This window comes from Mustela nigripes, chromosome 12 (assembly GCF_022355385.1).
Source record: "Mustela nigripes isolate SB6536 chromosome 12, MUSNIG.SB6536, whole genome shotgun sequence".
Classification (NCBI taxonomy): Eukaryota; Metazoa; Chordata; class Mammalia; order Carnivora; family Mustelidae; genus Mustela; species Mustela nigripes.
In genome coordinates, this window is record NC_081568.1 from 95767669 (window position 1) to 95911847 (window position 144179).

The 144179-nt window shown below is 42.5% G+C and overlaps 2 protein-coding genes across 4 annotated transcripts; one reads left to right on the forward strand and one right to left on the reverse strand.

The window, feature by feature from the left end:
• Positions 1-28050: 28050 nt before the first annotated feature.
• Positions 28051-28764, reverse strand: LOC132027579 (sterile alpha motif domain-containing protein 1-like). The gene has a single exon (XM_059416375.1). It carries the CDS (start codon positions 28762-28764, stop codon positions 28051-28053), a length of 714 nt encoding a protein of 237 aa, XP_059272358.1.
• On the forward strand, positions 28415-114264 carry PIK3R1 (phosphoinositide-3-kinase regulatory subunit 1). 3 transcript variants are annotated; one of them, XM_059418000.1, is made up of 16 exons: positions 28415-28619; positions 38789-39511; positions 86495-86587; positions 87027-87101; positions 92611-92742; positions 93636-93837; positions 94042-94121; positions 105335-105437; positions 106130-106228; positions 106330-106510; positions 106697-106822; positions 107529-107671; positions 107887-108063; positions 108158-108226; positions 108837-109007; positions 110021-114264. In XM_059418000.1, the coding sequence occupies exons 2-16, from the start codon at positions 39175-39177 to the stop codon at positions 110208-110210; spliced, it is 2178 nt and encodes a 725-aa protein (XP_059273983.1). In that variant the 5' UTR covers positions 28415-28619; positions 38789-39174; the 3' UTR covers positions 110211-114264. The 3 variants fall into 3 exon arrangements, with proteins under 3 accessions (XP_059273983.1, XP_059273984.1, XP_059273985.1); XM_059418001.1 differs by lacking the exons at positions 28415-28619; positions 38789-39511; positions 86495-86587; ... (2 more) ...; positions 93636-93837; positions 94042-94121 and adding an exon at positions 101841-101982; XM_059418002.1 differs by lacking the exons at positions 28415-28619; positions 38789-39511; positions 86495-86587; ... (2 more) ...; positions 93636-93837; positions 94042-94121 and adding an exon at positions 103758-103933.
• The last annotated feature ends 29915 nt before the right edge of the window (positions 114265-144179 follow it).

Below are 144179 nucleotides of genomic sequence, written 5' to 3' on the forward strand. Positions count from 1 at the left end.
TTTTGACTTTATACTCTTTGATCCTTCTTTACATGGTAAAAATTTTACAATACAATTTCGTGTAGAGAGAAAGATAGATTTAGTCTTCTTGCATAGTAGATAGAAATATGTTTTTCATTATTGATGGTTTAGAAGAGGTTCTTTCAGCATGGAAATTTGTTGGTCATGCCACAGCTGCAACAATTTCTTGCTCTGGAGGTGCCTGCTGTCCTAGGAAAAACCCTTAGAGTCTTCAGATCTTTGATGTCGCTGGACCATTGCCCCAGGAGCTAGTCCAGCTCAGCCAGGTCCAACATCCTGTTAGTGGTACTGGGCAGGGGAAGGTACTGGGCAGGGGAAGGGAGATCGCAGAACACAAGGTGCTCCTGGTGCTGCCTTAGTCTGGAGAACGCTACACAGAGAGTGGAGAGGCGTCTTAATCAGAACCTTCTCCTTGATGTCCCTATCTGGGGCAGCATGCCAAACACCTAGATGAGCCCCAGGTTTCTGAGGAAGAGACCTATACTTCAGAAGGGGCCCATGAAAGTAAGCCACTATTAAACTCAAGAGTTCATCAGTTTTACTAAGAATTCACCCCTAGGGGCTGCTGGGTAGTTCATCTCATTTGGTGTCCCTTGCTTTCATCTCAGGTCATGATCTCAGGGTCATGGAATCAAGTCCCACATTGGACTCACTTATGCTCAAAGAGGGGTCTGCTGGAGAGTCTTCCCCTCTGCCCCTCCCCCCACTTGAGTGTGTGTGCACGCGCATGCTCTTTCTCTCTCTCTCATGTGTATATAAATCTTCAAAAAAACAAAAAAGGGAAGCTACCTCTGCACCCAATGCTTGGCACATAGTGGACATTGGTAAAACTGAATTCCCCGACCACAAGCACCACTACTTAATATACTTAAAATTGTGGGCTCCATAGTTGGGTTCACGGCTGTATCCTTATCCTTATAGACCAGTACCCAGCATATAGTGGGTGCACTAAATGAATGAAATGTCCCTTTCTCTGAGGATTTTTCCATTTGTAGAGGGGACCAAAATTACCAATGCATTATTTATTTATTTATTTATTTATTGGATTAAAACAGACTGACCAATGGGAAGCTTCTGGATATTGCTCACTTTTAGGGTCTTCATCCACACTTGAGAGACTCTTTCTTACACCATGCGAGCTCCCCTGCCCACACCCTGCCACCGTGGGTGGCGCAGGGGACTTTAAAGCATAGTTGAAGCATCATGTCATTGTCTTCTCATTTTGAGTGCATGCTCTGTTGCTGCCCAGATAGTCAAATGTCAGGACTTTCAGACTGGAATTCTTCCAGTTATACTATAATGCCTGAACTTTTTCAGAGTAAAAAAGTATAGTTGCTGTTTTGTTTTGTTTTGTTTTAAAACACTTGTGCTAAGATGTTGGGAGATTTTTAAAAAGATGAGCTGGTTTTCTTCTTGTTTCTTGAGGCTTCTGAGATGCACCTTTGACCCATGGGCAAAAAATAATGCAGTTAATCTGTAGATGGTTGTGTCCTGGCCCTTACATCCTGGCCCTGGATGTCTCCTTACACAGTGAGCAGGGATGGAAAGAACACACGAAATTCATAGACTACATAGAATCTCATGGCTGGGGATGGACACGATATAATCCTACTTCTTTATTAGGAAACCAAAACTCAGAGATGAATGCATTTCCCTGAGTTGTAATCAAGAGGGGCATCAATCAGAAGTTCTTTCGGAGCAGTGTAATAGAGCCATTCCTCAAAATAAGTTTTGAAACTTTTCTTACCTCTTATTTTCACCTCCCCATCAGTTCTTACCTCTATCATTATGATAACCATGATTAATTATGTCTGCATCCGTATTGTTTCAAAACTCAGTATTACATAACAGGGCTCCCTGGAAGACAATGAGAATCAGTGATGTTACCTGAGAGGAACTTGACTTTGACATGGCACTAAGCATCTAGTGGGCATTTGCAGGACACCTAATGAAGTAAATTAAGTACAGTGCATCCTCATTTGTAATTGCCTATACAGTGCTGCAGAATGCCACACTTCTGATTAATTTATAACTTTGTTCAGTAAACATTTATTAGACCACTGCTCCAAGTCAGACACTTTTCTCAGAGGGGCCTATATTAATGATTAAGACATGGGTCCTGCCTTCCAAGAGATCATAATTCAGTGGAGAAGAGAGATGTATAACATATCAGTATCAATTGCTATATAACAAATCACAAATTTAGCAGCTTAGAACAGTACCCTATTGTTAGCTTGCAGTGCTACATGTTAGAAGTCTTGGTATAGCACAGATGGGTTCTCTGGGCTAATTTCATGGGTTTAGGTGGGCTTCATTCTCACCTGGAGCTGGGATTTTACTCCAAGCTTGTGTGCTTATGACAGAATTCATTTCCCTGAGGTTATAGGACTAAAGTTCCTCCAGTCAGGAGTTGGTCTCAGATCCTGAAGTCTGCTTGCATTCTTTGCCATGTGGCCCCCTCCATCGCCAGATTAGCAATCTCCCTTGCCTCAAGTCCTTCTCACACTTTGTGTCTTTTGAAGAGGCTTCTCTCTTTGCAAAGTTGTCCCATCAGGTAGGTCAGTCCAACCAAAGAAAGGGTAATCATACATTTTAAGGTTAACCCATTTGGACATCTGTAAAATCCTTTTTGCCGGATAGTGTTACATAGTCACGAGGGTAATACCTCCTCACAGTCACAGGTCCTGCTCACACAAAATGGAGGGAATCCTGTAAGGAGCTCATTAGGGGACATAGTAAAACTCTGTTTGCCCCATGCAACAAAAAGCTCCCACCTACAAGAGTGAATGATATCTGGGAAATTGCAGCAATGAGCTATGAGAAGCCAAAAGCAAGTGAGTCTGCCTAGCCGAAGGGATGGAGTTAGGGTTAAAGAAGAGGTCAAGTTTGAGCTGACCAGAAAGAATGAGTAGGAGTGCAACAGGTAGAGAAAGGCAGGTTCTTAGGCTTACATGCATCTCTTGTATTTCTTCCTTGAGTTCTTGGACTCTGCCCCCTTTAGGGAGGCGGGAGGCACTCCCCTAAAAAATACTTTGATTTCCTATCTATTTTATGAGTGTATTATATGATCTGGAACTTCTCACCCACCTTATTCTTAGCTATCAAAAGTTTTAAAATGTAAAATTAAAGTCCTTAAAAAAATTTTTTTTATTAACATATAATTATTATTTGCTTCAGGGATACAGGTCTGTGACTCATCAGGCTTACACACTTCACAGCACTCACCATAGCACATACCCTCCCCAATGTCCATAACCCAGCCACCCCATCCCTCCTACCCCACTCCCCTGCAGCAGCCCTCAGTTTGTTCATTAGATAATCAGGGAAACCTGAATGTTGACCTGATATTAAGGAATGTTGACCTGATATTAAGGAATTACTAATTTTTAAGTGTGATAGTGATATCATGGATTTTTTAAAAAGATTATATCCTAGCAATACCTATAGACATGTTGGTAACTGAAAGGATAGGTTTTAAAAAATTAAAATAATAAAATTTGATTTTGTCCAAGATGTTGAGGTCTTTGAAGATGAGCATGTGCACTTGTTGCATTTATGCACACACAGAAACAGACAGCTGATTTTTTTTTAATTTTTTTTATTTGACAGAGATCACAAGCAGGCAGAGAGGCAGGCAGAGAGAAAGGAGGAAGCAGGCTCCCGGCTGAGCAGAGAGCCCGATGCAGGGCTCGATCCCAGGACCCTGGGATCATGACCTGAGCCGAAGGCAGAGGCTTAGCCCACTGAGCCACCCAGGTGCCCCAGACTGCTGATTTTTTTTATAACTGACTTCTGTTAACCTCTCTCATACTTTTCTGCTGATTCTACCCTTTTATATTTAAGGTTAATTAGGGATATATTAATTGAGATTTTTTGTTATAAGCAACAGAATCTGACTTCTGTTTTATTCAAAGGAATGCAAATAGAAGTTACTAGAAGAATACTCATTGTCAAGTTGCAATAACTAGTGTCCATAGATGGCCCACAATGAACCATATCTCCTAGTATTTGTGACCTTATGCAGGCCCACATTGAATCTGGGCTGGCCCTATGACCCTTTTTTGCCGTTATTTTTTGTTCTATTTATTGAGATACAGTTGACATAACATTATAGAAGTTTAAGCTTTATAAAATACAATTTAATATATGTATATATTGCAAAATGATTATCACAATACGATTAAAGTCCATCACTTCAGATAGTTACAACTTTTTTCCTTGCCATGAGATCTTTAAAGGTCTGTTATCTCAGCAACTTCCAAATACACAATATAGTATTGTTAAATATACTCAGTCTGCTATATGTTATATTCCTAACATTAATTTATCCTATAACTGGAAGTTTGTACCTATTATTCACCCTCACCGGGTCTCCCCTGAGCTAGGCAGATATCCCAAGATGTCCACAAAAAGTGATTAACTGCCTTTCACCTAGATCCGGAACTATCTTGGAACATAAAAGTTGGGGTGATAGAAGAGGACATGAAGTTACATGGCATCGCTGTGGCCACTACAACTCTGGATTCCACATGCTACTTGTTGGGGGAAGGCAGAAAGACAGAAAAAGGAACTGGAACTAAAACTTAACTGTGTACTAGGTGCTGACCTTGGTTCTTTATATATTTTACTGAATCCCCACAAAAACCCTTTGTGTAGCTACTTTTACCACAGCAGATGTAGAAGCTGAGTCTCAGAAGATAATTAACTTAGGCAAGATCATGTTAGTAAGCACGAAGCAGGTTTTCCATCTGTCACCAATGCTTTTCCCCTCCTCTTCTCCTTTGACCAACTCCAGAAGCACCTCTCATAACAGTTCCGTTGTCATTGCCATCACCCACCATTATCAGGGAGGTAAGGAAAGGAAGGCATAAAAGCATGTCTGGGCGCATAAATCTCTGGGGATGGGAGTTGGAGCATAATACATACCCTCAGCGTAAATATATTAGTTGCATAGGCTACTCTGGTGTTCTGGCCTTATGTGCTCCATGGAGAATCACTGAATGTTGGAGCAGTGGGAGAACCTTGTGTCATCTACGTTTTTGTTTTTTTTTTTTTTAATTGTTGATAGGATTGAGGCTAGGGAACTGAAATGACTTTCCCTAAAGTCATATAGCTAGAGGCAGTGCTTAAACTAGAACCAGAGTGTGTTTTTGCTTCCACTTCTACTCCATAACATCGTGTTGCTGGAGAGTTCTGATTTGGGACCCACACTGCCTGGATTCAGTGCTTGTGGGTAGCCCCTTGCTAAGTGGGTAGGGCAAGTTAATCTTTCTGGACCTTGACTTCCCCATCTGTTAAATGGGGGCATAATAATAGCATCTGTCTCTTGGACATAAGTCACGTACAGTAGCATCAGAAATGTCCTGAGTGCTAGGTCCTTCCTACCATGACCAGCTCACAGCTCATTGCTTCAGTAGCATTGATTCTTTTCCCATCCTGGCCAATCTCGAGCACCTCTCAGGAGTCTTATACTCTGGTTACCTCCAGGGTGAAATAAATCAGTCTGACTGGTATTACACAAGAGAGATCTTAATTTTACTCTTAATCTACATAACCTTTAGTTTTCTCTTTTTTCCTTTTCCTGACTGTTGGTAGATGTTGAAGGAGCAAGGTTCAGTTCTGTCCTCTTTCTGTCCTCTCACTCTTGAGATTTGCCACCAGGAAAGAATCTGATAAGCTCATTCAGTGGCAACTTGCTGATAAGGCTTAACCAGTGACCTCTGCTCTTAGTTGCATTTTGTATTTTACCAAAAGTTAAAGCCTAAACCAAAGGATCTGTAATGTGACGGTTTTAGCATCAGTCAGGAGTGGGACAGGATTGCATTTTTGTTTTATTTTGCTAGTGTGAGATAAGGGAGAGGGTGGAAGCCCTTGTCTTTTGGAAGAATCCAGATTCCCCACCCCAGGCTGAGAGGGAGCTAACTAGGTGAGCAGGTGGGAAAGAAGGGTTGGATTTTCCCCAAGACTTCCTGAGGTAACCCAGCTGGGGTGGAAAATCAGAATTGACTTCAGGGGAACTAAGGGGTTGAGGTGGAAGGCAGCTCTACCAAGAGGCAAAGACTTTACTGAGAACAAAAGACATGCATCAGATCTGAGGTGCCACAGTAGGACAGAGTGACCCATGAGTGACCTTAGGAGAGAGCCTGAACCCGGAGCTCACACCTTTCTTCTACTTGAACCTAGTCAGTGCTATGGGGCACCAACAAAGTCAAGACACTAAGACACAAACCCTCTTTATCCCACACTCCTGGTCATTTTGGAGTTGGTACACCTTCCAGAGAGCTCGGGGTGGGAGTTGGAAGATACGCTGGCCAGTACAACCAAGAGTTGGTTGGATGCTGGATCAGCACCAGAACTACAGCCAGGTCAACACAACAGCCCACAGGGAGTTCCCTCTGTACTTCCTTCTCACACAGTTCTCTAGAGATAGGAGGAGGAAGTGGATCCATAGAAACTGGAAGTCTGGGTGTAAAATAGCTCATCTGCTAGAAGAGAAGACCTAGGTCAGGAACCTAGCAATGGCATGAAAGGAGGGGGAGGGAACAGAAGTACATGTCTTCCTATTGAGGGGCTTTGAAGTTGCCAGAAGGTTTTATGCACCACCTACAGACTTAATGGATACATGTTTTCACACATATATGCCACTGCTTTTCCAAATGTATGTGGAAGTTACAATGTGGTTATGTGATTAATATCATCCCTAATTCAATATTATTTATTTTGTCAGTGAATACAGCTACTATCATATGGGGAACCATGAAATTTTTTTGACTTCTAAAAGAGGTTTTTGTTCTTGAAAAGATCTGAAACATTGGACTGTATCTTTGCATTTTTATGACCACTGCCATGGGCTTCAGGCATACATAGGTTTATGAATGCAATTCCTTTGCCTACCACCTCCACCACCAGAGAGTATCTATTTGGTGTCCTGTTTGGAGCACTGGATGAGATAAATATGTTGGTTAAAAACTTCCTTTAAAATATCTCTCTGTAGGGCTCCTGGGTGGGTCAGTGGGTTAAGCCTCTGCCTTCAGCTCAGGTCATGGTCTCAGGGTCCTGGGATGGAGCCCTGCATCAGGCTCTCTGCTCAGCAGGGAGCCTGCTTCCCCCCCCCCCTCTCTCTCCCCGCCTCTCTCTCTACTTGTGATCTCTCTCTTTCTCTCTCTCTCTCTCTCTCTCTGTCAAATAAATAAATAAATAAATAAATAAATAAAATCTTTAAAAAAAAAAATCTCTTTGCATATTTCCACTGAGGAAAATCTGTTTTTCCCTGGGGTGAATTCACCTTACCCCTCTTACCTAATCCATCTTTCTCCTTACATAGATTTGAAGGCATATTGTTTTGGATCAAATTGAGCTCTGCTTTCTGAATCTTCCCCCTTTAAAAAAAAAAAAAAGGCAAATGTGACCTACAAGGAAGATACATCTAAGTAATCTAGGACCTTGATAAGACGTTAAAAAGCTTGATCCTGCAATTGCTAGTTAAATAACAGTTCAAGGTCAAAGGCACACTGCTAACTTTGTTCATTTTTTTACCCCTGCTAAAGTAAGTTGACTATCCGACTGTTTTTAGTGACATTTCTAACATAGTAGCAAAGTTGTTGCAATGTTTTTAATTTATAAAAATATGCTATAAAATACTTAAACAAGATAGGAGTAACCAAAGAAGTGTCCTCATTAGTCCAGAGACAGAGGCGATTAAAATTTAAAATGTTTTGTTAGATAATAGTTGTGCTTACACCTGAGGTTATTTTATTTATTTTTATTTTATAAATACTGTAGGCATCCAAGGAAATGTGTATTTGCAGTGTAGAAATGTAAGGGCAGTGAAGAAATGATATTCCATATCAAACTTCTTTCCTCCCTTATCATCTATGTCCCTGTTTTTATCATCATCACAGAGTCAGTTGCCCTTTCTGGGATTTTTTTTGGGGGGGGGTTGTTTGGGTTTTTTTTTGAAAAACAATTCTATCTCATCTGAATTTTTCTCTTATTCTCTGTAATGAAGAGTATATACTGTTGCATTTATATGTACTTAACTCTGTATTCCCATGGCCAGCTCACCTGTTCTAGGCCATAGTCACCTGGGACCTTGAATTGAAAATATACAACGCATAAGTTATATGTTTCCCCAAGAAAGAGGAAAGAGTATAGTCATACCAAGATTGGATTTGTGGCTGTACCATTTATAAGCTGTCTAATAACATTGAACGAATTATTTAACCTTTCTGGCGCACAGTTTTCTCTTTTGTTAAAAAAGAAAAGAAAAGAAAACAACAACAAACCCTTGCAGGGTTGTAGTGAGCGAGACAACGAACATAAAATATCTAATTCAGTACCTGGCACATGAAAGTTCTCAGTAAATGATAGTTACTAATACATGTGGTCGTTGGTCCAGATAAGGAAAAGATAATCTCCTTTGGTTGCACAGAAATACGACTTAGAGCTCTTTCCACGCAACCCCCTGCCCACTCTAGTCAAGGGCCTGCAAGGCTCTCTGCCAGCCGCTGTGTTGGTTTGTTATCTGAGTGAGTCTTGGTCATTAAGCAAAGTCAGGGTCTTTGTTATCGTTTTCATCCCCACTGGCCACGCAGAGAAAGCCCAAACCACAGGGTACGTCTCTGCCTGCCAAGGTCTTGTGTTCCTGAAACAAAAACGCAATACAACTGGCGGTTAGTGTTAGACACCAGGCCCCGGCTTGGGAGAGAGTGGGGAAGGCCTCCTCCTCCTGCTCCTCATTCCTCAGCACCTGTCGCCCAGTCTTCCTCTGGGGGAGGGCCCAGGCTGAGCCATCCTGCTACCCCCTCCCCCGCCCGCCACTGGCTCCCTGGGGGTCCTGGACCCTCAGCTCCGGGCAACTCAGACAGCTCTGCGACTAGAAAGCGCCCATTGAGGGTTTGCAGCTGCCAGTGCTGCTTGCCCAAATACTAAATAAAGCCTCAGCTTCAGTTCCAGCGAAGAAGTCACTACTGTGTTCTTCCTGAGCCCCAGTCACGGCTATCAAACATTCAAAGCAAACTGGTGATGGTTAAACACTGCATGTGTTTACACCCCGAATCTGGAATCACAATGGAGCGGCTTGAGCTGCCAGGGCCCAGCAAGGCCTGGCTTTATCCTAGACCCTGGAGTCTGTTCTCTGACCCACCGGATAGAAGTAAAGTTGAGTAAATACCATATCACTTTGCTTTTGCTAGATTGTTTGCTTGCAGGACCCGCGGTAGGATTCATCTCAGGGTGGAGTTGAAGGGCACAAACTTGGAGAATCGAGATGCCATTTCCCTGAATGGGTGTCCAGAATTTTGTGGTTTTGTAAGCTATCCCAAAAGAGAAAATCAAGCTATACAAAATAAAACAGATCCAAACAAATGAAAAGACAACTGGAATCCTACAAAAACTGCTTTGAAGAAAAAGTGGGGAATGGAAAAGTAGAGCAAGGAACCATGGCAGTGTGGTTAGCGGGTTAAACCAAGTGAATGATGGACCTTACTGTGCCTGCTGTTGTCCACGCTCGAGAATTTAGAAACCAAGTATGTTAAAAAAAAAAAAAAAAAAAAATTCTACAGGGTGCCTGGGTGGCTCAGTTGGTTAAGCGACTGCCTTCACTCAGGTCATGATCCTGGAGTCACAGGATCAAGTCTGGCATCCGGCTCCCTGCTCAGCAGGGAGTCTGCTTCTCCCTCTAACCACCTCCCCTCTCATGTTCTCTCTCTCTCATTCTCTCTCCCTCACATAAATAAATAAAATCTTAAAAAAAAAAAATACGACAATAAAAAGGCCCTTTAGTCTCCCCTTCTCTTAGGCAAGTGCAAAACATGGGTTTTCTTTTATATGTCTACCCGATTCTGTTTCTAACTTTTTCAGTTGTCTTTCTTTAACATGTCAGAATTGGGGTTTTTTTCTGGTTATAGAGAGAAAGTATATTATAACTGTGGTAAATTGAGAAATGCAGAAAAGAAGTATAATCGAGAAAGTGTAAGTCCCACGTCCTTGAATTACCGTTGATTTTTTTATGGATTTCCTTTCTTATCTTTGTATTTGCAGACATACACAGATAAAGAAAAATTTTCAATATACTTAAGTGGAATCCAATTCTCCTTTATACGGTGCTTTTTTTTCTACCTAAGGTGACCATTCCCCATGCCATTGGACATTCTTCAAAAACTGATTTGTGATGACTTTGGAATATTTTTACCCTATGTTTCTTGGTGCAAGAAAAAGTACAGAACAGAGCTTTACATATACCCTGCCATACTTGAACAAAATAGAATAGGATTGTTATAACCAGAGATTATAAGGAAACTTATTTTACAGTAGATAAGCCCCCTTCTTCAGAATAATTGAAGAATTACGACCAGATTCAGCATAGTATTTGGCAAGTAAAAATAGGATAGTAAGATGCCATTTTCTCACCTTCAGATGTGCCTCCAAAAGGGAAATGAGAAGAAGGAATGAAAATAGAGCACAAGGGTGGGGCGTGGATGTGAAGAGCAAAGGCAGAAATGGGAGGTAGTGACTCAGCTCTCACATACACACCCAAGTTCTGCAGGCCTTGCACCAGCAGATGTGCTCTTGTCCTTTAATTAGGAACTATAAGATCAAAACTCAAAAGAATCCAGTGAAAATCACAACTATTAAGAGGAAAAGGAATATTAGGTACTAGAAATGCAGAGGAAACAGAGCGATGGCACACAGATGCAAGGGCAAGTCCTGAGCACCTGCCGCACACCAAGCCATACACTGGATATGAAGGCGGATGCATCAGCCACAATCTAAGGGAGGACACAGGCTATTCGCAAGCCATTTTAGCTCAGCATTGGAATTGCATATCGAGAGAAATGAATGAAGTCCAGTAGGGGCCCAGCAAAAGAGAGAAGAGGTTTCACAGAAGATCAGAAGGTCTCAGAGAGAAAGCAACTCTGGAGCCAAGTTGAGAAGAATGAGACCTCACAAATAGAGGAGAAAAGGAGAAATAATTGGGGAGCTTTGCACGGTTGAGTTAGCAGAGGAAAGCAACTGTATTTTAAAATGTCTTTTCCAAAATTATCTGATACAGGCTTTTTCTTTTCTTTCTTTCTTTCTGTTTTTCTTTCTTTTTTTTTTTGAAGAAGTATTCCTGAAAAGTTTTACACAGGACAGACTTTGATATTTCTAAGTATATTTCAAATAAACAATGGCACTTGTTATTTAAAGGAGCCCTACTGTGAATTTGTTTAGATTACCCCTTATTTTATGTTTTTTTTTTTCTTTCTCATGTAGGACTTTATATACCATCTGTGGTTAGTGCAACTACATAAACAGATGTGTCCCCACTTGTTCCATTCATTATTTCCAAGCACAAAAGGACCTTGAGTTTTATGTTTATTTGCTGACATCTTCCTCCCCATTCACAAACATGCAGTTACTGTACTCTTATGGGAAATATTAAAATCCAGCTGACAAAAGGGAGGCAGTAGCACCAGCAAACATGACCAGGGTGAATACAATATTTTAAACAGGAACTTAAAAATAAAGTTTAGTGTGTTTTGAAAACTATCATATTTGCAAAGTTGATTCAGTGTTCTTAAGGCTCAGATTTTTTTTTTTTTTCCAACTTGTTTGCAGCCTCCCCCAACTGAGATAGTGACTGTTAAGGTAGGTCAGGAGTGTAATTACAACTTTGCAAATAGAGAATCCAAAAGGAAGAGGTGAGGTCAGCTGGTAGCTGCTCTGCCAGGTGAACTCTCAAATTGTCACCTGTTGACAGGAGCTATTTTTTGCAGTGACTGGAAGCTGCATCCTCAGTAAGCTTCAGGTTCATCAAGTCATGAAACTGTCATTTTTAGGAGATGGCTCATGTTCCACTCACCACTTCATTTGAAGTACTTGAGTCTTGGTGTTGAAAATATCCATGCGTGTATGATGGAGGATCGTGGTCATGAGATCTAGCTGAAAGGGTGGGACGCAAGGAGTCTATTCTTACCTTCCTGTATTTTCCCTCTGATCACCAGGCCAGAATGTGTTTCACTGTGGTTAGAGTAAATAAAGACTCAGGAGGACTTTTTTTTTTTTTTTTCCCCCAAACAGAAATGAAAAATTCAGTTGTCCTGGGGAGCACTGATAATGTGAAATAGTCCCACTGTAGTTGTTATTTAAAGGGTCCTCTTGGGTTCAATTTTCTTAAATTTTTGTTTTTTAAAATTTATGTTCCATGGATATGTTTCTAGTTTGAACAAAGACTCCTTTTCAAGGTTATACTTTTAAAAGGCGGGAGAAAAAGGTATTTTAGAGTTATTGCATGAGTCCATTCATGAAGGTTTTAGGTCACTTGTATCTTGTTCTTTCTCTCCTTTAAGCATGGGCTATATACCCACTGAAAGAGTTTACAGTAATAAAAATGTTTCTGTGGTAACTGTGATTCTGGATTAATTATCTCAAGAGTAATTTTGGTGAGGATATTGTTCTGGGTATTATTGCTGCATAACCCCCAAACCAATAGCTACAGCCACCATTTAATTCTGCTCCCAGTCTTGTGGGCTGGGAATTCAGAAAGAGCTCCGGCAGCGCTGGCAGGTGGCAGTGCTCTAGCAGTGGGATACAGGCGAGGCGGCTCTCATCAAAGGCTGCCCTGTGCACTCTCAGAGGCCCACAGTTGAGTCCGCTGGGAGCTCCGCAGGGGTAGTTAACAGAGCACTTCCCTCGGCATGGCCGCCTCAGGGTAGTCAGACTTCCCGTGTGGTGGGCTGCTTCCACCACAGCAATTGTTCCGGAAGCCTTTTCCAACCTAGCCTCCAGCCTAACACTGCCTCACTGCTCCAAGATTCATTTGGTTACAAACAAATTGCTAAGATTGGCCCCCTCTTGTTGCAAGGAATATCAAAGCCATTTTTAAACAGCGCTACCTGTGTATTTTTGTGTTTTTCTTTAAGAATAACAGCATAGTGTATATTATCTTAAACTAGTAACCTGAAAGTAACCTCCTCAAGACCCCACGAGTTTCTGAGTTCATTCTGTATGTCCAGAAGCTAGCGTGGATCTGTGTTCTAGCAAATGCTCCAAAATACTCTTTAAACTAAGCAGAGGGCAGAGAAGCTCAGAACCCTGCCATCCACATGTAGAACCAACTTGTGGGCTACCAATTTCTTACCTTTGATAAGTTGAAAGGTTTCTATCATGCTGATAAAACCACTCTAATATAGAGATAACAGAAAAGCATGGTTTTTAAAAAGTCAAGGAGTCTCACAAGGAAATCCTGTGGCCCCACCCTCTGCCCCCCCAATCCTCCTCCCCTTACCCTCTTCCCCCTTCTCAGTCCACCTTACTCCACCCACTTTCCCCCTCCTAGCCCTCTTCACCCCACTCCAGTTGTTCAGCTGAGGTCCAGGGTATTTAAGTGGCTTAACTAAATGACAGAGGTAGAGTCTCTATCTATAAATCCTAGCCATTGCATCTTTTCCATTATAAAACATTTTGTCAGTCATTGTTCAGGCTTATGACTTTGGCAGGCTCACCGAGGTTTAGATCTTTTAACATATGAGGCTCAGAGAGGTGAGTGAGAGACCTTTTCCTCCTCAGCCTTTTTATCCATTCCATTGGGCAGCCAGAGAAAAGTCTCAGAAAGACCGTAAGACTCCAAGTCACTCTCTTCAGATACAGCTCAGAGAAACCCACTTTATGACCCTTTCCTCATGTGTTCCAATAAAATCTTGCAGTCTCTGCACTGGGGCATTGCTGAGTCTGGAAAGCTTCCTGTGATTTATAAAATGCCTGTGAGGAAACAGAGATGTCCCAGAGCCTGCCAAAATCTGTGACAGGGACCTGTTGTCTTTCCTGGGGGTGACCCCATGTGGTCCTGTGATATGGTAAGACATCATCCGGGGCTGTTGTGGGTCAGGAAAGCAGAATATCAAGCCATGTCTCGTGCATCACAAAGACCCCAGTTTCGTCAGGAAGAACAACATTTTTAACATCACCATTCAGTAACTTAACAATGAAAGAAGTCACACCTTCTCCTTTGAAGTTTCTCTAACTCCCCTAAGCAAGAGAAGGCTGTTGCCTTAGCCTGTGTCAGGGCCTTATTCAAGGCTTTTCCAATTTAGTAAAATCCGTATTTAATGTGAAAGATGAATGATAGAACTAGTGCTGGGACTTGTTCTTAGGCTAAATTCTAAGGTTGGTAGATGCCGCTTTAATTCATTAAATTGCTGTTTGTGAGAGAGAAAAAAAAAATCACTGTTTCTGGAAGTGACTGGCTTAGAGTGAGTGTTCCATACATGTTAATTCCCCTTTTGTTCCCCACAGCATTGTATAGTGAGTGACTCATGTTCACAATGTGGAGTATTTCTCTAAAACCCTCTGAATCTTGGTTAGCGAGAAAAAAAAGTCACACAGTTGGTCTTCCAAATTTACTAAGCCAGAAAAAGCTTTACTAAGGCTTTCTTCTAAGCTCCTTGTCTTGGTCAGGGATCTTTGGAGAACAAATAGAATATATGTATGCAAAAAATGTACACTCACATATGTGTACACACATACACACACACATATGGAAAGACATTTATTACAAAGAATTGGCTCACGTGATTGTGGAGGTCCCAAGATCTGCCATCAACAAGCTGGAGACCCCAGGAGAGCCAGTGATTTAGTTCTAGTATAAGTCCAAAAGCCTGAGAACAGGAGTATAGTCCCAGTCCAAAATCCCACGGGCTTAAGACTCAGGAAGGACCAGCGTTTCAATTTGAATCCTAGGGGAAAAAATAGCATTCTAGCTCAGGGTGGTCAGGCAGGAGGAAATTCCCTCTTCCTGGTGGGAGAGTCAGCCTTTTGTTGCAGCCAGTTCCTCAACTGATCGGACGGGACCCACACACAGTAGAGAGAGACCATCTGCTTTACTTAGTCTAGCAATCCAGAACAGCCTCACAGACACAGCCAAAATGCTGTTTGACTAAATGTCTGGGTATCCCCATGTCCCAGTCTACTTGACACCTAAAATGAACCATCACTCCTTCAACAAGTGCTCATCAAATTGAAATTGTACGTAAGATTTTCATCATAACAAAAATGCTTTTCTGGTTTAAAAGGATATGTTACCAGAATGTGTAGTCTCTCTAGTTCTCTGAGTTACTGTGTGCTCAGAACTTACCATTCCAGAGCATGTGAATAAATGGGCTGCCCCCTTATCCATGTCCCTGGGAACGCATTTGCAGTGATAATGGGGGATCAGAAGGAGGAGGGTGTTCTGTGCTGCATGGTTGCGTCTGTGACACTCCGAGGGAGGGATGTTGGTGAAAGCTTTCTGCCTTCATTCCAGAAGGTGACAGACGTGCCTTTAGGGGTATTACAAGTCCTGGAGATGAGAGCACAGCTTCAAGGGTGTTCTCAGCGGTGACATTTCAGGGCACACAGCTGGGAAGCAGATCATCTGCACAGTCACGATTTATCTAAAATTCAGAAATTGTCCGTGTGCTGCACTTTGATTTTATTCAGAAACCAGTAGCTTTTTCTCATTTTATGGTAGACAGTTTGGCTGTGTGGGGGCTGTGTGCGGCTACGATTAAGAACCTAGAATTCCCAGGGCTCCAACTGCAGACCTACCAATACAGAAGCAACAATGGGGAGCCTTGTTGACTTCTTAGAGCAGGCATAAACTTATAAAAACAATGGCTGAAGAAGGCTTGGGTTTGCTAGAATTTGTGCTTGAATTAGCCAGAATGCATATATCTGTCATTACCATGATGAAGAGAAACGATATAATCTTACCTGCCTGCTGTGACGTAGGTTTTGTTATTGTCCCAAGGCTACAACCTGGAAACAGAAGCCTGGAGAACATAAGTAACTTGTTCTAAGGTCACACAGCACGTAAGGAGCAGAGCCAGATCCCTATAGGCATTTGAAACTAGGGAGTCTGGCTTCAAGTCTAACTACCAAACTAGGTGTCCAGCTGGGTGATTTCTCCCTCTGCCACCCAGACAAACCCACGGTCCCCACAGGGCTGCTGGGCAAGTGCTCTCCCTTTCTGCTTTCTGGCCATCCTGCTTAAGTCAGAGGCAGAGGTCTTGGGAAATAAAATGAGGGAGCCGACTTGGAAGGGTCAGAAGCTTCTCCTCCAGACCTTTCACCTGTCCTGAGGTTTTTTTACACCCCACCCCCTCCGTCATACAACCCACCATCAACCACGTGCCCCTTGGAGTATTGTACTGCACTCTCCACTCCAGACTTGGGTTACCCTTTGAAGTTTTTGCTGCTTTGGTCACAAAAAAAATCCTTGTGTAGAAATTTAATTACCATAGCCAGCTGGCTTGTCCTCGGTAAACATCACCCTTCTCTTACTTGGTCCTCACCTGCATATCATGAGGGCCTTCTCTTACAGGTAGGCTAGGGACTGGTGATGGGCTGATGAGCAAAGCAGACCCAGTCCCTGCCCACACAGAATTTATAGTCTACTTGGGAAGACAAACATTATTCACAGATCATTCACACATCCTAGAAAGCTGCTGTGTGACTAGTGCTATAAAGGAAGAGTATGCTGAGCCCAGAGCTGGGAGTTAACCTAATCAAAGAGGCCAAGGAAGCCTTCCCTAAGGTGGTGGTACCAAGTACAGATCTGGGGGAAAAGGAAACCGTGTCACAGGGTGAACCTGCTCAGAGGCCCTACGCACAGGCAGGAAGGAGTGTGGTGATTTTGAGGAACTGAAAGAAAGCCAGTGTGGCTGGAGAACAAAGGATGGGGATGTGGTAGAGGAAGAGCAAAGAGAAGCAAGCAGGGATAAGATGGCACAGCCCATGTTAAGGATTTGGGCCTATACACCTAGAACAATTTTTGCAACTCCAGATCCTCTTCAGAATCACCTGGGGAGCATTTTAGAAATACTGATAGGAGAATCTCATTGTGGAAAATTAAATCCTGGATTTGAGACTCCAGCATAGTTTTTTTTTAAATTTTTTTATTTTTAAAGCTTCCAGGTGATTTTACTGGCAATCATGACCCTCCAGCCGGGGGTAACCACAAGGTGTTTAAAAGGGAGTATGTGTACCGTGTGTGTTGAGGTGGAGATGGATGTCCTCACCATCAGGTCTACATTTCAGAAAGCATCCCATGGCTAGGATCCTGGAGTTAGGAAAGCTAGCTCTGCCCTCAGAAAGGAAACCGGTTCAGCGACTGCTGAATGGTACAACTCTGGGTTGGGGTAGCAGCAGTGGAGATGAAAAGAGGTGGGTAAATAGGAGAGATTTCTGTTTGCTCACACCTCTGGGTCCAGTGGAATGATGATGTTACAGAGTCAGTGTAGGGGAAAAGAGAGAAGAGGGTTAGCTGGGTGCTGTATACATGGCGGGCTGGATAACTGGGCTATTTGTTGGGATAGCAGCAAGAACTAGAACCTGATGTGGTCAGAGGGATGGCGGGGTTTCAGTTTTGGCAGGGGGAGTCTGCTTTCATTTTGTCTTGTGCCTTACTTCTCATTTCTCTAGGCCTTTAACGTGGCACTCACCAATCCTTGCTATTTATTATGCATTAAAACAAATAATAGCAACAGTACCAGAAAACTGCTAAATACTGAATTCAAGTCATTGGCTTGATTGGTCTGCCTTGGATTGTAACTTGAAGCAGCTTGCTGACAAGTAAATGAGCCTTCCTAGGAAACGCACATCCTTTCCTAGTAAAGTTGTTGCTGCTTCGTCTTCTCCTTAACAGTTTTTATGTTGCGTACTCCTTCAGATGTTTAGTGCCAAATGACAGAAACCTCACTCTAATAAGCTTAAATAAAAGGAACGCTTTATTATAAGGCTGTACAAGTCTCTCACAGACTAGGAAGATGAATTTGCAGCTAGGTTCCAAGAATAGCTAGTTACAAACTCATGCCTTGATGGTATCTTCTCTCAGTTCTTCGAACCTGCACATCTGCTTTGTCCATCTTTCTCTCTCCTCACAAACCAGATTTCATCACTTTTTTTGGTCAAACGTACTAGAACTGGCAACTGATAGCGTCTGGGGCTTAAGTTTTAGGGCTCAGACTTTAGGGAAGTGGACCTGACTTTGGTTACAAACTCCAGAGTCCTGAGGAAGGAGCTCACTGGCTCAGCTGGGTCAGGTGTCCTCCTCTGACCCAGTCACCTATGGCCGGGAAGTATGACCTGAGGGAAAGGTTGGGATCAACCCACTTTGATTCATTGACCCCATTGGACTATGGCTGAAATGGATGCTCCTGCGATGGTCCTTGGAAACTGTGGTAGGACTGGTGTGGCAAGTCCTAGAAAAGGAGGGGCTTGGTGAATAGTGCAGGTTTGCCATCATATCTCAATTGAGGAAATTAACAAGCAAACCACAAGATCTAAGTGAAAGCAATTCCAAGCAGGTTGATAATTTTACAAAATATTCCATCTCTCTAGACTGCTGTTATTATGGCATCTGAAGTTTCCAAGCTTTCTAAAACTTTATATTAGATAGTGATGAATGTCAGGAGACTTGCATTGGTATAGTATTTGGATTATGAAGTTTTGAGCTGATTGAACAAAGCAGTGCACTAGCTCTGAAATTATACTGATTTTAAACTATGATTTGCATTTCTGTAGATGAGAAATTTTGTAACAAAACCTCGCTCTTTTGATTCTTTTTAGTATCTTCTTAACGACTCCCCGAAGCCCAAACAGAAGTAGTGAGAATGGAGATTTCAGTTGCAGTGGGAAAAAGTATGGTTTTTGTTCCCTAAGAAATAAGGCAGAACGTGCTAGATGAAAAGTCATGAAGAAGCTGGCTTTGACAGTGTATTCTTTTGAAACTCCAAGATGAAGTGAGGGCTGTGCTAATTACTGGTGATGAAAATGATCATAAATAAAGATTTTCCATGAGCTTTCTTATGAATGGGTAGGGCAGACAACTAGGAAAAAACAAGGCCAGTATTTCCATTCAGACTACCCAGGGTATGGCCCTCTTTGCAGACTCTACACATCATGTGTTCATGACCTTTGAAATTTCCCTCAAGAAATGTATAGTTAGGACTAAACAAATGATATGGTCAATAACATTTATAAACTCTTCTATTCTTGATTGTCCCACAGACCATCTCTGTTAGTTGAGCGAGAAGCCGGAGGCTGGGAGCATAGGGAGGCTTGAGTGGCCCTATCAGGACTGGCCCTTGACCAGGCTATGAAGCAGGTGTGGTTTGCCTCGGGTGCCCTTGCTCCCTTTATCAGCAAAGACTCTGTTTGCTCCCTTTTGGACTCTCCATACTTCCCTTTAACTTCCATCTACTGGATGGTGCCTATAATTTCCTCATTTTCAACTAATCTCTGCTAAGGTGTTAATTGATAATTGAGGTGTTATCTCAGACACAGCGGAACTGAGGGATGGGGATTCAGATTTTGGACCTGGCTCTGCTGGTGTCACTCAGTGTCATCTGGGGCTAATTTCTTTCTGTCCCAGACCTCCACTTTCTCATCATTAAATCAGACAGGAGAAAATTAGATTGATGCTAAGCTGTCTTCCAGATACTAAATTGTTAAACTGTATAACAACAGCTTTCAGATGTATTTGTATCTTTAAAAAGGTGTGAGATGGACAGTCCTCCTCCTTTGCTCGGATGATATTGAAAGGCAGGGTCAGCACACTTTTCTGTAAAAAGCCAGAGAGTAAATATTTTAGGCTTTGTGGGCCGTGTGGTCCCTGTTGCAAGTACTAACTCTGCCTTGGTGATGTGGAAGCAGCTGTAGACAGCACGCTTTGTTTACACAAATAGATGTGGCTGGACTTGGCCTGCGAGGCATAGTTTTCAGACCCCTAGTTTAGAATTTTGTGTCTGGAACCAAGTTGCTTGCGTTCACTGCTCAGCTCTCCCAGCTACCTAACCTCTCCATGCCCACTTGCCTCATCCGTAAATAGTGAGAGAAGTGGTGTAGCCATCCCTCCTAGGGTGGCTGTGGGGAGTCCCTGAATTCATCTGTGAAAAGCGCTTGGACCCGTGCTCTATTTATAAGAAGTGCCATTAACCCTTTTTCTGCTTCCTCTTTTCAGCTTCATTGTGTGCTTTTGTAGAGTGTTTTTCTGTTGCTGAGCCTGGCCCAACAACCTCTTCTGCAGGGAGGTAGAAAGAGGGCAAGAGCCACTCACCTGCCAGGTGAAGAAAGACCTGTCCTTACAGGGAAACTTCTCTATTTGTGAACTTTCTTCCAGTGCAAAGTCATAGGTTGAGTCAAAGCTTCTTACCAGAGCAAAAGCGCATCAGCTCGGCCCACCTCCCACTAGCGGTTCTCGTGCTCACTTGCATGACGCTGTTTTGACTCTAGAAGAATGGTCTTGCAGCCTTCTGCGTGGTAGCCTCTTGGTAAGCCAGCTTCAGAGCACCCTTCCAAAAAAGAACAAAGAAGGGAAAGGGTGGCCAAACCATCTCTGTTAGGGAGAAGAGTGAGCTTTTCAGACTTAGTTAACACTGGGGTTTTAGTCCTTAGTTGGTGAGGGAACATTCCCTGAAGGAGGGGAATCTTAGGATACAGTTTTAATGGGCTCCACCGTGGCCTGTGGCAGGGAGGTACTGGTGGGCATGGGGGTGTGTGAGCCATCCTTCATGGTCAGGTAAATGGCTTGGGGATCGACGTGTATTCTTTTTTTCCTCTCTGAATTCAGTGATTTAAAAAAAAAATAGCAGGAATTGCCGGCTCCTTTGCCACAGAACTGTATGGTCAAGTATTTTATGGCATTTCAGGTTTAAAGAAGTTCTGCCTCAGATTGCATCATCAGGCTGCATAGTTTCTCCTGTTTTTCAAGTGGCATGCTGCCTAAGTTATGCACAAGATTAGTAATCTTTATAAAAGCATTGTTGACAGGCCTTCAAGCATGCATAAGAATCATAAATCTTTTCTTTAATAATTCAACAGTGCCTTTTCTCTTTGGCCAGTATTTACCAGGCACTAGCTAAACCCCAGTGATACTAGAGAGGCCACAAGCTGCAAGAGGGAGGTGAATGCCTGAGTCAGGGAGGCTCAGGTACTTGCCATGATGCTGGCACTCAGGAGCTGGTGGCTTGGAGCATCAGCTAATTTTGTAGCACAGAGATGGTTACCTAATTTCTCTGGGATTCAGTTTTCTTATCTGAAAAAGAACAAGGTAAGGTAGAGGCTGAAGGCACTTGGCAGCTCCAATTCAGGATTGCCCAAGGAGAGGGACCAGGCAGTCCCAGAGGTCTGAAATTCTAAGTTGATGAACCCAGATCGTTTGGGAGCCCTTTTTTTTTTTTTTTTTTAAAGATTTTATTTATTTATTTATTTCAAAAAGAGAGAGAGATCACAAGTAGGCAGAGAGGCAGGCAGAAAGAGGGGGGAAGCAGGCTCCCCACCAAGAGAGCCTGATACGGGGCTTGATCCCAGGACCCCAAGATCATGACCTGAGCTGAAGGCAGAGGCCTAACGTACTGAGCCACCCAGGTGCCCTTGGGAGCCCTTTTAGAGTTTCTCCTTGATTGGTGGTGATGATAAATGAGTTGATAATTGCAGTGGTTAGGAGAAAGTTGCCTCGAACTGGCCTGTCACAAATTCAGGATAAGAGGCTCATTAACGGGAACGGGGAAGGTATCACTGAAGAGTGAGGCAGCAGGGACTACAGTCCCCGAGGCAGAAGGCCCAAGCGGAGATTCGCTTCTGCTGCTTACCATCAGTGGGACCTGGGCCAAATCACACAGCCTCTCTGAGTCTGTTTCTTCATCTGTAAAATGGAAATCACGACACATGCTCTGCCTGCAACCCAGGGCCCGGGGCGCATCAAATAAAATAGTTCACGTGAAAGTCCTCTTTAAACACTGAAATCCAGTACAAAAGCCATCATAAGTACAACACCCTTCTTAAAACAGAAAACAGTAGACCTAAGTGGCTAAAGAAACTGATAATCTACAAAACATCCTAAATTCTGAGTGGTCGGTCATTCCTTCAAGATGCATCTTATTCATAACCAAAGAAAGGAAATCCTTGTAAACATGATATATCCACCCAGCAAGGATTTTGAGTGTTAAAGAAAAAGACTCTAACCAATTTTAGAAAAATTGGTCCTGTCAGAATACAGCCTTACCTGATCTAAAGTGTTTTCTTTGCGTACACAGCTTGGCAGGACCCAGAGAAAAGGCTGTGTGCTTGGAGCTGGATTGGGGAGGCTGATGGTAATGTGTTTCCTTTATTCTGCAAGGCTGTCTGAATACTTAGGCTAGGTTCTGTCAGAAGCTCTGACAGTTCTGGATCTCCTCCAGTGGAGGGAACAAAGGCTAGAGTTTCTTTTGAAAAATTCTTTCTGAGCACTGAGATTGTCCAACACAGTTTCCTTGATAAAGGGCTCATTATCTATCGGTATGACTTTGCCCTTAATTTTCATGCTGGCAGGGCCAACATGAGCATATTTAAGCAAATCCTTTTACCCAGACAGCTGTAACAGCACTCTGACAATTCGTGCCAGCACTCAGAGCTTGGGTGTGGAATATAATCAACTATGGGTTAAATTTCCACTCACTTGAATCACTAAAAAATACAATTTATTTGCTTGCTTCTCATTGTATTTACACTTGTCACTTTTCAAATGCAAGCTCGTTTTCAAATAAAAAAAAAAATAGTAGAATGTTTCAGAATTGCTTTCTTAGCTCAGCTGACACATGCGTATGGATCTAAGTGGGTTGCTTGTTTTGGAGTAAGGTGGCTCCAGAAGGTTGGGGAAAAGTGGCAGTCTGAGAAAGAAATCTGTGTTAACAACACATGATGTAGCAATGTGTTGTGTGTGTGTGTGTGTGTGTGTGTGTGTGTGTGTGTGTCTGTCTGTCTGTCTTGGGTGTGTGACACAGAGAGAGCCTGTAAACAGTGATGAAGAAAATCTTATATCCACTAAGTCTGTTTTAGTTTCTAAGAGGCAAGCCTGGAGTGTGATGTTAGTTCAGAAAGCTGAAAGAAGTGTCCTGTAAGCTTTGTAAAAGATTTTTAATCAAAGCGAGGTAATTTCACAGAGTCCATGCAAAGGAATGTCAGAAAGTAAGAGGGAGACAGCACCAAGGAGAAAGTTCCCGAGGGTGAGAGATACAAACATGCTGTTTACATGGGAGGTGTACTCCACTGGGTGCCTGGGACATGTCAAGAAGGCATTCCAGAGCCAGGAGGAAATAAACCTGTTTGCACCAAATGCTTCCAAGGCTCCTCCGCATTGTGGTGTGGATCAGAGTTCCATTCCTTTTTTATGGCCAAATACTATTTTATTGTATGGATATACCACATTTGCTCATGCATTAGTCAGTTGATGAACACTTGGGTTGTTTCCAGCTTTTGGCAATTGTGAATAATGCTGTTACAGACATTGGCATACAAATTTCTATTTGAGTCTTCTCCTTGTGGTTTTAATTTGCATTTCTCTAATAACTAAAGATGTGTAACTTCTATATATATATATATATGAGTTCATTTGCCATCCATATATCATCTTGGGTAAAGTGTTTAAAACTGTCAATTTTGAAAAAATGTATTTGCTTTTTTGTTATTGTGCTGTGAGACTTCTTAATGTACTCTTTTTTTTTTTTTAAGATTATTTATTTATTTATTTGACAGAGATCACAAGTAGGCAGAGAGGCAGGCGCAGAGAGAGAGAGAGAAGGAAGCAGGCTCCCCGCAGAGCAGAGAGCCCGATGTGGGGCTCGATCCCAGGACCCTGGGATCATGACCAGAGCCCACTGAGCCACCCGGGCACCCCATTCTTTATATACTCTTAATACAAGTCCTTTGTTGGGTACACATTTTGCAAATATTTTCTCCCAAGATGTGACTTTTTATTTTCGTAACAGTGTCATTTGAAGAGAACAACATTTCGATTTAAGATTTTATTTATTTGAGAGAGAGAGAGAGAGAAAATGAGTGCGGGAGGGCAGAGGAAGAGAAAGAATCTCAGACTCGATACAGAGTGTTGAGCCCAACACGGGGCTCGATCTCATGACCCTGAGATCATGGTGTGAGCTGAAATGAAGAGTTGGATGCCCAAGTGATTGAGCAACTCAGGTGCCCCAAAATGTTTCAGTTTCAATGAAGTTCTGTTTATCGATTTTTTTTTTCTGTTATAGTTGACACTTTTGTGTCCTAATTTTTAAGAAATCTTTTCTAAGTGTATACTTTCTTTTAGGAGTTTTGTTGTCTTTGAAATTTTTAGGTCTATGGCTCATTTCCAGGCTTTATTTGGTGGGACATCAGCACTGAAGTTCATTTTTCCGTGTATGTGGGGGGACCTGCTCTGTCCCCAGCCTGGCTCTGACTTACTGGGACTCTCAGAGGTTCTTTCTGATTCACACTTGCATACTAGTGTTCTAACAGTCCCAAATACAGGAATTTGCATTGCATTTCCTTGAGCTTTCCAGGCCTTTCTCCCTTGCTGAGTGCCCGCTATGTACCAGTAAGTCTGTTAGCTGCCAGAGTTACACAAAAGTAAAAAGTGGCCCTTGCATTCAGGAAAATAACTAAGCAGAAATTTGTTTCTATGTTTCACATTTTATCAGCTCTACTGAGATTACTGTATTGTAACTCTTTTTTTTTTTTAAAGGCCAGCTTCTTATTTCAAGGGATTTTGAGAACAGTTATGGAGTAAAATGTAACTGAAACTACCCCGAAGTTTGCATATTCACTTGCATCTCATACTGGTTGATTTCTTGGATCTGCTTCCCAACAGTTTGAGGATTTGGACACTAAAATATTAGATAGGAATGCCCAGAGAACAGATGGTGATCAGAGAACTTAAGGTCCAGGTCATTATGACCTGACATGTTCTCTGGGGTACAGTCAGAAGTTGCCACTCTTTCTAGTACTTCACCATGGTTAACAGCTTGTTCATCTTTCTCCTAGTATGTGTTTAACCTAGTTAACTCATAATAGGAAGACCTTAAGCTAAGTAACACAAGGATTGACTGCCCCCACCTCCACCCCCCCACCCAAAAAGCATTTCAGCTATCAAGGCAGGAGAAAGGGAAAACAGAAATATTAGGCCACATTCCTTAGTGTTGGGCCCCAGTGTGGCTTGGTTGGGGGGTGTGGGGGGATCTCACTGCTACCCTCTCTCAGCTGTTGAGTGCCTGCAATGTTTGGTGCCATAGAGAACAGAAGACTGAAAATGCATGGGCCTGTAGACCATAAGTTTGACATTTCAACAAATTAGTTGTCCCCTGTTGGGTGTCCTTTTTTGGTTGAGGTCCACCTAATTTTATGATGTAAGGCATCATAAATCCATAAACTGGTGGTCATTGTGTGGGCTAACCTAGGTTTCCAAAAGATGTTGAATTAATTGCCAGAATTTAGGAGTTGAGAAATTGCCCATACAAATCTGGGTTTCCAGCTTCTCTGTGAAAACTGGAAGGTCTGGCAAATCTGGGCTCACGCTCCTGTGTGGTAACAACCATTGAACGCTAGTACCAGCTGCTTCCTGTAAGATCAGCCATTTGGGCTCCATCTCTCCCAGCTGGCTTTCCTGATGGCATCTTTCCTACCTGGATCCTCCAGGGCAGTGGTTCTTCATCCCAGCTTCACACTGGAGGGATGCCTCTGTTGTGCCCACAGAGGTTTTGATATAATCTCTCTGGGTGCAGACCAGGCATCAGGATTTGTATACATTTCCCATGCAATTACAAGGGCTATAGCCAGAATTGAGGACGCCTGCTGAGACAGAGCTTTGCGACCTGTATATTGCACATCGGTCACCTGGGAGTTTTGTTAAAATGCAAATTGTGATTCAGTAGGTCTGGGATAGTGCCTGGCATGCTTCATCTCTAAGAACCTCCTAGATGGTGCCGGTGCTGCTGATTTATAGACCTCTCTTTGAGAAATAAGGCTCAAAGGCATTTGTTGTATTTGCTATATTTTGGCTTTTGAATCCTAAACTACATACTTGGGTTTTGAGTCTAAAGGAATTGTATTCTGGCCCTCACATTATTACAGTAGCTGGAGTGATGGTGGCAAATAAGAAAGTATCCTGTCAGTCATCTTTAGTGAGGACCCCTAGCTTGCTGTGACTGCTGGAAGCCTTTCATGTTGCTTGGGGGTCCTTGTCTTTGTTAGGTCTGACTTCAAACCACCTTCATCGTCACCAAATGTATATGACATCCCTTTAAGAAATTGTACATTCTTTGACACTTTGAGCTCCTTGGTGGTAGTGGTAGCACCATGTGGCAGCCAGTAGTTTGGTTGCTACTGAATGGAACGGTGGTGTTTCTGTGGCCATTCGAGCATTTCCTTGCAGTGGTTTTCAGTCTGTGTGCCCAGATGCCCTAGGCCTAGAGCAGAGGCTCTCAAACCTCCTCTTGTGTGAGGCAACTTGCAAGGCTTACTTAAACATTGTGAGGCTCCAGCCCCAGCATTTCTGATTCAGTAAGGACAGAGAATTTGCATTTCCAACACTTCCCCAGGAGAGAATAACAACGCTTGCCCAAAGACCTAGAGGTTCCCCTTGGCCTCATCATGTAGCTTATAAGATTTTATTTAGGAAAAAGCTTTATTTTAAAGTCTGGGTACTGCTGTTCCGTTGCTTTTTATTCATAGAAATCAGTGGAAAATGGAAACAAAAAAGCTATTGTTAGTGATGGGGGGGCAGGTATCAATACAGATGAAACAAAGACTGAACTTAGTTTATCAAAAAAGAGCCCTATTGTCCTCCCATGGAATACTCTTTGGACTTAAGCTCTGTGGTCCAGTATGATGGAAAAGATGAAAGAAGATATAACATAAATTGCTGAAGACCATCTAAAAAAAGGAAGCTTAATTAAAGATTTCATGCGGTTTTAGGTTTGGGGGGAATAGAACCCCATCCTAACGATACTAAGTCCCTTTCCAGGATTTCCTCACGTACAGAAGGAGGAGATGGCTTGTAGGGTTTCTTCAGACCCAAGCCTTAAGGAAATACTGTAAACATCACACCACTTACAGCTCAGCTTATTGGATTGGGTCAAAGTAATTCTATCACAGGATGAGACACCTCATTTCAGTTACAAAGCTCAGGGAAACAATAAATGAGGCCCTTCATTTCATAGAGTAGGTGGAAAGGACGTCGCTTGGGTAAACTTTCAGATTAAGTGGATTCTTAAACATGTGGGTAGCTCTCTCTCTGCCTCCATTTCAAGAGACATGTTGGAATAATAGAAAGGCCAATACCTGATACCTGAGGTGGAACTAACTCTTCTGTTAGAGTGTGAGTCACCTTTAAAAATGATTTTATTCTCTGAGGATACTCAAGACAGACATTTCAGGGTGTTCTTTACTTCCAACACCCATGGGAATAAAGCACCAAATTCAGAGTTTGACAAAAGTTTAAATGCTTGTTTAAAAAAAAAAAAAAAAGGAATATCCTTGCAAGGAAATGGGGAGAGAGCTAAAGAAAGTGCTCTAGGGCAAGCAGACTGGGTGGGTGCGGATCTCAAAACTGCTGAAAGAGGAATCTGGAAACAGAGGTCGAAACAGCGGACTCTTAACGGGGCTTAATCGTAAAGGGCAGACAGAACCCAAGTTGCTCGCAGTGCATCTTACCCGTCATTGGAAGGTCTGAACCAACATCACATTTTTTTGAGCAACTTAGTAATGATTGTTAGTGGGCTAATCTGCATTTGGAAGCGAATTTATGGGACAGTATAATTTACGAGAGCTTCCACTGCCGACACCCTGAGCAAGGAGAGGGGCCATGGTCCGCTTGATCGACCTACATTTGCTCGGTGATGCAGAGGCTGGAAGGGATCAGTCAGCGTGCGCCCTCCTCATTAAACGCTCTTCCCTTTTCGTGGGCCCGCCTGGCTCCTGGTGGCAGCGGTGCCGGGCTGCTGGAGCTCGCGGCAGCCTGCGGGCACCAGCTCCTCCGGCTCACCCTTTCACCCTTCGTTCACCCCCGGGCGCCACGCGGGTGGCGTGGTTTTTCCGCCCACTCCCGAGGCCGTGCTGGAGAGGCTGGGAATTACATGGCCTTCCCGCCTTGACGAGCCCTGGAATCTGAGTCCTCCCCGCTCCTGGCACTCGGCTAGGGCGCTGGGGGCTGTGAAGAGGCTGGATGGAGTTCGTCTCCAGACACTCTGATTAGAGACGCAGCCTCTAAGTCTGAACTCGCCCTCCACCTCTCTCCCAGCCCCACCGTCTCTGGTCTCGGAGACACCGGCAGCTGGCGATGCCGCGGGCAGGCACAGACCCAGAGTGCTCTACCGCGGAGGTGGCGCGCGGTCCCGCCGTCCGGGGCATCCCCGCGGCCGGGGGCGGAAGGCTAGCCCGGCCGCAGGAAGGGTCCGCAGAGCCGGAGCTCCACCCCTCCGGCCGCCCGGCTCGCTGGCCGGCACAGTGAGTGGCAGCGGCGGAGGGCGCGGCGCCAGCGGAGAGGGGCGGAGACGTGCGCGCTGGTTGGCTCGGGCTCGGGGGCGGGGCGCGCTGGGCCGGGCCGGAGGCGGGGCCGGGGCCGGGCGCTGGAGCTGCGGGCTGACGGAGAGGAGTCGCGAGCAGCTGGAGCGGAGTTGGAGGAAGCGGCTGCGACGAGGGCGGCGGGCTAGCGGGTTGGAGCCGCCGAGCTCGGATCGGGAACGACAGGCAGGTCGGGGCCGGGTCAGAAGCGCGTCGGAAGCCGCCGCTGCAGCTTGGGCCCCGCAGAGGAAGGAAGCCGGCCGGCGGGGGAGGTAGGCGGCGGCAGCGGGTCCGGGTGTGTGTGTGCCCGGGAGGGGGAGGCGGTGCGTGCGCGCGCGGCTGCAGCCGTTCTCTTCCTGTCACCAGCCGCCGCTTCTGCAGAGCCGAGCCGGGGGAAAGCGGGCCAGCCGCCGGCATCGCCGGTTCTCGGCCAGCGTTCTGCGCGCTCCGGCGGCTTCTGAGCTCCCGTTTCCCCGGTCCTCTAACGAGCTGGCTCTGCACGTCGCCGGACTCGTTCGTCCCCCGAGTTGCAGGCGATCTCGGGCTTGTCCCCACCCCTTGGTTACCGCACACTTCTGAGGGTCCTTACTGTCCTCCTTGCTGCAGTTTTCCGGGGTCCTCCACCGGAGGAGAGCGCCCAGACCGTTGCCTTTGAGTTAGCGGGAAGGAGTGGAGTCTCCCCCCGCGTTCTCCAGCTGCAACCAGGGTCGCTGCTCCGCTGCTCCGGCCGTTCTTCCGAGCGGGTGGGGCGGCGGTGGTCCCCGGAGCTCGCCGGGAGCCCCCGCCCTCCGAAGTTTGCCTTCCTCCTCTTCCGGGGTGGGGGAAGTGCTCCTCGGGGAGGCTGGTCGCTGGGGCCCAAAAGGCGTCTAGTGCCGGCTGGGCCTGGACAGGTTGTTGGAGGCATATTTGATGGGGTCCTCCAACAGCCCGGAAGCCCAGCTTTATCGCGGGTCGAGACTGGTGGGACCTGCCCAGCAATATGGAGCCGGCAAGGGAGAGCAAGAGTGTGGCAAGCCCGAGCTAAAATATCGTGGGGAATTGTCTGGCAGCCACAGCTCTAACACTTCCCAAGAGCAGAAACTGCCCCGCAGATCACAAGACAAAGAGAACTGAAAAGCTCAGGCTTGCCCCTCCTGTACAGATACATACTTCGGTAACCAGAATTTGAGCATGAACTGGAAGGGTGTGAGTGCAATGGCTGTTACATGTTGAACGCAGAACGCGTGTGAACTGGATTTGGGGAATTTCTTGGGCTTCTCTGAGAGCTATTAATATCGAAAAGGTCTCACTTCCACCGTTAATCTCTGGTGGTGCTGCAGCACGGTTGGTAGCCCAGTATGAGTTTACTTTTTATTTGGAGCTTTTATGACTGTGGAAGCAACACTTTTTTCCCCCTTTTTTCTTTTTCTGTTCTTTTCTTTTTCTCTTTGTCATTCAGTGTGAAGTACGACTGGGTGAAGCAGTTCCGGGTTTTGAGTGCAGCATAAGATTGTCATTTCAGCGTAATGAGGTTCAGGTTTTAGTTGTTAGGCGGGACATTCACAGAGTTTATTGACCCAGGCATTCATGTTGAATTGTATTTAAATGTTTCATTAGCTCGGGTTTCGTTTTGCAACTCTAAAGATGGGTAGGTATTAGCTAGAAAAGATCGGAGAAGACAGGTTCATATCTGAGGCACGTTGTTAAGAGTAATGGATCTTCAAGGTGCAAATCATTGGGAATTTGGGGAGTTCTGCAGAGAAGACCACAAACAGCTTTTATCTTCAAAGAAGAACCCCCTCTTCTCAAAATATCAAACAGGTTTTTGATAGCGCACACTGTCCTCGAAACAAACAGTTCAAATCAATAGAGGGTAGTTTCTTAGAAACAGAAGTTGCTTAAATTTTGGGAAGCAAGTGTTTTGGTTGTTACAGAGAAAAAACCCTAAAAGTTGTTGGGGGGTAGGCAGTGTCCCTCTAAAGTTTGAGAAAATGTGTTTGGTTTAGAATCAAGCTTTAAACTGGAAAGGTCCATGGAGGCGACTACCTGCCTTGCAGAATTGTTGGGTTATGTCACTGCTGGCCTCTTCAGCTTTTACATTCCTGTCGCAGGTAGGTAGTAGATAGTCCTACTTTATTCCTAACAGTGTATAGGTTTTTCTGATTGGGAGGAAGATCTGTCTATCTCATATTGGCTTTCAAAGTGTGAGGTGCTTTTGCTTTTTAACTTCCATCCTGATTTGGGACCTGTTCTTGTCAGTTGCATAACAGAACTCTAGTGTACACGTGTCTATCTGCTATTTTATCTGCTTTTGTAAAATGATGTTATCACTGTGTTCTTTCACATGTGTGATGCTGATAGGGTGAAAAAGCACTTCCCTTCCCTTCAATTAATTATATTGTCTTTTCTTAGCTATTTTTTGAAATTCGTATTTATTAAGATCAGGAAATCCCCACAGTGTATAAAGTTAGTTTTGGGGAACAGAAGTGGTACAATAAATTATGTTAATAGATGTTTTGGTTGTTGGTGGTGGTGCTGGTAGTATGCGTTTATTTCTGGAAATGCCACTTGCACCTCAGCCGATTTTTGAAGGATTTTGTATCTTAAATGTAAACATACACCACCTGCCCAAATCTTGTGTTGTTAAAAGTGACCATACATGTTAATTACATTTTTCCATAATTGCCATGTAATTTTTAAGGTAATGTGTTGTCCAGAATTTATTTTTTTCTTAGGTGGTTCATGGGTCAGGTTCTAAAAAGGCATCCACTCTGAAAGATTGTCCACTTACTCATTAAAATAGGGACAGTTTCAGTTCATCTTCTGTTGTCTTTGCATTTTGTGATTCCCGAAATGTGTTTTATTGAATAAAGAGATGGTGAATGAGCAGATTTAAAGAAAATGATTTTATGGTCAGGTAGATGATAAAGAGCTGAGATAATGGCTGCCTATGTGGGGAGCCATTGGGCACTCACCTGTGGGGCATACACCGTGCAGAAGAAAATGGGAAATGCTTCTTTCTGTACATTACATATTTCGATGGGCTCCCCACAGATCTGTTTTGGAGGGAACAGGAATTTGTCAGTGAACTCAAGAGAATGGAGCCTCTTAGTGAAGCTCTCAGAAAATGAGGTTACTTACCAGTGGAAGGACGGCTTATGAATTTGGTTTTTATTTTTTTATTTTTTATTTTTTTTTAAGATTTTATTTATTTATTTGACAGAGAGAGATTACAAGTAGGCAGAGAGGCAGGCAGAGAGAGAGAGAGAGGAGGAAGCAGGTTCCCCGCTGAGCAGAGAGCCCGATGCGGGACTCGATCCCAGGACCCTGAGATCATGACCTGAGCCGAAGGCAGTGGCTTAACCCACTGAGCCACCCAGGTGCCCATGAATTTGGTTTTTATACCTTAGAAGGCACAATATAAATTCTGTGACTGTTTTTAATAGAGAACTTAGGTTGTAAGTAGTTTTTAAAATATTCATGGTATTGCTTTTTTCTCTGACTCCTCCATCTCCATCCTAATGTGATTTCTTGCTATGCTTCTGCCAACTCTCTTATTGGAATTACTTGCCTTAAAAAATGGCGATTAAAGGCCATTCCATGTGCATTATGCCAAATGAGCTGAAAAATAGACTACATAATTACTCATAAACTTGTCTGTTTGGCTTATGTTGGTTGGTTTCCGACTCCCCCCCCCCCCCAGTGTATAATGAGCATAGTGTAGTTTTTTGCTGGGAAAAAAAAATTCTGCTATGAAAACATCTTTGGAGATTTTATCTTTCCAGCATTGTTTTCCTTAAAGTAAATCAAATACATACCCACAGGCACCTGTCCTCAGAATAGTTTTCAGGTTCAGGATCACCCCCGAGAGTCCCCTGTGCAAGAGTGAGTTAATAGAGCCAGGTGCCTGGGCAGGCATGCTGCCCCTCTACTTCCTGGCTGGACCCAGGAGGTCCAGACCCTGGACTCAGACCCCAGAGGACCTAGGGCTGAAGCCTCAGAACTCAGCTACCTTTTTAGTCCATGAAGGACTCTTTTCCTGTTTGAGGGCAGAGCCTCCACCAGACCTTGCTGTAGAGGAGTTTTGGCCCCTCCCACGTCTCCTCTGCCGGGACCTCCAGAGCCACCCCTTTCCTTCAGCGGGAGAGAAGTAGGTGGGCAAAGTCCACAAGCAGGCTTTTTGTGTCTGGTTACTCTGAAAAGGAGTTAAAGGGACAGCAGAGAGTTTTATTTTAGGCTAACTTGAGGATTCCTTTACAAGAGTTCGCTAGCCTTTAGAAGCAGTGCAAACAAAAACTCGTAGCAAATATTCCTGTTTCAAGTAAGGATCATATAAATGGTAGTAATAATAGTATAAATAGTATAAATAAATAGGAGTAATGATACCAGTAATAACATAGCTGCAGTTTACTAGCTATGTAACATCAGGCAAAGCCTTTAACTTTTCTGTGCTTGTTTTCTCATCTGTAAAATAGGGTTAGTAATTATATCTAGGGTGGTTGTGAGGGTTCATCGAGTTCTGTGCAAAACTCTTAAGAGCTGTGCCTGACGCATAGTAAACACTATGGTGGTGTTAATTATATTAAGTTCTAATTATCAAGCATGGAGGTAAGCACTTTATATATGTAATTTCATTTAATTCTCATGGTAACCCCGGGAGGTGTAAGTTTGCTCATTGTAGCTGTCTCACAGATGATAAAATTGTGCCACAGAGAGATCTGAGTAACTTGCCCAAGGTAAAAAATCTGGACAGTGATGGGGACAGCTGCCTTTGTCTGAAGCTCAGTGCTTATACTAATCTCGTTAAGACTTTTGCAAAATCGCATTGTATTTTCACAAGAGGAGGAGGTTCAGATCATCTCATTCAGTTCCACAGCCATTTCCATGGGCCTTTTCCCTGTGATGGTGCAGGAAACTGGAACTGTCAACCCCATGCACAGCCTTGCCTGGATGGTAGGGTATGTTTCTCAGGCCCCTCTGGACCTGCAGCAGGAGCACTAGTATCTTTCTGCTGGCCTCCTGTGAGGACTGCAGCTGGACCTGGGCCTCCCTTCTCTGCCCCTCCTGAAGTGTTCCAGTTCTGTGTCATCACTTTGCCTTCTGGAAGATCCTGCCTCCGTGTTGTTTCACCTGGGCTTTTCCTGTGTCCTGCCCACCCCCACTGCTCCTCCAGCCCAAGAAGGGCTGCAGCCAGGAGGCTTGCCCACAGTATGGACTCCACCCTGAGCTTCCCAGCCAGTAAGGCATTGTGGTTGGTTTGAAAATGATTGAGGATATCTGACGACTTTTACTTTAGGCTTAATCTAAGTTTGTTCTAACTTTGATTTTTATGATTTCCAGGACATTGCTTTGGACAGGTGAAGAAATTTTTAAATGATTTGTCTTTAAAAGACAGTGAATTTAGGTTGGGAGCTTGCCCTAGACTCAGAGCTAGCCCGGGGAGGGTGGAGAGATGGAATGCAGGGAAATATGGGCTGTGGGCCCAGGAACCCTCCGTTGCCTTTGCAGCCGAGGTGAAGACCCACTGTGTGCTGGGACCCAGTGGCAAACTGCTCATTGAATCACAGGCGTATCCTGATTTACTTCAAGTGATTTTTAAATGCCCTATATTCCTGTCTCCTCACCACGTTTGCTAAATCCTTGTCCTTTGTAAAAGGGGAATGAGTAAGTCAGCACAGCCAGAGGACTTTTCAAAGAACTTTGTTTGGTTCTTTGCCAGAATACCTGTGGGTTATAGGGTTAAATTGAAAGTTTACATTCAGGCCTTTCTACATTAAGAAGTCATGGGTTGCTGATTGTCAGGCATCAGACACAATTTTATTTTGGAGAACAAAATGGGAATTGCACAGTGTCCTAGCAAAGAGAGAAAATATACATCGATTAGTGGTGTTGCAGGCAGGCAGACTTTAAAAGGGTTGAAAGACTGGAACACGGTAATTACCATCAAAGAAATTTCGAACTGCTGCATGCAGTATTATGTAAGAATAAGTTAGTTACTTGTTTATAAAATTCCTTTTTATCTTTTGTTACTGTAACTTATGCGCTAGCTTGGCACCTAGATCATAAAATTGCATTGCTTATTTGAAAACATTAAATTATGGTTGGGTGGGTATAGAAACCTATAAAAACCTTTACTGTGTTAACAGTTGTGTTGGAGCTAGGTGGAAATAGTTCACCAGACTGGTGAATGTAGCCAAAGAGATTGGAGGCATAGTCTTATAATCTGGGCAGCATATATCCTGTTGTGTGGGCAGTTTCAGCTCCAGATTGATCCTAGGAGGGTTACATTACACAGGTGCTGCCAATGTCTCAGGCTGCTGAGTCTTCTGCAGTCCTGGAGAGAATGTGAGGGTAAGAGAAAAAAGAACTTGTTGTCTAGATAAGATAGTTGTGTGACTATGGATTAATGTTCCATGTATTCCCCTAGGGAGGAGCTGAGTTGTTAGAAATTGTGTAGTCACGGGCCTGGGATATCCATAGATGCCAAGAGGGATATAGGTGGCAGAAGTGTCAGCTCATAGAGCAGAAGTGGGCAGGATTCCAGAAGTGGGCAGCCTTCCAGAAGTTTGTGTCCCGTATTCTCTCATTCACTAGTCTATAGATTTCTTTGGCAAGGATGCATTTTACTGAAGTCTCTTTGCAAGAAAATTTGCATTGTCCAAGATACTGGGTCCTGAACTTGCTGGAACTCTTGCCAAGTTGTAGTGGCTTTTTTGGTTAGGTGTGTTTGTAAAAGAGCCACCAACACTATCAGTGAGGCCACTGTCACAGAGAGTAAATAAAAAACAGACATTCGGGATTAATCTGAGGGGGTCAGAATGTGCCGGTAAAGAATCTGCATCTTTGACCCTGTGGACATACCTGGGCTGTCCTCGGTCAGCAAAGCATGTTGAATTTGGGCAGTAGGTTCTAGTGCTGTCAAAAGTCGTGACCCTGAAGCCAGACGGCTAGAATGTTAACTGGGATTCGAGCTCCCAGTTGCTGAGTGTTACCATGGCCAAAGTACTCAATTCTCTGTGCCTCAGTTTCCTCCTCTGCAAAGTGAGACTACTGATAGTGCTGCCTTGGGGTTATGGAGAAGAGTGACCATGTTAATGAACGCGTAGTTCCTAATGAACATTAGGTGGCAATGGTTGAGTGAGTTAATACACATCCAGCTCCCAGTAAGTGTTAAAGGATGCCCGTGATGACCATGATGACAGTGACAGTCCTCAAAATGGGTGTGGCTGTCAGGAGAAAGTATGTGGCCTGCGTCGGGGTTGAGGTGCCCGCCCCTTCTCCCCAGCCAAGGCCGCTGTGCACTTGGCCACAGGACACTGTCCAGTTGCCGCCCAGATGACTAGTCAGTGCTTGCTCTTCTCTTACAACGTTGCTCTCCAACTGCTTAGCTGGTGCCAACTTTTGGCCAACCTTGAATTGTATGGATTGGTCTTCCTGGCCTTGATGTTGTGGAGTCCAAGAAGACAGGAATGTGGTGTGTTCTTAAAATCCTAGCATCACAGAAGATGAGGGTTTTGTTGATTTTGGTTTTTTTGTTTAGTTCTGTTTTGATTTTATTTATTAAAGATTTTATTTATTTGACAGAGGGAGATCACAAGTAGCAGAGAGGCAGGCGGAGACAGATGGGGAAGCAGGCTCCCTCCCGGTGCAGGGCTCAATCCCAGGACCCTGAGATCATGACTTGACCCAAAGGCAGAGGCTTAACCTGCTGAGCTCCCAGGTGCCCTGTTTTGCGTTTTGTTTTTGAATCAGACGAAGACCCAGAATTCTGCACAGCTCTTCTCACACAGAAAGTTAAGTTTCTCCTTTTAAAAACAGTGAGGGTTGGGAATTAGTAGAGACATCTAGGTCTTTGGCACCTGGGTTGGGGATTGCTACTCTCAGTCATCAGGTTCCTTGGGGTAATTTTTCTCTTTGCACAGATTTAGCCTCAGGCTAACATAAGCATAGTTTTCAGGTTGGTAAAACCTTGACCCGTCATGGGACCTCTTAGTATGGTGTCTCCTCTTCAGGACCATTGCATATCTGCATAGGCGTGCTGTGACCAGGGGCCCTGGTGGTTGCTGAGGACTGTGTAGGGAAGGGAGTAAAGAAGAGAGACAGACAGGGAGAACAAGGGGGTGGATATAATATTCCCCATTCTGTTAAAAATCTCACCGAACTGGCCCACTGGGTTGTTGAAATAGAACAAGCCATAGGCAGCAGCTGGTGGAAAGATCTATCCATTGTACTAGTTGAGGATTTTTTTTCACCCCCAAAAAGACCTACATTGCCAGGAAAAGCTAACAAAAATTTCAAGGCAGATTTGGAGGAATTCAATTATTCTTAGGCATGTTGCCTGGTTTCCAGGCATTTAGGGATATGTAAATTTTCATGTTCCTTAGAGTACATTAGTACTAAAAATGAGATTTGCTAGTCCTACATTTTTGTGTGAATTTCTGCTGTGAATATTTAATTTGATTCTGGATCCATCAAACGGAGAGGTGGTCTTCAAACATAATACAGTTTATTTTTCTAATACACCATGTTAGTTGCTTTAGTTTTTTTTTTCTTAATCTGACAAATGAAATGCAAAGTTAAGACTACTGTCTCAAATTAGTATTACTACTCAAAGATTTCCAGTGTTTGTTTTTGCTTCTTTTAACATTAACTTTCCTAAGAGTGTTACAGTACTACCACAAAGAGTCTCTAACCACATAAAGTTGAATACTTGACACTTCTGAATACCAGCATCGTGAGCTGTGATTAGATTTTGCAAATTAAGATGCACACACTGGCGAGTTCCTGTAATACTGAACTTCTCAAGTGGCCCCCGCATTAAAACTCACGGAGCTCTCTTTGATATAGCACGCTGATGTTATGTGGCTCTCATTTATTGCTTTGCTGCTCAGCCAGCTTAACTTTAACCTTTCAGTTGCTTTTACTTTTTATAATGAAGATAGTGCTGAGAAGTGACCAGAGTGCAAAGTGTTACATGAATGCCCTGTGCTGTTGGCAGGCCACGTGCTGACTTTCTGTCTAGAGAGTCTTTAATTCCTCTGCTTCCACTACGTTACAAGAAAAGCAAAAACTTGCACTGCTGGTTTCCCCCTGCACCAGGCTGTCTTTCCAGGGTAATCTCAGGCAACCATTTCTACTTCCTCTCCAGGTTCTTAACTCCTTCAATTCACAGACTGTCCTCGATGTCTCTAGACTGGTGGCTGGTTTCTCAGAAGTCACTGATGATAGGGTGATGCAGAACCCTGGGTTACCTAGCCTTGCCTCACTTTCCCCCTACTGGAGGCCCCTGCAGGATTTGGTCTTAGGGATCACCTTTTCCCACCCAAATCCTCTTGTCCGTTGTTTCCCAGGTAAGACCGACAGAGCCTGTCTCCAAACCTTGACTTTGCTTTCAAGGCTGCTTTCAGTGAACCCCAGTGTGTTTGAGCCTCGGATGATTTTTTAACCTCCGATATTTTTTTTTTTTTTTCCCCCTGGGAGCTCCTCCCTGCCACTGAGTTCAGTCTCACCTTATTTGCAGCTGATCAAATCTGTAGCAGGTTCCCTCTCTTGAATCACAGGCTGGGTTTGCCCCTGAGCCCCACCACACTAGCAGTTGTGTGCCCAGCATTCCCTAAAGCCCACTGGAGGTAACTCCGGTTTGGCCTTCTGCTCCTGTTCTGTCTTGATTCTGATTCAGGCATCACCACCGCACTCGTGCTTTCTCTGCAGTGTCTCTTGCTTCATCCCTCCCCTTCCCTACCTTCTGCCACCTTGGTTCACACGCTCGGGGCCTTTCGCCCACACCACCGTAGTCAGCTTTCATCTTCCCACCTTCATCCCTTTTGCCCATCCGTCCCACTCACCGTAGTTGGACTGAGATTCTTCAAGTGCCCGTCTCTCAGGGTGTTGCTCCCCTTTCTCTAAGCGTCTTCAGTGGCTCCCGAGTACCCCCCGCCCCAAGCTCAGTGCAGGCATGTGTCATGTCACATAACCCCTCCCTGTCTTTCTAATCCAGTTCTAGTGTTCCCTCTTTGGCTTCAGATGCTTTGGACTGCCTGTTCTAGCTCTTCCCAGAATAGGACATTTGCTTAGTCACATCTGTACCTAAGTTCATGCCACGCATTCCATTGTGTCTTTAGATCCCTGCAGTTAGACGCGGGTTTCTCCCTCGCCAGAACCCAACAGCGTTTCGTCTCTGCCTGTCTTCTGCACTTTCCCTAGTGTTACGGTTCCTTGTGTCCCGTTCTTATCTGAGAGACATTGCCACATGCCAGCACACCTGCCACCCCTGCCTAATGTTCTTGGAAGGCAGGGACTGTCTCACTAATCTTTGTTGTATATATCATGTTGAGCAATAGCACGCTGGCCCGAGTGTGTATGCCAAATTGATTAAATACTTGTTGAATGGAAATAGAAATTCAAATTCACACAGATGGCAAAGTGTGATGCTCATTCATAAGTCTTGTTTTTCCTCTGCTAGGTGAAGCTCGCGTGTGGAGTGACACAGTCAAATCAGACGCCAGATGGACAGTGAGACAAGAGTGTCAGAAAGGATTGGGCCGCGCTGCGAGAATCAGCCTGGAGGCCAAGTGTTGACGAGCTGCTGAAAAGGAAGCCAGTGGGAGGACTGTGGGCCGCAGAGGAAGTGGCACCCTGTCTTCAGTCACACCATTGATGGAGGACAGATGGACAGCCGGACAGCCAGTCACCTCTCCTCTTAAACCTTTGGAGAGTTGTCCTTTGTCCTCTGCTGGACACGTATTAGGAATCTTAACATACACTCTGAATTCACTTTCCACAGAAACATAAGACCAGACTGCAGCGGGAAACCGGACTGCTCTGTTGCATGGTCCCAGACTCGCCACCATGAGTGCCGAGGGCTACCAGTACCGAGCACTGTATGATTACAAAAAGGAACGAGACGAAGATATTGACTTGCACTTGGGTGATGTCTTGACTGTGAATAAAGGGTCCTTAGTAGCTCTTGGATTCAGTGATGGACAGGAAGCCAGGCCTGAAGAAATCGGCTGGTTAAATGGTTATAATGAAACCACAGGGGAAAGAGGGGACTTTCCGGGAACTTACGTTGAATATATTGGAAGGAAAAGAATCTCGCCTCCCACACCAAAGCCCCGACCACCTCGACCCCTTCCTGTTGCACCAGGTTCTTCGAAAGCTGAAGCAGATAGTGAACAACAGCAAGGTCAGTATTCCTAAGTGATTGCTTTTTATGGCTTTTTTTTTTTTTTTTTAAAGAAAAGCCTGAGATTTGTGTCGGGCTGTTGTCCTCAGGAAAGGACTCATTTTGGCAATTTTATCTGAATTTATGCATAGTATATAAAAAGCTTGGTCAATCATTACAAGACTAGAAATTTGTGTTTGTGGGGTAGAGTGTTGTAAAAAGAGGGAGATGGTATATGAGAAGAACCTGTTTCGTAAGCATCTTTAAACCCTGTTATTATAGTTGCCATGGAATTAAACACTACTGCGTTCTTCCTCTTGTAATTGGTATTAATATATTTAAATAATCATTAGGGGAAAGTAGAGGGTAAGTCAGTATATTTAACGTTAATTTAACGTGTATGGAAAAATGTCGAGAGCAATAAAGTGACCACAGAACTCAGCAGGGAAGAAAGCATTGTTTTTATAACCTGGTGTCTCCCTCTTGGTTTCCTCTCCAGAAACACTGTGGCGTTAGCTGACGCCTAATCCCGTACTCAGTACTCAATATAGGTGGAGAGGGAGTTCGCTCCCTTCACAGCAGGGCCATTTCCTAGCACTATTGCCTCTAGTGTGCTTGGCCATGATGAGGGGAACAAGAAATTACTGAATGCTTTTCTTAAATGGAAACCACCTTGATTCAAAACCCGCTCCTTGTCTATTATTGGAGATGGGCCACGCTCGAGCTTTGTGCACAGCTGGTCACTGAAGGTTTTTCTGCTGTGCAGTGTCAAGCAGAGACAGGCCCTTTGCTCAGCTTTGCTGTTTCGACCTTTGTTAAATACTCATTTCCTTGTTAGTAAATTTCAAGCTTTTTTTTCCCTCATAATTTTTTTTTTCTTCTCAGACTGAGAAGGTTTTGGAAAGGTAGGTTTAAAAGAGGGTTCCCCCCCCTTCCCCACCCCAAAACCCCGCAGTGGTTGCATGTGAAGTAGAACTGCTCATGGTATTACAGTGAGTTTCTGGGAGGGATTCTGATACTCTTCTGCCTTCTTTAAGCTGGCTCCTTACAGCACTTAAAAATGAGGTAACACGGGGTTAAAGGAGCAGAATGCAAGGTAAAGGCCTGCCTTTTAGCACTGGGTCATAATACGACAGGAAATCTTTTATAAAAGTCCAGCATCCCTACCTAGAGATACCTGAAGGGGCACGTGTCCTTTCCTCCCCCTCCCTGACCCAAAAGGGATACTTGTTGGATGAACGTGATACCGAACTTTATGAACAATGTCCAAATGTCTTTTACCCTACAGTTGAAAAGAAAAAGTAAATTTTTCTTCACAGGTAAATCAGAAAACCTTAACTGCATATGTAGATACAGTTTTTTCAACCATTGCATTTCATTGAGCAGATTGAAGGTGTATACGTTACGAGGGTTGTTTCTCCCCCCCCCCCCCACACCAAACTATGTATTTTAACTTGGCTGTTTATTTTTTAAGTTTAAAAAAAAAAAAAAACACTTAAAGTAGGCTGATTCCAAAGGAAAAATTAATTTTCCCAGAATACAAAAGATGACAGAATCCTACAAGTATCTGTGTTGGATTAGAGAAGATTATTTAAAAGGTGAAAAGAAGGAGCTTCTTGTCAAGATTAGTGACATACAGATTTTGTAAAAATAATTTCTAGACAAAATTGCATTTAATAACTGCTATTAGGTATAACTTCCATTATAAATAAAATGATTTTCTCTTTTTAGGTCCTAAACTATTTTATAATGCTTTCTTTCTAATGAGATGCAGTGACAATGGAGATTTTTCACAGCCTTTTTTCTTTGTAACACATGAAAAGGTAGGGTAATTGAAGATTTTTAGCAGAATTTAGGAAAGAAGCCCATGATAATGTGCATTCAGGTATTAGAAAGAGTGGGTCTAAATATAAATGAGAAATTAAAAGTAACTAAAAGGTTGAAAAGGGAGTAAGGGGAGGTTGTGAGAGGAGTGCAGTAATAAACATTAGGTTTTCCAGAAATGTTAGTCTTCTGTTCTCAGTTAAATAGGGGCAACTGGGTGGCTCAGTGGGTTAAAGGTCTGCCTTCTGCTCAGGTCATGATCCCAAGATCCTGGAATCGAGCCCCACATTGAGCTTCGTGCTCTGCAGAGAGCCTGCTTATGCCTGCTGCTCTGCCTACTTGTACTCTCTCTCTGTCTCTCAAATAAATAAAATCTTCTAATATAAATAAATTAAAAAATAGGATTTGTCTGAAATGAGGACTCAGTAGCTTCTACTGGTTGCCTGTCACATTGATAAGGAAGGTAGTTGTAGAGACAAACATATATGTTGGAACTATGGGCTTCTGGTTTCTTTTGCCCACGTGGCTGTTTATTTGGAAGCCTTTACAGTGACACACTGTGGAGCAGTGAGAGGATGGTTCTTTTCTTACTGTCGTTGAATCCTTTAGCACTTTCTTTCTTTTTACTTCGCGCACTTGATGTAGCCTGTTTTTTGTGTTTGACCTTCTTTGTTTTACTTAGAAGGTTATCTCTGAGGCCTGAGGTCCATGCAGGTGTCCTGTTGAGACAGTGTCACGGGGAGAGTTGGCACCACCACCCCCCCACCCCGTCATGGGTAGGGGATAGACAGAGGGTGTTCACGTCTGCCTGCCTGCCTGCTAATTGTGTAGTCCTTGTCTCCTCCTCTTGCAGCCTTCTCTCTCCTTCAGAGAAGGTTGTGGTTGGACTCTGGCCACAAGTAGATTGTGTGAGGGATTGCTCCTTATGTAGCAGAAGCCGCTTTTCCACTTTTCCTTGAGTGTTCCTGGATGTGAAGTTGAGCTTCTGAAACTCACTTGAAAATCTGCTAAACCTTCCACCGGTACCTTTTGCGTGTAGCCTCTTAGGAAGCCCAGCCTGTCGATTGAATTGCATTTGTTCATTGGACATTGTTGTACCTCCTGCCTCCAAAGTCATTCAGTAAACATGAGCTGCGTCACTGTTCTGTGCTGGCAAGTAGTGATGACAAATGAAGTCAAAATTCGAGAGAGGTGGGGCGCCTGGGTAGCTCAGTGGGTTAGAGCCTCTGCCTTCGGCTCAGGGTCCTGGGATCGAGCCCCACATCGGGCTCTCTGCTCGGTGGGGAGCCTGGTTCCTCCTCACTCTCTGCCTGCCTCTCTGCCTACTTGTGATCTGTCTGTCAAATAAATAAATAAAATAAAAAAAGAAAATTGGAGAGAGGTAGTGTACCTTCTGATACTGTGTCCTTTCCCCTCCCGCCTCAGGGCTGTGCTTCCTTCCCTCCCCTTGGCCACCTCTTCCTCACACATCCTTTGGGCAACCTACTTTGCCCTCTGCTCCCATCTTCTCATGGAGGCTGGCTCTGCTCACCCTATTTCACGTGGTGACCTGCCCCTCTGCTTTTGCAAACCATTTATTATCTAACCAGCTATAGAATTCACTTCCCATGTTGATATGGGTTGTATCTTCCCTCTGCTAGATTGTAGGCTCCATGACAGTGGGAATCTTGGTGGTTCTTCCATTATCCCGAGAATCTAGAGCAGTACAATAGGTTGTCAGTGGATAAAGGCTGGCTTTTGAGGTTTTTCATCGAAATGTTTCATATCCAGGTGATTTTATTTTACTGTATTTATTTTTAAAAATTGTATGTATTTATTTGAGAGAGATCATAAATAGGCAGAGAGAGAAGAGGAAGCAGGCTCCCCGCGGAGCAGAGAGCCCGATGCGGGGCTTGATCCCAGGACCCTGAGATCATGACCTGAGCCGAAGGCAGAGGCTTTAACCCACTGAGACACACAGGTGCCCCCATCCAGGTGATTTTTAAAGGAGAGCCACGCACTCTGTCTGTCATGGGCAGGCACACGAGGCTGTAACAGCCCATTCAGTTATTAGAAATCACAGCTGATGTGTTTTCACATCATTCACATCTGAGGAGTCTTGCTGCCTCGGCCTTGACCATTGAATTCTGTGTCTCCAAAACTGTTACTTCCTACTCCAGTGCTTAGGATAGGTCGTTCTGCTAGCGGGAAAGTGTGTTACGATAGTGGGTTCTGTCAGCACTTAAGCAAAGTGATTAGAACATGTGTCAGGATCAGCAAGTGTCCTCAGGCACAGCTTTTCTTCCCTCTCCCCTCCTTTCATCTCCTTCCCTTTGCATGGGGGCTAAAATCGCCAAGAGGAGTGTCATGTTACACTTGCCCTCAATGGGGTGAAGCCCTGTGTGACCTACTTTGGAGAGAACCTGCTCAGTGTTGAATGCAGGTGAAGGGTGTGCAAAATGGGTGTCACATGGTCATTAGGGGAGCCATGCTGTTGAAAGACGGTACTCTTAACTCTTTCTGCATTAGGCTCTTCAGACCCTGGCATCCCGTTCCCAAACATACAGCCCCATTCAGCCACGGTTTCTTCTGTACACAAAGAATAATGGAGGTGGAGATGTAGGGATAGGGGAATGAAAATGTATTCCTTCCTTTTATAAGTAAGCTGTCCAGCGGGGCTGTTTCTTGAGACAATATTCTGCGATTCATTAATTAAAGTCATACCAATGCACACTATTTAGACTAGTGAGATTCTAGTACCTAGAATCTCGTTTATTGTATAGACTAGTGACCATGTTACTTTGTAATGGGAACACTGGAATCTGCTAACTGGAGAGAGCACTTAGGAATTAGAGTTCATACCCACCTACATCCCCCATCCACACCCCTTACCGGCTCCCACTTTGGACCCTGACAGTGAGTCCCGGGTCCCGGTTGGTTCCACATACAAAACACAAAAGCACACATTGGGTGAGGCCTATTTTAAATTTTGATTAAAATTCTTTATAAGCAGAAAAGAAAAAAGCATGTACCTTGCTTTCAAGGTTTCCCTGGCCAAGTTATTTCTACATTTCTCATACTCAGCATGTGAGTGCCCCTGCATGGTTATCATTCACCGTCTGGAAAGCGAGGCTGTAGTAAATCACAGAAATTGACTACACTGTACAGAGGTCACAGAAGACAGCGACCTGATCCCAAATTATGCACCTTTGCTGAGCCTCATGGTCATAACATACTGCTGATGCTCACCCAGACAGCACCTGTGAAAGTAGTTTGTTTTGCATCACAAATTCCTGCCTTCATGAGTTCTGTTTTGGTTCAGATTATGCCTTGTCGTAACTTTCTTCACCTGTTCTCCCGACTTAAGTGAGACTTTGCTGTGCATTAGAGGATTGTCCTGTTGAGCTCCCCTGAACGGTGGGGTGAGACCTCGGACTTGAAGTCTGCATTGACCATGCCGCCTCTGTGAAAAAGCCGGGCTGGTTAGAGGGTATTTGAAGATAAAGCCTTAGAGTCCTGCCTCTAACTACCCGCTGGAAAAATTAATCAGAACACTAGGGCTTTTACCCAGGTATAAAAACTTAAGTGTCTGACCTCTGTGTTTTAATACAAAATGGAATTAATTTCCAAAAGATAATCATAAATGTAACTGATTAAGAGTAGGTCTGGAGAAAACAAATGCGATAATTATTTTTGATAAAATCAGATGAGCTTAACCACTTCTCTTAAGATCCCAGAAGGGATTACTCACATATTAAGTTACATGTTGTGATAGAGTTCTCCTGCCTGAGTGCCAGCATTTCTTTTCTTTTTTGTTCCTGTTTCAAATCTTTTTACTAAATGCTTGATTTTTAAGGTATTTTTCCTGTGAATCTTAAGGGTTTTTTTGTTTTTGTTTTTTTAAAGATTTCATTTATTTATTTGACAGAGAGGTAGAGAGCACAAGTAGGCAGAGCAGCAGGGAGAGGGAAAAATAGACCCTCTGCTGAACAGGAAGCCCGGTGTGGGACTTCATCCCAGGATCTTGGGATCATGACCTGAGCTGAAGGCAGCTGCTTAACCAATGGAACCACCCAGGCACCTGATGAATTTTAAGTTTAATTATTTTGTCTCCCTAGAAATTTGAAGAGAAAGAAAAGTAACCCTAATTAGTAATTTGCGTACCCATGGTTAGTTAAGAAGGAAACTGACAGAGAAAAGATTTTCACATCTTCCTACATAATAGCAGAAAAGTTCTGCCCTGCCCAACCTGGATGACCATGTTAGGAATTAAAAGCAAACCTTGGGGATGCCTGGGTGGCTCAGTCGGTTAAGCATCTGCCTTCTGCTCAGATTATGATCCCAGGGTCCTGGGATCGAGCCCCGAGTTAGGCTTCCTGCTCAGCAGAGAGCGTGCTTCTCCCTCTTCCTTGGCCTGCCGCTCTGCCTATTTGTGCACTCTATCTGTCAAATAAATAGGGAGAGAGGAATAAAAATGTAAATAATAAAATAAAAAATAAATAACAAAAAATAAAAGCAAACCCTAAGGGGGGATGCCTAGGGAATTCCTCTTGGTACACTCCCAGAGAGGGAGACATTCCTCCCTCCTTCCTCCAGTCTGTTATTTGACCAGAAGAAGCTGATATTTCTCTTTCCTGGAGCTGTGGTGAGAGTTAAGTTCAAGGTTACAGATAAGACATTGCTTGAGGAAAAGATTTCTGCCATGTTACCATGACATGCATCATTTAGAATCACAGAGCTATGGTATGCAGATTGCATTTTCTTAAGTGAGATATATGTTCAGATGATTGCATTAAGGCTTCTAGCTTTAGACATTTCACTCTGCCTTTTTTTTCCTTCCCAAAATGGGTGAAGTGTCCAAAGTCCATATCTGTACTACCTAAGTAAAGCCTCACACCTCTGATTCGAGCAGGATTCTGTTAAGTGGAGTGAGCCTATTTTGTTTCCTAGCAACCAAGCTAATGATGATGTTCTAATGAAATTTTCCTTGTCATAAAAGTAGAACTCTATATTTTCTTTTTTAGTTTAGTTGTCAGTAGATTCTTTGATACCTTTGATGTCTTCTCTGGTTTCTAGGTAAAAGCATCTTTGTCTAAAACAGGAGAAATTCTGATTAATAAGCACTTCTCCAGTAAGTCAGAGTTTGAGAAAATAAACAATTCAAATTCTTAAATTCAACAACAAAGGGTGTCTTACATCTGCTAAGTAGCATCCCAAAAGGGGAGAATTTTGTACCTCTGGCAGAAAAGAATACCAAATACGTGATGCTATTTACATATCCATGTTTTCCTTAGTAAAAGAAAACAGATGTTAGCAGTGGAACTGGCTATTGCATATATGTGTGTCTTTGTTGCGAACAAATTTCCATGAGGAATGACATCAAATTGGTTTGAAGGCTGAAATGGGAGAAAATAACTTGGTGTGATAGCTAGAAATGAGAAGCATAATTGCATGATGGATTATATCTAATGTTTTGAGGTCTTGGTTGATTTTATAGCATTCCGTACCAAAAGAGTTCTTAGGCTTTCATTGAAACTAATCTAAATAGAGGAGTTCAGAGTGTACTAGAAGTTGGCTATATTTTAGTTTCTGGGGTATAATTTCCCTAAAATGTCAAGTTTAACAAAATACTGTCAGAATACTTTGTAAAGTGTATTATTCTTACTAATTTCTATAACTGACCACAGTATTTTGTTTTTACTATGCTAATCCTATGCACTATACATTGTTAAATCATCTGATAAAGTAGAACTTTGCAAGTAAAAATTAAAACAAGCAGCAGATCTTTCTGTTTAATTATGCATGCGGAACTTTGTCCCAGTAGCTTTATGCCATCTGACGTATGGCTTTCATTTTCAGGAATACCTTTCTGGACACTGTCTTGCTTGGAGGTGTTGGCATTCATCTGCTCATCTATTTCCATTTGGTCGCACTTATCATGCGGTGCCTATAGATTCTTCTATCCTATCACAGTTTGATGCATATTGAAGTTCTGACTATGAATTTATTACACTGCATTGTAGGAGACTCTTTGTAATTTGGTGACCAAATTTGGTATCCACGATAGTAAAGATGTTGGTATAAGTGAAATCTAAATCTCTGTGATACAGTATTTGAGCCAGAAATTCAATTCCACTCTGCTTTGCTTCCTATAAATTCCTGAACCCCCCCCTTTTTTTTAAATTCCTTAACCCTTCTAATCCAGTGTTCTCTAGTTGTAAAATAGAGGTAGGTACTGTCTCTTCTGATTTTTAACTGTATTTTAGTTTTAGCCTTGCTGCCACTTGGTCAGTAAAAATTTCTTTATTCCTACTTAAAGAATTGTTGAGACACATAATCCAGGAAACTTAAGTTGTCCCCAATAATGTTTCACCAGTACATGTGCCCAGAAGGCAGAAGAAGGGACTTAGGTTAAAAAAAAAAAAAAAGCTAGGATGGTTGGGCATATGTGCTCACGTGACCTCATGGCAAGACCTGATGTGGAGGTTGGGCTGTGAGATCAGATGGGATTATCGCTGATGAAGGTGCCAGATTGGTAGCAAGATTTTGCAAAACTGCATACAAAATGATCTTAAGGTGCATATCAAAGTATGAGAATTTATGCTTTCCCTCTGTTGGTGGACTCTCAGGAATGGCGGACGTCTAAGTGAGTTTGTGACTTCCGGTTGACGCTTTGCAGCTCATGAATGAATGAGGAGATACTCATGGAATCCCTGCCTTGTACGATGTCTCTATGGTGTAACTAAATTTCTTGAGGTGATAGGAGCTCAGATTTTCTAAAGATTTTTGTTGTGGGTTTTTTGTTAAATTTTTCAAGGCAGGTAGACAGGATGATGGTTATAACGTTTGTCTATTGGGGTTATAAAGATTTGTTTATTCAGAGCTCTTCAGATTTATGTGATAGAGGTATTGGCGTGTGTGCCCAAGAGGTAACACATTAGCATAGGCATTGGGCAGGGCTGCTTTGTGGTAAAGTCAGCCAGATAGCGGGCGTGGGGGCAGTCATCCTCATCCTCCAAGCTTTACCCCCAGGAAGGGACCTGCCATAGTGCCCTTGATTTGGCACGTGGTACCATTGACACTGAGAAAAAGTCAGCTCCAGCTTATTGTGGGGTCTTGGAAAATTCAGTTTTCCAAGTTACTTCAGGTTGCAAAGAAGATAATCTACCGTGAATCCACATTAAATACCACTGGGTCTATTTTTAGCATGTTTTTAAAAATAATTTTTAATGTTTAAGAATGTTGCTTCTTTATCAGTGAATGGTTCATTTGAAATATATCTTCTGTCCCTGTGTCCTAATTGTAGAAATATAGTTCAATGTTTGTATCATTACTTTGTAATTTGAAAGTATTAGACAACATGGCTAACTTGCTTTTTTAGGTAGCCAAATGTAAATTTCCCATTATCGAAGGAGAAAGATTGATTCAAAAAAGTTAGAGCAAGATGACTTTATTGCTAAATAACACTGAACATCTACTGAGCACCAAGGAATGAGATTTAATGAATTTGGCTAGAATATATCAGAAATATATAGTGTAGTCATTATATCACACTTACATACATGGATGTATAGAAGTGCTGAAAATGCCTTTTTCAAAATGTACCTTAAACTAACAAAATAAAGCTCAGCAAGGCTTTAAAATTAAAAAAAAGGAGGGGGGGGGAACCATAAAATATGTATGCTTAGTTCACCAGGCATTCTGCTAGGCTATTGATAGCCATTTTCCATTTGATTCTTCTATCCAGAATCAAATCATTTTCCAGATTAAGAAGCTAAAGCTCAAATGATTTTGTAAATATTTAAGAAGGGGGCTTTGTAGAAGGGGCATTCAGATGGTTCAGAGCCCTCCAACACATGACTGTGGATCTTGTTAAGCAGTCCTTTGTGAAGTTATCAGTAATGAAGAAACCAGATAGTTTCAGCTTTTTGGGTGGTCTTTAATTATGTTTGTATGATCTTTCAGGTTTCATTGGCTGTTACATTCATACAGCCACACAACAAATTACCTTTGTTTTACACACGACTCCTTGCATTTCCTCATGTCTGTTAAATATATTAAAGGTTTGAGTTACATGACTGAGGAGGCCATGAAACTAAGACAAAGTTTTGGGTATGTGTGCGTGTGTATGTGGTTTTTCTTGAGAAGAAATAAACCTTGATCAGATCCTCAGAAGTTACGTACCATTGATAAATGATTTTCCCTCCATGTCTGTTATTTTGGAAGACGTTACTGTCTATTTCAAATGTTTCCCTGAATTTCTAACTTTCTTCTTTTTGTCTTATAATTGTATCATTTTGATTGAAATGGAGCACAGGCTGGTTATTACCTGTTTAAAAGCCAGAAAGCTGAGTATGTCCAGCAAAAGAATTAGGCGTTTTGGCATGTAGATAGTGGCTGCTTGAACTCCATAAATACAAGAAATCCCAAGCTGACTAAAATGAATTTGAAGTCTTAAACCTAAGCCTGAGTTCTGTCAGAGTTAGCAGTAAACGCCATTTTAAAGACTGGCTAAATGGCTAAATTCCTTTGAATGTCAAACTTTATTTCTCAGGAAAGTCAGTCACTGCCAAGTTTATAACATAAACATTGTGTTTCTGTTTCCAGAATTCCAAGGACAGGAGGGTCGATGAGGGCACATGAAAGGCACAGGTGAATTTTATTTCTGGGTGTTTAATAGGACAATGTGACATTGCACAGAGATAGTCTCTCAAAGGTGATGAGTGCCAGCAGAACCTCTTGGATGCCTTTATTTTTGCTTATGTTTTTTTCCCCTTGAAACATTTGAAAGTTTCCTCATTGAAAAAGGTCTCTGCCTGGTGGGCCTGACACAGCCTTGTGAGGCTTCTCACTAGTCCCTAAGAAGGTAGAGAAAAAACACTTGCATTCTCAAGAGTTATAAAAGCGAGAAGTAGCAGGGCAAATGTCTACCGTAAACTAAACAGAGCCAGGTTTAAGAATATAGGCAGTAAGTTCTGACCACCTATAAACAGGGAGGCAGAGCGGTGTCCTCCCCAACTCTCTGCCCGTAATTCAGAAAGAGCCTAGGCAGCTGTCCTCAGGATGTCCTTCCCTTCCTCTTTCTAATCTCCCCCAGTGATACTTTTTTATTCAGTGGAAGATCATAGCTCAAAAAATAACCAGGCAGGGTAGTGGGACAGGGGATATTACTGTTACATCCTGAGAATCTTCCTCCACAAAAGTAAAGTGTTGGAGGTAGTAGGGAAGGGTTGGAAAGACCTCTGTTGACTCGGGGTTTGAGTACTAGTTGAGTTCTCCACCATTCAGACCTCAGAAGGCCAGCCAGTGAAGGCAGGAGGTTTTCTTTCAGGCCAGCGAAACTACACTGGAATGAAGACCACATTGGGAATTGGGCTGGGAACTCTTCATTCTTTTTTTTTTTTTTTTTTAAGATTTTATTTATTTATTTGACAGAGAGAGAGAGAGAGATGAGAGGCAGGCAGAGAGAGGGAGAAGCAGACTCCCCACTGAGCAGAGAGCCCGATGTAGGACTCAATCCCAGGACCCTGAGATCATGACCTGAGCCAAAGGCAGAGGCTTAACCCACTGAGCTACCCAGGCACCCCGGAATTCTTCATTCTAACTGGCCAGCCAGCTCTGGGTCCGAAGCCAGTACCTGATGGATCAGGGTAACTCAGAGAAAATGCTAGGTCTGGGTAGATTTCTTCTTGCTTAGTGATCACTGATCAGGAAAAGCATAGCTGAGCCTGCTGAACAGTGTTGCCCCAGAAAGGGAAAGGGGAGATCAGATAGGCGATTTTAAGAAAAAACAGATCTCCACCAATGATTTTTTACTTCAAAATGACATGGCCCTAATGAAAGAGGGGCAGAAAGCAGTTAAATGTTAGAGTTGGGGGGGGGGGGGGGGGGGGGATGAAATGGCAGTAAAACCATAAAAAAAAAAAAGACTGAGTGTAAAGAAATTAAAGTTTCAGTAACATATGAGGGACAATAATGCAGCTGAAAATAAAATCAGTGTTGTGAACAAGAAATGTAGACAAAGCTCTTCCAGAATGCAAAGAAAAGGAAAAGTGAGGAGTAAAGATGATAGATACATGGACCTGAAGATCTAACATGAGACTTCTAAGTGCTGATAAACAGGAAATTGTATCAAGTCAAAGAGAACAACATAATAAAAATAACCTTGCATGCATGTGTGCACATTTGAACATGTCCTCCACCTTGTTTATTGGAGATCAATGGAAAGCTGCCTCTAAATGCGTGTTGGCAAAAAAAAAAAATTAAGTATAAAAATCATCATTAAAGCATCTAGTCACAATACCTACTTAAGTACCAAGAAATAAAATTGAGGCTTCCTTCTCCTTTATAGCTGTAAATGCTAAAAGATAGTAGCAGAGTTTTGAGGAGAAAAGATGGTGACTTGAGAACTTACGGTCTGGCTTCTTTATATTTGACATGGAAAGGCAGTTAAGAGACACACTCTGATAATATCAGCAAGAGCTCAAAAAGATACGTTACTCTGCCCATGTCCCATGGGAAAACTTAAACATTGTTTTTCATTTAAACTTTGTAATGAGAAAGGCAGAAGTTGATTACCTTGAAGAGTAATTACCCAAAGAATAAAACTCTAAGGTGTGTATTTTCCAAACACCTAAAAATAAAATGTGTCTTTGAAAACACAGACTGCAGAGAAAGTGAGACAGTATTATGGACATGGGGAAAATCCTTAGCTTGTATGAAAATTTTACAGAAATACCTATATAAACATGCACATGTATGTGTGTATAGGTATACAAGTGGGGAAGTGTGGATTTATACCTGCCTGTATTTGTGTTTTCAGCAAATGCTAGTTCTTGGTCAGGGGCTGTGCTAACATTGTGCTCCATTAACTTGTTACTTTTCGTAAGAATTCTGTGACATTGGCCTTATTATTACAAGTGTTACAGAGGAAAAGAAGTTGAAGTTCGGTTAAATGATAGCCCAAGCCCACAGAGCTAGTGGATCAGACCCCAGACCGTCTGCCACCCCAGCGTGGTTAAGCATCTGTACCACCCAGCGAATGGGCCTTGGGTGGGAGGGTCCACGCTCTGTGATGGCGCGATATTCCCGGACACAGCCCATTGGCCAGGAGGGCACCCCTGAGCCAAGGCAGATGATCGCCTGGCTTGCCAGTGATCTGTGACGTGGCCTGATCCTAGGTAGTGAGTTAAACAACAAGATTTTTCCACTTTCAGGAAGTAGACCCAAGAAAAATGACAGAGAATGAGGCAGTTGTGTGAGTTATTCTCCTTTTCAGCAGAAGGACCTCATCAGAACTGTAGGCCGGGAAGAGGTGATTTAAAGTCGTGTTGGAATCTCTGGAGCATAACTAACTAACCTTCAAGTTAGCATTCACTGCACTCGCTAGCGCTTCTTAAAATGGTATATACGTGTAGATGTGACGTTATATCCTTATAAGATGGCATAACATCTAAATATATAGAATAGCATTCATACATAACATTGTATACAAACATGTCTGATAGCACAGTATGTAAAGCAATATAGACAAGTCATTGTTGCTTTGGTGATGCGAATGCGCCTTTGCAATTGAGTTTGCTAATTTCACTAAAATCAGCTTTAAAGGATTGAAAGCTAGTTGTAACTTGCTACTCCACTAGCCATCAGATGCTTGTAGTTACTTGTACGGTTATATTGTAACTGTCATTTGTGGTCTAATCTTCCCCATAAGGGAAACTTGAGAAACCCAGTCAGCTTTAACATTTAGAGGAAGTTTAAACATTGGAGCATAAAATTCACAGTTGTTTAGGTTGAAACTCCGTTTCCTGTCGGACCACATCTATCCAGCTCTTACGTGATTGGAGTCAGCTAACTGTGGCCCGCACTCAGGACAAGTTTCACAAGATGCACCCAGTGTTTATTTTACTCTTGTCTTTGCCCGCTTCCGGAGTCTGTGCAGCGGACCCTGAGCCCTCTGCCTATCTGATGGCAGTGTGGTCAAATAAGGGAATTTGTCTAATCACTAAACTATTTTATTCCCTTAACTGCTGTTGGTGAATTCCAGCCTCGCTGTTAACATCCTTTTAGTATTTAGTATTTGGCATATTCTTTAGCCATCAGGGTGAAAAAAAAATTTTTTTTTTCATGGGGGAGCGTAGCGTTATCTGTCTATGAGACTAGTTGCCTTTCGTATACTCTGAAAGAGAAAGATGGAGACAGTTGTACAATGATCTTTTTTCCTAGAATACAAAACCATGGTCCCTGCCACCTCTCAGGCAACCCCCACACAATCCGTTTTCTAAATAAAACGTGTTTGAAATACAACTAGGCTTTTGCTTAAGAATCTCTTGATTCAGTGAATCGCTAAGGGACCATCTTTTGCCAGCATCACATGCTGTGTGGAGTTCACATTCTACAATGTTTAAAATTCTCTATTCTACGGTGCCTGGGTGGTTCAGTGGGTTGAGCCTCTGCCTTCGGCTCAGGTCATGATCTAAGGGTCCTGGGATCGAGTTCCACATCGGGCTCTCTGCTTGGCAGGGAGCATGCTTCCTCCTCTTTTCTCTCTGTCTGCCTCTTTGCCTACTTGTGATTTCTCTCTGTCAAATAAATAAATAAAATCTTTAAAAAAAAAAATGCTCTATCCTAGCAAATGTGGTTAGTAATCTCCAAATTATGTTATCTCACATTTAATGTATAATTTGCTAAGAGAAGGAAATGAAGAAGGCTGGGAGTTAACAGTTCCAGTAATTGAAGCTTAAAATGAAAGCACAAATATTTTGCTTACAGGAGTTGAAAAGAAGACTGATAGGGTTAGCCTTTTCCCCGAAATCCATCTCACAGAGTTGATATTTGATGTTTTAGGCAAAGGTAGTGGTAGGTTCTCATTAATTTTGCCACCTTATTCTGGACCTTTCACTTAGAGGCATGTCACTGAATGAGTACCTGAATTTTTTATTTACTAAAAAGGATGTCTTTGCATTTTTGTTTTTTTGTATTACCCTTTTTAGTGCATTGCATCTGGTTACTACCTTTTTCTTAAACACATGTTGTAGCATGAGGGTTTTACATGAGGAATCATGTTTTCCTCATGATTCTTAAGGTTTGCTTGGTACGCCTTGAGCATTTGCTTTGTGCCGGGCACTGGCTGCATACACTGCCTGGGGCATCTCATTTGTTGCTGTTTTCAGGTTGAGGCTTAGAGCCAGAAGCCCAGGAGCAAATACTAGTAAAGGGTAGAGAGCTGGGGTTTGCACACAGGCTCTGACTTCAGGGTGTGTGCTTTCCAGCATCACGCTGGGCCCCACCCTCAAATTGAAACGGGAAGAACGTATGAACTTCCCCAGAGGCCATGTCATGTTAGACCAATCACCAAGGCTGGAGGCAAATATTAAGTAAATATTAGGAAGAGGTGGCCTGTATGCCATAGACTTTTAAGTTGAGTCTCATATCTCTATAATCTTTAGCCATATTCAGTTACTCTCATACTAATTTTAAAAATCTTCAAGATCTAGGTATTAACAATCTTCAGTTGGCTCATATCTTGTTTTCTGTCAAGATCATGTTTGTACTTGAACCATACATGGAACCAGAGACTTAGATGAGACGGTTTGTACCATATCATCATCGTCTTTAGAAGTTTTCTTAGCAGTAAAGAGGGAAGACTGTATGAAATACCATAAGGTAAAGCAGTGACCTTACTCCGTCCAGGTGAAAGTATTGTGTTATTAGAATGTTACGAGTGTTTGAACCTAGAATTGGGTCCATTTATAGCAGTTAAAATCTAGAAGAATGCCTGTGTTTTAATTGCTTGGTTTGGTAAAAGGTTAATCTTAGAGAAGAGATCAGCCCCGATGGAGAGCATGTGAGGTTGGCTATGGATGAGACATCTGGACGAGGTCTCCATGTGATCCCCACTTTGAGTTTGTTCAGAGAGCACAGCAGTCACACTTCAGTTCCTGTCACACTCCTGAGGGGTAGAGGCAGAATAAAAGTCCTTGATGCTAGGAGATCCCTTTAAACCAGCAAGATGGATTTAAGGCAGGCGGGGTACCCAGAGAGAGGGGTTTTCTAGACAAGCAAGCAGATGCTTTCCTAGGCCCGACGTAGGAGATAGAGCTAAACCATACTGCTGTAGTTGACACTAAGACAAATAATCCCACCCCTCATTGGAGTTGGGGTATCCTTTGTAGTTGTATTTGGGAAAATTCACTGCTGTGAAATGGGAGGTCTCCTGGACTGATGGGCTAGCCTAAGGTTAGCCCGAGGCTAAGCTGTGGCCAAGGATTTCTCAATCCTTCAGGCCTCCTCCTCTTCAAGCTGACCATTTTCAGACTTAACCCTCAGTTTCTGGGTAAGTTGGAGTGTGCCTATGGGGAAAGCCCTTGGTTTGGGATTAGTCAAGCTTGCCAGAGAAAAATGGATTTAAGCACTGATAAAATTTCTGACCCTTGTCTCAAGAGGTTAACGTTTTCATTTATGTTTTACATGACTCATTTTAAATTACAGTGCTCTACAGATATAGAAAAAAGTCTTCCTCTTCCCACCCTCCCCCAGACATCACATAATGGAAAAAGCAAGAATTTTCTGCTAAGCATGCCTTTTTTAAAAAAAAAAAAAAACGAAAAGCCAGTCTCTGATGGGACTTTTTTCCTGCCAGAATTCCCACTGGCCCACTGTCGCAGTTTTTACAAAAGGCCATGATGAAAAAGGAAGGCCCATTTTGAGACCTTTGCAAGCTCTGTGTTATGCGAAATGTGCTTGTGTTTCTGCTCTTGGCTATCAGGAGAATGGTTATTTTTGAATCTCTCATAGGCATGTAAAACCTGGGCTCTCTAACTGTTAACATGTAACTTTGATTAAGAAAAGATTTGTTTGCTGCTATGATGAGACACATAAAACTTTGAAAGGTTTTGATGTTGTGTTTCCTGTTTAAAAAAAAAAAAGTGTCCTCTCTTATAAACTCTAACTAGATGAGAGGATTTTCCTCATAGATGATTCATCTCTGGGAAGAACCATCTATGTGAAGGTCATAACCTAGAACATTTTTGAAGGGAAGTTTCAGTGAATTAAAAGAGGGCAGAATTAGGAAGCCCAAAGTTCTGTTCTACCACAGTTATGGCTGAAAAAACCCATTTCAGCCTGGACCCTGGACCCTGGACCCTGGACCCTGGGCAGTCCCATTGTTGCTCACAGACCTCACTCATTTCCCTTCACAGTGGAGGAGAGAGGTAGCCTGGACCCCACTGGGAGTTTGTATCAACAGTCCAGGCATCTGGGTGCCTCACTGGGTTAAAGCCTCTGCCTTTGGCTCAGGTCATGATCCCAGGGTCCTGGGATTGAGCCCCTCATCAGGCTCTCTGCACAGCAGGGAGCCTGCTTCCCTTCTTCTCTCTGCCTGCCTCTCTGCCTACTTGTGATCTGTCTGTCAAATAAATAAATAAAATCTTTAAAAAGAAAAAAAGAGTCTTACTTTTCTCTCCTCCTCAGAATGTTCACTGAAGAGAATCCGTATAAACCAACCGTGGCAGACACACACATCAAGTGGCAGCCTTTCTCTGATGTAGAGATGGTTTGGTTTGTAGACAGAAAGGAGCTAGTTGCATGGGGACTGGCTCCCAGCCCAGCACTTGAGGCATAAAGCAAGTGCTCAGTTAACTTTGGTGACTTGGGGCAGAAATGGGAGTTAGCTTTGGGATTCAGAGTCTGAATAATCTTCCATTAAACAATCACATGGGCCAGAGTGATGAGTGACTATCTTAATTGAGACTACATGAAATGGTTCCTTAGGCTTCATAGACAATTGAGTAACTTCGGTTTCCTCTCTTCCTCTTGTTTACTTCCTACTCTTCTAGAATGAAGCATTAGGTATTCTGGTCTCTTACAATGAGAAGATTAAACAGCTGTAGTTTAAATTAAAGCATTAATCTGGAGTGTTCTATGGCCACATTAATTATATCTTACTAAGATTACATGCCTGTGGATTTGACAGAGGTATATAAGCCACAGTATGGTTTATCAGGAGCAAACCAGTGTTCTGTGAATCACTGATCCTTGGTGATCTTTTACTTACAAATAAAATTCCTTTCAAATTGAAATAATTAGACTTGATTTTTTTTTCTTCTAGTTAGGTACAAGAAAAACAAAAGAATCAACGCAAAACACAGTTGTGAGAAGTGTATTTGCATGGGTGCGGGAGTGAGTGGTGGAAAATTTGTTCTCTCACTCAGTGGGACTTAGCAGCATGTGTTGAAAGTTTCTAACTTAAATGGGTCTTAATTAAAGACTTTAGGATGTATTGCTTTTAATTAGATTATTAAGCTCACTCAGTGGTCCTTGTGAAAACTTGTCTTCTAACTGTGTATTTTATATCAAGAAGTTAAATTTCTTGGTATGATGAAGAGTTTTTGCTGTAAATGTAATTGTAGTCATGCTGAATGTATTAATGCCACCGTTCACTGAATAGTTGACTGGTCAGATCCATGCTAATTTTTAGTTTCCTCCCTCTGTTTTCTAATAATCATTGTAAGAAGGCACAGGCTTTCAAAAAATGCACGTCTTTGAACTCAGATCTTGTGTGGCAGTCAGTGGGACTAGAGGTAAGAAATAGCTTCAACTGAACATCACCTAAACTTCTGCAGTATTTTATTGAGTAACACATCCTATGGGTTTTATAGATCATTTCTACAGACGTCCAGAGGAGTGTAGAGTCTGATCAACCTCCCTGCGTGCCTTTCGCCCAAGGAATTATTTTTGTCATTGAAGGGACAAACCGGGGGTCGAGTGACTCACAGTTAATTGCCGGATTAAATCAGACATCCAAGTCACTCTGCTTGGGGTTGGTTCTCTGAGTCTCAGCTGCTGTCTTCAAAAGGAAGAGAAAGACATTTTAGCGTCCTGAGAGAACATAGCACACAATATATGATGGGTATTACTCTTTTTTTCCTTCTTCAAAAAAGCCTTGTGGTTTGAGGAAGATTTTGAAATACTTTTAGACATGAGCAAATTCTTACTATATTTCATAATTATTTATTGCACTATAAATGGATATACTTAACAGTCATTGCACCTCTTGGAAAGTTGAGGAATTCTGATAAATGTGCTTGCTTTTCTTCATTGATTTCAAGTTAGCTGAGTTTTGAATATGCTAAGTTTGGATGTTTGAGGGCATTTGGAAGCTATATAGGAGATGGGGTTTCTTACTTATGTAGGATCACTTTTGTGCAACATCCCTTTTCATTGTTCTCGCTTACGTCAGAACACTTCTGAATAGGCTAGGCTTTGAACAATGCCCTTGTCCAACCGTTAGTCCTAATTACTGTGACTAATTTGCTGTGTGTCCTAAAGCCAGTAACATGCTTCACTTTGGTTTTCTTATCTGTAAAATAGAATTTAATGACACTCTACCAGGCCAAGGATTTCGGTGAGGCATCATGGTCACAACCAAGCCCCTAAAAAGATACTTAGAGTATTAAAAAGCAAGTGTCTGGTGAAAACCAACAACTCATTGATACCGTTCAGAAATTTTAAAAACAATTTTGGCGTACACACCAAAGAAGTTCTTGAACTTAATTGATGGGTTTAGACCTTAAAGGAATGAAAGGGGTTGAAATTGTTCAGCCACAGGAAATAAAGACCTAGAGCCAATTTAAATGTCTGATATTGTATGTGACAGTGTTTTATGGAGGATAGTAACGAATTCTTTGATACTTTCTTTGCGGCTCTCCCAAGAAGAAATGAGGTTAATTAAATTACTGAAGTTAGCACCAGCGGTGACGCTGACCTGTTTTCTGAGACACATTCTTGAATCTTGTCTTTATTTCCAGCGAATCTTTTCTTTAATTTCCGTGAAAGGGGCAGTGAATTCACCAAACACCTGTGTGCGTGTTGCCCTCCAACAAAAAACCACTGGTAGGTATCATGTTTGCTTTCTTATGGCAGTGTCTTTATCTTCACTTAACAAGTCCTGTTCCCTGGAAGATGCAGTCTGGTCAACTCCTGTATTCTTTTTACATTGTATGTCTTCATTCCCTCAACCATTTGGTGGGGAGCCATTCCACAGTCTTTAATATGCCATATGCAGAGAATAGAACATGCTTATCCTATACTTACTCTCTGTCTTCCTTTGTAGTAATAACACCATCAAAGTCTTGCTGAGGAATAAAGACTCACTTTGCTTTGTCTGTTGGTGTTTTTCTTATTCAGGAGATTGTCAGGTCTTTTTTTTTTTTTTTTTTTTTTTTTTCCTTAGAAAGCCAAAATTACAGTAGCATAATAAATCACAACTATTTCGATTTTATGATTAGTAGTCATTTATCCAATAGCTCATTAGTAAAAGAGATTCTGAATCTTGACAGGAGGAAGGAAAAACAATCTTTCTCAGCTGTCGGGCTTAAACAATCTTAGCAATAAAGATTGCCATCTATTGGTTAAAAAAAGAAATAAAACTGAAAGATGTTTGCCAAACAAACAGGTAGTGGGTGTGATCAGAACAGAATTATTTTGGTGGTGCTCTTGGCTGCAGTGTTTGAAAATGTGGGATTTGATGAGGAACCCTTATTTTGTGCTTCCACTGTTTCACAGTCCGTCTCATAAAATCGTAGTAGATACTGAAGGAGAGGAGGTGTACTTGCTCTCATGGTTCCTTTTAAAAGCTTATTTTTGAGACCGCCAGAATTCCATCTTAATGGAATATTAAGTGGATAAATGGATTTTTACTTAGGCAAATGTTGGAGGCTTGATTTTGAAAACACCTTTCTAACTTTATTGTTAGTTTGGGCTTTCTTTTACACCAAGCTTTAAAGTCCAGCATTTCCTGTCTAGCCAAAATGGGACAGGCTTGGTGACATTGGCCTTCTGTGCCTCTTGGTTCCAAAATCTGTTTTTCCAGATTATGAGGACTACACAGAGAACCCTGTCCTGAGGGATGTCATCTCCCCATAGTCCTTGAATATCAAGGTACATTGATAATACCCCCTCCCCAAAAAAGGCGCATTGTTTTTGTTGAAAAGTCTCAAGTGGCTACAGACTTGGAAAATGTTTCTCATAATAATTCTTTCCATGTTAGGATGATTACATAAATTCAATTATTAAGAATACTCTGATTTAAATATAAAACAGTGATATAGCAAATTTCTTACTGTTAATGCTGATCATCTTAAATCCACCTCTCCTCCATGTTCCCAATATCTAAATACTTTTCAGATCTTGAGAAAATTAGAACCTACATAAAGTACTGTTTCATCTGCAATAGTGTGAGAGAAATTTAGGAATAAAGCCACCACTCTTCCTATATTATGTCCTTATTTTTTGTTCACGTGTCTGTTCATATTTGTAATTTTAAGCCATTTGATGCTCCGAAATAATAATTTGATACCCTTTGGTGGCATTACATAGTCAGTTAATTGTTTTGGCAAAGTTTATTTACCACCAGCCCTTACTCCACTTTGCACTGGGAATTTAGTACTAGGGAACTGGGAGAACCATATGTTATTTGCTTTAATTTTTATGTAGTACACCTATATATGTGTGAAAATATGTATATAAACTGTCATAAAGCAACATATTGGTGAATTTAAATTAGTAGGCTCGCTAAAAGCAAAAACCAAACTGAAGAGTCGTTGGAGTGAGTCCATAATAAATCAAGAAATGTTTCCTGAAGAAAGTAAAATATATTTTCCAGCAGCTTCCTGTGGATGTCAGCTGTAAGCTCATACCTAGTGTTGCAGTATGCTCTGAGAACTTGAGGGAGAGGGGGAAGATAGCTTTGTGAACATTGTCAGGGAATTTAAGACATGAGCATTTTATGTAGGAAAGTCAGAGTGCATTGTTATACTCAGTCTGTGTAATTTCCTTTTGTAAAGTCTTGCCCATTTACCAATAATGATACCTTTTTTCTCTTCTATTTTTGTCCCTTCCTTTAGGAAAAGGAATATATGCTTACTCACTATTTGAAATTCAGAGTCATTTTCCTGTTCTGGTTAGTTTTATTCTTAACATTAATGAAGAGTAGAATTAGGTACATGTGAAACTTTGATATCTCTCTTCAGTTTTGCTTTTTTCAACTATCCGTCTCGTATCCCCTTTTAAGTTCTCCTTTTTCCACCTTCACGTGAGTGTAGTGCTCTCTCTCCTTGGTGTTTTTTATAGTGTGTTTCCGTAAAAGCAGATACACTGGGCCTTTTCCGTGCTGTCCAGGTTATCTACTCTAGTACTTCAGTGTTCTTTTCACAAAATCCTGTACTTAAACACATGTGATCAAACATTTTAAATTCAAAGGTTACGTTCTAGAACATTGTATTGGGCAGTTGGACTTTGTAACAAAACCATTTCTTTCTCCAGTTGACATTTGGTTGGCTCAACAGACCACTGTAGGATACTGCTAGCCTGTATAGCTCCTGGGGCTGTGCTCCTCTGTCACGACTGAACCTCCCATAAAGCTGCATTTCAATAGGTGTTTATAGGCAGCACTTACCAGGCATTTCAAGTACTCTCCAAATGGAAACTGCTGGGAGAAAAGGTTAACACAGATACTTTCTCATTTGGGCGGCTATTTGAACATTCCACGCAGAAGGCAGATGACAGACTATCTGGTGAGTAAATGAATCAATGGGTGAATGTCCATATGCCATTGACCTTAAGTTATTTCCCTGGAGATCTGGAGGCGATTTGTTGGGCAGCCCGTTCACGGTCATTTATTATGTGCTTACTGTATGCCAGGCACTAGGCAGGATGCTGGGGTCACCATCATAAATATAGTATCTTCACTGCTTCCTGTGAAGCTCAAAACCTGGTGGAGGGAAGCAGGGTGTATGAGCGGAGTGCCTCTCCGGCTCTGAGCAGTACTGTGCCTGGAAACACGGGGAGGAGCCTGCCTTCACTCTCTTCATCCCTTTTGTGTCACTGCCCTTTCTCGGGTGGCTGGGGCAGCATTGCCCCCCCCCCCCCCGATTGTCAGAGCAGGATCAGGGTCTGGGATCTCATTGACAGGCCCCAGCGCAGGATACCAAAGCTGCGAGACCCCACCCCCACCCCTGCCACAGTGTTGGTCTCTGCGTCACCAGACCTCTTCTGGCTCCTTCCTCTCACCCCTTGTAATTCCCGTTGCTCTGTCCACACCCTCACCTCTGACTGCACCCTCACCTCTGACGTTATTTGCAAAGGGACGTGGATTGGATTATTCCCCTTGGTCTTGACATACTTAGATAATAGAAATTATCATCAAGTGCTTTAGGTTTCCGTGTTTATATACTAAAATTTTTATTACCCATAATGTCACTGAAATATGCCCATGTGTGGTCATCACCCATGTAGTTCAAAGTAACTTGGGTGGAAGAGACTTTGGTGGTCAAATCTGGAGACCTGACTCCCCTTTATAACATAATCTCTGGGGGCAAATGCGTTCCGAGTTTTGCACAACCAACTTAGAAGTGAGCTTTGGAAATGTCATCCCCATGTAAGCTGGCTTCTTGCGCTGATATATAGCCATTGCTAGGAAAGTTTTGTTAGCGCTTAGGTGTCCCCAGACTTCTGTGCTGCTTGGAGATTTTGAATGGACTCTCCTGGAGTTCTTGAAGTTAATCATTCATTTTCCAAACCTGCTTACCAGAGCCACTGAGCTAAAGGGAACCTAATTCATATCCAAAAAGGTCTTTGTAAGTCAAGAGTGTGTGTTTACCTTATATGCATATTACTTAAATTAACCTGGTGCTCCAAGAACTTGTTGCCTTGTGACTCTCCAAGGGAGAAGGGAATTGTGGGGAAATGATTCATTTCCTGACACAGTAATCAGCACTTAGCTATTAAAGATTTACCTTCAAAACCTATCAGCACACAATGGGTTACTTCTATTGCTTTCAGATAAGGATTCCATTTATGCTAGGATTTAGGATTTGGTGGGGGGCTACAGGGTGGTAGGTGGTAATGGTGGTTCTGTTGGCTAACATTGACTTTGTCCTTAAGAAAGTTAAAATTCCTGGATTTTAGATTTGATTTTAAAATAGCTATCTAATAATGTAGAGTGGAAATGTATTCTTGATAAATAAAGCCTTTGCAACACATCCCTGATTTTGTGCTGTGCTTCAGTCAGATGACTCAGATTCTTGGTTCAGAAGATAAAAGGTGTCAGCTGTTTCTGAGTTGGTTTTTCAATGTACTTTGTTATATTAAAAAAAAAAAGTAATAATTTTACTAATGAGCAGTCTTTATGAGGCCTAATAGTCCTCCAGGTTTTTACTTGTTGGGCAGAAGTAAGGGGACTGGGCCTTTGTGAGCCATTGACTCACACTCATGGGAAATGCATAAAAATGTACTAAAGTCGGTCTCCAGGTTGGGGTTGGGTTGTGCAGAACAGGGGAGTTCCTGTAGGGCTGGATTAATCAGCCACTGATTTCTGTGGGTAGACCCAGCTGCAAAAAGAAGGAAACTGCTTGTGAGCTGGAACTACAGCTCCTGTCCCGGTCTTTCTTTCAGGCCATCCAGACTTTCTATTATTAGTCCATTCTTCAGACTTCTTAGGTTTTAGAATCCGTGTTCATAGGAGAGTACTCAGTTGACAGTGTAGAGAGAGAGGGAGAAAGGAGTGCACTGTGTGTCATGCATGGAAGGACTCAGATCAGTGCTGTAGGTTCCAGCTCAGTTGGGAATTGGTGGAGCCTTGGCTGTGTGCAGAAGGAATGGCTGACCTTGGAGATGTTCTGGTTGGATCATGAGGCTGGGCTTGGAAAGCCCTGCCTCAAGTTCACTAGCAGGAATGAGGCAGAATTCACGATTTGATGTCTTGAGACCTTACCGTTTGCCAAAGTGTTGAGCAATCCTTCACATCTCCCCCATTGAACTGAAGAGTTCGGACTCGTCTCCTGGTGAGCCCAGTGCAGATGAGAAAGGTCGGCCACTCGTGTCTCTTGTTTGAGAGTCAAGACTGACGTGCTGAGACTAAGACCTAGACCATCCTAGACCACTCCGGACAGTTGTCCCAAACCCAAGGATCTCCAGAATTACAGGCCCAATGTCGGGCCGACTTGAGGAGTTTGTGTCTAGTGATGGGCAAGTACCTACATGTGTCTTTCATTATTCCGTTGCCTGAGGAGACGCTGTTTGAGTTGGCAGAGACACTTACTGAAAGCTAAGCTTGTCACTAGTGAGATTCCTGATTTCACCAAAAAAAAAAAAAAAGCATCAAATGCCAAGGGAGAGGGAGGAGAGAGTGTAGCATTTAAAAATGTGGTGAAGCCATCAAGTTAACAAGAAAAAGTAGAATAAAATGTGGTTTCAATTTGCTGTACTGGGCTTGGGATGATAATGTTTCAATAGTAAACGGGAGGGAGGGAGTGTGTGTGTGTGTGTGTGCGCGCACGCGTGCACGTTCTGAATTTCAGAATCCTAGAAGGCATTTAGAAGTTTTAATTTGTTTCAGTCCCGGTGTCCAAACTCTGACAAAGGCACTGGGTGATGATCAGAATGACGGTTTGCACATCGCTAGGCCAGAGGTCCCCTGCCTTTTTTGCGGGAGAGGAACAACTTTTTATTTCCCCTGAGCACGGAGTCCTGGGGCAGGACTGCCCGGAGTCCCACACCTTACCTGAGTGACACCCCACTGCCATCCAGTGGCCGCTGTCCGTGCAGCACTGGGCCTCTGAAACCGGCCGTGTCCTGCTGTCCACCTTTTTGCAGCTGAGCCTCCACCGTTGTGCTGCTCCTAATCTTGTTTTTTTTCCAGACGCCATCTGACACAGTATTTGATGAGGGAAATGAACTGTATGTCTGGCTTAAGTCATTCAGGGTAAATGTGAGCTTACTGACCTTGTCCCTGCTTCCTGGCGGTATGAACTATCATATGCATTACTGTCTTTCCCCCTAAATTAGTAATAATATGTATGGGTTTTCCTTGAATGTTTTTTATTTTTTTGACTAAAGAATTAATGGTCAGTGGTATTTCTGCTTGTTAGAGCTTTCATTTAAAGTGGGTCTTCACTTCTGTCTTTGTGTTTGTGCTTTGAACTGTGGTTTCCCAGTTCCAAGTATGTTTCTTGACACTTACCCTACATCTCAGATGAGAATTGATGTGTCCCGTAGGGCCGGAGCTGGACTCAGAGAAAGAGCCAGCCAGCAAATGGAATAATTCTGTCTTGTGAAAGGTTCCAGCCCTTTTAAACTAGACTCAGAGAAATAGAAAACAAATATTCTTGGGAAGAAACTGGGTTTGTTAGGACTTGGCTAGAAATTTTAGGAAAGGAAAGAACATTTCCTCTGGCCTCAGGAGCACATTCAATGTGAAATATAACTGTTTTTAAAAGAGCTAACCTTAAATTTATCTTTGGGTCATATATTTGACTTGAAAATAAATGGATCTAGTCCTTATTAAAAAAAAAAAAAAAAAGGTTCAGAATCCTCTTTTTAATAAAATGATAGTCCAGAAAGTTAGGCAAGATTCTCTCCACATTAGCTATTAACTGAAAACAGCTGGGACTTAGAGAGGTGTTTGCAAATATCTACCATGAGATGGGAGATTGGTGAAATGTGGTACAAGTTAGTTCCAGCTGCACACATTTGCCTTATTAGAGCTCTTTATGGTAAATGAAATGCATGCTTCATACATACTTCATTGTTGTCGTGTTCTCTCAGCACTGGACTAAGCAGGTGGAAAGTTGATTTAGTCAGAGGGATTACTGAAAACAATGAACTGTAAACCCATCTATATCCATTCCAGGAGCTATTAAATATCTACATTGTATCTTCCCATGAAACCCGCCCCCCAACTTTTTTTTTTTTTTTTTTTTTTGGTTTTTGTATTTTTACGACCTTTCCAGAGTCTTGAGTGATTTGTGTTTGCCATTTTGGTCTTAAATGTGGGAAATAAATGTGAGCCTGCATGCTTGAGTATTACACAAATCAGTCGACCAGTCTGTGTTTGAGCAAACTTCTGAAGGTAGCTCTGTGAATTCCCATTCTTGTGGCACTGTCAGCTATTTGAAAGCTAGACCAGGAGAGATTTGTTGCTGAGAAAAAAATCCTAGATCTAAAAGTCAATGTGTAGATGTTTCATTGGATTATACAGTCAAGTCTCTTCTCTTGGAGCTGGCCCGAATGGACCATTAAGCGTTTTTGTTAGTTGTCATTTGTAACTTATTTTTTGCAATTTTAATGTGATTTAAGAAAAGCCACCCTTGGAAGTGCTAGGGTATGGTTCGTATCTGTAATTATGTTTATTTTAGGTCTTAAAACTTCATCTAATACAGGGGAATGGGTTGCATGAACAAAGTGTTGCTTTTTTTGTTTTTTTATTTCAACAAGGCAAAGTAGTATCTTAAATTAAATCAGGGTTTCCTGAAGTTCTGGAATCTTATTCCTAAATTTTCCACTGGGTAACCTCAAAATCCTTCTCTTGCCTTTGTCCCTAGTTGACACAGATCAGGCCACAGTTCATGCCACAAACAGACCTGATGCTGCTCTGTGGCTAACTTGGTGGGGAGAGAAATCCTTCAAGGGAAATGACTCTGGAATGGCCTGAAGCTTTAGTCACTGGGTTGCTACAGAAGCTTCTTAGTGCTTAACTTCTGAGATTTTTAAGTGAGTGGTAAAATTTAGGAGCATCTAATTTTCTAAAACTACCTAAGGAGAATCGTCTCATCCCCTGATTTACAAAGTAGTCACTCTTTAGTCCTTGTGGAATTTTTGTCCAATAAAGATTTACCATGCGACAGATGTGGAAGAAATAACCCACTCTTACTTATAAAGGAAAGTTAGTGTTGTACGGGAACAAATGGAGAATTCAGGGCTTCTCCAGGGTCTTCGGCTGTATTCATTCTTGACCAAGCTATATGCGAATAGCATCTTTATCTGCTCAGCCTCTGGTTCAGCCACATCTTCTACTTCAGCAGGGGGTTGGTAAACAATTGTCACTTGTTAGCCACTTCTTCAGGATCCACATGCACCAAGCATTCATTTGAAGCCATGCTCTGTGAACAAGTCCTTGGGGGAAGTGGGTTAGTAATTTTATGAAGAACAGGGGACAGGGGGCGATTGGGAAAAACGCCTAAGCTTGCTTGGCGTGAGCTGCATCTTTATTTTGAATGGCGGCTTCACTGCTTTCATAGTATTGTTTTAAGATCCTAGCTCTCACTGCTCGTCTTGGGAGGGAATCAGAGGGCCAATGTAAACCCAGTGGCTGTGAGTGTGAGTGTGAAACAGCGATTCTGTCTAGAATTGATTGTTCTTGTAATAGATTATAATATGCACGTTCATGAATGTTCCCTTGTCGAGGGGAGCACTGTTTATGCTTTGCACAATTCCCAAAAAGCGGTGATTGTTTGGAACCTTAGTCTGCAAGACATTTCACGTTAAAATGCTGATAGCATCTTTAAAAACCACAAAGACATGGGCTTTTTGCAGGCTTGATAACCAATTGCCTTTCTGGTGTGGTTTTATTCTCTTTTCGCTGAAGCACCTGCTTGCAAGTGGGAGGGACACAGAATTCATAAGGACGTATTCACAGAAATTTTTAAAACCAAGTATCTGTTTGTTCAAAATAGCACATCCTTCAAAGCAATGTTGATGACCCCAACTACATGTTTTCCTGTTCTTTAATGTGAACAGCCAGAATTTATTAACCTGTGTCTTTCTCTGCCTTGACCACCCCCTTTTCTTGCTTTTCTCTTTAACCAGTTCTCTCTCTCTCTCTCCAGTTTGAAGATCAAAAAAAGGAAAGGTATAAAAGCATTTTGTCATCTAAATGCAGAAATTTAAGGTATTATTGTGATGTTTGTTAATTTTACTGTTGTGGTATGACGTTGGTGTTGGTGGTTGTTGAAGTACACACAGTGAGCATGGTTGGTGTCCTCAGTGATCATCTAGTCTCACTCAGCTTTGCAAAATCGACTATTGACAAGAGCTTTTTATGATCTTAATGAGACACATTCTGATGACTAATTCACAGCAAAGTACTAAAGAGCCATATATATGTGGGTGTGTGTCTTCAGAGAAGATTATGCCTGCAATTCTATAATAAGACAGATGTGGCTAGAGATCCTTTTATTTTTTTTTTTAAAGATTTTATTTATTATTTATTTGACAGAGATCACAAGTAGTCAGAGGCAGGCAGAGAGAGAAGAAGGAAGCAGGCTCCCTGCTGAGCAGAGAGCCCGATGTGGGACTCGATCCCAGGACCCTGGGATCATGACCTGAGCCGAAGGCAGAGGCTTTAACCCACTGAGCCACCCAGGCGCCCCTGGAGATCCTTCTAAAATCAACCCTGTGCTTCTGTATGATAACGCATGAAACTTCCCTGGTCATTCCCATCTCATTGTGATCATTGGTCTGGCCCTTCTGTGACGGGCTGGTGTTTGAGTCTGCGGGAGATCAGAGAGACCACCAGGCCTCGGAACAATCTCATGGATCAGGAAGGAGGATTAGCAAGAAAGTGAGATGATAGAGAAAGAAGAATATTGCCAAATTGGGGGAAGGGTTTGGGAAAGGAAGATGGAAATGCTCAAGAGAAGTGTTCTGTTTCTCACTGTAGCCTAGGCCTGGCTCTTTCTCAAGGGCCATTGCATTCACCCAGCCAGCTGTAAGTAGGTGACCTGCCAAGCCAGGGTCATGGTGCCCCCCCCCCCCCCCCCCCCCCCCCCCCCCCCCCCCCCCCCCCCCCCCCCCCCCCCCCCCCCCCCCCGGCGGGGGCCCGCCCCGCCCGGGGGCGGGGGCCCCCCCCCCCCCCCCCCGCTATTCCCCCCACGTGTGCTGTGGTTGAGAGCCTTCTCCTCGGGGCCTAGGTACAGGAGGGAGTGGCAGCGTGCTTGATGGGGGCCTTTTCAGCCACTAATGTGAGATGTACCACCACGGATGTAGGGTGCTGCGTGGGCCACAGTGTGAGGTGGGAAAACCAGAAGAGGTGAGAGCCACATGGCCGGGTAGGCCTAGCTCACCTCCACTTCCTGTTCCTTTACCCTTCAGCATTTTGAATGAAATGAAGAAGTAAAGGGATTCCTAATGCAGTGAAATAGAGACAGATGGGTAATAGAGGCTGACTCCTCATTGAGAGGAGCCACAAACTTCCCTCTGTCCCTAGATTTTACCTCTTCCTGTCTGTCGAAGAGCCTGGTGAAAGGCAGCTAGAACCATGAGAGAGTAACCCTCACTAACACAGGGCTAACACCTTCAGTGATTCTACCATGGTCCCTTTCTGCTTGTGGCTTATTGTCTGATGAACGTTTTCAGAAGGAGTCATACGATCATGACCGTCAGTGAGGAGCCGGGAAAGGTGCCTGCTACGTTTGTTATACTCTGTTCTGCTAATGCTTCTTCCTGTGTCCTGCAAAAGAGTGCTGTCCTTTGTGGAACAGATTAATTAACCTTTCCAAACATTCACTGTATATGGTCTGTTGTTTGGGTTTTTGTTTGTTTGGGTTTTGATATTTCCAACACCCTAATGTTTTTTTGTTCATCAATAATCTCTGAAGTATTCATGTATTATATTCAAGTACCAGGCAAGGAAAGGGCTATTCCTTTTGGGTGTTAAAATCTCGATGATAATTCCCTCAGAGCTTATATTCAGTATTGTTGGCAGAAATATATAATGTAATTGTTCAGTTATTTATTTATTTATTTTCAGAGAGAGAGAGAACGAGCACAGGTGAGAGGAAAGGGGCAGAGGGAATGAGAGAGAATCTTACGAAGGCTCCTGTGCGGAGCCTGACTCGGGGCTTGATCTCACGCCCCTGAGACCATGACCTGAGCCAAGTCAAGAGTCCAGTGCTTTAACCGATAGAGCCACCCAGGCGTCCCTTTTACTCAGTTATTTTCAGACAGCAAGTTCAATTCACAATATTCGTAGAGCATTTGAGAAGATCTTAGAAATGATAACCCAGTCCATGTAGTTTATGTCCAAGAAAACAAAGGTCCAGAAAGACTCAAGTTCGAGAAGTCCCAACCCCTGTTCATGGAAAAGCTTCCCTGTGTCAGGCAGTGCACAGAGCACAAGGTGCGGGGACGAACACCCGTGCTCTAGGTGCCTGCTCGGGAAGCACCGCCCTGTGGCTGGGAAAAGAAATGGACATATCATTTGAACTCAGGGCACAGTACTTGTAAACTAATTGTACTTTCATTTACGTTAAACTTAATTAAGATCTCTTAATTAAGAATCTCACGTGGGTTATAGTCTGTCATAAATCTCATCTTCAAGTGGTTCTCCTAGCCTAAGAATTCTTGAGCAGTTTGGGAGAAATGGACTCGTTCCTCAGAGCATTCAGTCAGCAACATTCATTGAGCACATCCTCTGTGTCCTGGTGATGAGGGTTTGGGACACATTCTGTGAGTGACTTCCAAAGCTTACATTCTCTTGGCGATCTTGAGCCTCCTTCCTGAAACCCTGGTTTACATCCAAAATTAGTCTGTCTTTAGCTATTCGGTGCAGGCAGGGCGGACACATGTTACCGACAATGCACTTCCTCCTGAGAGCCAATTTCCTGGGTATCGTCATCAAGTAGCACCTTACACCGAGGTTTGACCTGCATAGCTAAGTGCTCAAACCATTGAACTTGACACGTTGAAAGCAGCGTCAAACTCTCTCGAGATGCTAGGTATTTCATAAGGGCAGGCTCTTTTAATTGTCTCCTTTGAAATTCAGGCACAGTGACAGCCACGGCCTTCAGACTCAGGCCTTCTCCCAGAAAGCGCCCAGAGGTCTGAGGAGCTTGCTCTAAATCCACATTCTTGTTGCCTTACCTAAATAATAATATTTGATTCAGTACCTACCTTTTAGCTCTATATAATGTTATCCTATAATCTGAGCTGGGAACTGCTTCCCACTTCTAGTTTCTACCACTTGTAAAACATTTTACATTTGGGGAAAGGATAATCAGCTTTGACTTATTAGAGAGTTTTTGTTCTGGGTCCAAAGCAGAAGCAGAAATTTGAGCTGTGAAATGCATATCCCCCCCGCCCACAGAAGCACCAGTTAGGAGCTGGGTTTAAGCTTCACATTTCACATACTTGGAAAGAGTCAAATTTTTAGGCCTGGGAGCAGGAACATGGGCAGGTGTTGGGAGAGAGATGCTATTGAATGAACGAGACATCACTGCCATTGCTCTAGCCTTGTCTACAGCCCTTTGTCATGCTTCCTTTGTAGTGGGGCTTTGAAGCCCAAAATGTACTTAATATTATTACCAACACAGTTGAACAAAAAGAGTTTCCAAGTTTTTATAAGAATGGATTCGTTAAAGGCCATGTTTTAGAAAGAGGGGTGTATTCAAGACTTTGAATTTGAAGGTATGGGGCTTTAAAAAAAATACACAGCCTTGGGCCATCTTAGCAGAGGGAAAGCAGCCTCAGGCTGCTCCTTCTGCCCATAGGAGACTCCGTGGACATCACTGTCCCTCTGTGCCTTTTATTTTATGGTCATTTGTCTTGTAGCCAGTGTTGAACATGTTAATGATCACGAGTCTTATAAATGACCTTATTGAGGCTTACACCATCAAGATGTGAACCTAAGTGGACCGTAGATTGCCTCACTCCCTAGCTGGACTGTGGCAGCCTTTCCCTGATAATGGCACTTCTGTCAGCTGCGGTCAGCAGACTGCGCACGCTGGGGAGAGCTGAAGGCCGTGTCTCCTGGAGCTGTGCTGCCCAGTACAGATCCCCCAGTCACATGTCACGGTCACACTACACTGTTGAAATGTGGCTCATCCAAACGGAGATGTGCCGGGAGCGTAAAAGAGGAAATAAGGAATGTAAACTATCCCATTGATAACTTCTATATTGCTTATATGTAGAAATGATCATATTTTGGATAAGTAGAGTTAAATAAAAGACTACATTTTCTCCTGTTTATTTTTACCCATCATGTGGCTACTAGAAAATCTTAAATTAACATGTAAGGCTTAGCTTTGGATCGCCTCATTACGGAGTACTAAAGTCACTCTTTGGCTCTGAAATTCTGGTATGCATTCTGCTTGGTGACCATTTCTGTCAATTCTGGTGGGTTTCTTATTCATGTGTATCTCTGTCATTTCTTCCAAAATGAATGATCATCTGGTAGAACATAGGACCATGGAAATGGTTGGTATCACACTGTTTTTCAAGGATTTGAGACGTGGGTCATCACCATGACTGGCACATTCTGCCCTCACTTCGCAGGTATGTTCAACATCTTGTAGAATGTCACAGAATTGGAAAAAGACAGTAACTAGAGAAATGGGCCAGTCAAGGAGCAGAGTGGTGTTGTTCTGGAGCTCTCAACTTTCCACATCTGTTCTTGAGCTGGAGAACTCTTCTTTTTCTAACTTTGTTGTCTGGCTCTAGGCGGTCCCACCTGCCAGGATAGTGGACTGTGCTATACCAAAAAAAAAAAAAAAGAAAGAAAGAAAGAAAAAAAAGATGAAATCTTTAAGGAAACTAGGTGCCCTAAAGGAACCCAGTGAGATAACACTCCATTAGTAAATAAGGATCCCTTAGAGGGGAGCAGCCTTTATGTCTAAACCTCTGTCACTTAAGTCCTGGCTCTGACGGGTACCGCTGTGTGAGCCTAGACAAATCACTTAGCATCTCTGAGCCTCAGTTACCCTTGGTCAAATGGAGATGAACTCTGTGGATAGAACCTGCCCCATAATGGGATAATTTCATTAAAACAACTTAGCACAGTACCTGTCATATACTAAGTGCAACATGGTAAGCGCTAGCCATTATTAGCATCTTGGTAAGGAGAGCCTCGGGTATGAAGGGCAGCCTTTGGTGTCTTTCTTCTGATCTTGTTTGATTTGGGATCGCCTCTTATTACCACATGTTTGAGAATGTATCACCTTCCGAAGGACTGAAAACTAATCCCCTCAAAAGGAAATGAATAAACTTAACAAAGATTTAGGTTTTGGGGAACAGAGCACTTTCCTCTGAGTATCATTACTTCTCATTAACCTCTTTACGTGTTTAATCACAGACATTTGTAATCACTGACCGTGTAGATGGGGAGCCCCTTTTGCACGGACCCTCCTTCCTATCTCCTAGAACCCAGCATGTGTTGGTCAGAAATTCCAAAATGTTAAAAGGGGCTGGATTTACAAGCAACTTAAATTGGAAACTGAGGAGAAGAGGAGAAAAAACTACCTGTAGGAGAGATCAAAGGGGAAGTGGAAAGAGCCAGGGCCCTTAGATTCAGACGGACGTGGGTTGTTGGTGTCTGCTCTGCCAGGCACTGAGCAAGTGATCTTGTTGTAGTCACCTAACCTCTCAGTCCTTCCCACATGCAAAATAAGACTGATGTCCTTGCCAAGGCTGTCAGCGTGACTCAGGGAAGGAAACCAAGTGACTCGAGCAGTATCTAGGCCACTGACTGCCGTCCCTCCTTCCCTTGCCTTGGCCTGACTCATATGTTGCTCTCAATTTCTTGGTCTCCACACCCATTCCTCCAAATCGTGATCTATAGAAACAGAGTAGAAATTGCATTCTTTGATTTGTAGCAGTCATGACTTTGGAATACATTTAAGAACACACAGTAAGTTGTCTTCTGTTAGATCTGTATACAAGTTGGAGAAATGTTTTACTTCTTTTGAAAGTGTTCATGCTGACAAAGTGAAAGTTTGTATCTCAGTTGAAAAGCCAACCTCAGAAAAGTTTCCCCACCCCTTGTCAGAAATTACAGGTTAAGGTAGCCCAATGAAATATAATTCAATTTTGCCATTTTTGCTTTCTTTTAATGCATTTAGTTGACTTTTTTTCCCCTGACCCACCCCACCCTTATTTGAGGTAACTTTTTTTTGCCTGCTGCCAACTCCAGCCCTCTCTCTCCTTGGTGCCCTCCTGTGATTTTTGTCAGCTACGTGATGCAACAACATAATGGCTGAAGAGAATAAGATTATTTTTAAAGTAATTTATGTTGAAATGTAATTCAGTGGTTTTATGTTGGCCCTGTGATTTCCTCGACTTTTATCTTCCAATTACAGATTTAAGAACTAGAAGTTATTTTAAGATTATTTAGCTAAACCTTATCACATCACTGTTAGGTGAAGGCCCAGAGGTATGAAATGTTTTCCTCAAAGTTCCCAACCTGTCACTGACAGAAGCATCTAGAACTCATGTCCTACCTCTTGTCTGCCGCTGAACAGTGGCTTTTCGGTTGTTTATGGTGTCATCCAGTAATAAGCATAGATAAGGCATCTAGTAGTAGGTTTTTTTCCTTTTAAATAGAAGTCACAGAAAGGATGCAGTGTGTTATAAAGCCCTTTCTAGTTTCTTCAGGAGATTATATACAATGGCCCTAAAAAGTATTTTACGGAGTAAAGTGGATCCGTGAATCTTTTGGAATAATGCAGAAAGTCACCAACAGGGGGAAACCTAGTACATCCTTTTGGATTAACTCACTTAATTTATAGCCCCTTTTTTAAAAAAATGACCCAGGCTCCTGTTGAAGCCAGCAAAAAACATCTGTTGTTTTATTTATAGCCCCAATTTCTAAGAAGCATATTCTATAGCAGATGAAAAAGAAGTTGACAGCTCATAATTCATAAAGTTACTGAGGCCTAATCTGATAGAACAAAATGTACAAAACTCCCTCCTGTGGTTCAGGCCCTATCACTTCCCTTTGAAGCGAAGGCAGAAGTGGTGCAGGAGGGAGAGGCAGGGCGCAGCCTGTCACTGTTGCTAGGACCGCGGTGGCTCTGAGACAGAACTTGGAGAGGCACGGGCGCAGTAGTCAGCAGCGGCTTCCCAATCTGGGGTGTCCCCCAGGGCACTTTTTCATGAACAGCATCACAGTCCTATCCATAATAGGTGACCCACACTGTCCTGACCATCCCCACTCAGGCCGGGGCAGTTTTAGTGTGAAATCTGCAAACTGGTACAGAGTATTGTCTGTGAAGAGTCCCAACTGTTGGTTACAATCACTGACCGAACAGTTCTGTTTCTGGGTCCCCCTTAATTTTCTACTTTACTCCTCGTCTTTGATCAATTCGCTCTGGCTTATGTGACGTAGCCACTTTTCCCCTGACTTGGAAGCAGTTATCAAATGCACCCACTCCTCAGATATCACACATCTGTATGGGTTGGGGTTTTTTAAGCTTATTTCTGAGAATCCTCGTGGGAACATGGTCAGACTTCTTTCTGTAATTGATATGTATTTTATATTTTGCTTTTGTTCTGTCTGTCGGGCCTCCTGTATATTTAAAACAAGGTAGATGGATATGACAAAAACACGTGTGTGTGTGACAAAGTACTATGTATTCCCCTGGCTTTTTTGAGAGTGTAATGATAGAGTCCAACTGCTGCCCAAATTGCCCCTTCTAAAACGGGTATCCTCAGATGGAAAATTGCAGCCGGTGTAAGTTCCTGGACTTCTGTAGCTGAGAGGTGAATGATCTCTGGCTCACTTCCGCAGTGATCATAGTATACATTCTGAGGTAGGGAGACTTTATGGCCCCCCCAGAATGAATCACATTTGTCTGAGCTAGTAAAAGCGTATCGTTTCATTTTTATTTTTTATCCTGGTTGCTCACATAATTATTAAGGGTTGTGTGTACTTTTATCTTAAAATTGCTAGCAGTTGCTAATAATTGCTTTATTATAAATGGATACCTTAGTTTCATATATCAGTGATTTTTTTTTTTTAATGTTTTCTGTTGAAAAAAATCTGAACACACATTTTCTTATGTAATTTTTGTGCAGTAGCTGATGGGGAATTCTCTGTTCATTATTTTCTGGCCCCTTGTCTTTTTTTGTCCTTATTTTCGTTTTCTTCCCAGCCCCACAGACAGGTCATCCTTTCCTTTTCTCTCCCTCTATGATCATGAGCACTGCGGCTCCTTTCCTGTGACTCTTAAGTGTATCCTCTGAGGATTTCATTTTGGAATCCTTTGTAATACAAATTAAAACACCTATGCATTTGTCAGTCTTTTGCTGGGGTCTTTCTCCTCTGGATAATTAACTAGAATAGTCAGTCCATCTGTACCTTGCTAGAAGTGATAAGCTAGCTAACTATATTTAGCTGAATAAAACCCATTACATCTTTGGAGAAGAATGTGCTTAGTTTAGCCTTATGAGAAAATATTTAATAAATGCTGTCCTTAAAGTATTTAGCCTGGCCGAGTTGACTGGCAAGGGGTTCAGTCCTGATAAGGTGATGGTGAGAAGCTGGCCCGCCGGCCGGAGCTTGCGTTGAACAAATGCACCTCTTGTCACTAAGGGTTGTCACTGGCTGGGGGTGGGGGAGGTGGGTTGGGGATCCTCTTCTTGCCGTATGCTTTTTGATCTTTATTCTCTTGTCATGGCTTGTTCACCCCCCAGCCCCCGCACGGAGTGGAGTCCTGTGATACCTCCCCCTGAGGAGGCACCCAAGATTCATGGAGTGTTACTGCTGGCTTTGAAGTCTGTCTGTTCTATGAAATCATTCCTTTCCCACTTACTGCTGGCATGACTTTGGCTAATATGCTTAACTCTTCTTAGCCTCAGTTTCCTTATCTGTAAAATGGGGACAATTAGAGTATTTTACAAGGTTGCCCAGATAAAATGAGATCAGGCACACGAAGCACTGAGCACGGTTTCCAGTACTAAGTATTAAATACGCAAGAACTAGCAGTAGTAGAAGCAGTAGCCTCGCTACTACTACCTCGGTGGTAGTAGGAGTGGTCCTTGCAGTTGGGGTAGTCATATTATCTGTTCCTCTCCTCCTAGCACAGTGTAAACGGCTGTGTCCTCTTGAGTGTGGCCCTTCGGGAGAAGCTTTGCTGTGGATGTCAGGGGAACTGGGTGCTAGTGGTCAGCCTGAACTTAACTTTGGGACCTTTATAAGTTGTGACCCAGGGGACCCCTCTCCCCACACACAGCAGTACACAGGTGAACAGATCTCGCTCCTTTGATTTCTAATCGGGTGTGATACCAGAGTTGATGAGATTTGATAGCCAGACCCTCCGAGTCAGTCCTGTCCCCTGCACGACACATGATTAGATGCTAGGCTCCTGGGATCTGGTGTAAGACCAGCCCTCGAAGCCCTGGGCATTTCGGCAACAAGTGTGAAGTACGCCAGTTAACCACCGGGATTCTCTCTCCCTGAGGGATCCGCATTTTCTTGCCCATTGGTGGGCTCACCCTCAGCCCTTGCTACTCCAGGGGTGTTCCAGAGACCAGCAGTGCCAGCCTCACCTGGGGGCATGTTGGATCTGCAGAATCCTCTAGCCCCACCTGGATCCCAATCAGGTTATTGATTGAATCAGGTAAAGTTTAGAAAGCACTGCCCTTGGTGAATATTCTGACCCACAGAAGGTGTTTACTAAATCCTCATAGAGTTCTATTTGACGTTGATTTTTTCCCCTAGACTTGCAGTTCCTTTGCTTTCTTCGGGTGGAATGCATTGATGTTTCCGTCACCTTGGGCAACTGTGACAAAATACCATAGGCTGAATGGCTTAAACAGCAGACTTTATTTGTTCACCCTAGTTCCGGTGGCTGGACGTCCAAGGTCCGGGAGCCGGCATGGTTGGGTCCCAGCCTTCTCCTGGCTTACACCCATTTGCCTCTCTTTCTGTGCTCCTATGGCAGAGAGAGAAAGGGGGAGGTTTCTAGAGTCTGAGAAGGACACTCTCCCCGTTGTGATGGCCCCACCCTCATGACCTCAGTTCAGCCTAATTACCTCTCAAAAGTCTGTCTCCTAATACCGACATAACAGTAGTTAAGGCTTCTTTGTAGGGATGGGGGGAGAGGGTGTGCAAAGCATTTCCATCTGCAGCAACCGATTTCTGCAGCCTCCTTTGAAGCACGTCACCGAAAGAAAGATGGATCGATGGGTCGATAGGTAATGAAACAGATAAACATTGCTTGTGGAATCGAGGAGGAGAATGTATGGGCATTCACTGTACGATTCCTTCAGCGTGTGGGTATGTTTTAAAATGTCAGCCAAACTGCCCAGCCCTCGCTGTAGTTATTAGAATGGAATCTGGTGGTTCTTTTCTCTGATTTCCATCCAGGCTTTGTGAAGAAGCTGTCCCCCTCCCCCATGGGCGAATCTGCCTCTTCGGCAGTTCCTCCCTCTTCTGGCACTTGCTCCTGGGACTCCCAGCGTCCTGCTGTTGCGCAGGTAGTGAGGGTCTAGTCGAGATCAAGATGTTCTTTCAGGTCTCTCGTTGCACCAGGAGTGTCTTCCCAGTTCTCTCTGGCTTTTGTGCCCTCCTGATCAGCAGATCTTTAATTCTTGAGAGACAGGGCTTCTCAGGTTACAAGGGAAGACCCTACTTTATTTTACTTTGAAACATTTTTAACGTGATATTTTCATATGTTTGACTGTAATCTATTACCAGAGGGCAGTGGGAGAGAAGCCAGTGCCCGCAGGTTCTGCTAGAGTCCCTGCCTCCCTCTGGTTACGGCAGGGGCTCTCCTTGCTTTCTCTTTACGGTGTTAATGGTCTGCATGGGGGAACGTTTGATAGTGAGGGACTAGGTGCTGCCTTGCGTATTGGGGCAAGGGCAGAAATGAGTGTTATCAGGGTCGCTTTACTTGGCACACGCCAGAAGTACTGTGGCTGCTCACTGGTGGGATCAAGCATCAGATATCTCCTTCTATGCAACACCATTGTCATTGGTCCCATTTAAATTAGGGAGCCTTGGCAGCAAATTCTGGCAAACTTCTCACAGGTTTCTTTCCTTACTGGGACTTCTTGCCAGCTCCTGGGGGCGGGGGGAACAGGTACAAGCCCAACTTCAGGATTATGACCCTGACCAAATGACTTAATTTCTGTAAGGCTAAACTTCCTCGGTTCTGGAGTCTGGTTGATAAGGACGGTAAGTCTTGGACTGCTAGGAATAAAAAAATGGGAAACATGTCTTCCAGTGGGGTGTGGCTCCTAAGGGATGTTCAGCAGTATTCATTCCACACTACACTGTGGTGTGTCCCGTGATTTTTCTCTTCTTTCCTTCCCTTTTGGGGCTTTTCCGTCATACTTCGTAGCAAATCTCTCTAAGCCAACAAACCGAAAGGCCACTTCCCTTACAAATCATTAGCCCCCAAAGTCCCAGGGACTCAACCTCTACATTATTTCCTGGGGTGCAGAAGGGGGAGTCTCTTTCTTCCTCACTTACCTCCTACCCAGCATTTTAATTTTGTGCTATGCTGTATATTGTAATCTTCAAATCAGACTCCAGTTTGGGCAGTAACAACCACAATTAATTAGGCTAGCCTGTCAAAGATTAAGTACAATCTCGCACATGGGTGATCTTCCAACTCCAAGGTTCCGGCTAAGGCCATCCAAAGCAAAGCTGTAACGGCTGCTTATGTTTAGTAAGATCTTTGCCTGCTGTTTGTTTCCTGTACTAGGCTGTGGTCTAGAAATAAAACTAAATGGGCAGAGATCTTAGGTCCCATTCCTTTGTTTTTGAGCTGTGGAGCAGAAGGGGTAAGTGGGAGAAGATGAAGATATTAAAGACTAATTAGTTTAGGGTGTCTGAAAAGATTTGCAAACTTCCTATTTAAATCTGATGACAGATCTTTTAATTCCCACTGACTAGTTATGTCTGTAGTTATCTCTGAAAATATGTAGTTACGGCTGAAGAGTTATTTCCACGTGGACTCCACAATTTTCTTTCTTACCCATACTTTTTTCTCCTCCTTCCCCCCACAAAAGTCCTTGTTTCCACCAAGTTCAGTATCATTCCAACCTCATTTTTCTTTCATGTTCAGAAAACTAAAGTATCATAACTCAAAGAGATTAGTCTTTATAGGCAAAAGTGCAATATACTGAAAATAATGTGATATTTTAGGCATGACTTCTGAAAAGATAATTGTGTTTATATGTTGCAGTGAAAGGCCAGATGGAAATGTGTACCCTCTCAAAATAATTATATTGAGGGGCACCTGGGAGGCTCAGGCCCTTAAACATCTGCCTTCTGCTCAGGTCATGATCCAGAATACAGCCCTGCACTGGGTTCCCTGCTCAGTGGCAGAGTCTGCTTCTCCCTCTCCCTCTCTATTCTCCCTGCCCCCCTCCCCACCAGCTTGTGTTTTCTCTCAAATAAACAAACAAATAATGTCTTTAAAAAAACGTACTGGGGGCACCTGGGTGGCTCAGTGGGTTAAGCCTCTGGCTTCGGCTCAGGTCATGATCCCAGGGTCCTGGGATCGAGCCCCACATCGGGCTCTCTGCTCTGCAGGGAGCCCGCTTCCTCCACTCTCTCTGCCTGCCTCTCTGCCTACTTGTGATCTTTATCTGTCAAATAAATAAATAAAATCTTAAAAAAAATAAATAAAATAAAAACGTACTGAAAATTCTTTCTGTCTCCATGATAATACTTTCTGGTCTTAATATTTCCTATTACAATTAAAATTCTGTAATAGTGAAAAAGATTACATAAATAATTGTAAATTCATAACAGCTGCCCATTAGTTGGTGCATTCTGCATACTAGGCACGATGCCTACCATGTTTATCTGTATTATTCATTTAGTCCTTTTTGCAGTCATAATTATTCCCATTTTACAGATGGAGAAACTGAAGTTTAAGCTAATTAACATGTCCAGGAATACACACTCAGTAAGTAGCAAAGCCAAGGTTAAATCCGAGGTCTCTTTGGCTTTAAACGTGTGCTTTTAATAATTGCACTACTGTTGATTGAGCAGGTGTGTTCCAGAGTGAAGGAACCCAGCCTGGTTTTTGGCTTTGTTTTAGTTTTTTTAGCTATATCAGCTTAGCCAGCAGTTGTTGGGGTTTTGCCAGGAGAACTTAAGACGTTTAAACGTCAGGATATTAACAATTATGGACATAGGTATGAATGTGCTTACACAAGTTATCTCAGACAAGGACTGGGATTTGTTGGGGTTTTGCCCACCAGATTCTACCTTTTTTTTTCTTTTCCATTTGAAATAATGAGAGTGGTTGTTTCAGACAGAAATAAAGTTCTGATTCAGCAACAGCTAATCGACAAACATCTTGATTTAATATTGACCCACGCCTTGCATATACACTTTCTTTTCTCTGTATTTGTAGGACATTTTAAAAGGTAAGTGGCAGTTTTTCATGTACTTCCAAGCTACTTCCATCGGTAATGAAATACTTGGCTTGGGCCTTCTGTGGAGTCCCAGAATTTCAGCTTAAACTTTCCATTCGTCCCTGCCAGGCACTGACTCTGAAATATCTTGTTTTATGGAGACTGCCTCCAAAAGGTGCAGCTGTGTGCTGGTTTCGTCTTGCACTTTGTAGCGGTGTTGGCAGTGTTACATGTGAGGAATGCCACCGTCTCCCACACACCACTGGGGCCCGAGGACTGTTCGGGCCTGTCCGTGTTCGTGGTTTGGGAAGGGTCTGAGTTTGGAGAGAAGGCTCTCTCCTCTTCCATGTGGTTGGTCGTCACCAGGGTTAGGGTTGAGAAATAGAACTAATGGAAAACACAGCATCTGATGTGTCATCAGAAATTTTTTCTGCAACTAGGGACACCTAATTCATTGGTATTCCTATCAGTGTTGAAGACTGGTTCCTCTTTGGAAACAATACGTGTCTTGGCTTCCCCACTTCTAGACCCTTCTGCAGTTCTTTCTTGTCTTCTTTCTCCTTCAGTAATACTAATTTCTATTGATGAAACCTGATCCTACTCAGAAAAACACTGGTCTTGGACAGGGGCGCCTGGGTGGCTCATTTGGGTAAGCGTCCAACTCTTGATTTCAGCTCAGGTCATGATCTCAGGATGGTTGGACCAGGCCTTGGGTGGAGCCCCATGTTGGACCCCACACTCAGTGGGGAGTCTGCTTCTCTCCTCCCTCTCCTCCTTCTCCTCTCTCTCTAAAATAAATCTTTTTTTTTAAAAATGACAGAAACTGGTGTTGGACTATAGTAGGCGAATCTGTGTATTCATCCAGATTCTTAAGAGCAGACTTGGCTCTCCAGATGTACACACTGGCTACAGCAGGCTTCAAAGCCAAAAAGTTTTTCTCGTTCAGGTACAAAAATTTGTCTGGAAGATGAAACCCAGTAAGAATGTATATATAAACTTCATGAGGAACATGGTATGTCATTTTGTGTTTTGTACAATAGCCACTATATATGATCTGTATATTCTGTATTTTTTTTTTATTCTACTGTCTTAGTTTATTGACATGTATGATGTGGGTGCTTCATCATGAATCTTTCAAAGAACAACTTGCCAAATTTGCTAGTGCCTATCAATTGTAATTTCCTGTTGGAATTTCTTAAAATGGAATGTAATGGAAAAGGATATATTAGCCTTCTGTACTTAATAAAATTAGAGGAATAGTTGATTTTAGGATTGTTGAAATAATTAATATTTTGCTTTAGAATAGTTTTTAGATTTTGGTTTCAATGGATCCTGTTGCCTAAATTAGAAAATGTGAACTTTAAAGCCTTCTTGGGTAGGACTTCTTGGTCCCTATGTTTAAATATATGAAAGGGGAAATGGATTGAATCATAGATTTTGTACTGGAGAATAGGAAATCCCTGAATTGTTATTTAAAAAACAAGGTCTTTCCTTTTAAAATTTCTCCTTTAAAAAACTCCCGTTGCAAAACCTTAATCAGCTATAATGATTTGGACATTTGAGTAATACAGCTTTTATCAGTATTAAAAGCTCAGTGGGAAATTCACAGACCTATCACAAGAAGTGTACCTGTACCCTCTCTGTGTACCTCTAGCTTGCTTCTCTGTATTCTGGCATGCTCTGGGAAAAGTCCCAGTGTTGTTGTAGGTACCTGAGGCTAGCATGGTGCTTTTCCAACACTCCTTGTAAGTTTATTTTATTTTTTTAATTTTTTTTTTTTTTTCGAGAAAGAGGGGGGTGGGGGGCTGCCCGGGGCTGGGGGGAGAGAATGAATCTCAAGTACACTCCACGCCCAGTGCAGAGCCTGAGGTGTGGGGCTCGATCTCATAACCCTGAGATCATGAGTTGGACACCTAACCAACTGAGCCACCCAGTGCCCCTTGAGTTCTTGAGTGAAATACATGATATTCTGTAGCTTGGGATACTGAAGGTAAACTACCATTTTTTTGCCACAGAAACATTTGAGAGGACTGGGAAAGAAGGTTTCCTTTTTTCTTCTTCAAGCCAAAGGGAACAAACAGAGAGGTGGAAACCCCTTTTCTATGTAGTATTTGCCAGCGCAGTCATAAAACAACTGCTGGGTGCATATTTCAATCGCAATTAGGTGAAATCTTTAATTATCAGTTAATTCAACTTTCAAATTCGCCTGCAGAAATGATGGTGTTGATAAGATTCTGGAAGGAGATAAACCTTCATTAAGTAATTCCATTTTCAGTTGCCAACTTTAAAGATTTTTTTTTTTTTTTTTTTTTAACTAAAAGAAAAAAGGCCTGCGTAGTGTCTGAGGGCGGGAACAGAGGAATGGGGCCTATTAGTTGGACGAGCCTTGAGTGGCCCTGTGGGTGTGTATATTTATTGGTTAATCTTTAGCTTTTTGTGTCTTGGCGTGTGCTAAGTGAAGACCCATAAGTTTGAGAAGGCTGAGGAGAGACACTACAGTGAATTCTGACTAATATTTCTCCACACCATTTCTCGACCCTTGTTTTCCTCTGTTACATCTGCTGGTGGGACAAGACATGCCAGTTTGTTCAGTGTAGAAGGCATTTATGAGGGAGGACAATTTTTGTGAGCCGATAATCTTCTAAGGCAAAAGGTTTATCAGTTTTTCAGGGGAAATGAAATAATATGCTCTTTCATTTTGCAGTTGATCCTTATATTACAATGCTTCTAATGAAAAAGACTACATGAAACTCGGAAGATGTTTTTGTTTTCAGTGCTTTTCAGATACACTTCACATTATGACATTTAGAGATTTGGGGGATGACGTTTTTGGGAGGTTACCCACCTGAATTTGCTTATCACAATAGCGTGTCCTAAAATGTAGTGCCAACCCAAAATCGATGACTAGCTCCATTCCTGGATTTTCTGATTCCAGGGGTTGGTGGTCGTACCTGGGGCTCTGTGTTCCTAGCAAGCGGTCCAGGTGCTCCATAGTCTTGGGCAGGTATGGGGAGCCCAGGGGAGATGGAGTTCCCACTCAGCTGTCGGCATCATGGCTGTCTGGAAAGTCTGGCATTTCTGTCCCTCCCTTAAGAAGTCCATAACATGTTCTGGTGACGTTGCAGTTGAACAAAGTCACCGGGAAGCTGTGACATACTTTTCGTGCCCTGAGCTCAGGTGTCAATGAGCCCGACACCCAAAAGCCCTGTCCCTTTGGATGGCTTTATGGTGGGGTCTTAGTAGCCCAGAGCCAGCTCAGGACTCTCTTGTTTGCTCTTGACAGAGTCTAGCCTCGCTCAGGCTGCAGGACTGTGCGCTCTGATGCTGTGGCCACTGGCGCACACAGCTTTTTCGGTTTAAAGCAGTTAAGAGAATTCCTTTGCTAAGCTGCGGTGGCTACATTTCTTGTGCTCCGTAGCCACATGTGGCTAGTTGACTAGTCACTGCTTTTTTGGGAGAGCACAGCGAATAGGGCATTTCCGTCCTCACAGAGAGCTCTAGTGCACAGTACTGCTGTGGGGTTTTCTTCCCTCCTCTAGCTCTTCTCCTTTTATCCTTACCTCCTTTTATGCTTACCAACTACTGGAGGGTTCCCTGGGCGTGAAGGGCCCCAACTCGGGTTCTGATGGACAGAAGTGGGCCCAGTGGGGAGAATTCAGATAGGAACGAACCTCTTTGTTCCACAGCCGCTTGCCTTGTCCCCTGTGTCCCAGCAGAAAAGAACCCCCTTGGCTGCCCAGGAGGCTGGGTGGCCCACCTAGCAGGGAGGAGGGAGGTCTGGGCGGGGACAGGGGCTTGCAGAGTCTGGTGGCTTCTTCCTCAAAGCTGCTATTCCTTCCTTTAAAAGTCCAGGTTGCAGGAGGCCTCTTCTTCCTCTCCCCTTCCCATTCCCTCTGCCCCAATTAAAACCAGGATGGAAAGCAAAAACAAACAAACAAACATAGGTGGCAAGATTACATGTGTCTGTTTCTCCCAGGGCATACTGCTGTGCAGAAGGCTCTTAAACCACAGGGTTTAGGGTTTGTAAAGTGACATAAATCGTGCTTCATTCTCTGAGGTTGACTTTTGTATCGTGACTCTTCTTCTGTGATGACTCTTAGTATTAGGAAGACGGACTTCATTTGAAGTCTGCTTAATGACATAATAAATGCCTTGAATTACGATTCAAAAAAAAATTTTAGATCTCACTGAAACAAAATTTAAAATATTTCATCTTTCTTAAGTTATATAAACTGCTAATTCCTAGATAGGCTTGCACAGGAATGAACCTGAAGTGTCGAAAACGTTCTGTATTGGTGGCTAATGAGAAGTTCGCACCTGCAGATATTTTTATAGAGACACTCCTTTAGGTGTATTTTGCAGCTTGTGAGAAAAGTGAGGTGAATATATTTAGCTCCCTCTTCTGGTGTATTACGAGATGAATATTTTTACGTAAAATGGCTTTATGGATTTTTAGAGTGAGACTACAGTTATAAATGTGAAGCCGAAGGCCATTATATGTGTCATCCAATTAGTTTCTTCTTGTATCATTGCAATTGGTAAAACACGGAGAGAAAGCATGGAAAAACCATTGTGAAAGCGTCACATTTCTTAAGATCTTAATTGACCAATTACGTATCAGCAAACAAAGGCTTGGGTGGCAGGTACCACAGGGGCTTTATGTGAACATCAGGGGGCCGGAGATCATTTGTAAGTGTCCTGTGTCTAAATATTTTAAAGTTATAAATCATATTCATGACCTATTGAGTCAAATCTGTCCCATTCTCCGACCTGCACAGTTATCATTATTCAATAATGAATTGAATTTAGGTTTCTTGGGTTCCAGGTTCTGCCCCAGAGTGTGGTGGTGTTGGGCGGGGGCCGGGGGAATGGACCACCACCCCCACCCCCAGCCCAAGCCAGGTGCCTCAGGCCTAGGGGCAAGTCCCAAGGGAGTTTCTGCCCTGGGGAGGATGCACCTGAGTTAGAGGCCCTGAGAGGCCAGTTGGGCAGGGAATTCCTGGGGTTCTAGCTAGGTACTCTGAGTGTGTCCTAGGGAAGAAGCAGGCCTGTCTGCTGGGCCCTCAAACCTTAAGGTACAGAAAGAGGCCCAGCTGGAAGAGGTCTCCAGAGAGAAGCCTTCTTAAGTGCAGGGCCCAGCACCGGGCTCGGTCTTGCTCAGGCCTGAGTTTGCCAGTGTCAGAACTACATTGTTTTGTATTTAAATTCTCTTCCTTGCCATCTCACGCATTTGATTACCCCAATTAAGGATAATGGTAGGATTTTGTTTATTTGCAGCTTTGGCTCTTCCAGATCTCGCTGAGCAGTTTGCCCCTCCCGACATTGCTCCGCCTCTTCTCGTGAAGCTCCTGGAAGCCATTGAAAAGAAAGGTAATCAGCTGGTAGAGGGGCCCTCTTACCTTGTTATAGTCTTATTTCATGGGTGTTGTGATTTACATTTGTCTGTTGGGCATTCATTAAATATATTTCCCTCTCCTTGTGCTAGACACATGAGCTCTTTGTTGCCATGCAGTGGGGAAATAATCTTGGTCTGATTCCTAACCCCATGTTACCATGTACTTACTGTATGGAAACTATTAAATTCTCCATAATTTAATAAATATAATTAACTTGCTCTTTAGGGGCCAGATGACTTTGCCAAAGTTATTGACATGCCAGCTAAGATTAATAAGTAGGAGTTCACTTCCAAGAATATTTGGTACACATCTAGAATAGATATGGGATGGAAGCTGGAATGTCTTTCTGGCAGCAGGCTCACAGGTTCTCCAGAGAGCTGTGTTTTGCATGCTCAGTCTGTTTTGTGTCTTAGGTCTGGAATGTTCAACTCTATACAGAACACAGAGCTCCAGCAACCCGGCCGAATTGCGACAGCTTCTTGATTGTGGTGAGTGTCATGGAACTGGAAAGACAGATGGGAAGCATGGCTGCTCTTACCTTTTGGTCTCAGGTAAAGCACCAAAAACTGGAACGTAACCGAGCAGCGTTCTAAGTTTGAAGGAAGCTCAGAAATCACACCCAGTTCCTTCTGCCCTATTAAGGTAACAGTGCAAACCATCCCGGACCTTTGATGTTTGTCTGCTGAGTTGGGCGTGTGTGCGTGCCTGTCTGCCTGCCTGCCTGCAGGCGTGTGGTCTGACCTCACGGCAAAGAGCCTCTGGGTCCTGCAGGAGTTGCTGAGGAGAGGAATACCCTCTTGGGATTTCTCTGGCTCTGCTTGTCGACCGTCTTTCTCTGACTGTGCCGTTGGCTACAGCTGATTCATCTGGATCAGCTTAAAAAATATTTATAAGTCTATGTCATTTAACCGAGGTCTCTTCTGACCCTTTCCATTTTCCTCTCCTTTTTTTTTTTTTTTTTTTTTTTTTTTAAGATTTTATATATTTATTTGACAGAGATCACAAGCAGGGAGAGAGGCAGGCAGAGAGAAAGAGGGGGAAGCAGGCTTCCTGCTGAGCAGAGAGCCCAATGTGGGGCTTGATCCCAGGACCCTGGAACCATGACCCGAGCCGAAGGCAGAGGCTTAACCTACTGAGCCACCAAGGCGCCCCCTCTCCTTTTTTTACTTTCTCAGTCTTCCTTCCTTTCATGCTTCTTTGCTTTCTCATGCCATGTTTATATTAAGTAATGCCATGATGCTGTTCTATTCAGTGCTGTGCTGAACTCTCAGGGAGGTAGGGGAAGCCTGGTTCATAGCATTTGCCCATTTCCACGGTGTAACTACGCCCACCGTGGTCAGTTTCAGGCTGCCAGTGTGTTATCACCAAACTCCCAACGTGGAAAGAATTGAGCACAGGTGGCCCTTAGAGCAGGCCAGCTACAGTGCACCATTGGTTAAATGACATCAATTAATTCAACTTAGTGGTGCCTTCATTATTGGTTCTTCGTTTCTTTGCCAAATAGAATAAAACTACAAACGTGAATGAAACTACAAACATGAATAAATTTACTGGCCATCATTCTGGCCAGTCATCTTCTGTAGCAACTTGTAGAATCTCTCAGATTCTTCATTGCCTCTCAGAACTTTTCTTTTGGAAAAATATTTCTCTGCCTCACATTCTTGTAATTGAATTTGGACTTCTGAAACCAAAAGAATGAAACCTCGTTTGGGAAGAAGCTCTTTTAAACAAGGTACTTGTTCAAAGAATGCAGTAAGTGAAAATGTGAAGTCGAGGCAATCATGAAAATTTCTAGAAAAGATGTTTCTGGGAAAAAAAGATTCTATCTCTATCAGTAAATAGTTTCACCTGAAATGCACCACCCAAATGTTTGAAGTTTGAAAAAAAAAAAAATTTTTTTTTTTTCTTCAAACTTTCATTTTTATTTTGTGCATGGAAGCCAGCCTCTCACATGTGCAGGGCATGGGCCCTGGCGGCTGGTCTCCTGCCTTCCCCCTAGAGCCGGTCAGGAGGAGCTGACTGGCAGAAAACTCAAGGTGAAACACATGTCCTTTCTTTCTCACAGCCTGACCAGAGTGGTAAGGAGACTGAATTTTGTCCTTAGCCAGTTGAACTTGAGATACATGTTTTGGTCAGAAAATTGGTCAGACTGAACAACAGTCACAGGAAATGTTTAGACATCAGAGACGGATGAGATGGGAGTTATTTGTGAAATAGCGGTTAAGCTTTTAAATGTGACTAAATACAAATGATGCAGTTTAGCTTTAGAAAAAAAACCTTCACATCACCTTTGAGATGGAATAAGTAACCAAAAATCACGTCAGCAATGTATTTTGATAGACAGCTTTTCCTCACCACTTGAAGTCAAAACCCATAGGTAAAAAAACGGTTTCTTGTGGATTCTGTGTCATAAAAGTGAATTTTGTGAGCAGAATAAGAGTAAACATTACATAGATTTAGGAGTGGGTCCTCCAGGACTCTAATAGCTTAAGGATTTTTCAGTCCATAAAAATACTGTAATACCTTGGAGGAAGCTCAAGGATAAGCCACTTACACTTTAAGAAAAGAGAGAGAAAAGAGAATTCATGGCTTTTAACCAAGCTTGTGAATTACCAGCGACTGAACAGGGTGGATGTGGAGGACAGCATCCCACATTTATTAGCACCCTCCTAAGTTATTTTGTTCATCTCCATATTGCCCGTGTGACAGCAGTATTCCTCCCCACTGATGGCAACGCTGGGTTTTGCACCCAAATTAGTCTCACTCCAAAAGCCCTTACTCTGTTTTTTTTCTGCTGTATTGACCTAGAGTGAATTATATCTTTGTTGTTCTCATTTGATTTTTCTCCTGATTTTTTTTGGTTTCTCCTGACCCAAAGCAGGCCTTTTCTTTCAAAGTTCTCATTACAGGAAAGAGAAATTCTGTAACTATGGTGATAGATGTTAACTGGACTGACTGTGGTGATCATCTGTAACATATATAAATATCAAATCCTGTTGCTATAATGATAAGAGTTATATGTGAGTTATACCTCACTTTAAAGAAATGGGGCTTTTAGCAGCCTCAGCACACCTGCCCTTTACTCACTAGATGCCAATAGCATGGTCCCTGAATTTTAACAATCAAAAATCGTCCAGACATTGCCACATGTCTCCTGGGAGTTGGGGTTGGGGTCGGGGTGGGGCAATAAAATGGAAACCCCTAACTGAGAACTGCTGGCTTAGGTAGAGGTGAACAGGGGAGGAGACTCCATCCCTTTGGGAGGAGGGGTGACATGCTGGCGAGCTTACTAGTTGACCTGCCTTGAGCAGACTTCATGCAGAGTTGGGGTTTAGAGGGTATAAACGCCTCCATTCTAGACCTAAAGTTTGTTTCGTACTGCCTAGCTAACCTCAGAAGTTATCACATGACAGATTTCCACAGCTCTAAGAAGAGCTCATTAGGATCCTTTGTATGAAGAAAAGGAGACTTACAGAGCAAAATTCAGGAACTCTAAGGAGCTTTAGAAGCTACGTTAAAAAAAATAATACACTATGTCATCAGCACTAGTGGATTTAACAAAGTGAGCTTATCCAAAGGCTAATCCCGAGACTTGAAATGAGATGATTTTATTCAAAGGCTTAAGGCTCTTGTGTTAGAGAAGGGCTTGGGTGAATTAACATTACCCTAAGGACCTGCTGTGGCTCAGTCCGCAAACGTTTAGCAAGCGCATCCTACCTGCTGGGCGCGGAGAGGAGCAGGAAGAGCAGGGAGAAGCCACAGCTCGTGCCCTTGAGGTACTCTCAGTGAGGTAGAGAGACACCGGATTACCACACTGGGAAGTGTCATGATAGAGATGGGGATCGTCAGCACAGCTGAGAAGGCAGTAGAAACCCTGCCTGAGGGAGGGGCCGGTGAAGAAGTGAGCATCTTAATGTGTGTTTGTTGTGGTTGTTTTTTACCATCACTGAACAGTTTGTCCCATTCTTGACGGTACACAAGTTAGGTAATAGTAATCCTTCCCTGGCAAAGAGATCTCATAAATGAAGCATACAGGGCGTGAAGGGCCCGGGCCCAGCAGCTTGTCAGGCGGTCAGTGGCTGTGGAGTGCTCAAGCAGTGCACACAGTTTTGGCTTACAGGCTCACTGGTGGTTGCATTACTTCTTACGTGGGCCCTTTGTGCCCAGACCCAGTACTGCCTTCCTCAGCCTTGTTGGGGATGTGATGTGTGCCGTTCGATCTGTGGGGTACAACTCTGTGCCCCTCCACTCTGAGTTTTAAGAATTCTCGTTCAGCTCACCTCTGTGCATTCTCTACCAGATGCACTTCCCTGAGCTTTATTGGTATGTGGGATTGTTTTGTACGGTCTGCCTTGTGTGCGGGCTAGGTTTGGTGTATGATAACGATGTGTCCCCACGAACTTCTGTGGCTTCTCATTGAACCCAGAGTAATATCTAGTATCACACTCACTTTGTGGCCGTCCAGGATGCTGCCTTTTCCTCCTCCGGCTCCTACACCTCGGAGGACTCCAGGCCTCCACAGGATCCAGTCGGTCGCCAGGTTGTGTCAGTTCTTGACAATGTCTCCCACATCTCCCACATTATAATTCAAATTACCAGAAGTGTTCCCTTCATTTCCTGCAACTTTCTGTTCCAACTGATTTTTAACACTAAAAAGAATAAAGCTGCTGAAAAATGGAGCATTTCGTTCATCAGCTCACTTCTCCGCTGAGTGCACAAGTCTGCAGATAATCTTCAGGTTGGCCTTCAGGAGTGCATCCTTCAGCGGCAGCCGGATGCTTCTCCTCACGCAGAGATGCCCATGGCCCTTCCTGCCCAGGCATCCCCTCTCTCTGCCAGACACTGTGCCTTTTTGTACTCCGAGTTAGTTCGTTCGTTAGCATCACCCCATTATTGAATTGCCTGACCGCTTTTCTGGGTGAAGGATTTACTGGACAGATGCGTTCTTCTTTCTTAGGAGCTAGTTCAGTGCCCACAGGTTAGATTAGTTATATCCTAATTCGAGTACCCTCTCAGAATTAGGGAGAAAATGTTAAAAATATTTTTATGGCTATTTTTGAGATTGTTAAAATTCTGTGTATCTTACTGTTTGTTCAGTCACTCTCTTGAGCTAAATTTGTATGCCTTCTGAGATGCAGTATTTAGCAACTCAAAATTTAGGCATTCTCTGGATTTGCATTTCATGTTTTCCTGTTGAGGTTTTAGGAAGCATTTACTAAATGATTAGCCATCCCTAGACAGAGCCCTTCTCAGAGCAGAAACACACTCCAGAAGATATTTGGAAATATTCAGGGGGCTCCTTTAGTGTGCTAGGTCTGACATAAACAAAACTCCACAGACTGGTTGGCTTCACACGCAAACCTATTTTCCCCCTGTTCTTGAGAGTAGAAGCCCCAGGTCCAGGCAGGTTTGGTTTCCTGTGAGGCCTCTCTCCTTGGCTTACTGATGGCCATCTTCTCACTGTGTCCTCACGAGGCATTCCCTCTGTGCTTCTGCTCCTGTTGTCTCTTTGTGTGTCCACATCTCCTCTTCTTAAAAGGACACCAGCCGAGTTGGATCAGGGCCTGGCCCCAATGGCCTCATTTTAGCTAAACCACCTTCTTAAAGGCCCTGCCTCCAAGTATATTCACCTTCGGAGACAGTGGGAGTTAGGGCTTCAACCTGTGAGTAGTGGGGGACCTGATTCATCTCAAAATGGGGACGTGATTTTCTTATCGTTGTTGCCCCAGGATCTGGGAACATGTCCATGGCACGGGCAGAAGACATCATGCGAAATGCTTACCACTTAGGGGACAGACTTCCACAAAGAAAAAGTGGTCTATTTGCAATGCCAGGAACAACCTCTGTGAGAAACACTGCTCATAAATACTCGAGAATTTTATAACTGTCCTCCTGTTGCTTCCTTTCTTGTGTCATGTTTATGTCAAACATTCAGAAAAATGGGCCCAACCAATATATACAGTGTCTTAAATCCTTTTTAAAATGTTTCTGTCACAGATGCCGCCTCCATGGACTTGGAAATGATCGATGTGCAAGTTTTGGGAGACGCTTTCAAACGCTATCTTATGGACTTACCGAATCCTGTCATTCCAGTAGCCGTTTACAATGAAATGATTTATTTAGCCCAAGGTTTGTTTTCTGTTCTGAAAACCTCAATGAGCATGTATTGAGATGTGCAGATGTATGTAAACTCTATTAAAGGCAGCATATAAATAATAAATAAGTCACATATTCAGAAAAATGTGCCCAACCAATATACACAGTGTCTGAAATCCTTGTTAAAATGTTTCTATCACAGATGTAAAGAGCGATGTTTTAGAAAATATTAGTAGGAATCTGCCCTCTCCCCGACCCCCGACCCCCGACCCCCCCCGTTAGCCCAATTCCCTCCCTTACCAGGGCATCCAATAGAAGACCCAGATTCTCGTTTACTTAGGAAGATTCTCCACATGTTGAAATGGCTAATTGTTAACCTTTTATCAGCATTAACAAAGTTCACTACGTCAGGGAAGGCCACGGCGCTCCAAGTGCCATCTTTGGATTCGGGGAACCTGGGACTGGGACCCACTGACTGGGGATGTTCTTACCATTTTCCTCAAGTGGCCATTACAGAATGTGCTGAGGGACGAGGACTCTCATGCTGAGGAGCTAATGCTCAGTTTAAGTGCTTTGGGGGCAGGAAATTGTGGTTCGTAACCTTCAAAGTCAAAACGTGTGATACTTATCTGATGCTCCTCTAAATCAGCCAATCGCACTGGAAGCTGCTCAGTAGAGGGTGGCTCTCTGTCGGCACAGCCTGATCCTCTGGTGGCTTTTTACACCAAGAGTTTGCATTTCCATCTGACTTGAGAGCTCTAGTTTCTCACAATGCCTTTTCTGACGAGAAGAAAAGTGTCCTGTTTCTGATGATTTCGTTTGAAGGGACTCGTTCTTCTGTAGCTAGAACAGAAGCGTTCTAGGTGTTTGGTTACTGATCTCTAGAAACAATCTGATTTGTTTGGTTTTTTTTTTAAACTCTGTAGAAGTACAAAGCTCTGAGGACTACATCCAGCTGTTGAAGAAGCTCATTAGGGCACCTAACATACCTCATCAGTATTGGCTGACGCTTCAGTATTTGCTAAAACATTTCTTCAAGCTCTGTCAGACCTCCAGCAAGAATCTCCTGAGTGCGAGAGTGCTCTCTGAACTTTTCAGCCCTCTGCTTTTCAGATTCCCAGCAGCCAGGTAAGGTGAAAGGAGGAGAAGCATGCATTTTTGGGTGGTGGGGGAGGTCCTGAGCTGATGGATCATTCAACTTGTTCCGAGCGTGCTCGCTTCGCAGATGCGCGCGCACCTTCCTACCAGACGCAGTGACTTGAATGTGTATAAATGAACAGGAGTTTGCTGTTTTGAAAATAAGTTTTCTAATAAAACTCTCTTTTTTTGTAGCTCTGAGAATACTGAACACCTCATTAAAGTTATAGAAATTTTAATCTCAACGGAGTGGAATGAGCGACAGCCTGCACCAGGTAAGGCTTTTTGAACTTTTAAAAATTCTGTCCTGGTTTGTTCTTTAGAATGGTGGCTTTCGACCTTCTCTGAAGGAACATACGTTTCTGGTAGAATTGCGATCCGTAACACGTCACCTTGCGATTTACAGAAAGAATGGCTGAGTGGTGGTGTATGCGGAAATTTTATCTGGATTTCAGTATCTGGATTTTTCAGTATCTGTGGATGGTCTTGGTTTTTAGACGTGGGTTGTGGGGAGCTCTCTCCCGTCCCCTCAACTTTGATGCTTCCAGTTGTTGCATAAATTACGGACCTCATTTTAGTTGTTGACATTCTTGTTTTTCTTTCTAATACTTATAAAGTAGGGGATTTATAATTACTATATAATTTGAAATATTTTGGAATGTGTGTTTTGGAAGGAGGTCTGCTGAGAAATGTCTGTCCAAATAAACATTTTCAAGAATGCAAGCAGTGTGAAACCAGAGTGTTCACCGGAGCAAGTTAGAGCAGGCCAGACACTTCTTTGAAAGCAGGCTGGCATTCGGTTAGCCATTTAACAAAGCAGGAAATGTAGACCACGTTAGCAGTGGATTTAATTTAAACTGATGTATTTTTTTTGTACTGTGGAAAGTCTAAACACTTTGCCTGTATGCTTGTTAAAAGTTAGCTAACAGAAGCTGGTCATTGGGAATAGTAGGGTCCAGTCAGTGAAGTGAAGTTTCAGGACCGGCGGAGATGTTGCTTGTAGTCTTAATTTATGCCTAGAATTAAAATAAAACATCATGAATAAGATGTTAAGATAAGAATTCTTTATTATCAGTAACTCGTGCAGACTGCCCAGTTTATCTCTGTACAAAGAGGCATGGGGTCCCCCTGCGTTGAACAGTGGGGAATTAGGTTGGTTTGCGTAGGTGTTACCCAGCGAGGCTCGGTGGGGTGTGGATTGCGCGACGGAACAGGTAACCACTCACAGTGCACGTATTTGGAAGGGCTCCTGTGGACAGGACCGGGTTACGGCATCCACAGGTAGGAGGGGCAGCAGAAGCAGTACATAAGGCACGAGGGTTATGTTCCCAATGTTGTAGATCACAGCAAGCAGGATGTTCAGCAGGGATACTCCGAATTGTAGGTGAATGGCATCAGAGAAGTCTGTCAACAGTGGCCGAGGACTTTAGTCCAGGGGGCGGCCCAAAGGTTTCATGTCCTGTGACTGACTGCTTGGCGCATTTGTTAATGGATTTGGGAACTCTGTGTTGGTGTTCACAGGCTGCCTTTGGGCTCAACAGAAAAGATTTAATGGTAGATTAAGAGTACCCTATGATAAGGGGACAGGGGGCAGGTGTGAAACATGACACTTTAGTCCTTTATTGACTGCTCCCCCCACACCCCACCCCAGACTAAATACAAGAGTGGACAAAGAAGTGTAGTAACAACAAAAGAGTAGTAGTACTACTACTTTTTTGTAGTAGTAGTACTAGTATAATCGCTTATACTAGTACTAGTATAATCATACTAGTATAATTGTACTAGTACTAGTACTAGTGGTACTACTGCACTACTTCTTTTGAGTACAAAAGAAGAGTAGTAACAACAAAACAGGCCCCTGGGCCAAAGGGCAGAGCCCTGCCTCCCACTTTCTGGTGGCCGGTGTGGAGGTGTTTCTCAGACTAGGGACAGCTGAGCCCCGCATGCAGTAAAGGGCTGAGGGTGGTCCGGATCTTCTCAGCACCCACCCCTCTGGAGACAGGTTGACATGGAAGCTTAAAAGCCAGACAGGGTTTGATAGATAACTCGCCAACAAGTTTATCATGAAATCTTTGAGAATTTCTGCTATACACCAAGGAGAATCAGTTGGAATTTAATTAGTCTGACTGGTACAAACCGGTTAAATGTCCTTACAAGTTTGAGCCTAATTCCATCCAAAAACAAAAATAAAATTCACGTTCATCCATTTTCACTGAGTGCACCTAAGACTGCCTGCTAGGCATGGATCCCACTGCTTTCCTCTACTAAGAAACTGGTGTCAGAGGCGGGTTAGTCCTGCCAGCCATGCTGAATGGTGAGCGATGCATTGAACATTCCCTAGACCTGCCCGAGATTCATGCAGCCTCTTCAAGAAAATTGTATCTGAGTCATCTCTAAATGCTAGTTTGAGCCATTCTTCCCTTTGTTTGGTATCTCTTAGCTATTCTGAAGAATGTTCAGGCCCTTGGGAATAAAATAAACGCTTCATTGTGTCTGCCTTGTGGAAACGTACTGACCACCTCAGGAAGAACGTCCTCATGCCAAACCCCTTCACATTCAGGAATGGCTTCATGCCGATGACTGGCAGGGCACTCTTGGTTAGAGAGATGATTTCTTAGGCCTGGTAAGAATCTGACATTTTCCTAGACTCCTCCATAATTGCCTCAGCCCGTGCTGTTACCACAGGGCTCTGGAAGCACAGCACCGGGGCATCTCCAGTGAACAGTCATAAATCGTTCATTTGCAATGACTTCATTCTTGTGAATAGAAGGAGTACTTGAATGATTGCAGGGGAGACAGGGAAGCAAGGCTATTATGGGATAGATAGACCTCTTTTATAGTTTTTACCTGGTAGAACTTGAACTGCTAGGCAAAAATGATGTTGGAGAAAATGTGTCAATTCATAGAAGACCATTAGCACACAGTATCTAATTAAGTACTGGGAGAGGGGTGATTACTCTAAATATGAAAAGAATTTTAGATGTGATGGGTGACTTTGTAGGGCAATTAAGTAGACAGAAAAGGCTTAGAGAAAAAAATGGTACTTGAATGGGCTTTGAAGAATTGGTAGTTTGAAAAGGGGAAGAGGAAACAGTATTTCAATTCAAGGAGTTTCAAAGGTTTATTCAAAATAAATTGCAAAATACAAAAAAAAGAGTGGCTTGATTCAAAAAAGTAGTAAATGTTTTAAATGACAATTGTAAAAAGCATCATTTTAGAGTTGAAAGCATTGCCCAGCTTTAACTTTGCTCATTAGGAGACAGAAGCGCCCCCAGAGGTTGCACGGTTACATGGTGCTAACCAGTGTGTGCCAGAACCAGGTCACCCCAGGGAGGCCCCCTGCGGAAGGGACCCAGTTCCAGACTCCTGCTAGGGTCTCAGCACTGCGCCTGCTTCCTGGGTTTGGGGAAGTTTCATGAGGAATGGGGCTGCTTTTAGTGTCCAGTCTGAAGTCCTCTGAAGTTTACAGTAAAGAGCCCCAGTGCGAGTTCCATAGCTGTGGTGGATAAAACTCAGAGTCACTCCACCCATCATGTGCTGGTAGGAAGAGAGAGTCTCTAATGGATCTGGATTTGAATCAGCTCTTGGCTGCTTATTTGCCAAGGTCATATCAAATAACTCAACCTTTCTAAACTGTTTCCTAGTCTGTGAAATGGGAACAATGCCTCTCTCCTGGGGAGGTTGAGATTTCAGTGAGGTGATAAGTACTGAAACTCGTGACCCATTGCTCAACTCTGGTTTTTTAAGGACCTACCAGAGGGGGCCCCCTTCTGCAGCTCCAACTCCTCAGTCCTGTCAGGCTCTTCCCTCCACTGAGCCCACACTGCCAGCCTACGGTGCCAGGCTTCGAGGTGCCTGCATGGGCTTCACGGCTAATCTGCAAAACACACACTCACTGGGTAGTTGCTGGCGGTGCATTGCTTGGAGGGAGGAACGTTCCTCACTTAGTCTCATGCCCCTTCCCGTGTGTGTGGCTTGGTGAGTGGAGGGCCTGGTTTTCAGTAGCACCTTCTCCTGCCATGTGCCTCTCTGCAGTGCACAAAACACACAACTGTACAGAGCAGCCCCAAACAGTGCCATCTACTTCACTTCATAGGAAATGCTGGATGTGCAGTGATCAACCCATTCCACGGGCTTATGCCCTGTAGTTCTGCCTGTTCTTTCCCTTTGCTCAGCTCCATTCCTCAAGGACAAAGGCTGCTTCTCCTGTTGAGCTCCTCCTAGCATAGAGCTAAGCAAAGGATAATAATCATCCACATGAGTTTTCAAAAGTTCCTTGACAGACTAAGCAACTTTCAAAGAACTTTGGCATACCCACTCATTTACTGGATGCAGCAAACCTGTGAAGCAGGCATCTCCCGCATTTGGAGGGAAACTAAGGTTTGAAAGGTTAAACATGGAGTCACTGAGTTCTTAGCGTTTGGATAGTCTACTGTCCCCTTTGTTTCTAAAAGTCTTAAAAATACCTAGAGCTGAACAGCGGGTTTTCATGACTCATTATGTGCTATGTTTACCCTATTGATACTTGGGTAGCTAAAGCAGATTTCTGTAGGGCCACTAAGGGACAAACAGGACCATTTAACACAGGGTAGCTCTGAATGAAACCCATTATAAGTGTATTTACATATTTCAGATTTCATGGGTATATCCAGAAATATTAATGCAGCATAATTGAAGTCTAATATTGCACCCTCAAGCCCAGAGTGGAAAATAAATGACTCTTTCTCCCTCCTGCCCTTCTACACCTGTCAGAGTTAATGTTTAACCACTGGCGCATTGCAAAACATTCCTCCTGAAGAGCCTGATTCATAAATCTTGTTTTAAATGCTCTGGGCTTGGTTTTCAACCAAGACGAAAGCAAGCACTAAGGTAGAGGGAAATGACTTTCAAAGAGTTTTACTTTTCTCTGATTTATTTTTTATTGGGTTTAAAATGTGGTCTGACATTAGAGGGTTGTTTCAAAGGTGAGAAATGAAACCTTGAAAAAAATGCATATATTTAGATGGGTCGGAATAAACAGAAGCAAGCCATACTAGGAAAAATAGGAAGTTTTATTTGTGTTCTGAAAAAGCAGCATATTTCAGGGTGCATATATTGGTGGGGTAGTCACTGTGCAGACTCCTTCTCTCCAGGGACAGCGTTTGAGAGGGAAGCAGTGCCGCCTTCTGCTAAGCAACTGTCACACCTTTTCATGCATTCTGTAGAATGTGTCCTGTGTCAGTCTGGGTTTCTTTATAAATTCAAATGGCCGTTTTCCTTAGTGCGGCATAAGAGCACTGGATATGGAGTAAAGAATCTGCATCATACTGAAAGGCCCTCCTGTCCTGATTTGTCTTAAGTTAAAATGAAGGGAGGCATTCATTTAACCCTTGAAGATTTTGGTTCCTTTATTTTTTTTTTTTTTTCTTCTCACAGCATTTCTTTTTGCAAAGAAACTGTGCATGATTGGGGCTGGGTAGGGAACAGTCACTCTCTGATGGGGATTTGCATGTGTGAGACAGTGTTCAGGCAGTCTGTACCTTTCAAGCATGTTTTCATGATTAACAGTATTTTCCTGACTAGATAACACCTGCTAAGAAACGAAGTGTGGTCTGTTTTTTGCCTCTAAGATGAGTTTTTTAAAACTTTGAGGAAAGGAAAAGTAGCAAAGCATACTAACTGTTTCAAGGAATCCAGAAAGTAAAGTCAGTTTACAAATATATGTGTGAGTTCTCTGAGTCTTTTTGGGTCTCAGATACATGCCAAAAATAAAATACGAGTTTTTTGCCTTTTTTTTTTTTTTTAAAGAACTTAGCAGCCACATGATGAAAAACACTTCCTAAGTTGATATGATGTCTGTGCGTTTGATTTATAGGTTATTTGCAAATTAATCTTCCATTTAATTTGTGTGAAATTTTGGACATAGTGGGAAATACACAGAAAGTTGAGCGTTTTCTCCCAGAGAAGTTACTGATTCTGTACTACCAGCAGAGGGCTCCCTTTTTAAGCTAATGAAGACCGGAGAGTGTCTTGCCCATCACTTTTCAAAGACTGAAACTAAATGGGAAAAGACTCAGCTTACACTTTCAGTAATATAACAGAAGCTCTATGGTAGGGGATTGTACATATTGTGAGAAACGACGCAAAGTTCTCAAAACTAAGACGTGCTTTCTCTAAGTTGAGAGTGTACTGCTTTCCAGGGGACAGTTTTCTGAGATCGAAAATACACTTTTGGACTAGAAGGCACTATCATCTTGGAAGGTTTTGAAACATCATGTAGAATCAGGTATGCTGAAGAGACTGATGTTTCCAAGCTTTCTAGCTTTAGAAAGACTATTTTTAAAAGTAGGGCAAGATTCTGCAGCTCAGGGTGCAAGGGTGTTCTCAGAACTAACCATATGTCTCAGTGATCAGCAGGCAGGAGCTGGAAGATCCACTTAAAGACTTTTTTCTTTCCATTGGAAAGTAGGTTTTTCATGCTCTATCAGTTGCACCAGAGGAAAGTTCATAAAGTCTCTTGCATCATGAGGTTAGCCCCCTTCCCAGATACCGCGGGTGATCCTGCAGCTGGGGCCTGCCTGCGTGCATGTGATGTCAGCACCTAGATCTTCCTTTAGCTCCCTATGGGACCACAGGGTCATGGGTCTGAGGGTAAATACTATGGCTAGACCCGTGTTTCTCCACGGAGAATTAGAAGGTAGTTTTTTAAAAACGTAACCAAGCTAAAAATAGAAAACAGAAAAAGTCAATTTTGTTGTAGGTGTGAAATTTTTCACATGTGGCCTAAAAGAATTTAACCTCCATTTCATGTGTTACTTTTAACTTTCTCTGGAAGAAGGAAGTGAAGACCAGGGCCAGTGGGTGGAGAAAAAGGAGTTTAGGACCAGAAGTCTGCCGGCTAGGTTGTGGTGCTCCGGCCTTGATCCCGGGCAAACCACTTCCCCCCTCTGCCCTCCGGACCAGGGTTACCAGAGTGTAGCTTGAGGGACTTGCTTGACGTGCTCTTTAGAATGAACTGTCTGGTTTTATTTAGAGTTAGTGATTCTGTGACTTTACACTGTTACGGGTTCTGGAGTTATCAGGAAACCCCTCCATCTTACCCTGAGGCCAGTGAAAATTTTCTTAGGTCAAGTTTTAGTGTGGTTCATGGCCACTTTTCTCAGAGGACGGAGATCCTCTGGGAAGGCGTACCGTCCTCCTGGCCCTATCCTTTGCGCCGCTTAGCGGTCACGTGAACTTCAGGCAGACACACCTTTTCATTGTCAGACACCCCTGTGGCCGGTTAAGCGGGGCTCGAAGTCGGCTCCCTAGGAGCCGCTGCGCAGCGGGGTTTTTCGGCCAGTGCTCACGCGGTGGTGGAGTCCGTGCCCAGCGGACGACCCTCTCCTCCCACCAGCAGGCCTTTTCCAACCCTGTGCCCCGGCGAGCTCCCCCGCGGGGTCTCGCGGTGCACCTGCGGGGCCGGCCGTGCTGCTGTGTGGGAGGAGGCGCCCCCGAGCGAGGCACGGTGTTCTGGGCGGCGCGGAGCGGTTCAGGCCTTTACAAGCAAGGCTTTGATTCTATTTTTGCTGAACTAGCTCAGCCACTTCCTGTGTTTGGCCGCGCATAGTGCCTCGCTTCACTGTGGCCACTTGAGCCCCGCGCGCTGCCGCAGCCCGTCAGAGAGACTATTTTAGGTCCCTCCACAATGGCCTTCTCATTTCCTCGGCGAACATGAGCGCGCGGGGCTGGCGGTGGCCACTTGTTAGCCGATGACAACTTTGACTTTGCCTCGGGCTCCCCTCCCCCACCCGAAATCCCTAGCTCAGCAAATATTTGAACCTGCCCAAGTTAATCATGAAGCCGTGATCTTTATCTGCGAGACGTGCGAGCGCCGGGGCTTTTTCCCTCCCGGCCGCAGCCCCAGCATCCAGTGGCTCTCTCGGCGGGGCGCGGGCAGGGAGCGGCGCTGCCGCGGCGGTCCCGTCCCGGCGTCCGTGTCGCGCCGCGCGAGCCCGAGGGTCCCGCGCCGCCGCCGCCGCTGCCGCCGCCGCCGCTGCGCCCTGTCGGCGCGAGCAGTGCCTGGGAGCAGGCGCGGCGGGACTAGCCGGGGGCATTGTTCTCACTGTCGGATACCGGCCTGGCCGCGGGAGGCTGCAGACATGCATAACCTGCAAAGTAAGTTGCCTCTCCCTCGTGCCCCGCTCGCCGCTGCCCTGCTTTGCTTTGTGTACTTCTGTGAAACGTTCACTTCTGTAGTTTGTCTTTGCGGGTGTGTGAGTGAGGCTGATTAAGTGCTGTCTGGGGAGGGCAGATAAGACATGAGCGGAGACACTCCCCCCTTTCCTGGAGGGGCACGGTGGGAGGAAAAGATGGGGTTTGGGTTAGAAGTGGGGAAGGAGGTAATTACAACGTGCTTGGCTGGAAGTTGGGACCGGGCCAGGCCTGGGAGAGACGTGGAAAATCACCTGTCTCCCTCCCCTCCTCCCTGGGTTGGTTTGCCACAGGGGATCCAGCAGCAGGACTGGTTCACACCAAGTGCTCCCCACTAGGAAGGCATGGGCATGGGGTGGCCCTTGGGGCTGTTAGCCTGTCTGCAGCTGCTGGCAGGACTCCTTTTGGGGGAGGAAATGCATTTGTATTAAAAAAAAAAAAAAAAATGTTCTTCTGAACCTTATCTGAAGGACATATCCCAAACCCACACTTTGACCATTTGTGTGTGTGATTTTGAGTTTAGAAATAGAAAAGTGTTCCCGGGAGCGGGCTGCAGGGTATGGGTTGAGTATGCCTTCCTCATTAATGGGCAAGTGAATTCACCTAGATGGGGCCAAGTGAACAGTGAAGTGCTCAGAGAATGCCTTGCCTTTGCTCCCGTTTTCTCTGATTTAACTTATAAACGTGAAGAGATGGTTTACAATGGGAATGTGCATTAGGCTCTAGTAAGGGTAGTAGGATTATATGTAGGATGGCTCTAGAGAACTAAAATTAATAGATTTATAGGGGAATTGACTTCTTTACATTACATATTGCTAACCAGGATTAAGGGTCCCCAGAGGGAGAAATTTGAGATGGAGGGGAAAAAAAATCTCAAAAGTGATTACATGACTCTCCCCCCTCCAGCACTATTAAGCCCATCTTGAGACTTCTGGTGCTGCTGATGAGAAATAGTTTGCAAACATCGTGCTACCTCTGCATTCTGATATATGGCTTCTTTTTGGAAGATATAACTTACCTTGACTAGTCTTGTTAGTGACATTTTAATGTCTGCTAAGAATATACATTATTCTTCAATAGTCTTCATTCCTATTAAGATTTTTCATTGTTATTCCCTAAGGTCTAGTTTTAACTTTACTATGTTTGGTAGGAGATTTTTCTTTTAATTGTGCTTTCTCATGTGGTGTACATTTGCAACAGTGTTTAAGTTCTGAGTTGTCAGTGAATTCAGTAGGAATGAAATATCCAGTGTTCTTGATCCCTTCTGCTTTTAATATATATAGGAGGTATTTAAGGATTGTAAAATATACCTTATATATATCATTTTGATGCATTTGTAAGATTTTTAAACCAAGGCGTGATCAGGCTCTCTATTAACCCAGATGCACTGGCGGGGCGGGGGGAGGAGGGGGAGCTACGTGCTGCAGCATATCAGCTTTTGTCAACCTGCCAACAGCGGAGCGTACCATGCTGCAAAGAGTAATAAAAAAGGAATTAGAAAACTCACTGGTGGTGGAGAAGAGTCAAATTAAACATCTTTTTGAAACGATGAGCATGTACATACATTGCTGGTCTAGTAAACGTAGGTTCTCGGCAAGGTTGGGATTGTGTTAGGGCTGGATGTTGAAGAGAAATGATGAAGCAGGAGTGGTCTGGTGACATTTTTCTGACTTGATTGGCTCGGGTGTGTGATGTAATAGGTTACAGTGCAGCCCCTTATAGGTTTTAAAATGAATTCCAAGACACCATTACAAAGAAAGCCGGACTCTTTTCTTATAACTGAGCTCAGCCAAGGAAACTCTCGCACAAATGTACAACACTGTTTGGAATATGGAAGACCTGGATTTAGAATATGCTAAGACAGATAGAAATTGTGGCACAGACTTGATGTTTTATATAGAAATGGATCCACCAGGTAATACTGCAGTATGCTTTTAGAAAGCTAGTTTATTTTGTGGGTTTTGTTTTTTTTTTTTTTTTTGACAACTACTGTAACTGATCCTCTGTAGATTTCTATTTATTAACTTGTAGTAATTTAATAAAAATTAGCTTGATCATAGCTTGGACATGAAATTGTTTGCCTGTGGAAGCAAGCAGATCAGCCTGTATGTGGTGAATGCTTTTTCTTACTTGAACAGATAGGAATTGAATTCCACTTTTTCACTGGTGTCTTTTGTTAACCGGGGTCCTTTGCTGTTTGGGTTATAGTGTTATGTATCGTTCATACTGTTCCTTTAATTAAAAGGATGCGTCCTTTATGCTGCTTTTCTCTTTTGACAGTGGATGAGGACAGTGTGGTACTTTGCAGTGATAACACTTGGTACTTTTAGAGAGCATGTAAAACCTAGCAGTGATTGCAACTCAGTCCTAGGCGATTTGAAACTATTCTAAATCAAACGCTGAGACTTTATCTGCTTTTATATTAAGATACTGTAATGAGAAAAGGAGTTGGCTTCCCATTATTTATTTAGTCCTAGGCTTTACAAAATATTCTTGATAGACTCCTGAAATTTTTGCATGAAGTACTACTCGTCCTTTAAAACTTGTGACTTAGGATTCAGTTAAAATGTTAGCCTTATTTTGCTTCCTAAACTGTATTCAATGTTAGCCCTGCTCCCAATTAAGAAATTCAGAAACACTGCAGTCTTTTATTTGTCACCAGTTGGTGTATGAATACTGATTTGACATTGAGGAAGAGGGATATGGTTTTTCCTCAGTCTTGGCATATAGAGCACAATTTGTCCAAAAGAATATTAACATGAATACTAAAGAGATTTAGGTCACAGATGAGTTTCTTAAAGTGGCTTTTGGCAGAATAGTGCCTGAAATACTAAGATGAGAGAAAACCAGTTCCTCCTCTTAAAACATATTGCTGTAGATGAGTTTTATTACAGCAACAGCATTTGTGGAGGACAGAAACCAAATTTGTCTTTTATAATTAAATAAGAGGAGGAAATTAAAGCCAACCCATGTGATTCCTCCTGCTCATATGTTCACGGTTTCCTATTTTAGCTGGATTTGATCAGGCCTGAAACTTTAATATAACTCGAGCCTAGAAGTAGAAAAGGCCGGGACTCTGGATTCATTCACATCGCCAGCCGGGTTTATTTGTTAAGCTGCTCTCTCTTTTTCCACTTTTTCTTTTTGACCTATATTCTGAAAGATGTCTTTTTTTTTTTTTTAACATAATGATCCTGTTTCATAGAATTGTGAATTACTGCTGTATTTCACAGTATTCTAAAGAAACATAAATTAGACCTAAGTGTTCCACTGTAGTTGAGATTGCAAACAACTTTTCTTTCTCTTTCATCTGCAGCATTGCCTCCTAAACCACCAAAACCCACTAGTGTAGCCAACAACGGTATGAATAACAATATGTCCTTACAAGATGCTGAGTGGTACTGGGGAGATATCTCAAGGTAAGGCTATATAAGTGCTCTGAGTTTTCACTAGAGAGAGCGAGCTTGTTTTAGAGAGAGAAACGCACCAGCATGCTAAGTTCCATTTTTAGGATGTCCTCCAACATAAGCACGAAGCATAGTTGGTTGTCTTCCAGAGAAGACCAGAGAAGTCCCTGAGTGCTGGGGGACCGTGGGTGTCGGATGCCATGGGAAATTAAATACTTGACAAGTCTCATTCTGGACAGAAATGTCAGGAAAGCACCCGGGTGGAGTGGCACTGCCTAAAGGCAGGGTCCAAAGTCACTTTCCATTAGGGAAAACTGTCAGAGTTTATATAATTATCTGACACATACTTTACAAAGGCATCTTTATTTGTCGCTTTTTTTTTGAAGGGGGACTATGGATTCCCTTTGGGGATCATGTGTTTTTGTGCTCAGTGTATGTGGTTACAAAATAAAACTTTGTACCACAGCTACACCAGTACTGAAAGTGGGTATGTTGCTTTGTGTTTTGTCGCTCCCAGTTTGTGAGGATATGAACTTTGTAACATTTCTATATAAACAGTACATACGCTCTCTCTCGGCAGCAGGGGGCTGGAAGGGAGCTCTACCTACTGTGTGCTTAGTTTTGCTGTGAAGTTAAAACTCCAAAAACAAAAGCAGTTACTGAATCCTCAAAGTGAGCTTTGTCTTGTGTCATTTTCCTTTCAGGGAAGAAGTGAATGAAAAACTTAGAGATACAGCTGATGGGACCTTTCTGGTACGAGACGCATCTACTAAAATGCATGGGGATTATACTCTTACACTAAGGTGAGTCCGGGAACGTAACAAAGATGGAACTGTGGAAGCAGACGTCAAAACACATTTTTTTAAAGAAGACTGCAATGCCATTTATTGTGTTGTATCTACAGGAAAGGAGGAAATAACAAATTAATCAAAATATTTCACCGAGATGGGAAATATGGCTTCTCTGACCCACTGACCTTCAACTCTGTGGTTGAACTAATAAACCACTACCGGAATGAGTCTCTAGCTCAGTATAATCCCAAACTGGACGTGAAATTACTTTATCCAGTGTCCAAATACCAACAGGTAATCCAAACTGGAATACTTATGTTACAGTATTTAGACAAGATACTTTGCAGTGTTTCAAAAACATTGTGAAGCAGCTGAATTGCATGTAATGAGATTTTAACAACTTTTTACTACATTTTGATATCGGCCAAAACATTGACTAAATTACCTCATCAGCTGAAGTTCTCTCTTTCATTTTTCCAGGATCAGGTTGTCAAAGAAGATAATATTGAAGCTGTAGGGAAAAAATTACATGAATATAACACTCAATTTCAAGAAAAAAGCCGGGAATATGATAGATTATATGAAGATTATACCCGTACTTCCCAGGTGAGTTTTCTGCAAAAGTCACAGTGTAGGCTTAGAACTTATAGTTACTAGAGTCTAAGACATGTCCTTTCAGTTTCTGCTAATCGGATGAGGGGAAAAGATCATATATTTGTGAATCACTGTTTATTATTCATAGGCTCTCTAGACCATAGTATATCTCCATAAGCTTTCCCATGAAGCTCTTAAAGATTTCACAATAAGTACTCATGCTAATTGAAGAGGTTGCTGTGAGTTTTAAGTGGATTTGACATAATTCCTGATTGAACTCTCCCTGCCCCCCCAACACACAAACTTGTCTGACCTCCAAAATGGAGATTTAACTATTATATACCCTGTCAAAAAAACGTAGCTCTGTTCCCTGCAGTATTTTCCTAGAGGCTTAATCTGCTCTAGGCTATGATGTATCTAGGACCACCAGAGGGAGTAGAAGGCAGCATGGATTCCTTAAATTGCTGATAAAGGAGAATGACTTTTAAAACGGTGAAAACTATAGGAAATTGTTGGGCATAGACTAGAAAAATTCCCAAAGTAAATGTGTGCTTCTGATACTATTTTAATGGGTTTTATGAATTAGGGACCTTGCTTGGTAACAGAGTACTCAGATGTTAGATAGTAATAGCATCAAATGTCCTGACAGTGTCTCACAGTAACATGTTATCTGTTCTGTGAAAGGTATGACATTGTCTTATTTAACATTGTATTGCAGGAAATCCAAATGAAAAGAACAGCTATTGAAGCATTTAATGAAACCATAAAAATATTTGAAGAACAGTGCCAAAGCCAGGAACGGTACAGCAAAGAATACATAGAAAAATTTAAACGCGAAGGCAATGAGAAAGAAATACAAAGGTTGGTGAATCAGGAGGGTTGTCTTTGTACTAAAGATAAGCAGAATCCTCCAGAACTGTTGAAAGATGGTCTTGCTTTCTGTGCTTTGAATAATTGAAAGAAAAAAAAAACCAACAAAAAAAGACAGCCTGAGAAAGCATTCTTAACTTGAGGAAAGCTTTGGGAAAGCATCATGATAGAGCAGGTAATGACCCATGCCTTTCACTTGCCTGTAGGATTATGCATAATTATGAGAAGTTAAAGTCCCGAATCAGTGAAATTGTGGACAGCAGAAGGAGACTGGAGGAAGACCTGAAGAAGCAGGCAGCTGAGTACCGGGAGATTGACAAGCGCATGAACAGCATTAAACCAGACCTCATTCAGCTGAGAAAGACAAGAGACCAATACTTGATGTAAGTCCCAGAATCCGAACCCTGGAAGCCACCAACTCATAGTTGCAAAAATTAAGGCTACGTTATTAATGCGTTTTCTTTTTCTGTTTTCCAGGTGGTTGACTCAGAAAGGTGTTCGGCAGAAGAAGCTGAATGAGTGGCTGGGCAATGAAAATACGGAAGAGTAAGTACTTCCTGCAGGTCGAGGCAGCAAAGGAGGTCTTTCATTTAGGGAAATGCACGACTTGCTTTGTTTGCGGAACAGCGAGCGATTTTACCGAATTTGGAACATCCTCTATAAACGGCGTCGCTTTATCCTGAATGTTATAAAAGGAGAGTTCAGGGAAGGGGGATGCCAACCTGGATAAAAAATCCCTAAGGGTTTCTCAAACAGTTGGAAGGCGGGGAAAAAAAACACAACACAGTTCCATTCAGTGGATCTCCCAAAGCTTAAGTATGTGTTTTGTTTGAATTATCTGAAAACTGGCAGTCCTCCTAGTCAATACGTTTCCTGATCAGAACTGGACGAACAGGACTGGTTGACACCTTCCTCTCTGCCCAGGTTCCTCGGTGGAACTCCTGACTGCAGAGTTTAACTTACTGGTGCTCTCTTCCGGGGGGCGGGGGGAGGGTGGTTAGGGGGGCACATTGAAGGCTGAAGCTGGATGAGGAAAGGCAGGCTGGAGATGCTGCTGGAGTCAGAGCCGCAGCTGCTGGTCTACGGGGCTTGGGAGGCAGGGCAGGCTGTCCCTGGTGGGTGCTTCACAGAGACCCTCTCTCTCCTGGCTCTCTAGCCAATATTCACTGGTGGAAGATGATGAGGATTTGCCGCACCACGACGAGAAGACCTGGAACGTCGGCAGCAGCAACAGGAACAAAGCTGAGAACCTCCTCCGAGGGAAACGAGACGGCACCTTCCTGGTCCGGGAGAGCAGCAAACAGGGCTGCTACGCCTGCTCTGTCGTGTACGTAGCTCCCGCTGCTGGGCACCGGGCACGCCGCTCTGGACGGGGTGCTCTCTTCTCTCTGTTCGGCCGCCCGAGCCGGGGCAAGGATGTGGAAGAACCTCATGGTGCAGTAGTGTAGGACAGGGAAGAAAACATGCTGTTTTTCAAGTCCACGCAGAAGTATAGAACCCTGCTGTGGAATTCAGAGACTGGGCTTCGGGGCCTAATTCATGAACTGGTTAATCAGGAGTAGTTCAGATCTTTTCATCTTTGCAATGAAACTAGCACTACTTGCCACCCGCCCCCACCCCCCTTTTTTTTTTTTTTTTTTTTTTTAAATATATATAACTTCTCAAGGCTAATAGCAGAAGAATATGATGTAATTCCTGTGAGAGCTCCACCCCCAGGTCAGGGCCACAGCAGGAACAGGTCAGAACAACGAGAGAAAGGTCACTGCCCTTGAGATCAGGGCACCCAAGAGATGACATTTCTGTCACGGGGCCTATTTTCCTTTTCATACTATTCCCCGCTTCCTGTCATTTCAGGAGAGTGTCCTCTAGGAAAGGAAGGTTCCAAAAATGCAGCATATTCGTGGTCTCCCTCCACTTCAGCAGAGAAATAGTCGTACAGGGAGGAGGAAGTAAGAGCATCTCAAAGTTGCTCTTACTTGGAGTGAAGGCCAAGAGAATAGGAGCATATAGGGGAAATGCAAAGTGAAAGGCTAGCCTGAGAGAATCCTACAAATGCCGGTAATAGTAGAGCCCTGTTACACAAAGCCTCCATGTCCCCTCTATCCCATTTTAAAGATGCAAATACAGTGGCTCAGGGAGGCAGGATTACCAGCCCATGTCACTCACCCCATAAGTGACAGAGCCACGAGTCGACAGCTAGCCTGGGAGGCTTCCCGTTCTGGAGGATGGCCTGCAGAGTGTACTTTTCCATGATGATGATTTTATGAGCAGCACCTCGTGGGGTCGAGAATTGTCTAGGAGCAGCTCAAAAGGCATGTGCTTTCTCTCTCTCCTCCGCAGGGTGGACGGCGAGGTCAAGCATTGTGTCATCAACAAAACGGCCACCGGCTATGGCTTCGCCGAACCCTATAACTTGTACAGCTCCCTGAAAGAACTGGTGCTACATTACCAACACACGTCCCTCGTGCAGCACAATGACTCGCTCAACGTCACACTAGCCTACCCAGTATACGCACAACAGAGGCGATGAAGCACTTGTCCTCGGATCCTGCTCCTGACGTTCAACCACCCTGAGGCCTCTGGAAAGCACAGGGCTCCTCTCCAGCCTGACCTGTCATTGAGCTGCGGAAACGAAGCCATCTGCCTTCAGATGGGACTCGAGCTTCCGACAGAAGAGTGCAGGGGAAGACACGCAGCCTAGCACCGAGTAGTGACCCTACGTTTCTAATCTGGAGCGCTTGTCCTTCCTTACGTTTTTGGAGGTTTTTTTTTTCTTTTTTTTTTTTTTTCTTTTGGTTTAATTTAAGCCACAACAACACAAAGAGAAAAAGAAATGCAAAAATCTCTGCGTGCAGGGACAAAGAGGCCTTTAACCATGGTGCTTGTTCATGCTTTCTGAAGCTTTACCAGCTCAAAGTGGGGGACCTTGGAGACCAGAGAGTGGCCGGGCTCTAGAGCCCCGGCCTGCAAACGCTCGCACCAGGATGGCTGGGCCTGGGCCTTGCTGTGCACGGTGGACCCAGACACGTCGCACTGTGGATTATTTCCTAAGAAATGAACGATATGTAGCAGAAAGGCACTTCGGCTCCCAAGAGACATTTTAGGAGAACGTCGGCTCACGTACAGTCTGTCGTAGCAGAGTGCCAGAAGTGTTTTGTTTAGACTTTAAAAAACAAAAAAATGACCCCACCAACGACGGAGAAACGGAGCTTGGAGAACAGGACTTTAAATGACATTCATTATATAAAATATGTACATAACAGTGGATGACTAACTATCAACTAGATGGATTTGTATCAATACCAAATAGCTTCTGTTTTGTTTTGCTGAAGGCTAAATTCACAGTGCTATGCAATTTTTAATTGTCATTGTTATCTCCGTTTTAAATGTACCTTCAGAATAAGCTTCCCCACCCTAGTTTCTGTTGCCTGAAAATACTGTCCCTGATTTTTTGTTGCTATTGTTAATATTCATTTGTGATTCTTTTCCTTTTTTTAAAAAAGAAATGTACAGGATGCCAGTTAAGGAAAAAATGGCTTCAGAATTAAAACTATGAAATATTTTACGGTTTTTCTTGTACAGAGTACTTGGCTATTAGCCCAAGGTTAAAAAGTTCCTAACAGATTTTTTGGACTAAATGTTTTGTTGGGCAGTGCCTGATAAGCTTCAAAGCTGCTTTATTCAATAAAAAAAGAGAAAGATATATAAATATGACAAAAGTATCGCTGAGTTCAACAATGTTGTTTCCAGACTCTTAAAATACGGTACCTGGTAAGGTTTCATAAAGAATTGTGAACTTCTTGAATCTAGGGAGTGGGGGGAATGTAGCCAAGGGCTGTACAGGTGGGGCGGGTGGGGGCGAGATGGTGTGCACTTTCTCACGATGACGGAGAAGTGAGTAACTTCTACTTCAGTCTTTTCCCACTCTGATCTGCTTGTTACTAGACATGAGTGACAAGGACAGACCTACTGGAACTCTAAGGCAGTGTGGCGGCCCCGGTCAGAGAACGGGAATTCGTAGGAAGAAAGTCGGCCTCCTGGGGCAGTGTTCACCTTTGTTTGGAACGCTGATCGCAAGGTATAATTGCTGCATTTAGATTACCTGTCTTGTTAACATGAGATTACCCGTTACAACCAATAAACATTCATTTCAGAAAAAGCCGGACCTGGAAAAAGGATTTTTATCTGCATTTGTTATTTTCCCACCTTTCCATTCAGTTGGGACCACACGGCCAAGACCCGTGATCCGAGCTGCTCCTGTGCTGGGCTGGGGAGAGCTTGTGAAAGTCCTGGCCACCGCAGGGATCCCAACAGTCCTTCTGGCTCATCTTAAGTCATTGTGTGTGTTCTACTTCAACGTGGGAGAAAGGCAGGGGTCCTAGAGCAGCCTATCCAACTTGGGGCGAGAGGGAGGGTCTCTCCCGGATTTACTCAGGCCCATCCCCTTCTGCGTGGTGGCCACCGTCCCTGTGTCAGGAGTGATAAAGGATCAGTGTGAGGGGCCCGCCCCTGGCAGGTTCCAGTGGCATCTCACAATTGGCAGTTTCCCTTTGCCGGGATTGATTCAAACCCGGCTCTATTTCAGATACTGCGGGGAGGGCTTTTTGTTTTGTTCTGCAGTGTAGTTTTCAAAATTCTTTTGTAATAACCGGTCCACCAGCTGACTTCATCATCTGGAGAATGTATTATTTTCTTCTTTACACGGGGCTATTCCTGTCAAGAGGAGGAGTTGGTCTCATGGCCAGACTGTCAGCCCTGAGACCTGACCGTCTCCCTCTCCTCTCCACAGACCGAGGACTGGCCTGCTTGTAGCCTGTAAGTGTTGCCTTGAAACCATCCTTGCACTTCCCACGCGAGCCCGCCGCTGCTTTCACAGTGATTGCTAGACTAGTGTTCCAGTGGGGTCTTTTTAGTAGCACACCCATGGATGCTGTTAAATATAATTTTCATTTCACATTGAAAATACAAGATCTAAGATTGAATGTTTCATTAAAAGACAGCTTTGTTCATGTTTTGGGGGTCACCACTCTCCCAAGGCAGCTTGGTCTTCAGGCACCTGCCTTGTTTCTGCATCTCACGACGGACACAAATGCTGTAGGTTTCTCTCTGAACGGCAAAGGCAGGACTCATCATTCCCTGTGGATAGTGAGTTACACTGTAGCTATGAGGTCACGCCTCTGCCAAATGCCTTTTGTGATTTTGGTGCAGGCCCACCACATCCGTCCTTCTATGGGTGACCAGAAGGGCTCTTGGGGTTCGATCGGTCATCTCCTCATAACACTGAGTGGCTCATGAGTATGAATGGATACAGCAGAGGCACTCCTGATAACACGCTTTTATGCACGCGGTGACTTTCCCCACGCACTGTAGCATTCTAGAGATAAAAGCCAGAAGCTAGGCTAGCTGCAGCAAGGCTGTGAGGGGACTGGACAGTGGGAGCTCGGGGACCCGATGCTACCCACTACCCACAAGAGAAAAATCCTAACCGTGTAAGAAGGCAAAAAGCATGTGTTTGCAACATCTGACAAGGTCACGGCCCTTGATCTATGTATATATGTATATGTGCATGGACTGTTTTCAGTACACCTTTCAGCCAAAACAGATCCACAGTCAGTTGAGTTCAAGTACATAACAAGCACATGTCTAGTACAATTCTTGTGTACGTGTATGGGTTGTTTTTTTCCTTTGAAGTGGCTTTGTTTTGTCTTCTAAAGGTGAAAACTGTTTGCAAGTGAAGTGAGAAGTTCATAATTCTTTCGCTTTTCTCTGCTTTGTAAAGTTCCTCCTTTTGGTGAGCTGGTCTAGATGACTTGCTTTACTTGGAAATCCTCATTTTCAGTGTGTCAAGTCAAACGTGTTTCTGTGAGCTGTCACTGTGGGGAACCAAGTGCTCTGTCATGTAGCTGGTTATGAGCTAGTAACGTGTTTGGGAGTCCTACTGATGTTCCTGAATGGGAGAAAAATTCTGCTGGTCTTAACACCTGTGCTTTTGCTATGCATGGTATCCAAATAGTTGGAAAGCAGACCCTGAAATCTGAGTTCAAGGTCTTTTAAGAAAGGGGCAGTTGAAAGCACAATGCCTCACATGGGACAAAGTTCAAAAATGCCAAATTCTTATTTTTTACAAATCCACTTGTATAAAATACTAGCATTATGAGTAGCAAAGGAACAGAATTGGGTTCATTGGAAACACTGTCCAACTTAACGTTAAACTTGTCACCATGAGATAGCATTAGCTGCCCAGGATGCTGCTATTTTAAAAAAAAAAAAAAAAAAAAAAAAAAAGCAAAACAAAAAAACTCATTTATATGTGTGTATTTTTTAAAGCTATGATTTGTTCAATGTTTTTACAAATCTGTTTATATGACATTGTTAAAATAAAGTTGGTCTTTTGACGAGAGGGAGGATGTCATGGTCAGTTGTAATTTTGCCTTTACAAGGCAACTGGGTTGGGGGGGTGGGGGGAGTGTGCCTCCTTGACATTTTGTTCAAGCTATAGATTCAGTGGAGCTATGTCTTGTTTTAAGTTGCTCTGATGCATTGTATTAGGTCTTCAAACAGAATAAAGGTTGTTTTGAAACTTACATTGTGGTTTGAAATGTCCATTATCACAGAAGAAATACTTCTAAACCTGCTCTCTTCCTCTTCTGCTTAACAAACGTTGCTGCTGTTCCCGCAGTCTCCCACCTACCTGTCTTCGTCCTATTATCATGTTATTTCATTTTTGTAAAGTGAGAAAGACACTATGTAGTCACAAGAACGATGGGTTAGTGTTGTTGGCAAAATTTCACTACATCCTTAATGACAAAAACAAATACCTCTAGGTGATGCCATTTCAAAGCACGTTCTTGCTATAATGGCCCCTGTCCGTCAGTCCTTTACCCTGCCTACCATATATCCCCAAACCTTCAGCATTGTTCTCGACAAACTATGTTTTGTTAAGGGAGCTGTTTCTGTCCCTGTTTTGTGGTCAGCATGTACTGAACACCCACGGTACAGGGACAGCATGAGGCAGTGTTCACCACAGCCAAGCATGTGACATGCGGCTTGGAGGGGGAGCTAAAATACACTTAAGATCAAGGTTTCTCATAGTAACATCTAGGTAATAATTACACATCATTTTTTTTTTTTAAGATTTTATTTATTTGACAGACATAGATCACAGATACGCAGGCAGGCAGAGAGAGAGAGAGAAAGGAGGAAGCAGGCTCCCTGCTGAGCAGAGAGCCCGATGTGGGGCTCGATCCCAGGACCCTAAGATCATGACCTGAGCCAAAGGCAGAGGCTTTAACCCACTGACCCACCCAGGGGCCCCTAATTACACATCATTCTTACTGTGAAATAACTTGCCCATTTGTTTTCACTGCTGAGCAAATTTAAAGTGAGGCTACATTGCAAGGATATGGTGCTCATGTAACGTGGCAGCACAGCAAGGGTCCCAAACAGGGAGGCATGGTCCAGTAATGGAAATGAGCAGGGCACCAAAATAAGAGTCAGGGCAGCAACGACTAACATACAGAGCCCGGTAATACCAAACTCACGTCCTGCTCCTCCTGTCCCTACCCCCCAGTTCTGTATCGCACAGAGCTATACTAATCCCCAGGATCTCTGGCCCTCTGGCCTCTAGGTCCTGAGTCTTGCTGTGGCACCACCTCTTGCCAGACAAACCCTCTCGCCAAGGTTTCAGCTGCCCCCGGAAGCTCTCCCTTGCAGTAGAAGCCTCTGACTTCTGAGCTATACCATCCGTGCCTGCTCCCATTTTCAGTCCAGCCCAAGGAGTGGTAGCAGCTTTCTGCTGTTGCGAATCTTTTGCATTCCCTCACCAGCACCTGTTTGGTCTCTGAGCCCTTCCATCACTTGAGAAACCAATTCTCTTGATTTAGTCAATCCCTTCTATAAGAACTAGAATTTTTTCCGTGGCTGATCTGATTAATAACACATGTAAGTACCCATTCAACACTTGCTGTGCATTATCTCATTTAATCCTTACACAGCTTTGAGTTTAAAGAAAATATTCCCATGTGATGTGAGATGATTTGCTCAGATCAGGCAACAATGAGAGCACAGAGTCCAACACCTAAGTGGTCTGACTCAAGCCAAGACTCTCCGCCCCGACGCTGTAATAGCCTTCCAGTGGGAAACACTAGGAGGTTCAGAGAAAAGTTCACTGGTTACTCTTCCTGATGGGGATCTAACTATGGTTCTCCATTGGTGGATGGGGCACAAGAGGCCCGGAACAAATGACAGGAATTGGCAGAGGTTGGCTTTAGGCCAGTGGGTTCCTGACAAACAGCATTAGCACCAGCACTACCTGAAAACCTGTCAGAAGTGCAAATCCAAGATCCTTGGCCCTCAACTACTGGCTCTGAGAGCAGGACCCACCAACCTCCTCCAACAAGCTCTCAGATTGATCTTAATGCATACCGGAGTTTGATGATCCCTACTTAAGATCGCCTAATTGTTGAAAGAATGCTGCCATTATTTTAATTAAAAGCCACATTAATGAGTGATAGAAATATATTTTACTTTATGATATAATTTACATATACAGCATTCACTCTATATAGAAAATAGCGACTGATTTTCAGTTAGGGAGGCCTAGGTTGGTCTTAGCTCTGTCTTTAACCAGCAGTGAGAACTTGGCCAACTCACTTTACCTATCTAGGCCTCTATTTCCCTATCTGTAAAAATAAAGCTGTGAGTCTAAATAGTGGCACACACTCTGACATGATTTAGTGGAATGAGTGAGACTACTCAATCCCCTGGTTCTCCACAGTGACAACCCACAACATAACTGGTGACTGCGAGCATTGCAATTAAGGACTGGTCCCTTGTGTCATCAGTGACCATGGCCAAGAATGCATTAGCAGAATTAAGGCCCATTACACTAGCTGATGTCTTAAAGCTACATCACTTCACTTGATCACTTGATCACTTCAGGTGAATCAAAATGGAAGTGACATTCCTGATAATGTGAAGAAGAGTATACTTGGAAATGACATTTGTCTATCTATCTAACACATGAGGCACTGAGTCAGAGGACGTAGCCCACAAAATCCTGTGGGGCATGGCAGGAGGCAAGCAAGTGTGGCATGTTAAGAGCAGATACCGTATCAACCCATTAGAAACTTTTTCTTCTCAACTTCCCCCTTAAAAAGTCTGACTACAAATTAAGAATTTTGAAAAGACTTAAATGTAAGACTAGAAACCATGAAACTCCTAGAAGAAAACATAGGAAAAAAAAAAAAAAACATAGGAAAAAAGGACATAGGTCTTGACAAACATTTTTTGGCTATGACCCCTAAAGCACAAGCAACAAAGTAAATAATAAACGTGGGACTCTATCAACTAAAGAGCTTCTTCAAAGCAAAGGAAACTATCAACAAAATGAAAAGGCTATCTATGGAATGGAAGAAAATGTTTGCTACCTATAGATCCAATAAGGGGTTAATGTCCAAAATACATAAAGAACTCATTCCACTCAATGGCAAAAAGAACCTAAAGAATCCTTAAATAGGCAGAAGTCCTGAACAGAAATTTTCCTTAGAAAACAAATAGCTGAAGGTGCATGAGAAGGTGGCCTATGTCACTAACCACTAGGGAAATACAAGTCAAAACCACAATGCGATAGCACTTCACACCTGTTAGAATGGTTATTAATAGCAAGTGACATAACCGAGACAGGGTCATGGTTGTATTTGGGAGGGGAAGGAATGACGTAACAACCATTCACGAACAACACACCCCTGAAAGAATCCTAGAACCCGAGAGTGGGGCTGAAGTACTCAGTGCCCCCACAGAGCACCAGGCAGACTACCCTGCATGGGTGAGAGGACCAACTCAGGCCAGTGCGTCGCCAGACCAAGAGATCTCCCCTGACCCTACACTTCCTCCAGCGCAGAAGGGGAGGCCATGGGTGATATCTACCCCTCACAGCACTGGGGGTCGGTCATTTCTGGAAAGACTCTTTCTGCTTTTGTCTCAGAGATCACAGGGAATTCTATAGGACTCAGCCACTGGCAACCGAACTGTAACACAGAGAGGAGTAGGGGTTTCCCTCAACCAACACTTGGATGTTGGCAGACAAAACTCCTACCTGTAGAGCCCAAGCAGTAGCTCCCACCCAGGAGTTCTGCTTCTCTGCAGAGCCATGTCTGGGGTGCTGTCTGACCAGGGTACTTATCAGGGTACAGGGATACCTGATCATTAGGAACTTCAAACAAAAGGCTTTGCCAGCCCTGAAGTCTGGTCTGTCCCCAACCGCAGAGAAAGACTGAGTCACAGTCCCTTCCACTACAGAGGGTCCACAGGCTCATCTGACAGGAAGGGCTGAGAATACTGTAGGCCAAGCTGATCTCCCTCAGAGCAGAGCCAATGGCCCTGTTTGACCAGAGAACCTGGTGCACAGGTCTGCTTAAGTCAAGACCACTAAAAACATTAATGGCCTTAGAGCTACTTCACCCAGTGCACTAGGCAGAGAAACTAATTCATGTACGGTCTTACTGCTGAATATAATCTTCAGCCTTCCTGACCAGGGAACTTTACCAAAACTCACAGGAAGCTACAGAGCCCATCCAATAGCCTTGCTTACAGGTGGACTTGCATAGAGGACACAGGTCATGGCTTTTCCTGACTACACAATACAACCAGTAGTGTATACCATTGCTTAAATTGGGTCCCAAAACAATGAGCCAAGCAGGCCCTGGGACCTATCCGGCTGCCCTGCCAGGGCAGGGAAATTAATTCACAGCCCCATGTACTGCTGAGTATGGGACCCAATCCCACTGTCTAGCAAGCCTGACCAGAAAATCCAGGCAACTGCGGAGCCCATCCTACAGCCTCACTTGGCCAGGGAACACAACAGCAGTCCTATCCAGCTGTTCTCAGTCAGTGTCATACCATCCCTCCCACTCCTCCTGATGACCTCGGAGCTTGAACAGTTGCCTCACCCCAAAATAGATGCTAATACCAGGCCCCATCTGCCCAAGAACGTTACCAGCAGACATGTCCCAAAATCTGAGCTGAACTGACTCATGAAAATCTGTCTCTGCCAAAGAGAACCATTACATTCTGGAAAATGAAACCAGTCACTCAAATGTGCAGATACTGGTGGAAGAAGTAAACGGTCATGAAACATCAGGTCAATATGACCCCACCAAAGGGAACTAATAAAACTCTTAATAACTGACCCTAAAGAAATGGAGATCTATGTAGTGTTGGACAAAAAATTCAAAATAATCCTCTTAAAGAATTTTAAGGAATTAGAAGAATGCACAACTAAATGAAATGCATGGACAACATGAAAGTCAACAACAAAAGAGAAACCATTAAAAAAAATAGATATTCTACAATGGAAAAATATCAGTGAAGGGGTGCCTGGGTGGCTCAAGCGCGCCTCTGCCTTCGGCTAGGTCATGACCTCAGGGTCCTGGGATCGAGCCCCACATCAGGTTCTCTCCTCAGCAGAGAACCTGCTTCTCCCTCTCTCTGCCTACTTGTGATCTCTCTTTCTCTCTCTGTCAAATAAAAAAATAAAATCTAAAAAAAAAAAAAGAAAGAAAGAAAAATATAAGTGAAGTATTCAATAAGGAGCTTCAAAAGCAAACTAAACCATGCAGAAGAAAGATAGTTAATTTTGAATGTCTAATATTTCAAATTGTTCAGTCAGTTAGAGGAGCAAAGAGAAAGAAGAACCAAGAAGAGTGAAGAAAGCCTACGAAATGTATAAAACACAAAGAAACATTATTATCATTATGGGAATCCCAGAGGAACAAGACAAGGGAATGACAGAAGGGATATTTAAAGGAATAATGGTTGAAAACTCCCCCAAAATGGGAAGAGAAATAAACATTAAGATCCAAGAGGCAAAAGGACCATAAAAAGGCTGAAGCCAAATAGGGCTACATTAAGATACATTATTATTAAATTGTCAAAAGTCAAAGACAAAGAATTTCAAAAGCAGCAAGAGAAAAGTTAACTACAATAATTTTTTAAAGATTTGTTTATTTATTTATTTGACAGAGATCACAAGTAGGCTGAGAGGCAGGCAGAGAGAGAGAGGGGGAAGCAGGCTCCCTGCTGAGCAGAGAGCCCGTTGTGGGGCTCGATCCCAGGACTCTGGGATCATGATCCAAGCCGAAGGCAGAGGCTTTTACCCACTGAGCCACCCAGGCGTCCCAACTACAATAAATTTTATCAACGGTTTCTATACACAAACTTCCAGGCCAGGAGATAACATAATGATATATCCAAAATATTGGAAGAAAAAAACCTGTTAACAAAGAACACTATACCTAGCATAGCTGTCCTTCAGAAATGGAGGAAGGAAAAGACTTTCCAAAACAAACAAAACCTGAGGTAATTCATCACCACTAGACTTTCCTTACAAGAAATGCTGAAGGGAGTTTTTTGAGTGAAACTAAAAGGACACTATTTAACATCATAAAAACTTAAGAAGGCTCTATCAAACTCACTAGTAATGGTAAAACCACAGTCACAGGTGGATTCCATAATATGGCAATGGTTGTAATTCACTTACGATTCTAGTTTAAAAGTAAAAAAAAAATACAATAATCCAAATACAGCTTTCTGTTATTAAACAGAATAAAAAAACAGACAAACTGTAACATTGCTAATCTAAAACCTGAGGAGAAGGAGAAATAATAGTGTAAAGGCCAGGAATTCTATTGAATTATTGGTTTAAAATAAGGCACTGTAGTTTTTTTGAGATGTTTTATGAATAACTCATGGTAACTTGGGAAAAATCTGAAGTAATTTCACAAGAAACTCTCAGGGAAAACTGCATTGTATGAAGAGCCTATGCTCACCTCTTCCCATGGATTCAACTAGATGACACCCACATCAGACAACACCTAGGAAAAACCAGCAAAAACTGGCAGAACAGATTCCTCACAGCTAAATGTAGAGAAGAGGCCACATCAAAGTGCATAGGAAGGGCAGAGACACCATCAGGAGCTAAAGAGGCCTATGGGATTGTCCACAGGAGGAAAGGACACCACAGGCACAGGAAGGTGAAAGAAACAGACCCTCATACCAGGCACTCTAGGCATGGGGAACCTACACAGGGAAGACAAGCCTCAGTGATATTTGAAGCTTTGAAAACTAGAGGGGCCAAAATTCTGGAGTTTTTACAGTAAGCAAGCTTAACACTAGAACTTTAAAAATCTGCAATCTTGGCTCTTGGAGACCCAAAGCGTAAGCGGAAACGGAGTTGGACTCCCTGCTCTTCCAGAGACAGCACAGCAGACAGGCCTACTGAAATATGACATAGAGGCCACAGCTCTCAAGATCATATGCTGGTGGGGGGTGGGCAGGGATTATCTGGACACTTCTCCAAGAACAACAGAGGTTTTCCTCCCCTGCTTCTCAGCCTAGATACATGGACACCTAGAGGAACCAAGGCAGCACCAACACTCTCCCCTTAGTTTGTGCTAACAGTGCCCTGCCCCTGCATTCTCCAGAAGACATGACCCCTGTAGCCAGGCCTTTAGTCCAGGTCCCCAGGTCCCCTCCCACAGCAGACCTGTGAATAGCTTGGTAACACTGCCACCCTGCTCCTGAGTTTTCCTGCAAACTTGCCCAGTCCAACATGCCCTTAGCAGGAGCCTATCTGAACCAATGCCATAAGTCTGGCAGCATAAGCAGCGCCACCAGGGGAGAGCACCACTAGGAAGTGACTCCTAGCCTGGGGAGAAGGCAAGATAAGCACACACACCAGTCCAAATGTGGCCCCCACAGTGAGCTGGTGGAAGGCATCTCCTCTAACCTCAGGGCCTGCTTAGCAGTGAAAGCATCTCAAGGGCTAACACAGGGAAAATGCCCTGCAGGTCCATGCTATCGCATCTCTGGCAAAATGCCTGATCTGACAACTCAGGGCCAGTGTGGCCCCAGACTAGCCAACTAACAACACAGGAACTAAACCCTGCCCACAACAGACAAAGTGAGCTATTGCAGAAGACTGGACTGAAGGAGAAGGTGGCTCGACCACAACAATAGGGCACATGCAACACACACAGGAGACATTCCTGAAGTGCCAGGTTTGGGTGAACAGGGACACTGCACAGCAGGCCACTACAGGAACTCTTCTTAATAAGGCCATTACTTTCAAAAAGCAGGTTAGACAAAATAAGGAAACAAAGGAGTATCTCCCAAATAAAAGAACAGGACAAAAATCACAGCAAAAGAGCTAAATGAAACAGATAAGTAGTAGTATGTCTGATTGAGAATTTACAATAATGGTCATAAAGATACTCACTTTACTTGAGAATATAGAGTGAAGAACCTCAACTAAGACACAGAAAACATAAAGAACCAATCAGAGATGAAGAATGCAGTAAGTGAAATTAAAAATACACCAGGCAGAATAAGTAGTAAACTAGCAAAAGCCCAAGAATAGTTCAGTCACCTGGAAGGCACAGTAATGGAAAGCAATCAACCTGAACAGAGGAGAGAAAAAAATAATAATAAAAAATGAAAATAGACTAAGGGAACTCAACCAGACCCTCAAGTGTAATACCATTCTCATTATAGGGATCCCAAAAGAAGAAGAGAAAGGGGAACAGAAAAATTATTTGAAGAAATAATAGCTAAAAACTTTCCAAATTTGGAGAAGGAAACAGAAATACAGATCTAGGAGCACAAAAAACACATAACAAAATGAACCCAGAAAGATGCACACCAAAACGCATAGTAATTAATATGGCAAAAAGAGAATTTTTTAAAGAGGAGGGGCAAAGAAAACAATGACATAGAAACTCCATAACACTGTCATTGGATTTTTCAGCAGGAACTCTGCAGGCCAGAAGAGACAAATATATATAACATAAAGGGAATAAATAGGTGAGAAAAAAAATTTAACAATTGTAAATATTTATGCAACCAACATGAGTATCTAAATTACATAAAGCAGTTAAAAATACACATTGAAAAGTAATTGATAGTGATACAGTAATACCAGGGGATATTAACACTTCACTTACATCAATGGATAGATTGTCGAATCAGAAAATCAACAAGGAAACAGTGGCTTTGAATGACACATTGGACCAGGTGGATCTAACAGATATTCAGAATATTCCATTCTAAAATGGCAGAATACACAATCTTTTCAAGTACACACAGAACATTCTCCAGAATAGATTACGAATTTCAAATGTCAATATAATCAAAAGGATGAAATCATAAGTGGAATTAAAGAAACAAAACAGATGAACAAAGGGGAAGGAAAGAAAGAATAAAATCAAAATTGAGAAGGAGACAAACCATAAGAGACTCTAAAATGTAGAAAACAAACTGAGGGTTGCTGGAGGGGAGGTGGGTGAGGCAAAGGGATAACTGGATGATGGGTATTAAGGACAGCACCTGATGTAATGAGTGCTAGGTGTTATATGCTACTGATATATCACTAAATTCTACCTCTGAAACTTAAAAAAAAAAATTAAGTCAGACCATGCATCTGTTTTGACAACACCATGAAATCAGAAGTCAACCACAAGAAGAAATCTGGAAAGAACGCAAATACATACAGGTTTAAATAACATGCTACACAAACCCTAAATTGGTCAATCAGGAAATCATAGAAGACCTCAAAAAATACATGGAGACAAATGAAACTGAAAACACAATGGTCACAATTTTAGGGATGCCCCTAAAAGCTGTTCTAAGAGGGCAATTTATAGCAATACAGGCCTACCTCAAGAAGAAAAATCTGAAATAACCTAACCTTAAAGCTAAAGGACCTAGAACAAGAAAACAAAAAGAACTCAAAACTGGTAGAAGGAAATAATAAAAATTAGAGCAGAAATGAGCAAAGCAGAAACTAAAGAAAAAAATAGAGTAGATGAATGAAACCAGGATTAGGTGTTTGGAAGGATCAACAAAACTTATAAATCTTTATCTAGAATCCAAAAAGAGAGAGGGAGAGAGAGAGAGAGAACTCAAAGTCAGAAATGAAAGAGAAATACAACTGACATCACAAAAATACAAAAAATTCTAAGAGAGCATTATGAAAAATTATATGCCAACAAACTATCTAGAAGAAATGGATAAATTCCTAAAAATGTACAAATGGATAAATTCCTAAAAATGTACAAACTATTCAAACTGAAGCAGGAAGAAAGAGAAAATTTGAAGAGACCAATTTCCAGCAACAAAATTGAATTAGTCACAAAAAACTCCCAACAGGGCACCCAGATGGCTCAGTTGGTTAAGTGACTGCCTTCAGCCCCAGGTCATGATCCTGGAGTTCCAGGATTGAGTTCCACATCAGGCTCCCTGCTCAGCTCCCCCTCTCTCTCATTCTTTCTCTCACATAAATAAATAAAATCTTTAAAAAAAAAAACAAAAAAAACAAGACAAACAAACAAAACTCCCAAAAATTACAAGTCTAGGGCCAGAAGTCTTCACAGGTCAACTCTACCAACTATTTAGTGAAGAGTAAATACCTATTCTTCTTAAACTATTCCAAAAAAAGAGAAGAGGAAGGAAAACTTCCAAATTCATTCTATGAGGCCAGTATTACCTAGTACCAAAATGACATAAAGACACCCACAAAAAAAGAGAACTAGAGGCCAATATCTCTGATGATCACAGATGTAAAAATGCTCAATAAAATATTAGCAAACCGAACAATACATTTAAAAAATCATTCACCATTATCAAGCAGGATTTATACTCCCAGGATGTAAGGGTGGTTGAATATTCATAAATCAATCAATGTAATACATCACATTAAGAAGAGAAAGGATAAAATTCATATGATAATTTCAATAGATGCAGAGAAAGCATGTGACAATGTACAACATCCATTCATGATAAAAAATAACCTCAATAAAAGAGGCTTAGAAGGAACATACCTCAACATATTAAGGCCATATATATATAAAAATCCCACAGCTAACATCATACTCTATGGTGGAAAAACTGGAAGCTTTTCCCCTAAGGTCAGGAAGAAGATAAGGATGTCCACTCTCATCACTTTTATTCAACATAGTAATGGAAGTCCTAGCCACAGCAATATGACAAGAAAAAGAGATAAAATACATCCAAACTGGTAAGGGAGAAGTATAACTTTCACTCTTTGAAGCTAATGTGATATTATATACATAGAAAACCCTAAAGACTCCACCAAGAACTTTATCAGTACTGACTGATAAAGTCAGTAAGATCACAGGGTACAAAATCAATAACAAATCTATTGCATTCCTATAAACTAATAATAAAGCAGAAAAAGAAATTAAGAAGACATCCCATTTACAACTGCACAAAGAATAAAACACCAATAAATTAACTTAACCAAGGAAAAAGACCACTGCTATGAAAACTGTAAAACACTGATGAAAGGAACTGAAGATGACATACAAGAAGATGTTACATGCACACAAGTTGAATATTGTTAAAATGTCCATACTACCCAAAGCAATCTACATGTTTAAAGCAATCCCTACCAAAATACCAATAGCATTAATGACAGAACTAGAACAAACAATCCTAACATTGTAATGGAACCGTAAAAGACCCCACTATTATAATAAAGCTATCTTGAAAAACAAGAACAAAACTGGAGATATCACAATCTCATATTTCAAGATAGACTACAAACCTGTGGTAATCTAACAGTCTGGTCCCAGCACAAAAAGAAACACAGCGATCAATCCAACAGAATAGAGAGCCCAGAAATAAACCCACAACAATAAGGACAATTAATCTTTGACAAGAAGTCAATATGCAATGGCAACAAGACAGTCTCTTCAACAATGGAGTTGAGAAAACTGGAGAACTACATGCAAAAAAATGAAACTGGACTAGTTTCTTATTCCCTACACAAATATAATTTCACAATGGATTGGAGACATAAATGTGAGACCTGAAACCATAAAACTCCTAGAAGAGAGGACAAGCAGTAATTTCTCTGGCATAGGTCGTAACATTTTTCTAGATATGTCTCCTTCGGCAAGGAAAATAAAAGCAAAAATAAACTATTAGGACTTCATCAAATTAAAACCTTCTGCACAGCAAGGGAAACAATCAACAAAAATAAAGACAGGACGCCTGAGTGGCTCAGTGGGTTAAGTCTCTGCCTTCGGCTCAGGTCATGACCTCAGAGTCCTGGGATAGAGTCCTGAATCAGGCTCTCTGCTCAGCAGGGAGCTTGCTCCCCCCTCGTTCTTTCTGTCTCTGCCTGCCTCTCTGCCTACTTGTGATCTCTGTCAAATAAATAAAATCGTAAGAAAAAAAAACAACTAAAAGACAAACTACTGAAAAGAGAGAAGACATATGCAAATGAAATATTTAAATAAGGGATTAGCATCCAAAATATATAAAGAACATATACAACACAACACCAAGAAATTAAGCAACCCAAACTAAAAATGAGCAGAAGACCACATCTCCAAAGAAGACATACAGATAGCCAACAGATACATGAAAATATGTTCAACATCACTCATCATCACATCACTCACATCAGGGAAGTGCAAATCAAAACCATAATGAGATACTACCTCCCACTTTCAGAATAGCTAAAATAAAAACACAAGAAAAGAAGTGTTGGCAAGGATGGGAAGAAAAGACACCCTCTTACACAGCCGGCAGGAATATAAAGTGGTGCAATCACTGTGGAACACGGTTTGGAGGTTCCGCAAAAAATTAAAAATAGAATTACTATATGTTCAGCAATTCCAGTAATTGATATGTACTCAAAGAAGGCAAAAACACTAATTCAAAAACATCTATGAATCCCTCTGTTGACTGCAGCATTATTTACAATAGCTATATTATGGGAGTAGCCCAAGTGTCCATAGCTAGATATGTGGATAAAAAAAATAGTTATAATATATATGCATATATACAATGAAATACTACTCATGCATAAAAAAGAATAAAATCTTACCATTTGCAACAACATGGACAGATCTAGGCAGCACAATGCTAAGTGGAATGGGTCAGTCAGAGAAAGATAAATATTGTATGGTTTCACTTACATGTGGAACTTAAGAAACAAAACAAGCAAATGGGAAAAAAGACTAACCAAAAACAACTCTTAACCATACAGAAAAAATTGACATTTACCAAGGGGAGGAGGTGTGTAAAAATTAATAATTTTTTAAAAAAAGAATAGTTGAGCAACACATGACATCAAAACACAAGAAAAGACAGCTGGATGGAACAAGGAACAATGGATCTATAAAACAATAACAAAATGCCAAGAGTAAGTCCTTAATTATCAACAACTAACATAAAATTATATTCACCAATAAAAGCACATGGAACAGGTGAACAAACTTAAAAAAAATAGATCCAATAATATGCTGTCTACAAGGGACATATTTTAGCCTTAAGGACACACATAAACTGACAATGGCAGTATAAAAATAGGTATTTCAAGCACATGGTAAGCAACAAAAAAGCAAGGGTCGCTTGAAATAAATATTTTTATCCCTTCATTCTCAGCTTACATTCTTATTTGAAGAAAGCTAAAAACATCCCTAACCTGAGGAAAGAGAGACATCTAGATCGAGGAAGTAGAGAGAGCCCCAAGCAAGATGAAAGCAAGCCAAAAATTAGAGATAAAGAGGGACTCTTAAAAGCAGCAAGAGAAAAGCTATTAGTTACATATAAGGAAATGCCCATAAAGCTATGAGCTGATTCATCAGCAGATACTTTGCAAGCCAGAGAGAGTGGCAAGATATATTCAAAGTGCTCAAAGAAAAACAAACTACAAGCATGAATACTCTACAGAACTGAAGGAGAGAGAGAGATTTCCAGACAAATGTTAAAGGAGTTTATCACCTTCAATCAGCCTTACAAGAAATGGTAAAGGGGGAGTTCCAGTCTAAGATGGTGAGGTACGAAGACCATGAACTCACCTCCTCCACTGACACACCAAATCTACACTGATTTATACAGAGCAATTCCCCCTGAAGAAGAACTGAGGGCTAACCAAACAGTTTCTGCTCACTGAAAGACAGACCACAAAAAGAATGGCAAGAGAGAGAGAGACATGGTAATGAAGGGAACCTTCACCCCTAATACTGCGAACTGCCGTGGTGAGGAACAGTACTAAGAGACTGTGAGCAGATCTTCTACCCCAGGGTATGGAGCAAAGGCCTCTGTTTAAAGTGGCAACTCAAATATAAAGGAACCAGGCCTAGAACTGTACCAAAAGGAAAGGTAACTGCTGTACTTCCTCTGAGTTGGAGGGGCTGGAGAGTTCCATGGTTTATGTTTCCCCTCCAACTTAATAGTGTTCATGGGAGCAGGATCTGGGTGTGTTGATGATCTGCCCCCAACCCAGCAAGCACCTGGCCTCTAGCCTACACCAGCCCCAGATCCCTGGGGCCATAGGAAAAAAGCTATAGTTTAAAAGAACAACTAGAATTTAAAAGATCTAGCCCTAAAACCCTCCCAAACAGTGGGGGAGTTGCTGAAATTCTCGGTGGGTCAATGGGACTGGTTTATGCTCCCTTTCCCCCTTAACAGTACAGACAGACACAAGGTTCAGCCTACCTTCTCAAGGAGTCCTGGGCTCCTAGCCCATACTAGACCCAGATGTCCCACCAGGTGGCCCCAGGGTGGTACATATCAGGACACCCACAGTCAGCGCTCGCTACAGCTCCAGTCATCTTGCCAAAGTGACACAGGCCTAAAGCCTACAGGAGCATTCTAGGCCTCTACCACTTCAGCTCCAGACAACTTGCCAGGGCAGTCCCAGCATAAAGCACCCCAGGACCCCACAGCCCATGCCTGATTCACCTTCAGCTGAGCCACCAGGGCATCACCCTCACAAAGCACCTGGGAACATTTGGCCTGTGCCCACTTTGGCTCCAGCTGCTCTGCCAGGGTACCTCCAAGTAGGGTGCCCCAGAATCCACGTTCTGTTCCCACATAAGCTTCACCTGTCCTGCCAGGTGTTCTTTGCAGTGCCAACCCTAGGATCCCCCAGCTTATATCCACTTAAGCTTCAGCTGTCCTGCCAGGATATCCTCTGTGCAGAGAGCCCTGGGGCCTCTAACTTGTACCCATGTCAACTTCAGCTGCCGTGGCCCATGCTCACTTATGCTCCAGGAATCTCACCAAGGCAGCACAAAGTTCCGTGGGACCTCCAGCCCCTGCTAACCACAGCTCCAGCCATCCAATCAAAGTCACCAGGCACACACAGTCTACACAGGGATAATCATACACAAGATTATTCCTTCAAGTACAGAAGTAGTTATTTCACCCAATTCATAGAAACAAACACAAAAAGTCAAACAAAATGAGGAGACAGAGGAGTGTACTCCATATGAAAACAACAACAAAAAAAACCACACACACACCTCAGTAAAAGACCTAAATGGAATGGAGATAACAAATCTACCTGACAAAGAGTTCAAAGCAATGTTCATAAAGATGCTCACTGGAATGGAGAGAGGAGTGAATGAACTCTGTGAGAACTTCAAGAAAAACAGAAAATATTAAAAAGAACCATAGTTGAAGACTACAATAACTGAAATGGAAAATACACTGGAAGGAATCAACAGATTTGAAGATGCAGAAAAATGGATCAACAACTTCAAAGACAGTAAAGGAAAACGCCAAAGCTGAATAGGAAAAAAAAAAGTTAATGAGAATAAGTTATAGATCTCTTGGATAATATCAAGCAAATACTTGCATTACAGGGGTCCTAAAAGGAAATGAGAACTAAAAAGGGATGAAAATTTATTTGAAGAAATAACAGCTACAAACTTCCCCAAGTTGGGAAAGGAAACACATCCAGGTTCAGAAAGTACAGAGCATTCCAAACAAGATGACCCCAGGAGGTCCACACCACGACATATATTAATTCAAATGTCAAAATTTAAAGATACAGAATTTTAAAAGCAGGAGGAGAAAAGCAACTAGTTCTGTACAAGGGAAACCACAAAAGGTTATCAGCTTATTTTTTAGCAGGCCAGAAGGGAGTGGCAGGATATGGTCAAGGTGTTGAAAGGAAATATCTGACAACAATTAATATTCTTTTTTTTTAAAGATTTTATTTATTTATTTGACAGGGAGAGAGCACAAGTAGGTAGAGAGGCAGGCAGAGAGAGAGAGGAGGAAGTAGGCTCCCGGCCAAGCAGAGAGCCCAATGTGGGACTTGATCCCAGGACCTTGAGATCATGACCTGAGCTGAAGGCAGAGGCTTAACCCACAGAGCTACCCAGGTGCCCAACAATTAATATTCTACTGGCAATGTTATCATTCAGATTTGAAGAACAGATGGAGTTTCCCAAAGAAACAAAAGTTGAAGGAGTTCATAGCCACTAAACCAGCCTTCAAGAAATACCAAAGAAACTTAAAGTAGAAAACAAAAGGTCATAATTAGAAGAAAATTATGAAAGAAAATAATTTCATGAGTAAAAACAAACATATAAGATAGTATAGCAATCACTTAAAAAGCTAGGATGAAAATTAAAAGACCAAAATAGGAAAATAAACTATATCATAAAAATTAGTTAAGGGGACTTGCAAAATAAAGAAAATAAATGCAATAACATATATATAAAACATGGAGAAAGGGGGAGTAAAAATGAAGTTTTTTTAGAATGTGTTTGATCTTCTTAAATGACCATCAACTTAATATACACCACTATGTACTTAGGATGTTATATATGAACCTTATGGTAACCAGAAACAATCAATCAAAAAAACACCTCTAAAAACTATAAAAAGAACAGAAAGAGTCCAAAGATCGTAAAGGAGAGAAAAAAAGATCAGAGCAGAAATAAATGAAATAAGATTAAAAAAAAAAAAAGGAAAGATAGAAAAGATCAATGGAACCAAGAGATGGTTCATTGAAAAGATAAACAAAATTAATATCCCTTTTGCCAGACTCACTAAGAACAAAAGAGAGAGAACCCAAATAAATAAAATCCGAAATGAAAGAGAAATAAAGGATTATGAGGCTACTACAAAAAAATCTATACCAACCAACTGGACAATCTGGAAGAAATAGTTAAGTTCCTAGAAACATACAGTCTTCCAAACATACAGTCTTCCATATGGGTGAGTTCCACCAAACCTTTAAAGAAGAGTTAATACATATCCTACACAAACTATTGGAAATAGCAAAACAGGAAGGAAAACTTCCAAATATACTCTACAAGGCCATCATTACCCTAATACCAAAATCAGACAAGGACACTACAAAGAAAGACACTACGGTCCAGTATCCCTGATGACATAGGTTCAAAAATCCTCAACAAAATATTAGCAAACAGAATTCAACAATACATTAAAAGAATATTTTACCAAGATCAAGTGGTATTTATTCCAGGGATGCAGGATAATGAATTACCCACAAATCAATCAATGGGATACACCACATTAATAAAACAAGAATTGTAGATCACCTCAAAAGATGCATGAAGTTTGACATTTGACAAAATTCAACATCTGTTCATAAGAAAAACTTTACAAAGTGAATTTAGAGGAAACATAGCTCAACTCAGTGAAGGCCCACACCTAACATACTCAATGGTGAAAAACTGACAGCTTTCCCCTAAGATCAGGAGAAAGGCAAAGATGCTCACTTGGGCTGCTTTTATCCAACTTAATACTGGAAAGACAAGAAAGAAAGAAAAGGCATCCAAATCAAAAAAAGAAGTAAAATTGTCACTGTATATAGATGACATGATACTATAAATAGAAAATCCTAAACACTCCACTGAAAATATTATTACAACTATTAGAATTCAGCAAATTCAGCATACAAAACTAACACACAAATCTATTTGATTTCTATAGAGTGATAACAAAATAGCAGAAAAAGAAATTAAGAAAACAATCCCTTTCATTATCACAGTAAAAAGAATAAAATACCTAGGAAAAAATTTAACCAAAGACATAAAAGACCTGTACTTGGAAAACTGTAAGACACTGATGAAAGCAAGTGCAGAGAACACAAATAAACGGAAAGATACACTCATCAACTAGAAGAGTTTATATTGTTAAATTTTCCATACTACCCAATGATTTCTACAGATTCAGTACAATCCTTATCAAATATCAACAGTATTTTCACACAGCAAGATAAAATCATACTGTTATTTGTATGAATCACAAAAGACTCCAAATACCAAAGCAATCTTGAGAAAGAACAAAACTGAGGCATCACATTTACACATTTCAAACTATACTAGAAAACTATAGCCATAAAAACAAGATGGTACTAGCAAAAAAACAGACACAGAGATGAAGAGAAGAGTAACCAGAGCTAATATACAAACCCACTTTTATGGTCAATTAATCTACAACAAATGAGGTAAGAATATACAAGGGGGAAAACACAACCTTTTTAATCAATGCTGTTGGGGAAAATGGACAGCTACCTGAAGAGAATTAAACTAGACCACCTTCTTACACTATATAATAATAAGAAAAAAAAAAGCTTAAAATGGATTAAGGACCTAAATTTAAGACTTTAAACCTTATAACTCCTGAAAGAAAACATAGGCAGTAAACTCTTGGTCATTGATCTTAAGTATATCTATATATCTATACAGAAAAAATATATATCTATATGGAAGATATACAGATATAGATAGCCATATATTTATTTATCTGCCTGCTCAGGCAAGGGAAACAACAATGAAAATAAATTATTGAGACTCCATCAAATTAAAAAGCTTCTGTACAGTAAAGTAAATAATCCACTAAATGGAAAGGCAACCTACTGAATGGGAGAAGGTATTTGCAAATGACCTATCTGATATGGGTATCTAAAATATCTAAAGAACTCATACAGCTGAACACTTAAAAAAACCAAACAAGTGATTAAAAAATGGGCAGAGGACCTCAACAGACATTTTTCCATAGAAGACATACAGATGGCCAGGACACATGAAAACATGCTCAACATCACTCACCATCAGGGAATGCAAATTAAACCACAATGAGATATCACTTCACACTTGACAAAATGGCTAGGATCAAAACCACAAAAACAATTAAGTGCTGATGAGGACGAGGAGGGAGTAAACCCTTATGCATTGTTGAGAGGAATGGAAATTGAAGCAGCCACTACGGAAAACAGTATGAAGATTCCTCAAAAACCAAAAAATAGAAGAACCGTATGATCCAGCCATTCCACTTCTGGGTAGTTATCTGAAGAAACAAAAAGACTAATTCAAAAAGACATGTGCATCCCTATGTTTACTGCAGCATTACTTACGATAGCCAAGATATGGAAGCAACCTAAGTGCCCATCAATAGATGAATGGATAAACAAGTGATAAATATATACAATGCAACATTGCTCAGTTATTAAAAAAAAAGAAAAAAGAATGAAACTTTACCGTTACCAACAACGGGGATAATCCTAGAAGGTTTACGCTAACCGAGGTAAGTCATAAACACAAATACCATATGATTTCACTTTTTATAGAATCTAAAAAAACAAATTAACTGAAAAACAAAAAAGATATTGACTCATAAATACAGAGGTGAAACTCATGGTTGCCAGAAGAGGGGAGCTGGAGAAATGGGTAAAATATGTGACAGGGATTAAGAGGGACAAACTTCCATTCATAACGTAAGTCACTGGAATTATAATAACTTCGTATTATAGGGGGAACTACGCTTATCATGGTGATCATTTTGTTACGTTTTTGGGTGTCTGATCACTATGTTGTACACCTGAAACTAATATAATACTGTATGTCAACCATACTTTAAAGAAAAATATTGGATAAAATTTTTAAAAATTAAAAAAAGAAAATAGAAGAAACCCAACATACTAAAACTAAGAGGATCCAGAAAAAGCAGTTTAAAAATGAAGTCCTAGCAATAGACCTTTATATTTAGAAGCAAGAAAGATGCCCAATAAACAATGTAACTCTATGCCCTAACAACAACAAAAAGAAATGAGCCCGGTTAGAAAAAGTAAAAATATTAAAAAAACTAGAGGAGAAATGAATAAAATAGAGATGAGGAAAACAAAATGAAAGATAACCAAACTAATAATTTGTTCCTTCAAGAGATAAACCAAATTGACAAAACTTTAGCTAGACTAACCAAGGGAAAAAAAAAAAAAAAGAGGACCCAAATCTACAAAATTATAAATAAAAAAGGAGACATTACAACTGATACCATAGAAATACAAAAGAGCCTAAGAGGCTCCTATTAACAATTACATGCCAACAAACTGGACAACTTAGAAGAAATGGCAAAATTCTTAGAAACATACAAACAACCTAGATTGAATCAAGAAGAAATAGGAACTCTGCATTAACCAAATTACTAATAACGAGATTGAGGCAGTATCTCCCAATAAAGAAAAGCTCAGGTTCAGATGATTCCACTGGTAAATATTACAAATATTTAAGGAATTAACACCAATCCTCAAATCTCCCAAAAAACAGAAGAGGAAGGAATGTTCCCAGTCATTTTATATAGCCACCTCATGCCAAAACTAGAAAGTGCACTAACAAGAAAGAAAACTACAGCTCAATATCCTAGATAAATATAGACACAAAAATACTTTAAAAACAAAACAAAACAAAAAAACCCTAGTAAACCAAATTCAGCAGCAATTAAAAGGATCATTCACAATGATCATGCAGGATTTATAACTAGGATACAAGGACAGTCCAACATACACATCCATCAAAGTGAAACAAATATTAATAGAATGAAAAAAAAAATCTTATCATCTCAACAGACACAGGAAAAGCACTGGACCAAATTCAACATCCATTCCTGATCAACAACTCTCAACAAAGCAGGTATAGAAGAAATAGCCCTCAACATAAATAAAGACCGTAAATGACCAACCCACAGCTAAGAGCATATTCAACGATGAATGTTGAAAGCTTTTCCTCTAAGATTAGGAACAAAACAATGGAAAGCAGTCTCATCATTTCTGGTCAATACAGTACTAGAACTTCTTGCCAGAGAAATCAAGTTAAAGAAAAAAAATTGGAAAAGAAGTTCAATTGTCTATATTTGCAGATGACATGCTTTTACATGTAGAAAATCCTAAAGACTCCACCAAAAAAAAAAAAAAAAAGTTGTCTATTCAATGAATTCAACAAAATAGTCGGATACAAAATTAACACACAAAAATCAGTAGCTTTTCTATATACTGACAAAAAAATGATCTTTCAAAGAATTAAAGAAACCAATTCTATTTACAATAGTATTAAAAACAGCAAAATACTTAGAATAAACCTAACCAAGGAAGTGAAATAATCTCTTTTTTGAAAACTACAGGTCACTGATGAAAGAAATCAAAGATGACAAAAATAAATGCAAAGGTATCAGTGTTCGTGGATTGAAAGAATTAATGTTACAAAAAGTCATATATACATTCAGTGCAATTCTCATCAAGATTCCAAAGGTATTTTAATAGGAATAGGAAGAACAAACCACAAAAGATCTTGAATAGCCAAAGCACTCCTGAAAAAGGACAATGGGAGGTGCTGCACTTCCTGATTTCGAATTATACTATAAAGCTATAATAATCAAAACAGTATGGCACTGGCTGGCACAAAAACAAGTAAATCGATAGAACTGAAACCCCAAGAGAGTCAAGGACAACCAATGCTCAAGAGAAGGTCTCTTCAATGGACGGTGTTGGGAAAACTGGCTATTCACATGTAAAAGAATGCAGCTCGACCCCTATCTTAAGGCACTCAAAAAATTAACTCAAGGCAGATTAAATATTTAATCCATTTAAATCCACTAATATTAAACCCATTCAAATCATCATAATCCTAGAAAGGGGAAAAGAACTCCTTGATGTGAGGTTGGCCATGATTTTTGCATATGACACCTAAAGCATAAGCAACCAAGTCAAAAGTAAACAAGTGAACTACATCAAAGTAAAAAGCTTCTTCAGACAAAAGAAAATCAATAAATGAAAAAATTAGGTACAAAATGGGAAAAAATATTTACAAACTATGTATATGATAACCAGTTAATATCCAAATATATAAAGAACTCACACAACTCAATAGCAAAATAACAGTGACAATAATCCAATTGAAAATGTGCAAAAGACCTAAATAGACCTTTTTCCAAAAGAGATACATGAGTGGCTAACAGGTACATGCAACTATGTTCAACATTTCTAGTCATTAGGGAAATGCAAATCAAAACCACAAGATCACCTCACACCTACTGGGATGATTATTACAGAAGGGGAGGGATAATTGGAGGAGGTGGTCAAAAGTTACAAACTTCTATAAGACAAAGGAGTACTAGGAATGTAACTTATAACATGACTGCTAGAGTTAACACCGAATGGTATATTTCAAAGTTGCCAAAAGAGTAAATCCTAAGAATAAATCCTAAGAATAAATCACAAGGAAATATATTTTTTCTATTTTTGTGAGATGATGCTTGTCAACTAAACTGTGGCAATCATTTCATAATATACATAAGTCAAAACATTATGCTGTACACATTAGATTTATGCAGTGCCATACGTCAATTATATCTCAATAAACAAAACAAAACAGAATGAGAATTCTTAAGTGTAAACAGATATAATCGATTGTTAACTATTTACACTTAAGATAAAAACCGACAGCTCTTTGTTATCTCCAGCTGGATATTGATGTCATAAATCAACTCAACAGAAAAGTGCTAAGATGGTTTGGGGGCTGATGGGGGGTTGTGGGATGTGGAATGAGTCACCACCAACATGCTTATCTGCAATTTGCTTTCCAGAAGGAAATATAGCAGTTCTCTGCTTTCCGTAGCTCAGTCACAACTGTCTGAAGCATGACCTCAGGCTTAGCTCATTGTTAAATAAAAAATTCTAAAGCTGCACCTGGCTTGACATATGTAAAGGTTTGGCCCATAGTAGGAGAACAGGACAGTCAACCTCCAACTACCTCCACTCATCACCTTATGAGCCAAGTTACAAGACCGTTCCATTCATCACCAAGACTGCTTATTAGAATCAAGGGTTTGACTGGAAAATATACCATACATTCCATGACTAACCTACTGGAATCAATTTATTTATGGACTTATTTCAGTGTTCAGTGATTTATAGTCCATGCCTTTCCAAACCAAAAATATGGATAACTTCATCACAATGGAGAAAACGTGCTGGTTGCTTTACTTCCTATTTACTGTCATCTTAGGAGAGACCCCATAACACATGGTTTGTGGCTTTAAATAGGTTTGCTGACAGTGGGGGTGATCCGTTTCCTTGGGCGGTGAGGTCCAGAGGTCTAAAGATAGCTTACTGATTCATTTGACAAACTTTATGGGTACAAGACCTTGTGCTTCCCTCTGGAAGCCCAGGCATAAAGAAGACAGGCGGCTGCCTTCAAAGTTCTCTGTTCGTGGTGAAGGCAAACTTCATCAGGACAAGAGAGAGAGTTGAGGGCACCTGAGTGACTCAGTGGGTTAAAGCCTCTGCCTTTGGCTGAGGTCATGATCTTAGGGTCCTGGGATGGAGCCCCACATAGGGCTCTCTGCTCAGGAGGGAGCCTGCATCCCCCTCTATCTCTGCCTGCCCCTCTGCCTACTTGTGATCTCTCTGTCAAATAAATAAAATATTTAAAAAAAAAAAAAAAAGAGAGAGAGAGAGAGAGGCGAGGGGGGAATGAAGAGTCAGTTTCAAAAAGCCAGAGAGAGGGGATGGGCAAAGGTTCAGAGAGGAGATACCTTAAAATGTTACCTAGTTTAGAAAAAAATGGGCTCTGCTCTTGTTCCCTCCTTGTCTTAATTCTGGCTGCCATCACAAAACACCCTAAACAGGGTAGCTTGAAAATAAGAGAAAAAAGAGACGTATTTCTTACCGTTCCAGAGGCCGGGAAATCCAAGATAACGTGATGGCAAGCCAGGTTCCCTCTTCTCCTGGCTTGTAGGCAGACCCCTCTGGGGTGTCTTTGTCTAAGGAACACCTAAGTGTCTCCTTACTTCATCTGACCCAAGTTACCTATAGCAAAGCTCCCATCGCCAAACATCAGGTTGGGGGCTGGGCTTTTAGCATATGAATTGGAGGGGAAAGAAACATTTGGCCTGTAACACTCCTCCCCTGCCTTGGGGAGAGCTAGGCTCCTGTCTTTGTAGCAAAGCCACTGCGTTTCTTAATACAATCACTTTTCAAGTGAAGGGGTTTTGCTTTTCTAAGTACTGTCATAGGCATTATCTTTATTACAGGTTCTCCAAATTGAATTCCCATCTGTGGTTCCATCGGCTGACCTCATACCCTGGCCCCAGGCAGGCTGCTGTCCTCCACGCGAGGACAGACTGTGAAGGCCTCACTTGCCTCTGCTTGGCATCTGATGTGAACTGCATATATTTATTCTGGATTAGAAACCCTCAACTCCGCCTTCAGGTTAGAATCACCTGGGTAAAGATTTAATAGGAATTAGGGTCTGGTGGTCCCGGGGGTGGGGGAGTAGAGAAGGGGAGGTGGAATTAAATGAGATCATGAGATAATGTTTAAAATGCACCTGGAACATGGCTGGTGTCTAATAAACGGAAGCTAATGATTATGGCTCTTGGTGAGTCTTCCCACCCAGTAAGATTGTCAATAAACTGTATCTACAACTTTTAATTTACTGTCATTCCTAGCACCGGGCATATGGTAGACCATTCAAAAGGTATTTTACTTCTGAAGTATTTATTTACACCTCCACTGTCTTCCAAAAAATTATGTTACTGTTTAACTTTTATCGGATCTTAGGTACACAGTGTTGGATTACTCACAATCCAATACACCAAAATCATGGATTCATTGACTGTTCTATTATGTAATTATTCTGAAAAAAAATTTGTGTAATATTTTATTAAACACAAGTATAACAAAAATTTTTTAAAAGACCAACAGAAAATAGACACAAAACAAGTAGTGAAGGAGGAGGGGCAGGGAGAAGTCATTAAAAATATAAACAAATCCGGAGGAGGGGCAAGATGGTGGAGAAGTAGGGGACCCTGTTTCAACCGGTGCCCTAAAGTGAGCTAAATATCTACCAGAACACTCTGAACACCCATGAAACCAGCCTGAGATGTAGGGTTCTATCTGGATCTCTGGATCTCTACGGGGGCAGAAGACGCCAGTGGACAGGTAAAGCATACTGGGAACGAGGACAGGTAAAGCATACTGGGAATGATCAGACTGATACCGGAGGATAAACAGAAGGGGGAGGGAGCCACCAGAAGCAACCCACTGGAAAGTAATACCCCAATATGAAAGTGCCCCGTGATTGGGGACCAGCACTGGCTTGGAGTCTAGTTATAAACAAATCCTTTCTAAGGAAAGTTCCAATAATTAAAGAAAAATAGAGCTCCCTATCAGTCAGGCAAAAATAAATAAATAAATAAAAAGCACTACATTTTGTTTCATAGTCTTAACCACTTCTAGAGGAGGAACTTGTAGTTCGTTGTGACTTAAGCATTTCCTTTGTCCAGATACTTGAGAGCAATCTGCCTAAGGGGTCTTTGTAAATGATAGTAGCTCTCACACAATGCTCTTAATTTTCAAATGTCTCAGAACATTCCATATAGCGCTTTCTCATTCAAACTGTGGCAGAAGCTGAGTATTGATTTAGGAAGAAGTTTCTGTGGCTTGGCTCTAAAACCCTGTTCCTGGTACTTGTCCATTTCCTGGCACTTTTTGAGTAGGACTCACTTCAACCTGCCTGACAAAGCTGATCTGCAAGTTCTTCTGGAGGAAAAGGCAACACAATTGCAGACCACAGCTCATAGGCTCCACTATTTGGGGCCAGAATCTTAGTGGTAAATTTGTTTTGCCACTTAACATTACTTTTGGCATATGGGTAATCAAAGTTAATGCAACTTTCCAAGAGGTCCTTGTGACCTCTCTGGCAAGGCCAAATCTCAAAACTATGGGGAACCAGACACTGCATTCTCTTATCTAGACATCAGCTCGGTCTGGTTTGGAGCACAGCTTCATGTGCCATTACATTCTATTCACCATTGTTCATGGGATTTCCTCGTTCCAGTTCATTTCTAATGTCACCTTTTTTTTTTTTTGAACTTCATCTCTCAAAGATAGATGTCAATGATGAATTTAAGCTAAATAACCCTCATGAATCTTTGGAAGGCCAAGTATTCTGGCCTTTTCCTATGAAGGGGGTAAGAGAGGAAGAATCGCCATTAGTACATAGAACTTTGAGAAATCCTTGCAAAAATTTGTGAGGACGGGATAGGATAAAAGGAGGTTCTGAGAAGCCTATGATTAAAGGCATTAGAAGAAAAGGTGTCTCTGGGAGTTAAGCAGCTGTTAAACCTTAGCAGAACTCCATAACAGATTTCCCATTTCCTCCCCAGTTCAGAGAAACTGACACTAGAGGTAAGGGAGGGCCAGCAGGGGTATGATGGAAAGTGTTCAATCCTCAGCTGTCCCGTATGTCAATGAACATGGAGTAGGGAAGACAGCACAGTATCACCGATCCAGATACACTACATGAAAGATACCCTCAACAGTACATATATAACATACAGTAAAACGATTGAGAGTGATAAGTTTTGGATACTTATTTGATTATAAGTTCAAATAATTTAATTTTTAATAGTACCTAGAATTATAACTTACTTGATTTTAAGTTGGTATCACTTAATTCTAAATAATAACTGTGTATAACAACCAACTTGCAAAATAACTGAAAATACAGCCAGCTGATTTTTGAGTCAGCTCCAGCACACCCCTGTCAGTAGGAAAGAGTCTTTTAATAGATATGTTGTAGCATCTCATTGTTGTTGTAATTTGCATTTCCCAGATGACCTATGATGTGGAACATCTTTTCGCCTGCTTATTTGCCATCTGTAGATCTCCTTTGGTGAGAATTGCATAAGGTTTCTGGCTTAATTCTTAGTTGGGTTGTTTTCTTACTGTTGGGTTTTAAGAGTTCTTTGTATTTTTGGATAATAACCTTTTATCAAATATGTATTTTGCAAATATTTTCTCCCAGTCTATGGCTTATCTTTTAATTTTAATTTTAATGAAGTCTAATGTATCAATTCTTTGAGAGGGTCCTGCCTTTGGTGTTGTGTCTCTTGTCTTTTTTAATCTATTTGTTTTTCCTCAGTGAGTTTGGAACAGTTATGGAATTTTGAAATGGTAAAAGCAAATATCTAAGGGAGAGCAAAAGTAGCACATTTTGATTGGGAGTGTCATAAAGGTGTGTAAGAGATCCTGTGAATCAAGGAGAGGAAAGTTCTGGAAGACATGAAGTTTGAAGCATGAAAAAATGTGTGAAGGTAAGGAAAAGTATGTGTGTATGTGTTTGCTCATGTTAATCCTCAGAGGGTTCAGTCACGAGGTTCAGAAACATTAGGAACCAATACATCTGGATGACCATACTGTTTTCAAGAATTCAAAAGCATATTCAGATGGCAGCTTCCAGGTTTCTTCTTGACACTGTCCTACTCTCAAGCTGCTTATCTATCCTTCATATTTTGTTAGTGATGGAGACCATATATGGTACAAGAAAATTTTACTACAAGAGACCACTTCATGACCCTGAATTTTCCAGAGCATGCCCCGAGGTCAAACTTCTTAGGAAGCTGTTAAAATCTAAGACCATTTACTCCCGACTATATCAACCCTAAAACCTACACCAAACCTAAAGTTCATTGTTTAAAGTTTTAATCTTTGTCTTTTTGCCTAACTCATATCTTCTGCTAAGGAAGAAAAATCACTCTGATTTTTTTGCTCACAAGTCTACTTAAAGGGCTTCAAAATAATATATAACAAAATAAAATAAAATAAAGCAAAAGTGCATACGTTCTTTATAGGCAAATTTGCTTAAAAGAAAAACAATCACAGGGACTTTCATTTATATTAAATTCACCTTTGAGAGATGACATTCCTATTTGAAAGATGGAATATTTGGGTTCCAGAGGATTAAGAAAGCATGCCTATGATGACATGTAAAGATGGACAACATAATTAATATCTGGTCACAGTCATGGTGATAATAATTACTACTCACTTTATTGAATGCCTCGTACTGAGCTCTGTATGCCTTATTTGCCCTGAGTTTACAAATGAAGATGTTGAAGATTTAATAAGGCTATGCAGAGTATTCAAAAATCAGACAGCTAATTTGTGACGGACCTGGTACCCAAACCCGGGTCTCTCTGATGCCCGAGCCTCTGTTCAGACACAGAAACCTATACAATCTCCGATTACAGAAAATGTCTTCAGCCATGTGTCACATCTTAGGGAACAGTGACCCATAACAACCTTGCCTTTAAAGGCACAGATTTGGTGACAACAGTAAACAGAATCTCCGTGCCTCCACTCTAGACTGCCATTCGTCACCTGTGTGCTCCATTTCCCTCTATCCAAGCACTCCTTGCTGATTCCGACTCCTCTAACCAGCCTCCCTTGCCTTTCAACTCCCAGTGAAATCATTTCTCACTGACCTGTCAGTCTATACATCCTAACACTCTCATTTGGTCTTAAGTTCGATCTTCCACGTCAAGGATAATCTTCAAATAAGAGAAAAGCCATCTAGAAGTGGCTTCAATAACTATTACGAGAAATCTAGAAGCCGGCAGTGGGCAGCACAACAATGCCATCCAGGACGGAGGTCCTTCCATGCTTTGCTTTGCATAGATGGTTTTGGGCCTCATCTTTCTTGGTTTAGGGTCACAAGATAACTGCTCTGAAAGGAGATAACTGAAAGGAGAGGAAGGAATGAGCCTTCTTCTTACACCTGTACCTTTTATAAGGAAAAGGAAAGTTTCCCAAATGCTCCCAGCAGACTTTATACCTCCTTGGCCAGGACTGGGTTATGGGGCCACCCCTAACTTCCGGTGAGGCCAGGAAAGCAAGTACCTCACTTATGCATCTATAGTGGAAGGTAGGCCAGGAGAAGGCACTAGAATGGCTCCTCCATCAATCGGTCAATGGAGCCTGCCCCTGTGGCATTGTAGTCCCTCTCAGCCCTTTTCTTTAATCTTCTGTCATCCCCACATAGACATTAAGTTTTTTTTTGTTTGTTTGTTTGTTTGTTTGTTTTTTAAGACGGAATGATTTTAATTCTCTCTTTAGTGTGTCCCCTCCCCACTCTCACAAAGTCCTAGGGCACATCATTCGTATTGTATAAACACCTTTAAAATTGAATTTAAGTAAAAAAAACATACCTATGCATATCAGAAATGTCCTTTTTTGACATTTTATATTTTTAAATTTTGACTGAGACACAAAAAGTGAAAGAAAACCTTTAAGAAATTCTGTCAAGATTTGATTGTATTTCACTATCACGGGGAAAAAAAAATGCAATGCTCAGAGCAGAAGGGAGATTGCTGGGCCTAACACTTTCCAATTTGGCCACTTTGGCTGACCATTTCCATGATGGCTGATCTTTCACACAGTCTGAACAGGACACGGCACAGGAAGTCAAACTTGCGCTTGCCTTTTGATGGCAAAACTGATTACAGGTCTACCGGGGTGGAAATCTGAAACTATTGGTTAAAGATGAGTCTGTTACTGCTTCTGTCTGAAGACAGGCCAATGAAGGCTGACTGAGACAATACTGGCTTAGCATTCCTGAAGCTTTTCTGAGCCTTGACACTTCCTTGCCTTTTCTTTCCTACCATCTGCATTACCTCCCTACTCACCCCTGCTCTCCCAAATGTCCTTTAAAACATTTTGGAGTCATAAGTTCAGAGAACAGAAAGAGATGCTGGGCTGAGAAAAGCCGGACTGTTAGCCAAAGTCATCACGTCAGCTGGAAGCAGATCCAAGTTACAGCAACATTCTCAGTTAAGGCAATAAGGAACAGCAATAGCCAGCTTACAAAATGGACCCCAAGATAGTTTCACTGATTCTTGACCCCTGATATGCATGGTCCTCTGTGGTCCCTTCCACACTGAATAGGGCTGACCCATGTAACCAAGGGGAGGTGTACATGAGGGAAGTCTGCTACATGTCATGAGACATTGAAGCAACCCTACTGAGAGGGCCAAATGGTGAAGAACTAAGGACTCCTGTCAAAAAAAAAAAAGGGCAGTATCAACTTGACAGCCATGTGAGCACATTATCTAAGCAGGAGATCACGAATCCCGGGTAAAACCTTCAGATGATGCCACCCTGGCAGCCATGCTGACTGTACGTTCATGAGAATTCTCAAACCTGAGCCACTCAGCTTATTTCTGACCTGCTACAATAGATGTTTATTGTTTTGGGAAGCCACTAATCCCAAGACACTACCATTCTCATTCTCTTAGTGTTTAATACTCATCCCTTAAGTTCATCCTTAGAACGACCTTACATGAGGTAGGAAGAACGGGTCTCATAAGCTGTGCTTCACAAATGAGCACACACGGGCTCAGAGAGATGAGTGATGGAATTGCACGTGCTATCTGCAAACTAACTTTCTTTTCCTTCTCCTTCTTTAGCCTCATTCAGCCTCTGGCCATCTTTGTTTCTGTCCAAAGAGGGTTTTGAATGTATGATGGAAAAATGATGCATCAGGGGCTTAGACTTAGTTCAGAGTTCCTGTTAGCATATGTCATTCTCCCA

What these genes read in the sequence shown, in the direction of transcription:
- LOC132027579 (XM_059416375.1), bottom strand. Translation starts at nt 28,764, where the DNA reads ATGCCGGCGGCTGGCCCGCTTTCCCCCGGCTCGGCTCTGCAGAAGCGG.
- PIK3R1 (XM_059418000.1), top strand. Translation starts at nt 39,175, where the DNA reads ATGAGTGCCGAGGGCTACCAGTACCGAGCACTGTATGATTACAAAAAG. An exon ending in AATGAGAAAGAAATACAAAG is followed by an intron (nt 107,672 to 107,886) that starts GTTGGTGAATCA and finishes ACTTGCCTGTAG; the next exon opens with GATTATGCATAATTATGAGA. An exon ending in TGCTACGCCTGCTCTGTCGT is followed by an intron (nt 109,008 to 110,020) that starts GTACGTAGCTCC and finishes TCTCCTCCGCAG; the next exon opens with GGTGGACGGCGAGGTCAAGC.